We start from the raw sequence: 144,179 nt of genomic DNA, 5'->3' as shown, positions 1-144,179 counted from the left end.
CGGGCGAAAAAGTCAATCAAACCACAAAGAAAACGCAATACTTAAAAAAAAGAACACAATATAGCAATAATTTGTTAAAAACTCATGGGACAATGGTTTAGTTACCTGATTACAATTTGTTATTGTGCGTGGAAAAAACAAAACTTGTAAGTGTCTGTTCTAGCGAATATAGTAGTCAGAGACCTGGGATGGTGTTGACGAGTTTGTGTGGTTGGTGCCGGCGTTAAGAATGATGAGGGATCTAAACCAAGTTTGTTATGTAATAAGAGAGAAAGAAATTATAACCTAAGCTTTCTTCTACGATGTTCAAGTGGTTCAATTTTATTAACCTCCATTAAAGTAGTTGGGGAGTCAGTCCTTGCATATTTATTAAAAATAAACCTGACAGCTCTTCTCTGTATTCTTTCCAGATTTTTTACGTTAGATTTAGTATACGGGTCCCACACTATGCAAGCATAATCGAGTTTAGGTCTAGTTATTGAAGAATAACAAAGTAGCTTAATCTTAGAAGGGGCATTTTTTAGTTTATGTCTTAAGAAGCACAATTTTCGAAACGCAGCAGAGCAGATAATGTTTATCTGCAAGTTCCACGATAGATTGCTACTTATGGTTACCCCTAGATGAGTTGACAGCAGATACCACCTAATCAGCCGCTTCAAACTTCAATGCATGTTTTTCTTCTCAAATTTGTTTGTTGGTGTGGCAACGATTGGCTGTTCTGATGACTCGGCACACCACATCATACAAACGCTTCTACTACTCAGATGCGTCCGATAACCCTGCAAATCTCAATTGATATATGAGGACAGGGCGCTTCACCGCCGAGTAATTGTACTATCGGACGGCACTTTCCCACATATTTTCTCATAAGTGTTAGGCTAGCTTTCTCTCTCGAACGTAGTGACCCGATTGTTATGATGTCCTCCTTTCGTCGCCTTTTCAGATCCGAGAGAACTTCAATGCACCATGAACCGGCTGACCCGGGACTTGAAGCTGTACCTCATACCGCCGCAAGAGTTAATAAAAGTAAGTATGAAAAGTAAGTATCAAATATTTTCTTTAGTCTATTTTTATCACGAGAAACATACAAGTCGGAGCATCAGGATCTGGAGCTTAGCCGTTCATGCAATATGGCTTACCTAAAATTGTGGCCACCTGTGGGTCATGAGTTACTGTAAAAACGTAATTAAAAACACTTCACAATACCCTCCCTCCCCCCCCCCCCCCCTTTAAAACGTTATTTATGACGGCTCTCATAATTCTATGTTATCCATATGGCTCGTACGGTGTCCCCATAAAGCATACGGAGTCGATGTGGACAATTTAGGCATCATGTATGGAAGTGTACAGACTCTACATGCACACCATATGAAAATCTTAGGAGAAAAGTACTTTCCGCAAAGTTCCTTGCGGATTTCTTGCGGAGCCCGTATTGAAGCACATAGATTTCCATACATTTCTCCATATCGTATGGACTCCTTATTCCCACAATTGCACTTGAGTGGCTTATTTGTATCTACTGAAAGTAGGAGATTTTTGCCGCAGTTCTTGCGAGTTTGCCTTCGATAAACCAATGCAGCTGGGCCTGTGGTCTCATAACAAAAATATTAGGCATTGGAAGTTTTGTGTCATCAGAGATACGATTTCCGGCGCCTGTGACAGCCCAGCGGTAACGAAATTTAGATAATAGCGCCTCACGAGACGATGTGCGCATTAGACATAACGTTCTAAGTATACTGCCGGTATTTGTCGTGGCACTGTCCGTAGGTTAAACCTAGCCTGTTTAGTTCAGTTTGTCTGGTACCTATTTGTAATTGGGCATTTAACACAGACAATGGTGGCAAACAGTTTTGCTAAGTGCGAGATAGCGCGTTGAAAGCTTTTATCAATACGGCGCATTGCACTGCAACGTCACGTGTACCTAGAACACTGAATATCCAGGAAAATAAGCGTTAACACACTCGTATATGAATGAGTACATCCGATATGCTGTGCCGTCAGCTCATTTCACGCCTTCCGGGACTTTTTACGTAAAATAAAGCAGCCCTGTGACAATAACGCTGTAAGACTATAGTGTCTGATTTATCTTGAGCTGCGTGCAGTAAAAAGAGTACCCTTTTCTTCGCGTGCAGAGCTCGCAAACGTTGGCGATGTTAGGGGGGAAAAGTGTATAGTATGGTATTGATAGCCTCAGTGTGTGCGTTATTGTCTTTATCTTCATCGTTTCGAATGTTCTTTGCTGCGTTTGTTTCAATGTTAACTTACTATTGACTTTTGCGCTTCGGTTTAGGCAAACTGCTTAGGTACAGTTTCTGTTATTTCCGTTTTCAGTTCATCAAGCTTGTCATATGACATAATTAAGTACGGAGGGATGAACAGGTTCAAGTGCAGTTATTTCATTTCCATCTGTCTCAGGTGCTGGCTGAATGGTTTATAGAGCCTAGTGTTTGTTAATCCGACTCCCGAATATTTTTGAACGATCGCGAAGATATTGTGGGCACATATTGTTCATATCCCAGACGGTCCACTGAATCTCTCAGGTCCACTGAATCTCTGCTTGCAGAAAATTTCGAAAGTAGTGCCACAAATGTTTTGCTAGGTTTATTTTCTGAAATATCCTGGTTATTGCCATCGGTACGCAGCCGTGTTATATTATGCGTGCCGCGTGAGGCAAGTTACCTCTTTCCTTACCGCGCCGTTGGCCATCGGTCTTATGTGATCGACGTTTTGAGCCTACCACCCAAAATTCAAGTTGGCGCTCTGGACAAGCTGCGCTTCTATACACCATCTGCTTGGTTTCAGTTTTGTCTTTGTTTTTTCGTTTTCTAACGCTGAGAGGCGACGTGAAAAATGAAGGCGCTCCTCGAAAGCGAAAGGCTACACTGAGCACTTTTGTGAGTACGGATGTTGTCTATTCTTCATAGCGGCAGTGGTGAGTTTCACAACCATATGGAATGGTTGGACTTCAGTTCCGACTGCGAGATTTTGTCTCAGAGGCTCGGAACATCAGCGCGTGCTCGCACGTGTTTCGTCTTACCGTTCACGTTGCATTTTGGTACTGCGCTTAATTTGTCATTAATGAATTGCTTTAATTGGTGGTTTAAGATCTTTGCACCCTACTGCCATGATATTTTACCAAATGCACCAGTAGTTTTTTATTATGGTGATGTCAGAAAAGACCACGCCCTCTTTTCAGCCGTGGCACCCATTTACTACCAATCGAAAATAGGGGAAAGGAGGAACTGCAAGCTCTGGTAGAAAAAAAGCGAGAACAGAACTCTAAACAAGTGTGATGGACAGCACATCCAATATCTACTTGCACTTCATGTCCTCACGCGACTTCTTTCTCTAGTGGCACAGCAGTCATATTCACTAACTTGAAAGCCCACTGAAAGTGAAGGGTACATATGTATCCAGCTGAAAATCACAAGAATGGTAGCTAAGAACACGTGCAACGTTTCGTATATTCATTTTTTTTTTGTAATAAACTTCTGGCTCAGTGCAGTGGCTTATTTTTGTTTTGCTCCTATTCTTTTTTTTGTGCTACCAGCATATTTAATCAATATTTTTTTCGAAACGTTTTGCACAGAATTCTGGCGTTTTTTTTTTCTTTAGGAAGTATAATCAATATGCTACAGTTGGATGCCATACAATGCGCAGTGCATTTGGCACTTCTCGAGGAAATAATTTTTAATTTAAAACACTCCCAACCGGTAATTTTTTCGCAATAAGTAAAGGGTTAAGGCTGAGCTCTATGTACGCGAAAAAGAGAGCGACGCGACGAGGCGGCGCGGCGACGTCACTCTGTCGCTTAGTGGGCAACCTCCATGCTGCAAGCGAAGGCGGCAGGCGACGCGCACCCGCGACGTGCACAGCGGACTCCGTGCTTTGCGCACTCAAGCTTAGAAACACGCCTGTAACCTGTTCTCTCTCTTAAGATATTGTGAGTGTGCCTCATAGTCAGGGCAAAAGAAATAGTTCCTCTGCGGCAGCGGTGTAGCGGCAGTGGAGATAACCAAGCCGGCGTGCTTGCGGAGACGAAGTCCGATCACGGATTCACGGGGGAGGTGTGCTTTCGTTCGGTGCCTGTGCACTCCGGCTTAGTAAAAACGCTCCTATAAACTGTCACCGCAATCTGATTGTAAGTGAGCAAACTATAATATACCAGTGAGAATACGCGCCGCGAGTGTTTCTGCACAGTTGGAGCGCAGCGGCACGGTGGATCGAGCGCCGGTACCCGCGGCTCGACACGCATCTCTCCCCGCAGTACGCCCGCTCGCATGGCCCGCTCAAAATGTTGTTAGCCGTCCGCACCAAACAAGTAGATTGTTTTCTTAATTTAAATGATGCGGGTCTGCCTCACAGCTACAGCAAAGCAAATATTTTCTCGACGGTGGCGATGACCAAGACGGCGCGGTTGTTGAGGCCACGGTGGTTGAGGCGATCTCGGAGGAGAAGCTCTGAAAAACAATGGACAAACAGAAAACGGCTGTGTGGGGCTCTGATTGGCCAATCGCGTGGGGGAATTCTGGGCGACGAGCGAGATTTTCCGTTAGTGCAGATCTGAGCGACGAGACAAGCGACACGGCGAAAATGCTTCGCGCGACGGCGTCGCTCGTCGCTTGCTTCGCGTTCGCGTGAGTTTTCGCGTACATGGAGTTCAGGCTTTACCTCGCGTATGCCTGCACGACGCGGTTAAGACTAACCCACTTGGGACGAACTCGCACTACGAACTTAGCGTGGCAAGCGCAGGCTCGACGGCACTCCGGCATATCTTCTCCGTGCTTCGCCGCATGCGACGAAAAACGAATGCTACCAACATGTTGACGCGCTGTGTGGCGCGCTTTGAAAAGGGGCCCTTGTTTAGGCGGGATATCGGCGTTTTTTTAGTTTTTTGGGGCGGGCAATGGTTGTAAATGCTCATGGGGCTTTTGTTTCATCCAGTATTACCTGCAGCAGAATGGATGGGCGATGAATATCCCGTATTTTTTATTTCGATTGACGACTTGGCAACTCTAGGCCTAACGAGAGGCGTCGGTTGTCCAATATTTTTCACTTCATAAAAAACAGATGGCGCCACTGGGAAAAGTTATCGTTTCAACTGCGTTTGGCTAAGTTGTACTATTCGCTATTCTAAAGCTCTCCATTGTACATGATGGGCGTCGCTTTCGTCAATATCCCCCTTCCGGCCTGCTAGGCGAGTCAAAAGAGGCGGGCGGAAGTCGGAAGCAGTAGCTGATGTTAGGACGGCGCGAAAGGAACAAGGACATGAGAGGCACAAGAACACAACAGGACAGCGCCAACTTGCAACTGAGGTTTATTCGCCCAAACCCTTACATTTTGTGCAGCACCCGAGCCGTATCACAGTAGCCTACCACACAATAATAAGAAATTGTCAACAACAGTCAGAGTCCAGGAAGTAGGCGCTACTTCTAACAGACCGGAAGATACATTCAACACTACACATCTGGTAATAGCAAAGTTTTTGGACAAAGTCTCACGATTATCTGAGCTCAAAACTAAATAGGAACGCAATTCATCCTCACAACAAAGACGCACGCTTGGCCAAGGCAAGCAGGGCGCAATCTCAAAATTCCTGCGTTAACACATCGGGTGACAATGAATGAATGACAAACAAAAAATTCCGAAAATTTGATGGACATGAAAACTTGAAACCTTCGAGAACTTCTCACAGCGTCAAAGTGCTAAAGGTATTGTTTTGTACACAGTTCTCTTTTTGCCGAAAAAACACATCCTGGAACAACAAACTATGCACATAAAACTTCAGAACATTAAAACCTAAAGGCAACATTCGAGAAAAGTCACCTCAGCATCACTGATTGAAAATGATGGTGTACTAACGCATACGCTTCCCGCTTTCTTGATAAAATATACCTCAACCATGCCTCTCGCTCAAATTCGTCTTTTCCGCTCTTCAAAAAAATTGTTTTGTTTAATTCCGGACGACACTCTTTGCAGGTTTTGCAAGGAAACTTTCATTTTGGTTGCGCACATTCCGCAAGTGTTCACTGGTACGTTCATTGAAACATCGACGGATTTGCCTTATGTGGGCGAGACCGCAGCTTAAAGGAATTTGATACACAACTCATGACCTGCATTTGGTGAACTGTTTTTGATGTTGAATGGTGCAAACCGGTTGTTTATTCTCCGGCTTATTCATAGTGCAAATCTCTGAGAATTTTGACGGGGCAGAAAACACAACTTGCACCTGATGTTTACTTGCGACTTTTTTTTACGCCATGGGAAACTTTATGAATGTAAGGAATGACAGGGACAGATTTCTTTCGTGCTTCCGGAAGTCTCTTATTGTGACGTTGCTTCAATTTCTTAAATTTCGGAGATAGCCGAAATCAAAACCTGAATTTGGGATTTGGGCACCAAATCTCAACGACATCATGTGATGGCGCGACTTTCCCAAGGCATTCTGAAGCGAATTAGAGATTATTTTTCTTTTGACGAGTTTCGAACGAGCACTGTCAAACGGTAACAGGTAAAAGTCGCAAGTAAACATCAGGTGCAAGTTGTGTTTTCTGCCCCGCCAAAGCTCTCAAAGATTTAAACTATGACTAAGCCGTAGAATAAATGACCGGTTCGCACTATTGAACATCAAAAACAGTTCACCAAATGCAGGTCACCAAATGCAGCTCACCAAATGCAGGAGTTGTGTATAAGATTCCTTTAAGCTGTGGTCTCGTTTACATAGGGCAAACCGGTCGATGTTTCAATGAACGTGCCAGTGAACACTTGCGGATTGTGCGCAACCAACATGGAAGCTTCATTGAAGACCGCTGCAAAACCTGCAAAGAGTGCCGTCCGGAATTAAACAAAACAATTTTTTTGATGAGCGGAAAAGACAAATTTGAGCGAGAAGTGTAGTGGAGGTATATTTTATCAAGAAAGCGGGAAGCGTATGCGTTAGTACACAATCCTTTTCAATCAGTGATACTGAGGTGGCTTTCCTAGAAGGGTGTCTTAAGGTTTTAATGTCTTGAAGTTTTATCTGCATAGTTTGTTGTTCCTGGATGTGTTTTATCGGCCAAAAGGGAACTGTGTACAAACCAATACTTAGTAATTTGACGCTGAGAGAATTTCTTGAAGGCTTTAAGTTTTCATGTCCACTAATTTTTCCGAATTTTTTGTTGCTCATTCATTCACTGTCACCCGATGTGTTAAAACAGGAATTTTGAGATTGCGCCCTGTTTGCCTTGGCCAAGCGTGCGTCTTTCTTGTGAGGATTAATTGCGTTCCTACTTGGTTTTGCGCTCAGATAATCGTGAGACTTAGTCCAAAAAATTTGCTACTATCAGATGTGTAGTGCTGAATGTATCTTCCGGTCTGTTAGAAGTAGCGCCTATTTCCTGGACTCTGAATGTTGTTGACAATTTATTATTTTTGTGTGATAGGCTACTGTGATACGGCTCGGGTGCCTCACAAGATGTAAGGGTTTGGGCTAATAAACCTCAGTTGAAAGTTGGCGCCTGTCCGGTTGTGTTCCTGTGCTTCTCTTGTCCTAGTTCCTTTCGCGCCGTCCTTACATCAACTGCAGCTATGAACCAACTAGCCCAAACCAAAGTACTTCCGGAAGCAGTAGTGCATCTCGTTGGTCCACGCTGGTGGGCGCAATGGCTGGCGGGCGAACATGTCTAGCTCTGCTGAACAGCTACTTCATGGCCGCCGGCCACCTGACGCACGCTTCCGGACGGCGTTCTTCATTTTTCGTTAGAAAATTGTTCCGTGTGGGTCTGTCTTACTGTTTGCGAAGGTGTACAGTTGCGGCCAAACTATTACTGAGCACGCTTAAGCGGTAAACTCATTCTCACACCTTACCTAACGAAAGTTAGCAGTCATTTCTCACATGTTCCAGCAAATTTCACTAGTGCAGTCGCGTTGAAACTAAAAAAAAGTCATAGTCTGTCTCCGTCACCCGACAAAGTTCAAACACCAAACCATATTGCGTATTTTTCTGGTCGAATCTGTACGCGTGCTATCTGGAATGTCGTGTCATGTTTAAATACAGCGTGATCAGTACCGTGCGCCATTCAGACACCAACAACCACCAATTAAACGCGGCGGCGCTAACGCCACCGGCCGCCTGCTTTCTTTAGTTAGAGGATATACCGTCGCCCAATAAGCAGCTTTGCCGCCGAAGTCTTTTTGAGCCCCCATGTCTCCTCGCGTCATCGCCACGTGGGAATTTTGCGAAACCACCTTGTGCTTGTTCCCGCGCCAAGACAGCGAGTGAGGTAGGGGCATCACTAGAGTCTACAGAAGTGACCGCTCCATAAGCGTAGAGTTTTATAAAACAAGAGAATGAATGCAGCACACAAAAACACAAGACTGGTCGGCGCGATGAGTTTATGTTGGAAAAGAAAAGAAAGGCGAATACGTAATCGATATTGGCCGCATGAATGAAGTTATCATTGAAAAACAAACATGCAGAAGCAGCTGAAGTGACGGCTTTGATGATCATTTCTTCTTTCTTGCCGCGCTGACGCATCGGCTGTGTTGTCCCATAGAAAAGTGTTGATAAACTTTGAGAGGTTACAAGTTCTTGTGAATTTGGAATAACGTGTCTCGATAAATGCGCTGGTGGGTTTCTTGATGGCGGTGTCATTTCCAATGAGTGCGTTCTTTGACAGACCCTTCATGCATCGGCTGGCCTGGCTGGTTTACGAATGCCGGCGGTAATGTTTCCTTGAGGCGACGTGTTTAATGTATTCTGAGAATTTATTTTTGTGGTTGCGGCCGCATGTCCGGCCCCTTTTCTTCTCCATTCGTCTGCTGGGTTTGGCTTATTCACCTTGGCGCATATTTTCATAAGCTTGATGGATGTGAACAGCAGAAACCTCATTTGGTATCCGTTGAATTTCTTCTGAAGTTTGTGGGATATGCCGCGGATACGCAGCTTGTCTCAACTGGCAAGCCGCTGGCGCAGTGCCTTACATTCATGTCATCACAATAATTCGTCTCGCATTGAAAATAAGTGTTGGTTCAAGCGGAGGGGTGCATCCCTTGCTGTACTTAGTTCGTGGCATTTGTGCGCTACAGTTTTGCTGTGGTCTTAAAAATTGAGCCCGAGGAACTGGGGCTTGTCCTTGGGTTTCGTCACCAATGAGTAATGCTTATACAGTCTCTTATACGTACATTTTGCAAAAACGCGTATCATGCGTCTTGCCACCTGACGTCTTTCTTTTTCTCTGTGTGTGTGCCACAGGTGGTACTCCCTACGAAGACAATCAGCCACGAGGAGATCCTTGACACTCTACTCTACCAGGCTGACACCGGCATGTTCCGTGTGCGGCGGTCGTACATCGAGGCGGTTGACGGCCGCAGAGACCGATACCTGCTCACCCAAAAGCTCGCCAGATACCGGAGGTAACGCTGCCGCAACCAATCATCGGATGCCACCTGCTCCACAGCGACCGCAGTCGACTAACTGTGTTTACCATCCTGATGTTAAAAAGGAAACATGACTTTTTGGCTTCCGGCACGAGGGTCTTGTTTGCAGTGAATGTCATCTTAACGTTCTCGTTTCAGGGTCTATAAGTAAGACACGCACACAGGTCTCCACCTGCATTTTAATTCCGTAGGCCCCGATAGCCACCCGGAAGCTTTTGTTAGCACTCTCATGCAGTGCGCCAGAAGAATACGCACAGGATTTGAAGAAGTTGCAGAGGATGCGGAAAGTTTACGGAGCAACTTAGCACGGTGCGGATAACTAACGTCATTCGTCAACGCAACAGAACGACAACTGTGACATCGTGGAAGACTGGACGTCCCTCCTCTCCTTCGAAAGCGGGCTGCTGTCCAGTATGTTCCCGGGTCGAGTGAAAGTCCGGCCCGTGCCTTGCGGGAGTATGCCGCGCAGGTGGCACATGTCCTGGCAAGAAAAACGCACCAGCAGCTGGTAAACGCTAATGCCAAGTCGGCAAAAGAACAATTTTCGGGAGTGGTATATGCAGTTCTCTGCGCAGGCTACGACTGAGTTTGCGTCGGCGAGACGGGATGTTCTACAAAACGGCTACAGCAACGCGCTCGCAAATGAAAACACGCGAACGCTCCCGCAGAGCATACGGTCGTGACTGGCCATCAGATTGACAGGTGACAGCAAAGATAATCGTAACAGAGAGATTAACAACCCCATGTCTCCATGTCGATTCTCTTACCATATAAACGAGGCCTCTTATGTTGAATCGTAACGATGTCAATCTGAACCCGATATATTTTTGCCGGATTATTTCGATTGTCTGATTAATCAAAACTGTGTGAAGCGAGACACTTCGGTCATTTATATATTGTGAACAAGGACCTGTGCCGGTAGCCGAAACCTCATGTTCCTTTATTTTCACCTTAGCTGGCCGGCGTCACTGTTTGTTCAATGTATCGGCCCGGCCGGCCGGGATTGCGGCATACTCTCGACTTCATCCTTAAGTGTGCGTCTTCAGCGGTGGAACGATCTAATCGTCCAGAGAAATTTACCTGATGAAAACGTAACACCCGGCGTGGTATCCATGTTCTGAAGGTTCTGTGCCAGTTGCAAAGCTGATGGAGCCCACCTGTATTTTTTTTTAAATCATAGCGAATGTAGCGGAGGTTTACGCTCCCTGGTGGACTTTTACCTACAAAGGAGCACTTTTTCCTCGAATCAGCCCTGTGAAGTCAAAACTGTGCAGGCAAAAAGAGTCTAGACGGTAACCAACACACTAGATAATGGCCCATGCTCTAGCTGACAAGAAAAAAAATCAGGGGCACTTCGGCTATCTAAAGTGTGCGAGGCGAAAGCCTTCGGCCAAGGTCAAATTTCGGGGGTGCATGGGCCAATTTGGGGGTGACCCGGGCCAAATTTGGGGTCATCATAGTGTTCACTATAGAATTAGGCCGGACATCGATTTTGGTGCAAATCGACCAGGGTCAAATTTCGGGGGTGACCCGGGCCAAATTTGCGGGCTGCCATGGTGTTCGTCGTAGTCGAATTAGGCTGAACATCGATCTTAGTGCCAATCGGCCAAGGTCAGACTTCAGGGGTGACCCGGACCAAATTTGGGGGTAACCATGGTGTTCGCCGTAGTCGAATTAGGTCTGGACATCGATTTTGGTGCAAATAAACCAAGGTCAAATTTCGGTGGTGACCCGGGCCAAATTTGGTTGTCACCATGGTGTTCGCGGTAGTCGAAATAGGCTGGACATCGATTTTGGTGCGAATCGGCCAGGGCCAAAGTGTGGGTATGACGTCACTTCCATTGTCGTGACTTCCGGTTGCCGATGTAAGGGACGGACAGGATCTCGGCCGGGAGTATGAGCCATTAAAGGCTTTCGCGTTAAAACGCATAAAGTGTGTTGATAGCTCAACGACTCAATGCGTGAAGTGCTCATGAGGCCACAATAGCAACTAGTAACTTGGCTTTAAAGGAGAAAATTATCTGCATCACTGAGCTTATAGCATAATTATTGGTTTAAACTTTTCTTCCTGTGATAATATTTATTGATAAATTAAATGTCTAATTTTTCGTCAATGAAGACGATTCTATTCAAGAAAGCCCACCATTCATCAGCCTCTGCATGGCTCTGGTATTGCAGTGGGGAAGATTGACAGAAAAAATATTGGTCTGTTTGAATCAAGGCACTGCTGTATGTAGGTTTTTACTGCCAAACTGGCTGGTACATGTTGCCATCAAGGGTGTACGTGCTCATGCCTTGTTTGCGTAACGAAACTCGACCTCCGACATTCTACCTGGTCTGGACAATGCACAGTAAAGGCGTCAGTCCAAAGACTCGGAGTGTTTAGAATGTTTAGCTGCAAACTTGCCCGATCATGCGATAATGTGCCGAGTATTCATTGACTCTAGACTGCCGCCAAAAAGATATTTTTTTCTTTTATGAGGACATTTTTTGCCTTGATTGTGCACGACAGATACTTAAGATGAATTAGTCCTTAGGAATTTAGTGTTTCTTCAGTTCACATGTGTTTTGCAAATTTGTATTCAAAGACGGCGTCTCATTTAGCGTGTCCTACGTGCTCCGTGCACGTGAAAAGTGACTCTGGCATTCAGACTTCAAATGAAGCCGATAAACGTCCACAGAAAGCTCATAGTCGTTTTCAGTACTGTAAGCTGGACAGATGGGTTTTTTTCTTTAGATCTTACCAGAGCTCCTGACGTGCGCCGTTTTGATATTCTGGTAAAACTGTTGCGCACATGAACCGGGGGAATCACCATAATACTGCGCATGTGTGTTATTGCAGAGAGATGGAATATGCATTTTTAAGATTTTAATATAGGTGTTTGCGTGAAACATGAAGAAAAATATTCTGTTTGACACATGTAGCGTATCATATACCAAGGTGCGTTCAGTGGGAAATGAAGCTGTAGTTTCTGAATGGCACACCGGGAAATTTCGTGTCATCTGTTTCAGCGCCAGACCTGCGCTTGCTTCACTGAAATGTCGATGTTAAGCAAGCAAGCTAGAAAGCGCTTATGAGCAATTAATGCTGTTCTATGCCATTTATTTATTCAGTGTTAAGCCCCAAGACAGCGCTCGATTTCCTTTCGCTGTAAATGGGAAGATACTTTGCATAGAGAGAGCTGGAGAAGAAAAGTATCTTTTATTATATAAAAACAAACAAAGTAGGCACAAGCGTATCTCTACATGGACCAAGTGGCAAAAATTGAGAATAAAAATGTTTTCTTCATAAAGCGGTTTTTCGCGATTTTAACCACTTCAGGTGGTGGAGGCCGTGACGTGGGAGTGAGATTGCAGGGTGCGTCAATAAAAGACACAAGACCAAAAATGAACTTGCACCAACTGTAATATAGTAGAAATATTTTTAAAGAGAGAAGGACTGCTGTTTACTCAAAGAGGCTAATGGGTATAAAAACTCGGCAAATTACTTTTGTACAGTAGACGCGAATGAGCTAAATTAGCAACCTTAGTTACTCACATATTTAGCCTTATAGTCCTGCGGCCACTGGAATCCCCTTCCCTTCAATGGTCCGCGGCTTCACACAAACCAGTGTCGTTATTATTAAAATTGACTAAAGTTTATCTGTTTGTTACAAAGGTCGCAACAAGCTCCAAGAAAGATTTTTGTGCAGCTCACTCAGTTACCCTAGGAAGTGTTGATGTTAGGCGTGTATATTTATATATCAAATTGTCTCAGAACGCAAAAGCTCTGCCGACCTCGGATATTTTGCCAATGGCTATCACTGAAATCGCCGAGCGAGGAAATATGAAAAGATGTAACATAACTGTGAGCACAAGTGTGCCCTTTCGAGCAATGCAATGTTGTGTCGTATGCAAGTTCTTCCGCACATACTTGTAGACACGGTAATAAACTTTTGGATGCGTCGCTCCTAGTACTTTGTGCGCACATGTTTCTAGGCACTGAGTGTTACCCTGTCCTCTGTATAGAGTGGTGTGTAGCTGTTAGGTTCGTTCCTGCATGCTGGTTCGAAGAAAAAAAAAAAGATAACGAACAAAACGGAGGTAATGAAGAAACTGCGTTGAGAAGCGGACACGTCAGTGTTGTTTGCTCCACCGAACGTGCCTCACACGGATATCTAGTGCTTTGGTGGGCGTAGCATACGCACTGCGAGCCAGCATTGTGCAGCAAGCATATCCTAAGTCATATTTATTGGTACTGAGGGTGCTTTCAGCTATTAACTTGATGGAGGCTAAGTGCTGTAACCATGGAACAATACGGTGACAGCTGTCGCCGCGTGAACCAGGCTAGTGCCACTCAAGCTCGGGAAACCACGATAGCAGGTTTTTATAGGTGACATAACCGCCTATTAATCTAGGAGTTGGAGTGGCTGATGTCATCTTACTCATGCTATCATTCACGGACTTAACTCCAGTTATCAAAGCCACCCCCGACAAGTTTGGTCTGAACCATAGCTACTAGATACGAAAGGCAAGTGAATCATCGTGTTCCGTGCCCTATAACTGCTTCAAACGAAAATTTGGCACTTTAGAAGAGAGCAGATAAATCAAGTATTTTTTTTTTCGCAACACTTAGCTCTAAAAACGCAGAGACATGAAGTCGGTTACATAGTATCCTTTTCCCGCATGTGCAAAGAAAAAACTAAAACTTAGTGACTTTCTCTGCGCATGTAAATGAATGTTTCACATTCTTTCAATCTCTGTTGAATTGGCAAGAGGTGTGCGTTCGCTTCAGACACAAACGTCTTCCTCTGCTGTGGAAGGCTATTTGTAGCCAGAAAATTAAATCAGCCTCACTTTGAAACACGCCTCCTAATTTCTGTTCATTAAGGGTGAAGTTCGAGCATACAGAAAAAAAATAATCAAAATTACGAAAAGGCTGCGCACGTCTGTGCTCGCGTGTTGACGTCCACCAGGCACCGCACTTTCATGTCGTATGTTACTCGTGCCTATGAATGTCAAAGAACAGAGCAAATGTTTTTGTTTTCTACACTACTGCCACAAGCTCAAGAGAAAAAGAAACTATACACGTTTTAGGATGCACGCAATTGTACATTTCCCTCCTGTGAAAAGTGCTCCAGCGCAGAACACTGAGCACAGTAGAAGGCTGCTTCAGTAATATGCGTTTTTTTTTCTTTTCTTCGGAGTGAAACCAATGCACAAGTTTTTACGTGCATATCCCGGATAATAAGGCACGCCTTAGCGGAGAGCTCCAGATCAATCTCAAGCCTTTGACATTTCATAATAATCACAAAAATAGAGCGCACAGCTTCCCTTGATCTGCGCTGCCACGCCCAATAATGAACACCTTCGTGATAAGCAGGAGATAAGCGTCTCATGGCCAGGCATGTCAAGCACAGGGAGTTATTGGCGTTTTAAACGTAGTATTTCTGGAGTGGGAAGTCGAGATAGTCACTTGTTTCTCCTGAGTCTGGCAAGGCTTGTGTGGAGGTGCGCCACAAGTGCACGTAAAATAAAAAGCAATATTATTCCATCTGGTCGTGATTGGGTTGGGCTTGTGACCCCAAATCCAATTCAAAGGGAACACTTTATTTGTTTAACTGATAGAAAAATCAGTGCGTGGTGCGCCATTCTAGAGCGTGTTACGTGTTCTGCGCTGTAGGCACATATAGCCGGAAACCAAGAAAGTAAAAATATATTATATAATATATATATTCTTTGTGAGAAAAGTGTGTAAATTATATGCAGAGAGTTGTATATGCATACACTGTGTGTAGCGCTGTGTAAGAGTATTTTTCTGTCGAGCTGTTGTCGTTGCCAGCTGTTGTAGTTTCGAGAGCAAGAGAGAGAAGTAGTGGGGGCATATTTCGCGGAGGCTGAGATTTTATATAGACGGCTGTTTTATAAGTAGTGCAGTGTAGATAATACATCGGCCCCAAACAGGCCAGTCGTCAGTCATAGATGTTTAAGAGTTGTTGATGGCAGGTAATGAATGATATACTTGGAGAAAATCCTCCCCTTTCCACAACGTCGTCTGCATTTTCGTACTAAACCTTAGTTTTTTCAGGCAGACGGAATCTAGCACATTTCCTTTCTTCTGAAGTATGTTCGCATGCTCCATTGCGTGCTCCATTCATTCTGTTGAGCTCCGCGACTGAATCGTATTTTCTCCATTGTGCTTTGATGTCGAAATCGATTTGCAGTTGTGTGACGCTGGAGAGCGAATAACTGCAGTGCATCTTGTTCTCTCCTTTTCTTCGAGTGCTGTTTTTGAGCATTGTATATGCGAAGGCTTCTTATTTCTGGACAAAGAGGTAACATGTAAACTGATAATGAAAACAGTGTCAATGTCTGTTTGAGCTGTGCAGAAAAAGAGTTTCTGAGAAGTGTGACATAACACAACAGTGAAACTCAGGACCTCCCCATTTTATGTGATGCCAAACATTCTTCAATGTGTGTTCTACTGTTTCTTTTTTTTATCCGTAACTGTAACGCCATGGCACAAAGACAGACTTTGTCAGTGCCTATTAAGGCGCGATACTGCTGATTTCCCTGTGGATTCTGTTTGCATCCTAACTTTTGAAGCATAAGCCCTCCGATGAATTTAGGAACTGATGCACAAGAGATATGTGTATGAACATCATCAAACGAGAAAGAACAACTTTCTGTGAAAGCATTTTGTTCATTGTTCAAAAAGGATGCGATGCTGGTTCCGTTGTATTTCCTACTTAGAGTGACAATTATGTGTGAAAGTGGGTCTTACGCGGAAATAGCAAGCATGTTTGATTTTATTCACCAGTTGTAATACCAGCCGCTTGGTCGCCCTTCAACTTGCATTTTGGATTGGTGTGTAACCGATAACAAGGGCGAGGCAAAAAGACACCTCTGCTGTCGGCTATTAGCGCCTTTTTTGTTTTCACCTCTGATGACAAGGGCAAAAGGTGTTCCGCTGAGAAATGGAATCAAATCATGAAGCGTGTCTCCCACTGCACACATTGCACTCACTGAACCAAACACGCTCTCCGAATAAATGTATTTTGGTAAATATGGTGACACCGCAGTCTCTCTGTTCTTTCATTCTGAATGTGTGTGACGGCAGCGAGTTGTGACTGACAGCGCCTGGCCTGGCCGAGTCGTCATCACAAATCATCCTTTGTTACAGGAACGCCTCTCTGAACTGATCTGCATGTACGGCACAAGCATCGCTGCGTAGGACATTGGCCCACTTACAAAAGTGAGTGGCTGAGTTAAATTAGAAACGGCAAACTGCTTGATATGGGATCCATATAAACAATATGTTTAAAAAGGAAATGACCCCAATATTTGCATATGTGCGGCGGAAGCAATAGTAATTCTAGCTAGCTTACGACACGACCGAAATACCCAGAAGTAAAGCACTCACGGTCCCCGTCATTCTCGGGCGAGATTTCTTGGCAAAACCGGGAATCGTATTTGACATCAGCAACGGCGTACCAGGAAAGCCCGTCCACGCCACTCAAGCCGTTCGCTACCGCGCCCGCCGCGACTGCTCGGATGTAAAAAGCCGAAGTGGAGAGGAGGAATTTCTCCCGAGAAAACACCCCCCCCCCCCCCCTCTAGCCGCTGGAGTAAGTAGCTGCGGCCTGTCTCCGTCCCCGCGCCTTTTGTGCGGACAAGGACGCGAAATTACACGGACTCCTCGCAACTGCGGGGGACTTGACGGAACGTGAGCGTGGCCGCTGGTTCTCCTTGTTAAGCGACTTCGAGGAGATCTTTACGGACCGCCCCGGCTGCACACAACTGGTGCAGCACCGCGTCGAAACAGGGGTCGCACAGCCTAGGAAATCCAATCCCAGACCGGCCAGCCCCGCAAAACTGCAGGCGATTGACGCGGCGCTGCAAGAGCTGCTCGATGCGGGCATTTTTCGCCGCTTCAACGAATCCCTGGGGATTCCCAGTCGTACTCGTCCCCAAAAAGGACGGTAGCTCGCGCTTGTGCGTGGACTACAGGCGATTGAATGCAGTCACACAGAAGGATGCGTACATTCCACAGGGGTCCCACTAATTCTTTGGGATGCCCTTCGGTTTGTCCGGAAGCCCGAGCACCTTTCAGCGGCTGATTGACCGTGTGCTCGCCGATGCCAAATGGCGTCACGCCTCCTACCTGGTCAACATCGTCATTTACCCCGTGCCTTCGCGGAGCACCTCGACCATCTCGGAGAAAGCTCAGAGCAGCAGGCCTCACACTCAACCCCTCCAAGGTGCAGCTGCGCAGAGCGGAAGTCAGTCCACTCGGCTACCGCGTGCGGCGCGGACAGGTGTCCCCGGTCCCGGAGAAGCTTCGCTCGATACTGTAATTTCCAGCGCCGAACGATGTGAAGGCCGTACGCCGCTTTCTCGGGATGGTCGGCTGCTACCACCAGTTCGATTCCAACTGCATACGCCTGCGAGCTCCCCTGATAAAGTTGTTAAGGAAAGCAGCCCCGCGGGAATGAGGAGAGGAAGAGCAGACGAGTTTTCGTCAGCTGGCTGAGGCCATCGCCGACACTGCGTAACTGAAACTGCCAGACCTATACAGTCCATTCATGATCCAGACAGATGCCTGCGATTTCGGAGTGGGCGCAGTGTTAATCCAGATGGAGGACGAACAACTCCGACCCGTGGCATTTGCCAGCCGTACGCTGACGCCGGCCGAGCGCAACTATACTCAGTGACGTAGAAAGAATGCTTAGCAGTCATCTACGCGCTGCGAAACTTCGAGATGCACGTAGAAGGAACCAGGTTCACAGTCGACACCAACCACATGGCACTGACATGGCTAACCCGCCTTCGTAAGCCGAGCGGAAGGCTCGCGCGTTGGGCCCTGATGCTACAGCGCTTCGGATTCGAAGTGCGCTGTCGGAAAGGGGCCACAAACGTGGTTTCTGACTGGTTGTCGCACGCGCCGGTGTATGACCTCTCCCCAGATGGTGAAGAGGAGGAGCCGCCGCAGCAACTTCCCCACGCGTTGGGAGAGCCGAGACGAGGGGATAAAAGACTAGCTCGATTGTACGCGTATCTCGTTGGTGTGAAGGTTCTCATCGAGGTTGCGTTCAGCAGAAAAGAGCTTATCAAGGCTCAGCAGGACGACTCGTACTGTCGGAGGCTGGTCGCCGGTCTTAGTGAAGAGACGGACCGCCCGACGAATCTAGTTAAAGGGCGCCCGGGAACCGCAGGGAACGCGGAAGGCGCGAGCTCTAGTGCAGCTTGCAGAGCTGCGGGTGAGCTGGAGAGTTTCCTGCTTGATGCCGACGGAGCTTTGCTGAAATACGTGCCAGGCAAAGAGGACTCAAACCAGTGCTTCAAAGCCGCCATCCCGCACCAGCTCAGGCAAGCTGTGATGCAGCATTACCACGACACGGATGGAATAGGAGCGCGCCAAAGATATGGAAGAAACAATGTCGGTTCGCTACCTGGCCCGGAATGAAGCTTGGAGTACGTAAATACGTACAAACCTGCCATGTCTGCCAAGAGAGAAAGCCGAGAGGGGGAAGGCCACCCGGCTTGATTCAGCCGATCGTGAGCACAAAACAATGGGAAATCGTGGTGTGCGACCTGATCGAACCGTTGCCGAGCAGCAAAAGAGGGCACAGATTTGCGCTGGTGGTCACTTGCCACTTCATCGGGATCGCTGAACTCTATCCGCTGCGAAGAGCCACTACGAAGGAGATCCTGGCGAGAATCTGGGGATTATACTGCCGTTTTGAATTCCCCGACCGGTTGATAACCGACAAAGCATCGTACTTCACGTCAAAGGTTTTTCCTGACACATGCGCAGCAATGGGAGTACGGCAGTAGAAAACGACGTGCTATCATCCGCAGTCCAACGTGGCAGAGCGTCGCAATCGCGATGTGAAACCACAGCTCGGGGCATACACCCGGACGCACATCCAGCGACTGGGACGAGCACCTCGAGGCCATCACCTTCGCACTGCGAACGAGCGAAAACCGCTCTACGGGGACGCTGCTCCAGCCGAGACGGCAGCTGCCGACTACGCGCGGGGTGTGCGAGTACGCGTAGAAAACACAGTGAAGGAGGCCAGCCGCAATCGCGCGAGAGCCAGGGCGTGCCAGAAGGCAGCCTATCGAGCGCATCGGGACTTGGAATTCCAGGTGGGAGATTAGGTTGTCAAACGCAGCCACGCGCTCAGCGATGCGAGCACGGGATTTGCGGCAAGCCTCGCGCCCAAATGGGTCGGCCCATTCATCGTTGCTGAGAAGCTCTCGACACTTAAGTAGTAGCTGAGGAATCCGAACTCGGCTCGACTCAGCGGGCCCATCCACGTAGGGGAGCTGAAAAGGTACTTCCAACGGGAAATCGCCGTGGAGAGGGAAGCTCCGGCCACGCGAAATCGCGGGGAAAAGGCGCTGCCCCCAACGCACTCCTACAGTACCCGCAGCAAGCGAAAGCGATGCTAAGGGGACACACTGGGCGAAGGTGGCCCGGACCGCGCCGGAGGAAAATTAGCGGACGAAGAACGGAAGGAGCCCGGGAGATTGCACCCACCGGTGCAAAAGCGCGGCCGAGGTCGCAAGGAAGTCAATGGACTGCAAAAAAAAGTTCCCAGAAGGGGACCACGTGATGACCTCGCCAAACCCTGCTCCTCGGACGAACCGTGACTAGACCAAATGGCAAGTTACAATAGGATTAGAAGCAAAGGGAAGAGCCAATGGGAAGCGTGAATGCGTTTCCCAGAGGACACAGCGGGAGGACGGTCGTCAGCCCACCGTAACCGCGGCTCTCACTTCCCACGCAACCACCATGCTGGTACCGTCGCAGTTACCGGTGCAGCGAGCACAAGGACCCGTGCACGAGCGCCCGGCTGACCATAGGCGGCAACGGGCTCGCCGGCAATGGTCACGGAGAAAACGCGACCAGCCGGCGCCGCTGCCACACGCACTCCCGCTACCACCAGCAGCACCTGGAGGAGGGCGACCTCTACGCAGAGGTAGTGCGGGCCCGGATGGTTCGGGACCCTGTGTTCGCGGACATGATGCTTCGGGTGGAGTTCGCCTCAGAGCCCCAAGCCCTGGTCGCACAACCCGGGCCAGGGAAGGAGCCTCCGGCCGCGCCGCCCTCCCCAGGGACACCACCCCCAGAGGACGACCAGATCGGGGCCATGGCGATGGACTTCGATCTGCTGGGGGATTTATAAGGGGGAAATAAAGGTAAAGACTATATTGAGATAACTGCATGCTACTGTCCCCTGAACTCATGGGACGTCCGGTCTTTAGAGAGGAGGTGTGTTGGAGTTTCGAATGCCGTATCCCTCCCTGGCCGGCGAGGCGCGCCGTGGAGACGAAGGAAAGCGGACGCTTTCCTCCTTCCCCACGGGCGAGTAGCCAGAAGGTAAGCTCGGGAGCGCTGCGCCGCCTCCTTTCTCAAATCAGTCTCAAGCGCACACCGCCAGGCGCCTCCGGAGCGGTCGCTGATTGGCCGAAAGTGACAACGGGCTAGTGCGGCCGAGAACGGCGGATATCGGCCGTGGCCGGGAGATACTTCAGCGAGCCGCGACGGCGAGAGGACGTCAGGTAATTACCTCCCATCGTCCCTCTTTCTTGTCGCCATCTTGCGCCGTCAGCCGCACGACCAAGGCAGACGGCAAGTGTCGCAGATCAAGCATCCAGCAGCCAGCGATTTTGGGAGAACCCAATAAATGTTTGGCCCTGGCAAAGCGTCCTGTTGCGTGTTGTGTTTTTATGTCGCATTTCCGCTGCGCCGCCGTGAGAACGGCCGCGCGTGGTGTGCGATACCGGGAGCTCGGAGTTCGCTGCCGAGACCTCAAAGGAGGCTCAGCGGCCTTGGAAAGAACCCCCACAGCGTACAGGCGCTAAAAGGCGGTCTTGTGTGCGTTCTCTCAGTATTTTGGCGCCTGCACGCTATTGCGTAAACCATTTCATGCTACAACCAACTCGCTCAAATGAAAGTCTTGCTAGAGGGCTGTGCCAGGCATGGCGAAATTTACTTTACATGGCGTTGTGAAGCTATCGCTTCAGAATCGATGGCCAACTATAGCTGACCATGCCCGAAACGATGGCCAACTCTAAATTTGGCCCGGGTCATTTCCAAAAACTTTGCACGTCCCCACCCTCCCCTCTGATATTTGCCCTTGGCCGGTTTGGACCAAAACTGATGCCTAAGCATAGCTGAGCGTGCCCGACACTATGGCGACCTCCAAATTTGTCCCGAGCTATTGGCAAAATGCTATCGCTCGACCTTTGGGTATAACCGTGGTTAAACCGTGCCTAACTTTTTGCGTTTTGCCGCTATCGAAGTGCGGCCGCCGCAGTGAGGTTTGGAATGAGAAGACTTTTGCTGCCGTTCACACCTTCTCATTCCAAAGTTGTAAAGAGGGGTATTGCAGTATTACGCTTGATAGAAACGCTCTTAAAGGGGCTCTGAAATACCTCCAGAGGAGAGGACATCAACTCTCTCAATCATTACATTGTGTTGTCATGAGAATCTGAGCCAAATAATACACTTCCACACGCAGCAGAGGACCCACAATACACGCGCAAAAGTTGGCGAGCCCTTCCCGACGACTTTTTCATGCTCGCACCTTCCTCCGTCCCCCGCATCTGCGTAGACAAGGTGAGAGGTAGCCATTGGTTAGATTCTAATTCAGACGTCAGGAAGCTACAATGGCAGCGGCCAATAAGCCGCGTAGCTCCGGTGGGTCAGGAAGCTCTGCCTCTTAGGAAGGGCCGACGAAGGCGCGCCGACCTTCCAGCGTGCAAAATGTGACGAGATGAGAGGGAAAGGCGCGCAGACGCTGAAATTTTCACTACAGATAACTATATTTCGACAAAGCGCATTAAAAAGTTCTTCCTGGACAATATTCGTGAAGCGACGTGCTTTAACATCCCAGGCATACCGCAACTTTATTAGAGCCCCTTTAAGCGCAGCTAAACTGCAGCCATATTGAAAGGTCAACCATGGCTTGGAAATATGAAAAAAATTATAGAATGTTTATTTGCAGCAGATGAATGACAGGCTATGGGACAAGCCGAAATAGCTTACTTGCTTAATTTTGAAAATTCGGCGTTGTCCAACATTCACCAAAATGAGAGTTCACAAGCTCTTTGCATTTTAATTCGATCAAAATATGGGGGGCCGCGGCTGAAACCGAAGCGCTATCCCCGTCCTCAGGGACAGGATGTCTTTGTCATTGATTCACCGTGCAACTAAACGTTTTCAAAAAGAATATGCCATGCATCACCACCGCTTTTCCTGAAATGCTTTATTCCTACGAAACATTTATTTGAGTACACACATACTCAACAGAGTATGTTCTTCTGCGCTTCGGCAAGACCATTTATTGAGACTTTTGGTCAGCCCTTCTACGTATTCCAACGGTTATGTCTTCCGCGGTCAGAACACCGAGTCCTTTCTTAATTTTCAGAGGTACCTGCAAGAAATTCAAGAAAAAGTGTAAGTTAAAGCCTCGTTGAACTTCAAACATAAGAAAGCTTATTTTGAAGGTTTTCCGCTATTGGTAATTCATTTTATATGCACTTATGCATTACCGCCCAACGCTCTGGATTATTGGTAAAATAAGTCGTCATACTGAGTTAACAGAAACCTCATCGCGAGGTGCCTGCAGAACCAACTGCACGATTTTGCTCGAGGCTATCATTTCCCTTTGTTTTGTATGCAGCGTACGCACATCAGTCCACTTTGGCAAGACGTGCGTTTTGGGGTAAGTAGTTCTTATTGACACTGTACCATTGGCGATACCCTTTTATTCATTCGTCGTCTGCAATGTTTCATCAGGTCCTGACAGAACGCATGATGCGTGGACGCATGTTAGTCGGAGCTCTGCGCTCTAAATATACGACAGTATTGTTGTGCAGCATGACTATTCTTTGTGGCTGAGTTGTGCAACCTACAATACTCCCAGGCTCATATGCAACAGTGACAGGCTGAAGGGCGTACAGAGATTCGTATGATGTACGCCGATGTATCATTAATGAATTGTTCCGTTCATGTCAATTCATGGCCTAAATGAAGTATATAAGTGAAAGGTCGCTCATCGCCTGTGTAAAACTGACGGAATTTATTCAAATTTATTAAATTGCCCCTAAAGTCGCTCTAAGAAGGTATTACATTGGGAATCATACGAAACGCACTATAATAGCAAATTCTACGAATTCTAAATGCAGCAGGAATTGAGACACTGACACTAGATACGCAAACCAGTAATATTTGAATTAAGACCACAATTAAAAGAGAAAAGAAATTTGGAAAAGGAAGACAAATTTTGAAATACTCTCAGAAAATCAACGCCTGGCATTCAGGATACAAAGGAAAAATACGAAGAAAAAAAAGAATAGCGAACAAAATAATTAGAAAAATCCAAAAAGATATAAACGGTACTCGGCGACGTCACGTTGAAATATAAGTACGCAACATTTGATGAAATTTATTGGCGTAAACTTAAGTAGCAACATGTGATGGCAGGTTATTCCATTCAACTACGGTTCGGGGTATCAATTATCGTGCATTAAGAGCTGAATGACACGCTGGGAATTTGACTTTGTAAGGGCAATCACGCCGAGGGACTATGACAGCGGGTGATTGAAAGAAGTCATGTAAATGATTACGATGATAAAGATTATGAAAAGGTGATGGGTGAGCTTAGTTCGTCGCAGCGAAAATTGGTTCAATACGGCACGATTGACCCGAGGGTCATGTTCATGGGAACATTTACCTTACGTTAGAACTACAAGTTCACAGTAGTCTTTTTGACAAAAGGGTTTTTCTTCTTACCTGCGTTTTCTCTGTACGCACAAACTGGACGTTGTGCAGTGAGTGAAGTAGACACAGCTTGACAGACTGCAGAGCCAGACGCATACCAATGCAGTTCCTCGGTCCAGCACCAAAAGGAAAGTAGGTGTACGGCCGTATCGACTCTACGTTATCATCGCTGAATCTGCGCAGTGCAAACGGAAACAGCAAAATCATGCTCCAGCCAATCAGTAAATCAGTCAAAGAATCGTTTTTCAAAAATAAATTTGCAGGTGAGGCTGCAGAAAAACCTTCCGATCGTGAGCGTCAAATTTTATGCAGCCACCAGCCAAGAGCGACAGGGCCGAGATTTTCGGTGTTGACACACTGGCGGGAAAAACGCGAGTGGCAAATTGTTCGCGGTGAAACGCTCGGTTATCGGAGCGGCAACGCTATCATTTCTGCCGACGTGCCAGTCACGTACCGCCACTATCAATTGTGCCACGCGATAATTCCTATTGGAGCAAGAAGGGCAGCAGTGACGCTCGCTGCGTGCCGATGTATACGCTTCCGTCTTAACTGAGTGCATCTTGCAATCTTCGTTCCGTGCCTTATTGCAGCCGGCAGAGCGTTTAGCACTTGATTAATTTCGCGGTAGGCGTTTTCAGCCCATTGCAGCCGCCCGTTTACATATAAGGACCTCGCGCAAACTTCTATTTCTAGAGTGCAGGACTTCATTGTGTACTTTAGAATGCCATCATAAAGATGGCTTATGGTTTATGGGTGTTTACGTCCCAAAGCGACTCGGGCTATGAGGGACGCCGTAGTGAAGGACTCCGGAAATTTTGACCACCTGGGGTTCTTTTACGTGCACTGACATCGCACAGCACACGGGCCTCTAGAATTTCGCCTCCATCGAAATTCGACCGCTGCGGCCTGGATCGAACCCGCGTTTTTCGGGTCAGCATCAGAGTGGCATAACCACCAAACCACCACGGCGGCACTGTCATCATAAAGAATTATATCGCGGGAACCAAAATTTGAAGCACTTCTCTTTTTTTTTTTTACTTAACGATGGCAGAAATGGTGAACCTCGACTCTCTATGCAAGAAATTAGCCAAATTCAGCTATTCCGGGTTTAAGATATTTTGCTCTCATTATTCTTGTGGCCATAAGTCATTCAAAATCCTCTACCCCACTGTCAAGAAATGATCATCCCTCTACTAAAATTCCGTCTTAAAATATGGCCGCTGAGATTATTGTTTTATTTGTGCACACTCCATACACCGCACATTTTTCTGGTAACACTTGCAATGCGGACAAGATTAATCGTTTTTTACCAAAAGTGAGCTTTGTGATTTACGCTGAAGGATATAAATTATAAACTGATAATTCAAATGTGATCGCGTGAACATAACTTATAGTAGAGCGAGCACTGCAAGCTGCTGCCTTTCTCATAAGTTCGCAAATTCCGTACTCTTTTTGAAGTTAATGAGGACGTCATTTGTCGCATGCTCAGTTTTTCTCAGTTACATAGTTCTCAGTCACCCCCCGTTTAGTTAAGTGCGAGTTACAGAGGGCTCCATAATGCGGACAGTTGATGCCGCTCGGCCTTTTTATCGCAAAATTACACGATAACAATGAATGATGGCTAATGGGTAAATACTGCGGGCGCATGCAGTGAGTGATGTCTACCTCTCCGGCTTGAAACTGTCCGGGTCGGGAAACAGCTCAGGATCGCGGTGCATCGCATAAACCGGGATCACAATGGAGCATGTTTTCAGAACCTTGATGCCGGTGTCGCCAAGGACATAGTCGTCGTAGCCGGACCGTTCTAACCTGATGAAAATGAAAAATAAATCATATTTAGTTAACCACAACACTCTTGTCAAAACCCATTAAATAATGTGCGTCAAAGAAAAAGTTCAGTATTGATACGAAGATTTTCGCCTATGTAGTGCTTGAAACCTCCGACACGCGACTCTGCGAGGAGGGAATGTTTAGAGAAAGGTGTTAGTAGAAACGAGTAAAGAAATATTTCATTTAAAAATCTCTAAAAAAATTGTAGACGTGAGCATGTATTTAAGACTAGGCATTCCAAATGGCGACATAAGAAGGTTATTAAGTGCGTTCGAGAGGCCACAGCCCTCCAGATACGCAAGCGAGATGCTCAGCGCAGGGCGCTGCTGCGAACGGCAGGACAAGGAACTCACTGTACACTCCATGGTCAATGACATTTTCTGAAGTTCTTCAGTTTTAAAACGCTAACGTGTTGCCACCTTTCGTATAGACTCGCTGGGCCATGTTCCATAAAAAAAAAGGCGTTCGCAGAGGTCTGTAGTTGGGTCCCTGGACGAGGAGGATTTTTTTTTAAAACTTGAAGTTTCTAAAAACGATGATGATGGATTTTTATGGCGCAAGGGCATCTATGGCCAAAGAGCGCCATGGCACAAGGTATTTTTCAAATTCTCAAGGTGGGGTCGAAGACCCATTTCCCAAGCATTTCACCCTAAATAAGCCGAGCACCAGACCAGGGGAAAGCTTGTACCCATTGTATCACCGGTGGGTACCCGGCGGCACTGGGGATCGAACCCCGCACCTCCCGCATGCGAGGAGGATGCTCAACCACTTGGCCACCGCTGCGGTATAAGTTTCTAAAAACCTGCACAGCTATAGCCTTTTGCGCTTGAGTGGAAGTAGATGATGGTTTTGGGTTGCAGCCGCCGCACATGATAAATTTTTCTTCAACTTCGAGGTTTATGAAAAAGTTGTAGCATTTCACCAGATTTTCTGGGCTTGTCCTCTTAACTGAACACGCAAAATGTTGACGTATCAGGATCATCATTGAAACACCTTAGAAAAATCATTTCCTTGAAATAATGTTCTGTTTGTATCCAGTGTATGCTTTTTCGTGAATGAACATACTTATGTTCGACAAATGATTGTCTGGCTAGTTCTTCTTTGTAATTGTTTCGTTTTTACGATGTTTAATATCTTCTATGTATTTCAGTGCACTTTCTTTAGTTTCTTTGTTTCTGTGTGTAGTGAAATATATGTGCCTCTTTTATTGTGCAATTAATTTGAGTTGCTGATTAGTTTTGGTTCTAAGTAGCCTATGTCTGTTTGCCATTACAGCCTTGCGTAACTTGGGGTCGTGGGTATTTCAAGCTGCCCCGTGCAGGTTTTTCCAAGCCCCTCCTCGTGTAATTTATGAAAAATAAACAGATGAAATGAAACATTCGGCTCAAATTTTTAAATGTAAAACTAAACAGTGAAATGGAGAACTTAAATAACAAAGATTATGTAGATTTCTTCATACTTTCTAGTCAAAAATGACAAATATCGCTACTCACCTCGTTGCGGGCGGATACAAGCGAAGCGTTTCTGATACCACGCAATGCATGTACTTCATTCTAGATATGACGTCCAAGTCTGGCTCTTTACCCTGAGAACGAAAAACGCAAGAATACGATCGTATTAGAATTTCAACCTGCTTTTGTTTTCTTTTTAAACGCTGCTCTAAACAGCACGCGGGTACCTGCATCGGCAGCGAACTTCCAAATTGTCATTAATTTGGCTTCCGATTTCGGCATGAAAAGGGAAATGTTAGGTGACGTGGTGCGGCCTTCCTTTTGTCACAGAGACGAGTATCCAATGTTTTTTCTTTCACCACTGAATGCCATTGCATGCTTTAAGAACGATGTAATTAGGGTTCGTTGTTCGACCACATGGCAGTGACAGCAGTGTGGAAATTTACAAGAGGCCCGTCCCCAACGCGGATATGGCGAACTCCCATTTGCGCACTATGCTGGTATTCTATTCAGGAGTTTGAATACCAAAAAGTATGATCATAATTCTTGATCCCTCAGTGAAGGCGCAAAACACAAAACAGCCTAACGAGGGCTGAGCTTCCATGCTCCACGGCTGCCATGCTCCTGGTTCCGTTAATCATCAATAAGAACGTTTCTGGAGCTAGGGCAAAGGCAATTTAAGCACAGTACGCTTAAGAAACGCCCCGATTTGTGCTTGTTTCTATAGTGTAGCGCTAATAAGATAAGACGTAAGTGCAATATCAGAACAAAAAAAAAAACCAGCGCACACACCCAGGGATGCATTTGCGCGCGTGCGAGCCGTTCTTTTGGTGTGCTGTTTCTTTCGAAGACGAACAGGAAAAAAATTGGCAAAATTTGAAGAAAAAAACGTTTACATCATCGTAAGCTGACTGACGAACCAAGTTACCTTGCATGAGTTGCAGGAATGTCAGAAAAAAAAAGAGCTCGCACATTTGACGCCACTCATTCACGCAGACAGAAGAGGACACTTGCATGTTTCGCCATGCAGTCGTCCACTTCCCTTCTGAGCTTCTCCTGCGCTTCGGGGTGTAGGGCGAGAAGGTAGACGGCGAAGGCCAGAGTTGACGAGGTAGTCTCCTGGCCCGCAAGGAAAAACAGGACGCACTGAGCCAGCGCCTCTAGTTCCGTCAGACCTCGTGGGGAGAAGTCAGTGGCGAAAAGTCAACCAGCATCCCAAGGGAGACATCAGCATAATGATTCTTCAATGTTTGATAGGCACAAGCAGCACAACTAAAGAGAAAATAACTGCAGTTAAAGTGCGGCAGGGGACGTTACAAGAAATTTAATATCATGGGACTGCACTTTGTCCAGCTTGCGGTTACGTTATCGTTACTTTCCTCTCTATAGAACACTAAAAGGCAAGAAATGTTGTACCAGGTATTTTGAGTGCGCATGCTCGCATATATGGTCCACGTAATTCTGTCAGTGGCTCGTTGTCCGCAGTGAACACGCGCAGTACATGGAGGGGAGGCGGGCGTACGAAAGGTTCATACGGTTATCATTCAGTTTGACCCCTCGTGTTTATATTCAGTAAGATTAAGTGCGACGTAATGGTCAACTTCAGCAAGATTGAAGAAAATGCATAGAAAGCGCTCATTCCGCTACGCATCAAAGACACGTCCATCCCTCTTCGCTTGAAAATATGTCAGTTCTGGCTTCAGCCTCTGTTGAGCAGTTCGTACAACCAGACACACCACTTAAATTCACCACACTTACTGGAAAAGCGGAGCGCAAATGCGACCACCAAGAATATACAGCATAGAAACAGTAGAGGCCTAGGATTTACATGGCGCGTGTCGTGCAAATCTCCTTATGCCTTGCTGTCACTTTCACAGATACGTGTAAACTAAATATTCTGAGCTGTGTAATTCCGTGCCCTTTCCCCGTGTGTCACGCTAATTGGCACATATAACCCTTTAAATGAACGCATTGGAATACACTCCCTCTTTCAGTCCCAACAACTTGGTATGTCTGGAGAAGCCGCAAAAATACTTTACGCACAGGAAAGTTAGGAAACGGCTCCGTCAAGTTTCGCATCATTCGTGACTGCTTACAGTCTTTATGTGCCTTCAAACTGCGTGGTTTTCCACAATGGACTCACTTCCATAACTACACGATCTTCTCTGACAAAATAAACTCCCCCTCTTTCAGTGTTTCGAAGAATCCAAAGCGACATCTGTATCGAACTCCGACGAGAATGTGCCCTTCTGTGCCCTCTTAGAGCACATAACCAAAACGGTACATTCAGGAAAGCGTTTACCCATTGGCCCATGATGATTTTATGACATAGGACTAGCAGGGATGCATAGTCACAGACTTAGGTTAGGTGAGGTTTAGCTGTCTTCAACTGTGCTGGTTGGGTTATGTTAGGTTCGTTCAGACCGGGTAGGTTTGGCGCGTACCCACATGGGCCCACAAGCACTTGTAGCCCAAGTCCTCCCGCATAATATTAGTCTTAGGCAGTACGTGAGCTTAAGAGTTTTTGGTTACAGCATGCGACGCTGGCACCTTTTCCCCCGAGAGGCCCTGTTCTTTGGAGCGATGTAAGGAGATTGCAAGAATTCGCTGAAAGCAACTTGATATATACGTTTTGTGGAAGCAGTTGTTTCCAGCTTTGCATCCGAGTCGACATCGAACAGCTTGCTTTCCAGCTCGGACGAAGTCTCAGAACTTGCAGACAGTTTGCCGTCCTGGGCGTCCATCATGAGCTGGAGGAAATCTTCCTGGCGCTGAAAAAAGGGGAAGATTTTCGGGCATAGTTCATCGTGCGCAAGGCAGGTGATCATGAACGTGCTGTTCTGTATGCAACGAAAAGTTTCGTTCCATTTGACTTTTAAATACAAATGATTCATAATACCTTACATAACGTTCCACATGGATACAGAAAACGAATACGAAAGGAACCGATTGCCATACCTGACCATTCTGGCGTCTCTGGCTGATGATACGCTTGGAAACGTTGCCGAAGTATTCGAATGGATCGCTCCAGCTCCCAAGCCTGAGCCGAAAAACTGTTGCCAGCCAAGGAAAAAGTACTGAAAAAGAGATCGACGCATTGAGAACATTCACGCTGGTAAAGAAGGAGCAAGCCACTACATTTTCGTCTCTAGGTGCAGGTCAGCTGACAAAAGTAGAGATGCTCAAGTTCTTCAAAAGCCCCGCTGAATTGCACGTAGCAAAAGAAACCACGCGACGAACGCTGCACCTGCTGTGTCCAGTTTCACGCTACGTTTGGCCATGAACATTATCGGCTATTGAAGCTTTTCTACCTACTGAAGTTTACGTTTTCTTACCAGTTGCCAGTAATTGGCACGTGCTGCGTAGAGATGGTGCAAAGTAAAAATAATAGCAGTGGTTGTGATGACGTACTAATGTAAGGAGAAATATGGCTAATGTAACTAACCACAGCAAACGGCAAGCTGCCGGCCTACTCCCATTCCCTATAATATTCCGAGTTCACTTGTTTGTCTTCGAGGCTGCTTATATACAGGCGAAGCCATCGAAGGTTTGCTGAACTGCAGTATCAGTGCACGTAAGAATCCCACTGTCACTTTTGTCTTGCCGTGATTTTCGTGACCGAGTGCTGCTTTTCATTTATAAAGCATGAACATCTGTGTGTCGCGCTAACTTCTAACAACTGCATCACTGAGCAAATGTGTCGCATGCGGCAGCATGTCAGCCTACACAAGAAGCTTGTGCGATTCGGGGAAACACCCAGCCAAAAGGAAACATCGTTTGGGGGTATGTTCGGCTTCATAACACAGATTTATCGTGGCGTTTTAAAGAGATTGCTTCGAAATGACGAAGGATACTTGGGCGCACTCTTATTTAAAGTATTCGCCAACTGCTAACAAAGAGCAGCCTCCATGGGTACTCTGTGACACGAGAAAAATATCTATTTCTGAAAGTTTTGCTTACATGATTTCAATGGGCCCTGCTACCGTTCTGTACCCCCAGGCAGGAATCACCCGCAGGTGCACGTAACGCACTGTTTTAAGAATACAACGGCTCAAAAATGACGTCTAATGTTTTCAAAATCGGTTCTAGGATACACTTTGTTACTCGTCATGAAGGGGCGGCATCATAGATGCACTGTGAAATCAGAAAACTGCTTTGAAAACTTTTGCTTCCACGCATTCCAAAAGTTGGAAACCTAAACTTTTACCGCCGCGTCTGCTCTAGTGTCTGCGAGCGCCACCTTTGCTTGTATACACGGCGTTGGTCTATTAATTTGAAATTGGTTGCGTTTGAAGCAAAAGATAGAAATGAGGTAACAAAGCATACCCAGAACTTTGTTTTCCAGAAAAAAACAGCTGACAATTATCATCTATAGCTTCATTTTAGCCCCGTGTAGCCCTGAAAATACAATTCCGAGTGTTGGATAAAATATGGCTGCTAGAACGATTAAAGCTGCTAAGCTGTAATTAGCATTTCGATATCCGATTTCAACATAAGTCTTGTTTATGCAGGAATGAACTTAAAGGGGCCCGGAACACATTTTCAGTGCATTGTTTTGCCTCTTGGTTGCATAGAATGAGTTATAGTGATGCTATTAGCATCGGTCGTACCGCATATATTGAGGTTTTTAATATTTTAATTCGCTCGCAAAAACAACTTCGTGGTGCTGACGGTGTGATTATACAGTGGCGGTTTTCAGCAGCGGATATGATATCACTTAGTGCGATCTTGATACTTGGAAAAAGAGTAAATATACTGGAAGTTGTGTTAATAACTAGAGGTACGTCTTGTCAAGTTTCTGTGTTTTATATTGCATTAACAAAACCAACTTTTTTGCCCTAGATAAAATCACTGTAAAGCAAGCAAAACAAAAATACACCACCAGAGGCTCTGGCTGCTTTTTGCATCTAAGGACTTTGCGCCTCTCTGTAAACATCCTACGACCTTGCACTCAACACTTATGGCTACTCTCTATGTATCTGAGAGCGACTTTGCGGAATCGATTCGATCGAGCCATTGCACTCTATAAGCGTTCGTTTCGGTCCCAAGGAAGGATGTGTTCGTTTCACATTTAGCAGGCGGTCCCAAGGAAGGATGCGTTCGTTTCACATTTAGCATGCAGTGCGCATCGTGTGCTTGTGGAGGATCACCGGGCCGCGGAGCCAGATGGCGCCACGTTCCCGTCAACAGCGCGCGCTACTTGCTCGCCGTGACCAACCAGCGCGCTAGGAGCGACGGGCGATGGTTGGCGGTTAGCAGTAGCGGTACGCGCTATGCTAAATGTGTCTGGTATCTTGCGCAGGCTGTCACACCGTCGCAGTACCTCGCACTCGAGTTCGGATCCATAAGTAAGGGAACGTCACTGGTCAGTGCTGCCTTCCGCGCCGTCGACGTGACGAGGAAGCATCGCTGGGTCAGCTGGGCATTCACATGGTTGTTGTAACCATGCAAACGGCACTGCCAGCCTTGGCATGAGCGAGTTACAGAGAACAGGTAATAATAATAATAATAATAATAATAATAATAATAATAATAATAATAATAATAATAATAATAATAATAATAATAATAATAATAATAATAATAATAATAATATTTGGTTGTATGGGAAAGAAAATGGCGCAGTATCTGTCTCATTTATCGTTGGACACCTGAACCGCGCCATAAGGGAACGGATAAAGGAGAGAGTGAAAGAAGAAAGGAAGAAGAGGTGCCGTAGTGGAGGCCTCCGGAATAATTTCGACCACCTGGGGATCTTTGACGTGCACTGGCATTGCACAGCACACGAGCACCTTAGAGTTTTTCCTCCATAAAAACGCAGCCGCCGCGGTCGAGTTCGAACCCGGGAACTCCGGATCAGTAGTCGAGCGCTTTAACCACTGAGCCACCGCGGCGGATGCACAGGCAACCATGGAGTGCAAACTTCCGACAAGTGCTCAGATAGGCTGTTTTGATTTGTCGCACTAAGTGTCGTCATTGGGAGAGTGAAATGGGAATGGGAAGCTGCGCGAAAACCGAGTTGAGGGCAGTGTTTTATTTGCTTGAATTTTGAAATTTCTTCATTGCATAACTCCCGTCCTTATGCATCGATTCTAGTAATTGTTTTTGGAGTCAACATATGTGTGACATAAAGAATCTATATGAAGTGTAACCGGCATCCGTTCAAGCGGTGTTTCGCAGCCCCTTTAATAAGGAAGATATAACCTCATGGTGTAATCTGCGTCCATCTGAAATAAACAGCAGGTGTTGTACAAAATTGTCATCTATTTGTGCTTTGGACCAAATGACAATAATTTACAGTTTGAAAAACGTTGTTGTGCGAGTCTTGGTATCTTTTTCACAGAATGAACTCAACGCTTCAGATCAAATTATCCTCCAGTCTTTACAAGAACTTTTTATTATTACAGCGAATTTCGTGAAGTTCCTTTCAGTGAGTTAGCGGCCTCTTGAACAGAACGCATCAGCGTTACCTTAACAACTATGGCAAGAAAACATGAGTTTTGTAATTTATGTCATAGAAAGTAATCACGTTTACGTCTGCTTCCGAAGTGGGGATGTATCGTTAGTCGGAGGGACATTACCGTTGATGAGTTCCACCTGCTTTTATCATTCATTTTTCTAATGCAACCTATCGGCAAAGAGCGAGTTTCTTGAGCGTCTTATCGACGTTGACACCTAGCTCAGCTGGATTCATGTCGCCAATATCGTTAGGCAGTGAATAAAATGCACTTGAGCAGAGGACTGTACCTGCGAGAAGCACCTTCCATGATAATCTTGCCGAGAATGCCTTGTTGGCTTGCGCCACGAACTCGTTGGTGGCATCCGTGTGGGAGTCCACTTTGGTCCCAAACGCGCATCTCGCTATCACGTCCAGCGAGTAGTGGCCGTAGAACCTGCAAAGTTAGGAGGGAATAAAGTGAGTTGTCAACTTAAAAATTTTTAGGTCGTCAACGTCAAAACGTTCACACTTGTAGAACCACCGTTCCCGAGCTCATCGAAAGTAGATGCACCGAGGAGGCACTGAATGATCGAAAAAAAGGTAAGTGCGAGAAAAAATATGGGTATGTAAGATAGTGCCCGAGGATTATCTATCTGTACAAACATACAGTCGAATTTGTATACAGCAGAGGTAACCTAACCTCTTTTTCATTCTCTGAGTCTTCGCGGCTCCTTGTAGACCGTCACTGACACACCCTTAGCAAATGCATGTCACTGACTTCTGTGTTCACAAATGGCAGAAATAATTGGCACGTGGTTTTTTACGAAATCAACACCTGCGCTTTTGGAGCACGGAGACAAAATAATTCGAAGTCTTAAAATTGCAGACGATTAGGTTAGGAATGCTACCGGCCCCGAAAAAGGAGCTAAGAGGTATATTCCCTAGCTACTGAGCGTGTGCTGGGAGTAACGGTCAACTTTAGCTAGGCGCGTGATGCCTCCAGCAAAGCGCACAAAGGCCATTTCAAAAATTAACAGACACCTAGGCAATGCTTAGCGTCGTTTTATAATAGTACAATGTAATCGTCGGCTTTACCAAGCACGACCTAGCTGGGCCACACGTACAGCACACATGAATCGAAATTGATTAGTCGCGATGTTTCACGTTTCCTCGTTTGAATTTCACGCGCACGGATAGTTCGCATAGTACCCACAAGGCCTCCGAGGGTGCCACCCAGTTCGCTAAATTTAGCTGCGAAACTCTGTTGCCAGACTAGCGGCGCCATTACAAGCGTCATGGCGCACATCACTCTGGGGTCCGACGAGCTCCCAAGACTATCGCTAGAGGACGCCGCAGCTTCCGCTAAATTTAGCGGCAGAACTTTGGTGCAACTGCGTGTGTTTGCAGAACAAGCGTTACGGCGCACATGAGCATGGCGAGCTGACGAGTTGCGTAAGCTATCACTTAAAGAGAGCGTCGTTCAATCAATCACTCATTCTTCATCCCGGATAGGAAAAATGTAAATAAATAACGTTGCAACGAACTGTAGAACTAGCTTTCAAAGCAACACGCTAAACTGTAAAACACGGAAAAAAAAAATCTCGAGTGTAAATGTCGCACTCAACGAAGTTTGAAATCTTTCGTTTCTCCTCCTCTCGCGTGTATCTTGCTGTATCTATAATTTACTTCTTCCTGTTTGGCCAAGTTCACTTTCAGAGTAATTCAGAATAAGGAGGTGGTGTAATACACAACAAGGTTACCCTTTTATGTGAGGTCCGCGGCTGCACTTACCGCTTGACATCGATGTCGTCATTTCTTTCAGCGGCAGCCGTGAGATGCTCACATGTGATCCTTGCACAGTCCTGAATCAATGCATTCATCTGAAATGCATTCGAGAATTAAGTGATATAATCTAGGAAAATGATCTCTTTCTGAAGACGTTCAAGCATTTCTTCGCTTGCAAACTTCCTTCATCTCCTGCCTGTGCACCCTCATTCAGCTTGGGACAGGCAGCTGGTGAATGTAGAAGATAGAAATGAGGTTAGTCGGGGAAACAAAGGTGTTCGGGAGAGCAAGCTCTGATAAAGCACCTCAGGGCTCTTCTGAGATCATAACTCGTGGCTCGGTGTTTCATTACGGACATTTTCTCTTTTTGCCTTTCTGGGAAATTTAAAGATAAGTGATGAGTGAAAACCAACTCGCCCCATTCTCTGCCCTGCACGTACCGATGACAGCTCGATTAGTAAGAAACACGGAAGGGAGAGTAGACCACAAGACACATGTTGCATGCGCGTCTCTTTGCTGTCTCCCAAAGGCTTTTCGAAGTCTAGCATCCATTGGGATACCGTCGGCTACATCTACATAAAGGTGTGTCTGGCTTTGCTTTTTGTACAGGTGTTTATATTGTACGTCCAGATTTCAAGACAGTTGCAGCAATACCGAGTGCCCCTGGTGGCCAAGGCAATACACAAAACGTGATGTTGCTGATGAAAGTAGTGGTTCGAACCCGACCGCGGCGGCTGCGTTTTTATGGAGGAAAAACGCTAAGGCGCCCGTGTGCTGTGCGATGTCAGTGCACGTTAAAGATCCCCAGGTGGTCGAAATTATTCCGGAGCCCTCCACTACGACACCTCTTCTTCCTTTCTTCTTTCCCTCCCTCCCTTATCCCTTCCCTTACGGCACGGTTCAGGTGTCCAACGATATATGAGACAGATACTGCGCCATTTCCTTTCCCCCAAAACCAATTATTATTATTATTATGAAAGTAGCTGTTACACACACACAATATATATATAAATATATATATATATATATATATATATATATATATATATATATATATATATATATATATATGCCTAGTGTGCTCGGTACAGGAAAGCGTTGCGTGTGAACATTAATTGCTTTCGAGGAAGAGAAAGACGCACGCAACAAGCTTGCCTCGAGGCAGGGGTGTGGAAGTCAATGAAAGAAGAGAGAAAGAGGTGCGTGGAACAACAACACACGCAAATCCTTTCACCTTCTCGCTCGCAGCTGAATCGCCTTCCCTTAACGTGAAGACATGTTGGTTTCGCCTCATCGCTCTCGCCTGCTCGCCGCACTTTCCTTTAAAACAAGCGCACCACCCTTCCTAAATGTTATTTTACTGGGTTAGCAGAAAGAGCGACATTCCCGAAAACGGCGGCAGTGTGCGCAACCTCGGCGAGTGAAGCCTCCACTAGAGTTACTGTACAGTACCTAGAGTAGCGCGTAGGTAATCCATATTGCTCCCTCAAGCAACCAAATTACGAGTGAAAGCCGCAACTTGCATGCAGGAGGTGGACTTGGTGTAGTGGTTAAGAGCAGGTGTAGGCTCAATACGTTTGATTCTGGCTGCCGAACTTGTTTTATTCTAGGCAGATTACTGCTGTATTGAGTGACACAGCTTACTAGTAATGCGTCGGCTGCACCAAGGCCTATCTGAATGAGTTACGAACGAAATGCTCCCCATCTGGTGAATTGGTGGCGCCATCTGTTATAAACGCTACAAATCACATTGTGGACAATCCATTTGAATACACGTGTTTGGTCTGTGACCGTTCCTGCCTTGAGATAAGAAGGACCTGATACTTTTGCCGGCATCACTGAACTCAAACTTTCTCAAACCCAATTTACTGATGTTGGCTTGACCCAGATTCAGTGCTGTTCTTCGTGTCAGGATTCCACACTTGTTTAAAACAACTGGTTGTGTCCTTCCGCCAATCCCACGTAGTTTGCCTCCGTTGAGCGCGGCTGTGGAACGTTGAAATTCGCCTCATATCTTCATGCATATTTGGCGCTTAATGAATCGCGGGGATCAAAATCGTATCTGCGAGACGATACTAAACGTTGAGGTCGCCATGGACAATATGGTTACGTCGCTACCAAAAGGTACTGACCTCGAGCATGGGTTGAACGTTCTTATCAAACCAATAGCCAAGACGGCTTACATACGGGCGTTGGGCGATTTAACTCCATGACGTGATGATTTTAGTTACAATACGCTATACAAGTATTCAACCCTACGGTCGATGCAGCCACACTTCAGCGATAAGCCGACGAAGATGTGGCCGGCAATGAGACCGAAATTCCGCTGATACAGGAATGTAAACATATGAGTGATCCTACACAAGGGGTCAACGCAATCTCGGCGTTTCAGCATGCAGCAGTCTGGGACGACGACATGGTTTTAGTCATGGCTCCCGGGGAAGGGCGGAAGCCTGGAAGCGTGTTGTTTGAGGAGAAGGCTGAAGAGCTGTCCTCTCCGCAACTGTACTTGGATGAACCACGCAAGAATAACCCACTAGTCATGCGCAGTCTTTACTCGATGACTTTCAGTGAAATCACAAGAACGAACCGCCGGGCAGCTACTGCTCATCATTTCCTTTTCGTGTAGTGCATAGTTCAGACATAGCCTTCCATAAAGAAGACGGACTACAACTAAACATCCTCACGCGCGAGCAACTACAAGGCAAGTAGTTTTTCGAACATGCACGTGACCAAGACACGATGGCTCTCCTACACGGTGCACTAGCCGCCGCGGTGGCTCAGTGGTAAAGGCGTTCGGCTGCTGACCCGAAAGACGCGGGTTCGACCCTGGCCGCGGTGGTCGAATTTCGATGGAGGCGAAATTCTAGAGGTCCGTATACTGTGCGATGCCAGTGCACTTAAAGAACCCCAGGTGGTCGAAAATTCCGGAGCCCTTCATTGCGGCGTCCCTCACAGCCTGAGTCGCTTTGGGACGTTAAACCCCCATAAGCCATACCAAGACAAGGTGCACTAAGTACATCGTTCAATATTGTATGCGACGAAAGGAAGATTCATTACCTCTCATTCTACAACCGTGTAACCCCACTGTGTTTCTAACCCTTTCGGCATCAGAGATCATTGGCCGGAACTCCTACTGCAGAACGTCTGGCGAAACGTCTGCCGAGCGGCCGCGGTAGCTGTATATGCTCACAACGGCACTTATCTTTTGTACGAAGTCTTTACGTTGGAGCTAGAGGGTGATGTCGACAGTCGCATTGGTGAAATGTGTGCCGTGCGTTTGCCTAACGTCTTGGTGCTTCCGTGCGACTGCCTTGCGCTAACTGCCCCCATATGACCGATGTCATTATAGTTTTCTGTACGCATCAGAAACCGTACATGAGACATAGTGTAATGCTGGTTGGGGATTTCAACCTTCCTGAGAGGTGCAAGGCATTTATCCAAGCCACTAGAAACTTCACATCGGATCCGTCAAAGCCGGCAATGAGTCACAGTACCTGTAGAGACTTTCGAAAATAAGTCGTCTTTAGTTACAGCGCACGATTTACACACAATTTAGAGGTCACAAAGCTCTCGTATTCCGTTCCGTGAATAAGTGCTTGCGACAAATGTTTGTGGCGAAACCAAAGTCATAGCAACTTTCTTCGATTAATGCGCTAAGCCCGTAAGACCAGTCCTAAAACTATTTTTATTCAATAACGCCCGCTGATCCCCTCCCTCGAGGCTACATCGGACAACACGCAACGGTTGTTCTCCAGGAAAGTGCTGATGACTAGTCCCATACTTATTAAGCACCTAAAGCGAGGTAACCAAGGAAAAAAGAGAGTAAGAGCGTAATATGCGCCCTGGCGTAAAACCTGGACATCGGCCACAGATACAGCGCAAAATACGTGGACTAGTTAAGCAAAGGGAATAGAACACTTTTCTCTAGAAGGCTCAACCCATTATTCGCGATTGAACCAATCCATGCGGTCCCTGACAGCAGAGTCAAGAAGCGGAGTTGGGAGGTCCACGTAGCAGACGCCCCTCACAAGCTTAATAGAACACCGTTAACTTAGCTCTCGCGCAGCCGCAAAAACATAAAAAAATGACCGTCGATTTGCGCAATTGGGCCAAATGCGAATTAGGTGAGCTAGCTCTTCGGCTTTCCCTTCGGCTCCGGTGTTCGGAGCCACTGTTCACGGATGGAGTTTGTTCGGATAGCAATAATGAATTATTGCCCATACATCCCGAATTGGTCATTCTCTATCTCTATGCATTCATAGAACCATGGGAGTCCTCGCACCACTCCTGGCGCCGTGGTGCAACGGTCAAGCGATGCGCCACTGCCCTGCGATGGCAGGTGCTGCCACCGGTGGGGATGTGCGACGCAGGTTGCTTTTTCCGAGCAACCTCTCGCGCCCAAGCGTTCATTTAACTGCCACCTGCCTAGGTGGATACTGCTACCGCGTGTGTTTTTTTTAATTCACAAGCAATATTTGTATACCCTCGTCGCTTCAGTTTCAGTCTGAGGCCGAAAAGCGCTCTTCACCAACCGTGAACAGGAAGGCCACTCATCATCTCAGAACCGGAGTGGAAAGAGTGTCTCACGGCTTTGGAATGGATCGGTATAGGGAGGCACTGTCAAGTTCACACTACCGCATACCTTACGCAACTTCCCGGTTGAGAAAGCCGGGCTCGCTGCGGGACGAATTGACCGCCAGCGCTCCACATTTGCCAACACCATCATGTTGTCGACGATAGGGTGCGAGCTGCGCCGATGCTGCGATGACAAACGAACAGTAACAAAACTGTCAAGACTGAAAATTCACAAATGAAGGCAACGGATTATAAGATGTGTCAGTTAATAGAATGAGCAGAGTTCAGACGAACGGAGGACGTTAAAAGCTCTGCGGTGGGATCCGGTACAGCAGCAAGACAAAAATTCGCTTAATATCTTCATGTGGGCTAGTTGTTCATTCAGCATGAAAAATGACAGCGCAAAGGAAACGAGGATGACACGAAAAAAACATGTACAATCAGCGCTTTCCCCGTGGTCAGTACATTTCTTCAAAGTCGCTCTCATTTCTTTTGAGCTGATCTTTTCTGTGATAAAGACAAAATGCAGAAATTTTCATTGACTAAATATATATATAGAATATAGATGTTTTTTTTTTTTTCAAAAGATGAAGCACAGATTTGGCTTTGCCAGATTGATTTTTCCAGCCCAGATTGATTTTACCGTGTTTTAATTTCTTCGGCTTTGTTCTAAATGACGAAAACCAAATTTATTTATGGATTAAGAATGCCTATTTTCGAGTCATGTATACAACACGCTGATGTCAAAAGGCTACTTGTTCTGTGCCTCTAAAAATACGAACGCAGTCTATTATGTGAACATTCTTCAGATAATTCATTTATTCACCACGGTATATTACGCGCTAGCGCACCAATGGTAATAATGTCTGAGGCCCATCCAAAGGGCACAAATCGCTGAGCTTCACGTACCATTCTGTTGGGCAAAAGTTGGAAATCCTTAACCAGAACCTGTTTTATCAAATGAGGTTCGGCAACTACCAGGGCGGGTTTCCCTCGTTCGTAGATTCTGAGAAAAAGTAAGAAAGAAAAGTGTACAAAGCAGAGCAGCTCTTTCAAACAGGTATTCGATTAGCACAACTGTAGATCTGGCACGCGTAAGCAAACATCGCAGCATGGTACCATGCGTTGTCGCATCGCTGGGGTACAGACGGCGCATACATTTTCGAAAGGCTCATGGCATTCTTTCCGCATTGTATTTTGCTGATAGTGTGTGTCAAACATAAACCTTAGTGTCAAAACGTCATTAATCATAGAGGTGCAACATTAATAAGATATAGAGGCAGATTTTTAGTTTGTAACGGCCCAAATGAGCCTGAGTTTATAACCTGACGACATGTTGGCAGTGCAAGAAAGGAGGGCGGAGTGCGTATTTTTGCATAGTGTTCACGCAAGCCTGCTAGAAGTGAAAATTTTAATCTCGAAGAGCAAACAACTGGCATAGCACATTTTAATAACCTAGTGGCAAATGCCAGTTACAAGAAACTTACCCGAATAATCGTCCCATTTTCTGATATCTTTCCTGGTCGCTGAGGCACAGCGGCTGAAAAAAAAAAAAAGAATGCTTTCACATTCATTGTAGAGAAGTTCCACGCGCCTTTTACAGAAAGTTCGTTATTATCTATGCATTTTAATATATTCATAACTATAAGCCGTCTAACGTGCAAAAACAATAAATAACAGCCAAATTGCGCTCGTATTAAAAATATGCACAAATCTACAGGACGCAAAATTTTACCTTTGATAGTAACCTCTTGGCAGGGCCCAATATCAAAGAAAACTTCTCGTGAGGCACATTCTGTTTCTTCCAGTAGTTTCGTTGTCTTGTGGCGTACCTACGAAGATGGAAAATTCTATGCGTCTATTCTCAGAGTGCTTTCTAGTAGAGGCATAAACTGAAGTCGTCCTTCCTCTCGTATTGAAAGATGCTTATGCATATATGCATGCAGAAAGGCTATTATTTGTTAAGCTTTTCATGTTGAAGTTGACTACACAGTGTCGCCCTTCAGAAGTTTCTAGTTGAATTGTTATGCTTTAGTGGACATCGGCAGCAACATGATATTCATCACACAGCATTCAATTTTTTCACACAGACATTCATAAAATCATTTACAGTACTTTACAGGAGTAGAGGATAGGTAGCAAACAAAATTAAAAGAAAACTTTGCGGTGCTCCTAGGCATCGTGTCATAACGCTGATCAAGCTATCGGTTAAGGATTACCACATGGCATTTTTTTAGGATAACCACGTCATCTTGGTTTACAAAGACGATCCTGGATTCTTCGAGTGATGTAGACAAATGTACTACCCGTTCAGCTTATTTTATTTAAAAACTGATCGTCCTAAATGTCCGTTTTACTCTATAACCTGGAATATGGAAAGTGAAGGTGAAACTGAAATGGCCAGACATGTAGGACGACAGAGTGACAATGCTCGAAACATATTCCCATCACATGAAATGACGAATTGTAATTACATAATACGGAGCCAGAAAGGCCCAAACATCGCGTCCAGCGGCGTTCCATCCGTATTCAGTATTACATTCAGCCATACCCTCTCCTAAATTTTAGAGAAGATAGAAGACTGGCAGTGACTTGATGTGAACCACATTATAAAAGAAATGTGGTCGCCCTCTCTGCTGCAGTGCCTCACGAATGAGATAAGGAAGTACGGCTAAGGCCGCCTATAAAGGTTTGACCCAAGATAACTAGGAAAAACATTAACCTCGGGACTTACAAAAATTGTAGCACCTACCAGCTACTCAACTATGGCGTGCATGCCTAACACGAATTACACAATACAGGCGCCAGTAGTGAATATTTATTCAGTCTTGGTTAACGTTTCAGCTTCATTCTGTGAATTAATACGTGCAGAACCCGGGCCTAGTTAGCTTTAACGGGCACAGAACTCAGTCCTGTCAGGTAGGGCAACTATCATTCTCATAAACCACGCTGAACGCTGCCCTCTCGAGCGGCAACAACCGCCAAGAATGATGAGGTACAATTTGGCGGTGAATGCTTACTTTACACGTTATTATTGATGGTTGCCCCCAGTGATGCCCGTCTCTGCTTATCTACTTAATTTTTTTTATAAATTCAGTATTTTCGAAACATGCAAACATTTAGCTGTTATGATGGGTCTCTAATTGTAAGCACTCTGAATATGCGCAGAAATGTTAATAGAAACTGCATGCTCAAGTTCTGATATTAGACACGCTCCCCTCCCCCTCTGTTTAAAAAATAAGCCAGAAATCACGTGCTGTTCACAATATTGTTTTGGGGAAAACTAGAATTTCGAAGTGACAACAGGGTTAGGCCTCGAGTACAACACCGGTCGCACGCACTCGAGATGTTTATGAACGGCACGGCGTATTTCACCCTGGACTGCGTCAGACGTTATCTCCAAGTGGCTGAGCTGCTTATCAATTGCAAACACCATGCAAGAGTCAGCCGCAGAACGTCCGAGACTCACTGTAGCGTTCAAGCGACGAATGGGCACAGGACGTGGAAGGCCTTGTAAGCTACAAGTCTTGTGATGAAAGGTTTTATTTATTTATTTATTTATTTTTGCGGGCAGTTAAAACTAACGTACTCCCTTGGAAGAAAAAGCTGAAGATCTCGTCCATTCCATTCCTCACGAGAAACAGCAGAGAAAATGTACCTTGTAATCTGTGAAGCACGCCCATCCATTAAACTGAGTGGCTTTCAGGGTAGAAAGGCTCACTTCGCATCAGTGACTTCGTGTATTTTAAGTGCCCTGAAGGACATGCTGGACCCAATTTTCAAAAGCTCTAAGCTCTTTCACGTCCCAGACGTTTTTCTTGACTGTTAAAAGCGTCCAAATAGTGAAACAACTGCTGGCGTTCCTTCGACTGACCCCCGGCAAATAATGCCCCAATCCCAGCACGCAACTTGTGCTCTGATCACGAGCATCGAAGAAATATTTTGCAATAATTGTGCCACTTCCTGTAGCGCTACCTCGTTACCGCTAAAATGATCGTGATGTAATATCATAAAAAAGGTGCTGGTGAAAGCTCCCTAAAACGTGGTAGGAAACATACAGGAGAGGTCACGGAGAAAGGGAATCGCGGACGAATTTCTTTAAAGCGAAGTTTGTTTTGTGGCCGTTATTCGATAGCATGCTATTTTGCAGAAACAAACCACTTTCTGTGGTGAAACCGCTCCTCCTTCTCTTGTAAAATATTGTACGAATCATTGTGAAACTTATAAAAGTAACCATGTTTATGTTTAAAAACCATTGTCCAAGAGGTACACATGAATGGTGGCTTTCAGGGCGATCATAATACTGCTGAAGTAAATGCTGAAAGAAGTTTCAGTGGTGGCGAGTTCTTGTCCTTATATGTAAATGTTTGACAAGGAAAGATTCGTTTTTTTCTTCTTTTATGAGATTTAACAGCCCGAAGCGACTGAGACTATGAGTGACACCGTAGTGGAGGGCTCCGAATAATTTCTACCGCCTGGGGTTGTTCAAAGTGCACTCACATCGCACAGTGTACAGGCCAGATGCTTCACTTCATGGATAAACTTGTCAAAGACAAGCAAGTCGAACAGAAAGTCACGTTTTATGCATTTCGTATTTTGGTGACTTCATGTGCAACATCATTAAATGGTATTAACAGCGCATATCAGACAACAGAAACATTGCCCTTTAAAATGGGCCAAACTTTGTTAAGCTATTGTAAGCTGGAGGGCCGTAGCGATCGCGGAAGCATTGTGAAAAAGGGGCCATTAACAGCCGCCTGGGAGGGACCCTAGCCTTCACTGTCTGCGATTTTTTTTTTCACGCGGCTCGGAATGGTTGACAGAGTGTAAGCAACACGGAGCAATGCAGTCGTTTCTTTTCAGTACAATCAGCATCAGAGGTTGGAACTACGGTCGTACTAATGAACCAGTTACTCTAGTTTGATTATAATTTTAGAAATTTTTATGGCCGCAAGGTTTCCTTTAAAAGCCTCCGTTAGAACTCGTATGATTATAGCCAGCTTTCAAAATATCTCAAGGGCGAGGAGAACGTCCCTTCTTGCCAATTAGGTTCTTTGAATTTCCAGGGGGAAATTTGAACAACGCTACACTGCATTACACAAAACTTTGTGACCCGGAAACTTGTTACAGGGACTGCTCGTCTCACGTCAGTTAAGGCTTTTACGTCTGCAAACTTTTCTCAATAAATCTGACAGTATCTGCGGTGATTTGCGTCTCCATCGGACACTGTTATCTCTCAGCTCCTCTGGCTAAGTTACAGAAAACCAGCATAATTACTATCTGAACAAAGTTCAATTTCTCATCGAAATTTGTGTTCGATGTGGCTGCCTCTGTAAGTGCCGCGGCACACTGAGGCATAAGGAGGCCTATGATGAAAGGAAGAAATGGTGAACAAAATTTTCGATGAAGTATCCTAAAAGAGCCCGTACCGAATTTTTTAAAAAGCGCACTGAAAAATACCTATTTCAGATTTTTTTTGTACATTCACTGTAACCTCTCAGAAAGTGAATAATACGATAAAGAGCGTAGCAACATGATGTCAGCAAGTCTGGAACCACAAAGGTTTAATAGCTTCGAGTTACAGACGTCAAAGTGAGCGAACTGTCGGAGTAAAGATTCAGTTTTCATCCCAGCTACCAGAAAGTCGTTGAGTCCCAGAATCGCCACGTAAAGAGTCAGAATGATCGCTGAACGCAGAAAAGAAAGCAGTTCAGGGTACTCACATGTAAAGCAGCACGCAAACCGTGACAATGACGATGATGAAGTCTGCAAAACTTTGTAGAGGTATCATGGCGTGGTCCTTCCTCTTCAAATGTGAAACAGCGTGTGTATTCTGTCACGATAACTGTGCTAACTCTTCTCACCGCCCCACTGCTTCGCCAAGCCCTATACGTCTCTTCGCGTGGTGCGACTCAGAATAATGGCTCTGATGTCAAAGGTGTTGCAGAGAAGCGGCAAATTACCAAGAAGAGGGAGCCAGATAGGGCTCAGATAGCCGGAGATTTCTCCACAGAAGCTGATGCTTGAGCACAGAGATACAAAGGACAAAGCAAGCAGATAGCTGATCCAGCTGTGCAAAAATAAGCTCTAACGGTTATTGTACCCGGTGGTGTGGTGCAATATGTAGCAAGAACACTCGGGCTCACAAGTTTACTGTCAAGTTTCATAATCCTGCACCAATACTCAGCGCAGCTGAGAATTCTGGATGATTCACTGTACCAGCTTATATGATATCGCTCTTTGTGGCTGCTGATAGCAGCGAAAGTTAAAGAATATGAACCTAAACAATACAGTCGATTCCGGATATTTCGAATTATTCGCTTCAGCAAACGCAGAAATTATCCCCTCGAAAATAATGTGTAAAAGTATGGGAAAGTCTCGCAGTATATCCAACTCCAATTTCACCGGTGGTTCGATATAGATTAATTGAAGAAAGGAGTGTCTGCTTTGAAACGGGACTGTGGCAGTTGTCACGATGCTCAGCTCTTTTTCTTTATATTTATTTCACCAATTCCTCAGACTTAATGACGCTATATATAAATTCGTTATTTTCTTTACACTTTTTAACCCTGAACTTGCCGCCTTATACCCTGCTTTTGAGCCAGCAATCAAAACAATATCATTGGAAATCCGTCGCAGCCCATTACTCGCAAACTCCATTGCCCGAAAACCGCTCCCTAGCATGGCGTCAGCATTATATAACTGTACCGTACGGGCATTGCAACAAATAGCAGGGCTTGTGAGAACGTTAACATTTTAAAATTAAGTGCCACACGCGAGGCTAGGATGAAGGAAAAAGGCCCCACGAGCACCATAAAAAAATTATGTTCGTAGTCGGCACTCGTGGTGTCTTCTTTCTTCTTCCTTTCCTCATGTGCCACGCTGACCATGAGCTTAAAACCTGTTTACCCTATTTTTTGGGCTCTTCACTGAACCCTGGCCAATCCCCCGTCGTGGGTATGTGCTATATCACTAAGGCAACGACAACAACAACAACGTCGAGACGGTCGAACATATCTTTTTTTCCTCCACAGCACACATATGCTGCGACATCAAGTTTCCGTTTTAAGTATGACGTCATTGTTTGGTTGTCCACACACTTCGAAGAGAGTGCTGGCTCCGCACAACTAATTTTTGAACATATGGCATTCTGTGGAAGCTGCGCTACCACTCCATAGTGTCTTGGTCAATGCTTCCAGAGCGTTGCAGCCGATGTTGCGCACTAACTCAATTTTTTCGGCGCATTTCAGTAAAGCCAGTGGTTGAAAAGATATTTGTGAGCTATTTATATCCGTTCTGCTTCGCTTCGGAAACTGGGCGCACAAGCCGCGCCGAAAACACTGCCCACTCGATGCTTGTAGAAATCGCGCTTAAGCAATGTGAATTTCGCCACTGACTGTCGCCTGCACCGGGACGGCCCTCTATGGTAATTTATAACCACCTGCTGCACTGGGTTAGCCTTATCTACGTATCTAATCTGTCGCAGCACTCGTGGGCCACGAGCGTTTCTCCATTGCCTGGCAGCTCTTTGCTAGATAAGCCACGTTCACGGATGTGAGATTTTGTGCGTCCGTTCGCTTAACTGAACGGAGTGAGGCGGTTGATGGCGGAGAGGACAGTATGGTTGGTTGATGTTGTGCAAAACTAATCTTGTTATGGATTTCCTGAGGTTGATTGAGGATGAGGATGATGAACAAAGAACCCGTAGGGGTTCCGAAATGTCAACTACCTGTTTTTTTTTTTACAATTGGTTAGTGACCCAAGACTTGTTCAGCCATGCTACTACCTGACCAGACGGCGTTCCGTCGAACCCTGGATTACAGTCATTATTACTGCCTCAAACAGCCGTTCTGACAGAACCATCGCATTTTACGAACGTATAGGTGAAGTTATCGACATTGGAAGACAGCATACTCTTCATTAAATACTTAAAAAAATTAAGCTTTGACTTAGTGGTTCTTGACAAAGAGTACGCATAGCAACATCATATCTGCAAGTAACTACACTAGAGAATTCAGTGACTATTATTTTCACACGACGAAGCTAGTGAACATGGAGACAGTGTTAAGAATTATTTTATTTTCAATTGCTCCGCGTCGCACGCCTTTCATCCAAACAGGCGAGGCTTTCCGAAGGGCGGTATCGAACGAAGTTCAAGCTACTCACGTGTACAGCAGGACAAAATTGTCACCGTTGGGATGATTACGTCTGCCAAGCTCAGATGAAATATCATGACGCCGTCCTTCTTTTCTTCAGCAATCAGATAACGTTTTTCATGTGTGCAGTGACAACATGAACGCGGCCGCCCGGCAACACATCTCGCTGTTTCAACCAGACACTACTTACGTCTCTTGATGGTGTGACACGAAGGAACAGCACTCAAGTTCACGCTATATCGGAGAAGTTATATCACACTTGGGCAAATGAGCCCTAGCGTAGCGCGTATCCTGATATTTCTTCATAGATCTTCAGGTTTCGGCACGATGAGATAATAGAAAAAGCAACGACACGTATAAACCCAGCGCACAAGCTTCTTGATGATGCCTCGTAAGAATAGTTTCATTCGTCAATTTCTGGTACATCTGTAAGTTGCATCGACTTGTCACAAACATGAGGGTCAAAGGGGGCCCATAGCGGAACGTTAAGTAAACTCGCAGTCAGTGACAGAGCACAGTCGTCAGACTTCAAGAGCACGAAATCATTAATTACCTCACCATGGCTTTATTTTCAAGAAATGTTTCCTTTGAAGCGAAATGCTTCACTACGCTTGGTAAAGCAGTCGTCGCGTAGGCCGGAGAATGACCTTGAACGACCTTCAGCCCAACCGCGTTCGCTGTGTATGACCATGTGTGGTACAGTTATGGTGTCGAACCCTTGACCCCTGACCTTTAGTTGGCGTTTTACCTTCGACCTCTGACCTTTGACATTAGGTGACCTTTGGCCTTAGGACCATCCGATGGGATGATGTAAAGCCACGTGATGACATCCGATGGGGGCGTCGTACCACGTCATGTACACCATGTGATACTACGTCACAGCCACGTGGTCGTGTGGGTGTATATAGAACGGCTGTCGCGAGCGTGTAGCGGAGCTGCCATGGACGAGCCTTAGGCGCTTAGCAAGCGTGCTTGCTTTTCGCTGAATTCCAGGGTTAGCCAAGTTGAGCCACTGCCAATTTTTTTCAGTTGTCAGCTATTCGTGAATATTCTATGTGTCTGTCATAAAAGTTTATTCGCACTCCAAATCCACAGAAGCTAGGCCAATGGTTTTCTTTCTTCTTCCACCGTTGCAAATTTCGTTCAAACGTTTCATGCTGTCGAGTATGAATCTGCTAAACATATTTTGCTCCCCCAGCTTTTATATTAGCCACCTTTAGTAACGTGTCAGGGGCACTTAATGCAAAAAAAAAACTTAACAGAACGCAAAACACCCGACGAATTTGTGCACAATTTTAGCGCGACACAGACAAACTATGTACTTCTGAGCCACAAGTTTAATTTCAGTCAAGCATGTGTGCTCGTCCACTGAATTTCAGTGACTAGGCGTCTTATTAACGTGAAGTTTTAGAGCCGGCGAAGCTCCACTTTCGGGGAGCGACAGCGGCAGGGAAACTGTGAATAACAGAAACTAGACAAGGAAATGAGAGGAAAAGTAATTAAAAAATCAACGTTTCCTTATAAATGAAAGAAAACAAGTTGACTATATGCTTTATTTAACAAATTATTCATCTCCATAGCATTCGGACAGTTGAAAAATTGTAGGCAGCTGATCTGTCTCAATCGGCGTTCACTTGCCCTGAAGACTGCGGCGTCGATCTTGTGCGTACTCCAACTGTGAATTCCTCCGCAGTTAAAACCCCGAAACCAATTTTAATCTTGACTGGGACCTGTGAAATATGAAAGAATTGAAAACTTGTCGGCACATGCTATTCCCCCGTGTCTTTAGCATTTTCTTGGGAAGATTTATATAGGCACACTGCGTCATTTCACACTCCGTTCATCGAGCTAAGCCACTCGTGGCAAAATTCATCACACCTGGTCACTTTTTACCGATCGAGTGCATGAAGTTCATCGTTGCTGTCTGTGCGCCCTGTGAGGGCATGTTTAGTATTCCCGATATGCACAGAGAACGGCATATTATATACTTTTGTTTGCTATCTGTTTTCTCTACACAAACATACAGCGTCTTAATAAGGACAAGTGTTATTGCTGTCCACTATACACTTTTTTACTTCACTCGATGCATATGTGATCTGAGCTGCGGCAACGCTATCCGGGAGTAATGCTAACTCAATATTCTTCAGATCTTCAATGGAGAGTCTAGTGTCGAACATGGCGTTGGCCACTGACCTGTTTGAGAAATTGTCCACATTTTGTGAAATGTCTGTACGCTCAAGGAACTACGCTAATAGGCAAATTTCACAGGTCTTTAGTTTTTCCACAAGTACCAGTCAAAAACTGTCTATAGTCAGAATGAGACTAAGCTGTTCTAAAGGTTATTGTACAGAAAACTTTAGGCGTAAAGTTATCCGGCTTGGTTTTTTTTTCAGTTTGGAATGATTAAGACGGCTATATTAACGTTAATAACAAAATGCTATAAACCGTGAGCGCGATACGTGGCATTTTTCGCAACCAATTTGTTTTTCTTTTCTTTAGCACATTTATACGGGCACCCAGCGTGACATCACAAGAGAGTTGTGCCACGTTTCGCTCGATAGTGCAGTATTAAATAAAAAAAAGACACCGCAATGGGCATTTATGACGCATATTTTAGCGTCCTGGGGTCCGCACGACAATTTTGCGAGCATCACTGTTCTCTTCGCTTGCCTCATGTCGGCCAGTTTCAAAAATAAACACGATATTCTAAATTTAGTTTTTATCATTTAGTTGTTGTAGAGTAGAGATTAACTATTAGTCGTCGCATACTCAGCATTCTAAACAAAACATGCAACCACAAAATGTTGCGCCAACACATTTTTACTCGTTGGCTTTCTCGAGCGATAAATTGCCGTTTCGGCCTCTATGCATTGATTTCCCAAGATGAAGAAGTTCGTACATCATCTTGGCTAACCGACAAGGGGAAAATTCCTGCAATGTTGCTCTTGGCATAAAGCAGTGGGCAAACAACGAAGTTATTGATGAAATGTGGATAAATCTGCGTACCTTCGTCTTCTCCGTGCGCACAAAGCGTACGTTGTGCACCGAGTGAATCAGGCAGAGCTTGACAGACTGCAAAGCCAGACGCATGCCAACGCAATTCCTGGGACCCGCTCCGAACGGAAGGTACGAGTACGGCTTGATAGCATCCACGTTCGCGTCGCTGAACCTGAACAGTGAAACAACACGATGCCACTCATGGAACAGCGATCTCCAGAAGGCAAGTGTATTTCTCTTGCTTGCATATAGGCGGGCGCTTAAGCCTGATACACTAAGATATCTAAACACTTTTTTGGTGACATTATTTCCCAATGAACATTGAAAACACGACCCCAGAATCTAGGCCTCCGTTAGGGGCACGAATTCAAACGATGCGATGCTGCCTCGAAAGAATTTCGCTTACACCATGGACGTTCTTTGCTTTTATTCACTCAAAAATACCCACAATATCACTGCCACGTATCAGTTGCACTACGAGCGTATCATTGATACCGAAAGACCTACAACTAATCGACCAGTAATTTTAATACGAAGTCACTACTTAGCGTCAGCTAAAGCATAGAAATTTCTACGTAACACATCGACAGTTAATTCATCACTGCAGAAAAAGCAGACACTTGCTGACAAAGTGCTACGAACAAAAGTGCACGCCCCCTCCCTCCTGCCTCCAACTGTGGCCTAGTAGGAAAACATCCTCATCGCGTTGAAGAAGTACAGGGCTCAGGAACAATTGGTCTCGGACTAGTTGGTTCGTATTTTCTATTTAGGAATGCATGTTGCGAGCGACGAAGCACACAGGAGACAGGGACGCCGGAGAAGTGCCTGTCCTGTCCCTTGTCTCTCTCGCGCGTAACATGTACTGCCTGTAATAACAGTACGACTATTATACGCAGTAATAACATCCCTTCATGAAATTTATCAACTCCAGCTTCATTCCCTTTCAGTCTATGTCAACTAAATCAAACAAGCGAGTCGTTTCTCCACGTTCTGACTTCTCTGCAGAGCTTACAACGGCTCACAACAGTTTTTGTGGCATGCAAAAAGAAGTGAGGGGAAAGAATCTGTCTCTTCAACACTTACTGCGCGTGTGCTGATGTCATGGCAGACAAGTTGCACCGCGTTTAGGAAAATTAGAAAGCACTTCTTTCGTCTAAAGTGCCATGAAAATCGTTCTCGTCAACATTTTCTAGTCCTTGTGTTAACTATGGCCATTCCTCGTGGCATCACCATGTCACCGTAAGCGTCCTAAAAAAAAATGAACGCCCCGACTGGGCTTCTTTGCGGCGCGAAACGAGGGAAGAAAGCGTTGCCCGTCGCATCACAAAAAAAAAAGATTAAAGAATTAAACACAGCTCATTGCGACATGTGATTAAACGTGGAGTCTAGCACAGAGCAAAAGGCTCAGAGACAGAAAGACGGCTGTAGTGGTTTAAGGCTCCCTTGAATTCCCGCACCGGGCGGCAGGCGGACACACAGAAAAACGAAACAGACTGGACAGCAACTCCGCATATAGGACGCTCACCTTTCGGGCACAAAGTTGTCGGGATCAGGAAATATTTCGGGGTCACGGTGCATGGCGTAGACTGGGACGTAAACCGGACAGTCCTTTGGTAGCTTTATGCCAGTCTCACCAAGAACATAATCGTCAAGAGCGAAGCGTTGGATTCTGAAAATGCATTCATAATACACAAAAGATACTGTCGCAATCAATCAGTGCACATTCAGCGAAGAAGCACGGGGAACCTAAGCTATAAGCATGCCCTCTATCTAACAAGGTCCGCACCTGCTATATTGCGGAGTAACATACACGATAGCTTTCGTCCAGAAGAATGCAATGTATTTAGTGAGAAAGCGTACTGTTGGGCTCTTTGTTACCGCAGTGGAGCGAACGTTTAGAAACCACTGAATTGCCGGAGAAACACCTCGCTGAGAAAATGCCACAGCCAGAAGGAAATCAACTACGAGCCTGCAGTCGTCAGGAGTCAAGTACAGGAATGAACTGGCATTTTCTAGCTTTATGCTCATCTCCGTCCGACTAAGCTAAGTATGCGATTGCTGCTTCAAACTAACCTTGACACTACTGCTCTTGCACTCTTCACGCTATCAGCGTTGGCTTTTACTGTAGTTCATACGTTGGCACTTATCTGGTGAAATTTTTGCAAGCTGATACTGGAAAACCGGTGCACGCTTTTGTTTTCAACTTGCGGCCGGAATTTCTTTTTTTTTATCACAAATACAGAGGCAGATGTAGATGATGCAAGTGCTTTTTGTATCTGGATGTATGCTTCCTACGCAGGCGAAAGGCAGGTGCACATAATTGCAAATCTATTTGCTATGAATCTTTTTAGCATGGAGGAGAATCGGATGTTTTCGCCCCCTCCTTTTTTTCCTTGTTGTTATATCTACGCCCTTCTCTGTGCCGCTGTTGTTTCGCTACATCAGCCAGGAGAAGGAAGAGAAATTCGAACTTGAAATACCAGTCATGAGCGAGGCACCCATCAAACGTTATACCAATACCTACATTTTCTTTGGTTTTTCATAGTTAGCCAGTGACTACACATTTTTCGTCACAAACGTGGTCATAATGCTGTGAGACGAGTCACTATACCGGCTTTATTGTAGTGGGAGCTGTCCTGGTTTGAGTCAAGATTAAAACAGAATGGCACAATGAAGCAAGTACTGCTACAGCGAAGAAATTTCTTTCCTCATTCACGTTGTTATAACGATGTTTAGCCTTGAGAAGTTGATTTTACATAAAAAAGATAAATGCCACAAGGCCGCTTTTACCAATCTCTTAAGTTTCCCATTGTAGTTAAAGGCACGAGGTATAATCGAATGCTCTATCCTGAAGCATGTCATGGTGTCATTATGAAATGGCGCTCTAGTGCCTTTCGCGCAGTGTTTTAGGGGATGAAGACATAACAAAAAGATAATAGCCGTACATTCGAGAAAAATCTTAAAATTTTGTTATTTGCTAACTCACTGGGAAATTAATATCGATAACCTATTCAAACAGTGCAACAACTATGGTCATCGTAACTACTATGGAGCTATCATTCAAAGACCTTGATGAGCTGAGTAGAAGTTTAAGACATAGCTGAATATGGTATGAAAATAATTTTTTTGCGCTTGCGGTGAATTCTCGTCGTATTACAAAGGGGCAATTAAGCTTCCAATCTCGTAAAAACTGAACGCGTCAAGAAAAAACGTTACCAAGAGCTGAAACTACCACACGCATCAAACAACCAACACTCCACACTTGAGCACGCACAATTCCTAGTTAATCATATGAACTATAACTTTATGTTCTCACCTTTGTGCAGGTGGATACAACCGAAGTATTTCCGATACGACGCAATGCAGGTATTTTAGCTTTGATATCACGTCCAGGCTCGGCTCGGGACCCTGCAGAAATAATTGGCAACTAATTCTGTAAGCTTCGTTTACCACTTTCCAAACTCGCGAGAATACTTCTCAATACTTTACTTAATATTCGTTCGTATAGCTATGAAGAAAGGCTGCAGGGCCCTTAGCTGAAAGCATTACTGCACTGCAATGCAAAAAAAAATTGGCGGTGGCTTAACATGGCTAACACTGGAATTCAACGAAAAGCAAGCACGCTTGCTAAGCGCCTGAGGCTCGTCCATGACAGCTCCGCTACACGCTCGCGGCAGCCGTTCAATATATACCCTCTCGACCACGCGGCTATAAAGTGGTATCACATGGTATTACGACACCCCCAACGGATGCCATCACGTGGCTTCACACCACCCCATTAGATGTTCTTAAGGTCAAAGGTCAGGCCCAAAGGTCAACCAATGTCAAAGGTCGAAGGCCGACTAAATGACATTGATCAAGGTCAGGGGTCAAGGGTTCGACACCACAACTGTACCACATATGGTCATACACGGCTAACGTGGTTGGAATGAAGGTCGTTCAAGGTTAATCTCCGGCCTACGCGACGACTGCTTAACAAATGTATAGAAGCTTTTTCCTTCACAAAAAAAAAAGAAACATCAAGGCTTTTCGACCGCTTTCGGGCCAGCAAGGCACATTACGATGGCCCCAGTTCACATTGTATTTGATGTCCATGCTTCTCTGACAGCGGCAAATGCTATCATGCGGACAGACCACTTACGTGTCGCGCCATGCACTCGTCAACTTCTTTTCTCAGCTTCTCCTGCACACCCGGATTCAAAGCGAGGTGGTATGCGGCGAAGGCCAACGTCGATGAAGTAGTTTCCAGGCCAGCCAAGAAAAAGAGCACGCACTGTGCCATGGCTTCCACTTCCGTAAGGCCTATCCAGAAAAAAAAAAAAAAATATTCAACATGTCCTACGACAGTCGCCTTCGTAGAATCACATGCATTGAAATAGGAAAGAATAGCAAAGAACGTATTTTTAGTTTGCCTTGAAATACACTGCAGAAAAATTGTGACGAATACAAACATATTTGAATAAGGAAGAGCCGACAGGAATGGGACAAGTGTTGTCAAAGAATTTTTATTTTTCTTCGTTTTGTGCACTTGAACTAGTTACAGGGTATAAATGTGGGGATACACAAAGTCCACAAAATGTTAAAAGTACAGTGGTCGAAATATAAAAGAAGTTAATAAAAAAATTATTTCCCACAGATAAATTTTTGGCGCGCTTTAAGCAAGCGCTTGCGCCTATCTGGGAACCCGCAGCATCGCGAAGCTCTGTCATGGGGCCGGTACAGAAGGCTTGAATATTGAAGCGCTTTACTAAGTCGCGGATGAGAACGCTGTAATCGCACCCCCCCCCACCCCCCACCCCCCATTCGGACGCATAGCACACGCTCTCGCGTGATAATTTTAAATTTCGCGGACTTTTTTTGCTGAATAAAAAAGGATACCTCGTCGGAAGCAGCTGGAGCCCAGCCATTTTCATGGCGGTCAACAACATTCCCGTACACACCTGAGCGTCGCAAGCAACGCTCAAAAAGCTAATTAATTAATTCACCTCGACTGCTTATTAAAATGGGCGGAAAGAAAAAAATAACCAGCTGGCCCTTTAGATAGCTCCCGGCAACATTAAGTTGATTTCAATTAGAAAGAACGCCTTGCTTTTTTTTTTAATATTGATCAACGTTAGCTGGGACAACCTGTGGGTCTGTGTAGAATTCTTCGGTTAGTTTTAACACCTCATCCATATTGGTAATGACTTTGCCCTCCTTGCCTTTTAATTATCTGTTCTTTGTGCCTAGTTTCCTCGTGACCGCTTTTATAGGCTACCTGCGTTCATCAACTTCATAACTGCTCCAGATTGGACGCACGTTGGACTGTAGCAATAAAGAATTTAACCACACTTGTGCAACCATGCTTCAGTTTTCTTTTCATTACAAGCCCACTGGCAAGGCTCTTCGAAGCTTTCCAGGTATTTTATTTTCCAAATTAAGCGCAGTCTATTTAAATAAAAAAGCTCTCAGCAATAGCAACCGGTTTCAGTGGATTCTTTTCACGAAATTCAAATCTCTAACGTAAAAGACGCGAAGCAAACGACGCAGTGTATCATACACTGTTGCTGCGATATTAGTGCCTCCTGTATTGTGCCACTTTCTTTTATTGCATCTTTCGCCTCAAGGACATGAACCGACTTGTCCGGCAGTCTGCTATTTTAAAATATTCTTCTGTCCTAGTCTAAACAAATGTGCCCAGGCCCGGCTCTCAATAATGCGAGAGAACTGAGTGTGATTCGACACGTCGCCGGACGAAAGTGATTATGAGCGGCGCGTTCTTAAGGAAAAAAAATAGCATAATGTGAAACGGCACCAAAAGTAACCAATTAGAGCTTAGAGACGGAAAGTCACTCTGTATTATCGAGTTTCTCTTATTCTGGCTGCAGGACTGATCTTTTTGTGACCCTTACCTGCACAAATGCTCTCGCTGGGTTTTTTATCTTACGTTTTGCAGAAGACGATGCGTCTTGTTTTGCTTTCACTTCAGAGCCGACGTCGAAGATCCTGTCCTCGGGCTCAAGCATAGGTTCGCCACTGGAGGCCAGGTTTCCTTCCTGGGCGTCTATCATGAGCTGCAGGAAATCTTCCTGGCGCTGAAAAATAGACCGAAGTCGTTGACTATCGATGTTGACTATTGAAATTTTTTTCAGTGCCGTGTTGAACACTATCAGCATTTTTGTTTTTTTCAACCGAAAGCCGTCCTAGTTTTTGTTATAGAAAACAAGACACGCTGTGGAATCTCATCTTTGTGATTGCCAATTGACAGTAGACATTAACAGTTAGCATTAACCATGATATGTTTAGGGGCATGTTTTAAGCCATGTTAATATTGTGTGATTTATTTCCAGACACTCGTAAAATCTTTACTATGGCTTTAACCCTCAGCAGCTTCTGGAGTCCGCATCTAAGGATATAACAGTTAGGTGAACGTAGAGTTCGCTTCGGTTTGTAACATCTGTACCAGGCCAACACGCCCACTGATATGAAGGGAGGTGAGCACGTTTTGTAGTGGAGAGGCTGTAAAAATTTGTTCGCGTGAGCTGTCGAAAGTTAGCTGAATTCTTCCTGGCAGTGTTTGAGTCAGCGAGTAGCAACTATAACTGTCGTACGAGTGCGGGGTAGACTGGCGACTTTTTAGGCCCCTAAATGGCGCTGGCATCTGCACTATGAAAAGAGGTACTTAGCCTGTGATTTAAAGACAAATTTACGTTCAGTTTTGCTTCCAAGTTGAATATCCATGGAAAGGAACGTGCTTCTAAAAAACGGCAAAATAGATGTTCACCCGCCGCGGTGGCTCAGTGGTTAGGGCGCTCGACTACTGATCCGGAGTTCCCGGGTTCGAACCCGACCGCGGCGGCTGCGTTTTTATGGAGGAAAAACGCTAAGGCGCCCGTGTGCTGTGCGATGTCAGTGCACGTTAAAGATCCCCAGGTGGTCGAAATTATTCCGGAGCCCTCCACTACGGTACCTTTTCCTTCCTTTCTGCTTTCACTCCCTTCTTTATCCCTTTCCTTACGGCGCGGTTCTGGTGTCCAACGATATATGAGACAGATACTGCGCCATTTCCTTTCCCCAAATACCAATTATTAATTATTATTAATAGATGCTTATTCCTCACACTTTGGGGCTCGTCAATGACCTCATGCTAATGGAAATGGGACAGCGACGGAACCGCAGGTGCCCCATTTCAGTCATGTTTTTGGGACTCCTTTGCTCTAATACTTTATTTATATTTCACATCTTCCTCGAATTTGCATGTAAAAACAAAATGTCTTTCTACTAAGCCTAACGCTGCAGAACTCATGCACTGTAGTTTCACGAATGAAGCTTTCATGAATAATGACTGTTTTGTGTTGTATGATTAACTTAATTAATTTCTAATTTATTAATTAGTTCACAAATTTATTTTCCATTCAAAATAAAGTATAAAGATCTGTACAGAGAAAAGCTACATGCAAGTTCATAGAAAGTGCTTCGAGCCTTTGCGGAACTTAGCAAGCGGGGCGCACTGATTTACAGAAAAGCAATTAGAAACACATTGATATTAGTCTAATACAGGGTGATGCAAAAGTCACAGAGGTCATTTGAAAAGCGGAGAAAGTAACGTCATGCGGTTTTCACAGGAATGCATTCAGAACGCGGCGAATGTATTTAGCTATGAAAAATTTTCATGACAGAATAGTCGCATTTGTCATCCCAAGTTAGCGCTTTAGTTGTTCTTTTATGCTATACAATGTCACTACAGTGCCACTTGTCGCTGACAAGCGTGTGTGTCAAAAAACGTTTTCGTTATTAAAGAGCTCTCATGTCATCCTAAATATTCCTGTGAAAATCGAATCGTACTGCAGACTCTATTTTCAAATTATTATTCTTTTTTTTACTTTTTCAGTGACTTTTGGCAGGGCCTGTATTTTTCAACGTCTGCGATTAGTTCGCAATTGGCCCGGTGTCTTGGTTACCATGTTCATTTTCCTGTCATGATGCACCAGCAAAGCGCACAATCGAGAGATGGCCCAAACTTGCACAGAAACACGCTCCAGTCCTTATTCTGGGTGGAAAATTATACGCCACGTGTTTAGCTAGACGGAAGAAGAGCATGACCCGTATTTTCTTCGTTTAGCGAGCTATTCATTGGCTCCTCCCCCACTGGCAGCCACAGCCTTCGACGTCAGGCTGATAGCCAGCAAATTACGTTATTCTCCGGCTCCGCTGTCAAGGGTGCGACTGATAAATGATAAGCAGGCAAAATAAAAACGAAAGAAAAAATGCGCTCGATTTGTATAGTTAGACCAAATCTGAATTAGATGCACTTTCGCTGTGTGGCCGTCGTTTCCATTGTTTATCGTCCACCTGCCACCTATGGTCACATCGACATTTGACGTAATCAGAACTTGCCATGCATCAGGCTTCAGACAGAAATAAGACAAACGAACGCAAATATTGATGGCTTTACTGATCACCTTATAAATATTAATCCTATTAGGTTTCAAAAGCGTAATAATCATCTTTTGCCGAAAGTGAGGGCTAATTATAGAAAATTTACTACAATGTTTGCCGGCCTATCCTGTTGGAATAGTTCACCATGTGAAATTAAAGCGTCATTTACTGTTCACCCATTTCATCATCGCATTAAAGAATATTTAATTCATTTGCTGTGTATTTCACATGCTTAAACAGTACTAACCCTTGTTTAATGTTTCATTTGCTTTGCATCATGTATCAAAGTTGCTACTGTATATATTTTTTGTTCTGTTTTTCACACATCTTCTTTCCGTCGCTTTTATGTATGTTGTATATATATACTAACTACTTGATACAGTGTCTTGCATTGTTTGCGACTTTACCGCACTTGCTTTGCTTTATATAGGAGGTCACCCCGACAGTCATCTGCTATGGGACCTCCTTCTGTACTAATTTTACTGTATTCACTTTTACTGTGTGCGTTACTGAATAAACTTGAAACTTGAAAAAAAGAAAGAAACACGGTTAAATGCGGGGAGTAGCCACTATAGGTGCCAGCGCACTAAAAAAGTGTGGTTAAAAAACAGGGACCATCCCCTACCCAACTTTTTTCTTTCTCTTTCTCTCTCTGTTTTTCCAGGCACTCTCTAAGTGTTTGCACGCGTCGGCACATAACAAACAACACAAAATAAAACATGTTTATACGAACAGTGCCGTGCTCTCGCCGCTCGCGAACGATACGCTGGGAGACTTCATTGAAGTACTTGGCCGGACCGGTTCTGGCTATGGTGAGTCTCAAGAACTTGAGCACGCCAGGAAAGAGTACTGAAAAAAAAAATCACGATGAGCCGGTGATAGGCCATAAGAGGAAGAGCCAGTGCACAGAAACCAGCAGGCCCTGGCCTGAGAACCTTGGGCCAAATTCACAACACTCGCTTTCAGACGTTCAGCCGTGAGCTCTCTCATTCATGCAGGCCAGAATAAACAGTGAGCAAAATGCGGAAGTGCTACTCACTAATTTTGTGCTCGAAAGCTTTGTTAATTCAACCGGAGGTGAAATAAACGACAGAAAGCAACTAATAGAAAAAATAAGGGTACCTTACAGAGCAAAACAAATAACTATGTAGCAGTATGGTTGCCCCTTACAAGCTCCTTTGTGTGCTTGGGGTGGCAAAATTGACATCAAGACCTGCTTCGAAATACAAGGCTCCGATGCGCGATTATCGCTCACTGCTACTGCATTACCTCATTAACTATAAATCTAGAAAGAGCCTTCAAAGATTTCTCAGAAACGGTTAATAAAGCGACAGCTTAATTTTAAATTGAAGCTGCCTTTCTCAGAGGCATCTGCCAAGGTGCATGCAGCTTCACTCCCGACGTTAAACGTCTACACTCTCAATCATCGGTGCGAACATAAATATTAAGTGAATCAGGAAGTATAACATCACATGTGGTGCATGCAGCATTGCTGCTGTTTCCTCTAGTTGATTTGAGCAGCATTTTTTCTCTGTGATTGCATAAGAAAGCAAGGCGTACATGCGAGCAGCACTTTCCACGTCATCCTCGCCGAGAAGGCGTTCCTGGCCTGTGTCACAAACTCGTTGGTGGCGTCCGTGTGAGAGTCGAGCTTGGTGCCGAATGCACAACTCGCTATCACGTCAAGCGAATAGTGGCCGTAGAACCTGCCAAGTAGCAATGTGGAAAAAGGTTTAATAAGCAAGTATGAACGCTGACACCTGCAATGCCAGAAAACAAACTGGTGTTTCTTTCCAGCAGGCACCAGCCATATTCAAATGACGGTGTCTGCTTTCGTAGTAAGGACTGGGCTCCGGTATCACCCATCGCCTTTTGTTGCCTGCGCACAACCTGACAGTATGCGTTGTCATGCAGAAAGTTGAATCCGCCACAGTATACAGACATTCGTCTTGAAGCAAACATATACTAGTTCATACCGGCGACAAGAACAAAGCCACAATTTGGGATTCCCGCCAGTTACGCTTGTCCATCATTTACTGACCGCCGCTATAATTTTATTTATCTCCTTATGAAAGGCAATCCAAATATTCATAGATGAATCCGCTTACTTCTTCACTCGTCAAGAATCAGAGTACTAACTAGGCGATAGATATGACCAGCACCAAAGGCAATGCAAGTCCGGTACAGAAGCTTGTCCTTATATTTTCAAAACTTCAGTGCGCTAGTAATGTACGCAACACAAAGCGTATATCGAAATGCACAGTGGATTATCAAAATATATAATAAGTTTTCAATGCCACTTGATAATGCACTATTCATGCATTTTGCTCTGAAAAGCATTACTCACTGATGTACCGTCGCGGTGGGTCAGTGACTATGGAGGATGTATAGCATTCGTCAGCATATTCAAACCACCCTTCTGTTTGTACATTAGCTAAAGCATGGAACAAGATAAAATCAGTAGATTCACGCTGACATCGCACGTATGTGACTCCTCCAGCTCTCCTCGTGCCGTTCCTAGCACCCCTTGGCAACACTATTCACTGCTAGGTGCCTTGATATGCTTCAAACAAGGGGTGCTTTGGGACTTTGGTTGCTCTTAACGTGTCTTAAAAACCAGCGTTATTTATTTCTTTGATACCACAGCGGACGTAAAAACGAATTCGGCATAGTAACAATGATTTAAATCAAGGTGCACTTACTGCTTGACATCGACGTCATCCTCCTTTTCTGCGGCCACCTTTAAATGCTCGCAGGTAACCCTCGCACACTCTTGAATAAGAGCATTCATCTGAAAATGATTATTACGAAGTTATGCAAGTGTCGTTGAGTTTTGAAACAAATCAAAACGCGTGTATGGTACAGACGATAAAGTTACCAGCCGTTCTTCGGCAGATAAAGGTCCCCTGCACTCACCTCTGCACACTGAGCCTTAAAAAGTTCGATTTAACGAAAGAAAGTATTCGATTGTTGCCCTGAATCTTGCAATATACGTGCGTGTCTTCTAGAAGATACAGTCTTTGTCAAAAGTATACAGCTCAAGGGATCTTCTTCTGAGTCCTGCAGCGCGGCTCCTCTTGCGTATTCAGAGACCCCAACCTCACGAAAGTGGGAGGAACTTAAGTCCTCAGCGCTCCCAATCTTAAGACTGCCAAATACACTTAAAAGCCCTGCTATTCAGCTTGAAAGCAAACCCCTTGGGCTGTATATTTTTGACAAAGACTGTACATGTTTGTAGAACATCTTTAGGCCAACGGGTTTTCTTTTCAGCATTATGCTGGTCAACTTCGAGCCACCGTGAAGCTCCAGGGATTCCGATCGGTGAGCACAAGTGTCCTCCTACCCTTCTAGAGATTTGGAACCTCGGGTGTGAACCAAATTCCAACTATACGGTTCAAAATCAGACCCTGCGGGGTAAAACCTTTCTCATGGGTACCAACCGATGGTACTAATCCGATGGGTACCAACCCCGAGCACCCGAGCAAAATCGCCCTCAGTTTGTTCCGTCCTTTTTCCACGGCTGGCCTAGCGTGAGCGCTCCGTGCAGCTGTACTGCCCGCTCATCGTCATCTTCTACATAGCAGAAAAATCCGCGCTTTCGCACTGATTCTAATTTGGTAAAGATTCTCTGTATCTTTGTAATGCAATTACTCCTCACTATAGTTTGTCGCAGTTATCGCTGCGCAGAATGGCGCAAATAACTGAAGGATAACGGTTTCAATCACTGCCAGCCTACTTTCAAATAAGGAGAGGCGTACACCTGACATGTTTTTTTTTCGGCAGCAGGAAAGTGTATTTTGTCTGACTGCCAGCGTGCTTATTAATACAATCATCACAACTTTCCCCGCGGGTGACAACAACATGACTGAACATATATTTGTCAGCTTCAAGAAACCACGATTGATACTGAAAAAAAAAGCACTTCACATGATTCTGAGGTATTGAAATGTTTCTCCGCTGTGTTCGAAATTAGCTGTTGCTCCGGTAAAAGATTTTCATACTGTGAGCTGCCGCCACAAGCGAAATAAGTATAAGAGAAAACGGTTTAAGCCGCCGAAAAGGAGCGACAACGCGCTGTATACTCCCACGGCTAGTAGCACTCAGGAACGGCGCGCATCTTTTATTTAGCCCTCTCTTTTTTTCCCTCGCTGGGTGACAATGCGTTTTCCTCTTCTCAGCGATCTACAAAATAGCGTTTTACCGGTATTTTGAAGCCGAGTTACCTACAATTTAGCAATAAAGCAATTTTTTTGACCAGATAAAACATCCTTCTAACAAATATAATAAGGAAAAGACATGAAAGAACTGAACTCTATATTGCCCAGTGGAAAAATGACTTCGGGAAGATCAGTTTTTCAACACAATGAAATCCTTAAAAGTTTTCGCTGGTCAACACATAGTAGACGTAATACCTTTCGCAACTTCCCCGTCGAAAACGCAGGGCTTACGGCAGGACGGATTCTTCTCCAAGTTTCTATGCGTGTCAAGGCCATCATGTTGTCAAAAATGGCGTCCCCAGTAGAGGTGAGCTGAAATAAAAGACAAACAACGAAAACGTAAAGGACAGGGAGAACTGTGGTGATGATGGCCTTGTGAACGCAGGCCTTGTGAACTTCATGAAGGCATGCAGTCGCCGCGCGCTGCGGTGTGATGTACCCGGAAGCCACGCAGCTGGCAACCCTACATCTGGCATGGCTCTGGCTGCATGGCTTTCTCTACTTAGCATTCATAAGTCTCTGGGAGTCCTGCACTCCTGACGCAGTGGTACAGAGGTGCGCCGCGCGCGCGCACACACACACACACACGCACACGCACACATGCACGCACGCACACACGCGCGCGCGCACAGAGAGAGAGGGGGGGGCAGACGGGTTTCGCTCAATGGGGCAAGTAAGGCTTACGCCTTATAAACGACGGCAAACGCGAATTCAAGGGGGCAGTGGGAAAGCCAGCTCCTTTCCAGAAGTACATCCCTCCAGCCACCTCCCCACCCTGCCTTCTAGCTAGGGGGCTTCCCGCTTATCCGTCGCCACTCTCGACTCACCTTCTGTATCACCTGACACGGAAAATGGCGAGAAATAAACGATACCTTGAATGAGGGTTACGTTAGCCAACCTGAAGAAATAAAAGGAATATTGCCGCGACTGGGTTTCGAACCCTATCAGCCGATCACGCCTCGTGTTAAACTGCAACACACTCTCGAGCTGTGCATTGCACGTTGTCGTCTTCATCAACTTCCATCTGTGCGGAAGTCACGAAAGGAAGGGAAATGCGCTTTCAATCGCGCTTTCAGGTACGTGGAGTTGGCGTTCACCTGCAAAAACCTGAGTCCTGGGAGGCACTGCTTCTCAAACAGGAAGAAAAGGGACAACGTGAAGTCATCCGTCTCGCCCTGGCCGCGGCTGAGATCCAGGAGATCCCGGTCGACGGCTAAGGCGGAGGACATGGCTGAGACCAAGCTGCGCGTCGGATGGCGTCAAGCTTTTGACGGGTGCTAATAAATGTTTCTCTCTCTCTCTCTCTTCGCATAATGTTTAGTGGTTAGCAGTGTGCTAAACCGGGAGCAGTTTCATAGTATAGAAACCCAATTTCTTTTATCTTTCTGTATTTTGCAGCCTACGTCCACTGTCACCATTTTGCCCTCGATCAAGAGACCGAGTTTGTAGAGAGATGTGCACGAAATAGAGGTTACCACCTGCTATAAAGCGACGAACCTGGATACAGTAATGCATCGAAGACACCGACTGCCGGTCGCCCTATAAAGAGTCAAACGCTCATTTTCACCTACCGTTCTGTTCGGCAAAAGCTGGAAGTCCTTGACCAGAACTTGCTTCACCAAATCCGGCTCGGCTACCACAAGGCAAGGTTTGCCTCCTTCGTAGATGCTGCAAAATGTGTTCACTCTTACAGCTCACGCAAATCCAAATAAAATGTGGCAAACATATAATAATGCGTCATTGCGAAGCACGTGGAGGGGGTCAGCCTTCTTCGCTCAGTAAAGTCGGTTGCAACATCACAGCCAAAACTGAAAGCTGTAACCGAAATCTTATAAGAGAACTCGAACAGATAGTGAAGTTCTTGTGCCTCGTAAGTAAAACGCGAAGAGCTACGTCATAGCCCTGCCAGAAAAATGTGACGAACTTCTTTGGCACGGTTACTTTTTCGCAGATACAATATAATGTTAAAGATTCACTAATGGCTAACCACTGCTGCAAGAAGAAAAAACTAATAATACGCGATCGCACAACTGTCGCTTCCAAAAGCACATGTCAGGAATTTACTTCGGCATGGAAGTTGGCGCTGGATTGAGATGGCGCTAGGTATGCCCGTTTATAAACTTTAATATATGACTAAAACACTGTACTGTTGTTCATTCACTGCATTTTATGATAAATGTCTTACTCTTTCTGAAATCTTACCCAAAAAGTCGTCCCATCTTTCGATACCTCGCTTGGTCACTCAGACATATTGGCTGAAAAAAAAAATGATACATTTACAGCTGAAGTTCGTTGTGTGGCATTTCAAGAATGAAATAAAATGAGTGTGCATTCGAATAACCACTGAGAGGCAATTCTTCTTATTCATTTAAAACGCCCCAAATTACAATCTGCTTTCTTAAGCTTACTGAATTTACGATTGCCTGGTTTCCAACCACAACATCCAAGATGAAACTGAAAAATGAGGCACTTATAGCTTTATAAGAAACAGACGACTTTACCTCGAACAGTAGTCGTTTAGCTGGGCCAACTATTAAGGAAAACTTTTCATGAACAACATCCTGATTTTTCCAGAAATTTCGGTTTCTTGCTGCGTACCTATAACAGAAAAAATTACAAAAAGAGCATGTCTGTCGGTTTCGAAAAAAAAAAATTCGTATGATGTACCGCATACTCTTACCAAAGGCCTTCTTGAAGGCTGGCACTGTTTATGCAATAAACAAATAATGAAAATTATGTTCTTAAAGAAAGATATAACTTCACTCTGCACATTTTAGCCACATTTTAGTAGTTTCCTACTTGGCACCAAAAAGAACGCGCCACACGAGCCAGATAGCTCCGACGTACAAACACCGAGAATGTCACATTCATGGGCTAAGAAAAAATAGAGTGTCTTGCGATCCGGTACATCACAACTTTTACCCGCCACCACCTAGCTGCACCACCAACAGTAAGAAGTCAGGCTTTAAACGCCCGTACAGAAGCATGTACAATCGTCACGAAGTCTCATCACTCAAGCATGTTAGGGGAAGCACACTGTTTTATACACACTCATTTTATAGCCGAGTGGTTAAGCAGCAAGGCTTTAGCCTAATATCTGCTGCATAGTTAAAAATATTGATGTCTGAGTCGTGGTCCGAGATAACGTCCATGATCCCACCCCTCAATTAAGTAAAATGTGGTGATAAATCAAATGGCGTGCAACGTCGCGGTAAGGCAACTTGATGTCATGATAGCGTCACAGATAAACATTCCTTTACTCACAGCTATTATAAAGTCTTCTGTTTGTCCGTGCGCCTGTGTGTGCGTGTGCGTGTGCGTGTGCGTGTGCGTGTGTGCGTGTGTGTGTGTGTGTGTGTGTGTGTGTGTGTGTGTGTGTGTGTGTGTGTGTGTGTGTGTGTGTGTGTGTGTGTGTGTGTGTGTGTGTGTGTGTGTGTGTGTGTGTGTGTGTGTCCAAGCCACTGAGATGTAATGAAAACGGCGCGAAGAACGAGGACAAATGTAGAACACACAGGACAAGTCCTCGTTCGTCGCGCCGTTTTCATTGCATGCATCTTCAAGCATGAACCAACTAGCCCAAGCAAGAGATACTTGACCACTCAGCCAGTGCTGACTGAAACTTACTAGAAAAGGTGTGTAAAAAAGGATGCCGTTCAGTGGTCAGCTCCAGTATTTCCTGTTAGATCATAAAGCTTGAGTACGTTATCGGCGCAAGTGACAGTGATTCCAAGAAAGAAGCATTCGAATCTATGTATATGCCAAGCGTGCCTTAAAATGCCTGAACTTCTGGCCCATTCAACCAGCCAAATGGCTTCGCAATGTGAATACAAAAAAAACGATAATGCGTCACAGTATGCGTGTGTACTAATATCAGCATAATGAAATCACACTACTTACGCGTACAGAAGGACGCAAATAGTCAGACCAAGAAGCATCAGGTCACCCAGGCCCAGCATGAAAGACATTGTACCGCCTATGTCACCAAACTCACAGCGTTGTAAATGACTGTATCTAGTACAAAAGCAAGACACATACGGAGGCAAAAGGTGTCCGAACCTAGTCACTGACAGCAAGATGCGTACTGCTTTACGGCGCAAGTCATCAAGACGTTTATCTGCGTCGATGAGTCCACTACAACATCCCGTTCTCAGAAGAAATGATGTTCAGGCGGAAAAACAAGGGAAGGAGACGCCAGATAAGGCAGATAACTTAATATCGCCTGCCTAGACCTTGCTCCGTTGGTGACATAGTACAGAGGGACGGAGTTGCTTTCGCCTTTTCTTTCTTTATTATGACCAACAAGCAGACAAAAATATAATGACCACCTTCCGAGTCGCGGCGGCAGCCAAGGACCCGAGGCTAAGCACCCATCCTGGGAATATCAGACTGCGTTATTGCCCACCTTGGCTATTTCTATAGATTAGAACGAAACTTAACGTTCACTACCGTATTGAAGTTCGCTACTTCATTTCTACAAAGCCGATGACTGCCCGAGAAGACTGCTTTTCCAGAGTACAAGGCTGGAGTCAGGTTAACCGTCGCATAGCCGACATCTCTTTTCTCTGCCCCGCTATGCGGCGGCTCATGCGGGTGATGATGAGAACCGAGGTGCGGAGAGCCTGCAGGGTATGGGTGGGTTTGCCGTCGTGTTGAACCCAGAGGCCGAGGACTCGGATAAGCGGTCGTTCATAAATGATATGGTCATGGATCCGAAGGCAGATAGGGCCAGGTGATTTGGAGCGGGGTCCCTGTATTCGAATGACTTCAGTTTTTCCCAGCGCACAGCGCGAGAGACTGGCAGTTAAATACGCGGGATGTCGCGGCCGCCGCGTTTCGATGGGGGCGAAACGCAAAGGCATCCGTGTGCCGTGCGATGTCAGTGCACGTTAAATATCCCCAAGTGGTCGAAATTATTACGGAGCCCTCCACTACGGCACCTTATTTCGTTCGTTCTTCTTTCCCTCCCTCCCCTTCCCTTTCCTCACGGCGCGGTTGAGGTGCCCGCGAAGGCATGAGACAGTTACTGCGATTCTCATTGCCTGAGAGCAGTGGTCGACACGGGTTTATTTAGAGAACATGGGGCTGCTGTTCGTTGCTTAAAACTGCCTTGCGAGGACAGTGAACATAGCACCACACGCACACACTTCGTAGTGGGTCCACCCATACTTCGTCCACCCACACTTTAGGTGGATGGCCGCTCTTCGATCGTTTGAGCTGGAGGCTTAATTTTGACAGATACAAGGTTTCCAGAGCGAGGATTTAATAATAATAATAATTGGTTTTGGGGGGAAAGGAAATGGCGCAGTATCTGTCTCATATCTCGTTGGACACCTGAACCGCGCCGTAAGGGAAGGGTAAAAAAGGGAGTGAAAGAAGAAAGGAAGAGAGAGGTGCCGTAGTGGAGTGCTCCGGAATAATTTCGACCACCTGGGGATCTTTAACGTGCACTGACATCGCATAGCACACGGGCGCCTTAGCGTTTTTCCTCCACAAAAACGCAGCCGCTGCGGTCGGGTTCGAACGCGGAAACTCCGGATCAGTAGTCGAGCGCCCTAACCACTGAGCCACCGCGGCGGGGCAGCGAGGATTGACTGTAGCTGTTTTCGCAGTAAAAAAAAAAAGAATTAGAATGCACACGCAATGTAGGAAGCATGCATGCCGTGTAGTTGCAAGCTTTAATAGAGGAGAACTCTGTGTGATTGTTGTGATTCAGTGATAGCGTAGTAAGGTCGCAATCTCGCAGAGTTGTTGTTGAATGTATTGTTTTTGTGGTGCAGACCCCTCACCAAGTGAAACCAACGGAATTCTTCCTCACAGTTAGGGGCTACTCTTTGAAAGTACTTATCAGTGTGATAACTGAAGAAAGTATTGCACTGTAAGATGTAAGCAGCACCAGTGAGGCTTGCCCGTCATAACCGCAACACGGTATTGTCATGTGCGCTTGTAGGCACATCATAGTCTTTTCATATTATTCGTCACTCTTAGGCTGGCAAAGAAGGGGTTGGTTTTAGTTCTGCGCAGCCAGACAATCGCAGTTGCCTGGCTGATCGTATATGCCTTTTTTGTTTTAGCGACACTGCGCGCGAAACAATTACGGTTGGCAACGAGGTGTCCGGTGCCGTTAGTGAATCGTGGCAAGGCGTCTTGGGTACTATAATATCAAGAATGGTTTCCTGCTTTTCAGCGGCTTTCATATGCCGCCATCGGACTCGCATAAGGCAATTAACAAATATATTTAACTACGTGATAATACTTTATTTCAAAACAATGTTAAGGAACGGTGACTAATCGATGAATATAGACATTCCCTAATTGGTTCTTGCTATACGCAAAAATTTGCAACAACTTCCGCGTACCGCGGGTCAAATCTAATGAAGGACTCATGTATAGGTGCGGAGCATAAGTAACTCCGTCAAGAATCAAACCGACTGGCGAATGCTACATCCAGTCGGGTGTGAAGGTAAAGAGCAGCTACATATCTCCTTGGCATCCCTTTTCACTCTGCTTCTGTGCCGTCGCTTTCGAAGTGTCATGTTTATTTGCGCCGATGTTTAAAACGTTGTCCCCTTCCCTGCTATGCTACTCTTTCCCTTAATGAGACCCCCGACGCTGGCAACATAATCAGAGTCCGCAATATACTTCTCATAGTATACCTCAAAACACAAAAAGCTCCACACAATTGGTCAAACCCACGGCAAATTCGGTGATTAAAATATCTTGAAATTGCCAGAAGAGCGCACGAAACTCACGTAATTAAAAAGCACTTGATAACACCTTTCCAACGGCGCGCCAAGCATACAGCAATTTCACACAATGCTTACGTAGCCGCGGTGATGAGTGGCGGAGGAACACGTGCGGTAGAAAGATATGTAAGAGATTAAAAAAGGTGCCGATTGTTGTTGTGTTCCTCGGCAGCAAGGGCGCGCGCGCGCTCGCGCCAGCCTCTAGACCTTTTATACGTTGCATATTGCAATCACTCAGTTCAACCCTTGGGCGCGGCCGGGCAGCCACCATTGACCTTTAGCGCAACCACGTGACGTGACGTCACGACAGCCGGAGGAAAAGCTGGGCCCCAACTCTCGCGGTCGCGCACGGCCGCAGCCACCACCTGAGTCCCGCTCCTCCCGCTAGGGGCGCTGCGCTATGATTGACGTCACGGCATATGTATAAAAGAGCTGCGCTCCTTCGCCGGGACAGTCTTATACCCCTGTCACACGGGCATTTCGAGGGCCCTCGAACCGATAGTCTATCGACTCAAAGCCGATCGAGCGCTGCTACACGGGCAGTTTCAATGGCGATCGAGTCAATAGCCTATCGAGTCAACGGAGCAGCACGGAACTCCATCGAGATATGCAACGCATTCTTGGCTTAACCAAGCTAAGCCTGGCCATTTTTTTTCCACCCCTGTGGAGCGCGTTGTTCGATATGGTAACGTTGCATGCTAGAAATAATAAACCGCTTCACTAATACACCCCTATAGTGGCTGAGCCGCCGCGGTGGTTCAGTGGTTATACCTCTCGGCTGCTGACCCGAAAGACGCGGGTCCGATCCCGGCCGCGGCGGTCTAATTTCGATGGAGGCGAAATTCTAGAGGCCGTGTACTGTGCGATGTCAGTGCACGTTACAGAACCCCAGGTGGTCGAAATTTCCGGAGCCCTTCACTGCGATGTCCCTCATGACCTGAGTCGCTTTGGGACGTTAAACCTACATAAACCACAAACCTTTAGTGACTGCTTCGAATGCCGTATATATACGGGGTCAGGCAGACTCACAAGCGATGCGGCCGACAGAGGAATGGGGACGCCCAGAATCAGCGGGGACCCTGCCAGTCGTGCAACCCCTGATATCGAGACAAGACCACGTAAATGCGAATACTCGGCTGAACCAGATGCAGGACAGTTTCAATGGCAGGACCACCTATGCAGTATGTGCCGCATCGGCCCAAACGCAGCGACACAGGCGCAAAGATTCAGCAGCGCGTGCCAACCATGTTTCTGGCAAGGAAGCGTCAGAGGAACGCAAGAGTAGGATGAGTTTCGGAGGCTGTATCTTGCGGGTATTGCACTCTTACGACAAGTAAGCCGCAAAAACTCCTGCTAGAGGATATCAAGTAATACAATCCTAAAACAAAGAAGTAATTGCCTTCAAAATATTCGTTCAGTGTATATTTTCGTCATTGGATGTAGTCGCCTGCAAACGCCGCAGACGAAAATGAAGGGAGAGGACCAAGAAACGAAAAAGGCGTAGAGGCAGAAGAAGTGAAGACCGCTCACGATGTGGTCGGTCGTGGGCGCGCGAAAGTCGCCGGCTCCCTTCTCCAGCACACAGCAGCTCCTCGCACCAGTTAGCAGCGGCGATCTCCCACCGCCCACCGATAGATCCAGCCTACGATCCGCGCCACTGTACGTGGGATTCGTGGTGGCCACCGCGTCCCTGACATCCGTGGCGCTGTTCGTGGCGCCCGCCATGTTGTTCGCCAGGGCCGGCCACTGCCGCAAACCGGGTGGCTGCTACTCCCTCGAGCGAGACCTCATGGAATCCATCGACAGCAGTGTGCACCCGTGCGACGACCTGTACCGGTATGAGATGACCTCACAAGGCGCTTTCTTTGATACTGACGCCAACGTTCTGCGGGGGACCCAGAGCGCGGTTAGGCTTAGTTGGGCGTACGCGGTAACATAGCTACGCGCTTTTCACTGCGTTGCGTACGCTGTACACGTCACAACCACAGCATTTTATGCGAAGCATACTAGCCGCACAACCGAGTGCGGCCGCGTAGCTACCACTTGACCTACATCGGCGCACCACGTGATATGACGTCACAACAGCTGTGAAAGCTGGGGCTCAACTCGTGCGCTCGCTTGCGGACGCGCAGCCTCCGCCGGCGGCCTAACTCCCGCTCCTACCGCTAGGAGATACTGACGTCACGCAATTGTATAAAAGGCGACGCACTCGTTGAGTCAGTTGAGCAGCGAGATGTCGGCCAGGGAGAGGGCGGCTAGCCAGACCGCAAAGCGCAAGTTACAAAGAGCCACGGAAACGGGAGAAGAACGAGAAGTACGGCTTGCCAAGCGACGTATGCTTCGCATCCTAGGCTTACCATAAGCTAAGCCAGGCCATTTTTTTAGTTTGCCGCACCGTAACGTTCGCCAGTTAAGTGTGGACTGTGGCGCCATCCAATGACAGCAGGTGAAATTAATTTCGTGCTGCCGTGAAGAAATTTTCATTTGCTATAATTGATAACGATAGTTCATTGCTAGCTTCATTTTATTTCAAGGAAGGAAACTATGGAAGTGGAGCAAAATGCAAAATCCGAGACTAGACCGGAGAATCACTTCGTCGGCTGCCATCGCTACGAAAATAACACAACGCAACAGCGTGAAAATCTCCAAATTACCTGAAAAACAGGGTTTATTTCTCCCTTCTACTTTGATGTATTGGTGATGAACGCATCCATTTAGGGCAAGATACCGCGATAAGGCATGTAGCGGTGACACTGTATTTGGTCCGAAGGCGGCGAGCAGCGCAACTTCATGACGTGAACGCAGCCCGTAAGGTGCCGAACAACAAAGCATAGCTTCTCTTGAGTCGCGTCTGCCTCCTGGTTGGTGGCGTCGCCAGACGGCGAACGGCGGCAGTTGAGCTAGTCAACGCACACCGGCGGTGCTAGATAATACAGTTCCCATACATCCGTTCGCCCGGTTTTACAGGCTTCGGCGGCCCCGATCGGCCAAGCTCATTACACGCCTTGTGGTACGTAGCACTGTTCGGTCAGTTCTACCTCTGCCTCAGGCAACGAGCAAAACAGGACGGAAGCAGTACAGGAGAATAAGTTTTTTTTTTCCTGTCCACACACTTTAGGCGCCTAATAATGCACTGAACTAAAGTAGCACCGAGTCCATGCGCGCGTCATTACTGTCGCAAAAGAAAAAATACAAATACTGGTAGATTTACACTTGGCGTAACCTATAAAGTAGCCAAACTATTATATCTATTACTTTAGGTTAGTTGGAGTTTTGCATTGAAGCGTTAGGACTATACAGCTTGCCAAACATGGATGTGCGGCTTTTAGGATGGGAAATCGAAAACACAATCTTGCAAGTGACTGGGTTCCTCAAAAAAAAAAGCCACGCCACAATAAAATACCTGTCTTTTTGCCGCCCCACGCCATGAAATGACCACCATAATGGCACGACAGCGCTATGCCTTCACGCACCTTCGTCCGCCATCAGCCTTACTTTGACGCCGCGCGCCGCGACTGTGCAAACCGTGCCAGCTTCGGTATTGAGCGAGTTACCATGATAGCAGGCATCCAGTAATATGGTGAACGCTACTCAGAGCTCACTTTGATGCCTCACATTATGAAACATGACGGTACTGGCAATGGTTCCAGTGTGTAAGCTATGAAGTGGCTGTTTTCGTGTAGAACTAGCTGCCGTGCCAACATTTGGATTTGAAGAGAGCGCACACCGCTAAGCGCTTTCATCGGCCTGGTCTGTATAGCCTTCGTCAAACGCACTCGGACCACGTGATTCGCATTTTCGCCGCATCTCATATCACCTGCAGTACACCTACAGATGAAGGTGTCTTGAAATGTGAAGACGAAGGTACTCTTTCTCAGTGCGAAAGTAAGGGGAGCCTCGGGGAGTCTGACTCCCCCCCCACACACCATTATTGGCAAGGAAGCTGAGAACCTCCATGCTAGAATTCAACAACTGCATGAATCCGAAGCACACAGAATTTTTATTCTTCTTGTCACTGATGGTCGGAACGTTTGTCCTCTATCGTTGTGAAAATTTCACTGTGATGTTTATTAAGAATCATTAACATGTTTTCAAGAACGTGAGACGCAGAAAAATAGAAAGTCGGCAGCACTGCACAAAGCATCGAAGAAAAAAGGAAACCCGTGCCCTCAAACCATGAGTCAGTCCAGAGCTGGCCACTCAGCTCCCAAGGCTACGCAAAAACGACAAGCACACTGGCAGTGCTTACGGATCGTTTGTCTCAGGTCTGGGACATTAACGCAGCAAGCAAAACGCCCTTAAAAACGATTTCTCCCCTTTGTATGAAAACATGTGTAAAATAAGCTTCCAGCCATTTTCTATCTCTCCCTCTTTATTTCCGTCTGCATCAGTGTTCGACGTAATAGATATTTTCCTTCTGTAGTGCCAGACCTTAAGCATTGACGCCTCCCCTCGCACAAACTTAAAGCTGCACGGGTCGTCTAACTGCCCCACTGCAGAACTGAAAAACATGGAGGAGACACTTAAGCTGTACCGTAGTGGTATGCGGCGATAGTGTTAATGGGTTAATGCCCATATATGCGGAATTGGTCATTGTATACTTAACATTCATACGTTTCTGGAAGTCCTCATACTAGTCCTGGTGCAGCGGGTAAGCAACTGCCCTGCGATGGCAGGCGCTGCCACCGGCGGGGCTTGTGAGACCCACGTTACTCTTTCAGAGCAACCTCTCGCGATCAATCATTAACTGCCACCTTCCAAGGTAGGAAGGTTGTGATGACGTAACAAGATTGCGTGACCTAGGTCGCCCGCCTGCCACCTAGGTTGCTTCTCTGAGGTTTTTTCACTCATGCACCGCCGACGATGATGGCGCCGGATTTTCCGCTGAACTGGACCTTTAACTTTATCGCTTAAAAAAGAAAGTCATAATATTTATGGCCAGTGCTCTAGATGATACCACATTGCTTCATTTTGGCATTCATGCAATGGTCAGTGCTGGCAGCGATACGAGCCTCCACCAGCTAAATACCACGAAGCGGACCGAAGACACTAAATAAATCCTGCTCTCTCCGGTTCTCCATCTGCCCTGCAGGCACGTCTGCCATGGCTGGAACAAGCGCGAAAACGAGACGTCACCCATCAAGAAATACAGCGCTCGCTTCAAGGACATGTTCCTCTGGAACCTCCTGAAACGCACTATCCCTCGAAAGCCGAGGACGGCGCTGGACAAAGCATCCTCTATGCTGCTGCACTGCATCAAAGAGGTGTGTTCGTGATGACTGTTCCGATTCTGCCGATGCTCTTGTGTTCTTGTTTCTATGTTCAGTTTTATTGTGTTCTGGAGCCTGCGCGGGCGGCATATGAGGCTTGCTCCTCCTTCCTGCATCTCTTTAGCGCAGTTCTTTAGCTTCCTGTTGGACAGTCACGGTCTCTGTAACAGTATACCACAAGAACACCGAGTGCTCGCCTGATTAATTTAGCATCACACTACGAGAAAATGCCTCATAGGCCTACAAGTAAGAGAAAGGTAAAAATGCACTCTTTCTGTTGGTCGAAACTCGAGAGTTGGTGCAAGCACGAAATGCATTGCAGTACCAGCAGAGTTTCTAAACATTACGTACAGGGAAAGCTGGCGCCACCGGCTGTGCGAGTTCCTCAAAGAGCACTTTATACACGGCGGGAGTGCCAGGAAGACGGATTTTCGTGTATGGCTTGGCCACTGCTAGGCCAAAAGCGTTAATTGTACCTCGAAATCGGTGGTTGCGCCGCGGTGATCTCGTCTGTGCGCAGATTAATTTATTTCGACACTACGTTTCTCACTTCTTCAATACACTTAACGCAAATGAAACCTTGGTGTTAGGTTGATATGGGAACTTTCACAGCATTTCTTCGAGGTTTGCCTCGAAAAGAGTCATATTTTTACGGTTGAATCCACGTTATATGCTCAACAATAGCGATGCATCTTTCTTGTTTTGCTTGCTCTCTTTACATCCATACATGACAACTCTAAAATTGGGAGACGCTTAAGCTCCGCCTTAACAGTGAAACACGATAGCGTTCCCTCGTGGTCGAGCACCCGCTGATATATATATTGTGATTATTATTTGGTACAGCCCGGGCGGGGCGGGGGGGGGGGGGGGGGGGGGGGGGCGAGGAATATGGGCTAGCTCTGTTAGATGGGACATCAGCATTCAGGGAAGGCGCGGACTCAGTAAAGCCCCTTAGGACTCAGAAGATACGCGCGCCATCTGCCTGCCAAGCGCCGTGCATGGCGAAGGGGGTTTAAGTGGGTGCCTACAGGATGGCGCTATGCGCTGAACACTAGAGGGAACACCGCAAGGTGCGAAGCGACAATTGTCCTGCATTTCTGGCCACCTGACGAAGTTGTAACCCCCCCCCCCCCCCCCCCCCCCCCCCCAGCGCTGTACCGCCGCTCTGCCCTCACTTGTCGGTGGTAGTGATGATGGTCGGTGCCAGTGTCAAACGCCGGGCAGATCACCGCAACAAACTCAGCGCGTACTTAAGAGCCGCATGCGATGTGGTTTAAAGGAGTATGATGGGTGCTGCAGAAATTTTAATCCCAGCATATTCTTCCTGGAAAAATTGGAGAGCGCAGTCACGTACGATTAGTGATGTTATTGAAGGATATCAGCTGGCGATATGTGATATGCTTCACTTTCTGCTGTGTAATCTGATCTGTTTGGTTTATCGTGTTTGGAGTTGAAATTGGAAATAAAAAAAAATGTTCGTATCACTTTCCAATGGCTGATGTGATGGAAATTTTGTAACCACAACGTTGGCTATTTTTTGGCCCTTACTGTCTTCGCCTAGTTGCATGGTTGGCTATTTTCGGGCTACAGTTTTCGTATATTTTGGCTATGCCACTCCGCGCTATCTGGCAACACTGAACGCGCGCCCGCGCGCACTGTGCTCTCTTCGCTCGCACGTCACATATGCGTTACTCGGGCTACATGTGTCCACAGTACAGACAGCGGCCGCGTTTCAGTGGAGTCGAAACGCAAAAGGCATCCATGGTGTGCTGTGCGATGTCAGTGCACGCTAAATATCCCCAGATATCTGGTCTAAATCATTCCGAAGCCCTCCATTACGGCACATCTTTCTCTCTTTCTTCTTTCACTCCCACCTTCCTCTCTTCCCTCAGTGCGCGGTTGAGGTGTCCATCTAGAAGTGATACGGTCACCACGTGGCTAGGAAGACTCTTGTAGACTCATGCGCTGCTCCGGCGGCAGCGCAGCACGCGGGCACCATGAGGGCAGACGGAAAGTTCTGCCAATGTTGCTTTAGGCTCTGCTCATTGTTCGCTCGCGGTTTTGGCGCCAAAGCCAGCCGCGGCGCGCCAGCAACGGGAACTAAAAGCATTTAATGCTTAAATTAATGCGACATTACATTCGACTGTCCCCGAAAGAAAGTTTTTTGGCAATGGATAAGCGGGAACGTGGCTGCGGGTGAGGTGGTCTGCTTTTGAAGGAACGTCGTGCCGCTCTCTGCAGGGCGCCGGCCACCTATGGCCGCACGTTCGAGGCCGAGTTATTCCGGATGGCAAAGTCACTGCGGTTGACGAGTGAGGCTCCGGTAGGAGTCGCACGAACGTGCAAGAATTGGACGTTGTGAGCTTTCTGACTAGCTTTAAGCAGAAACCTTTTCATATGTCGCGAATCCTCGTTAAGTTCGGCGTCGTTCATTCGTTCCATTGCATTCCTTGAAAGAAAAAGGGCAGCAGTCGCTTTCTTAGCCGAGTTTTGGCAAAAAAAAACCGCTTCGTTGAACTTGGTCAAGAAAGATAATAAAATGGCTCGCCAAAATTATCCTTCATGCAATGACCGGACGTTCTACTTCATTTATACAGGGAACAGAGCCTGCGTCAAAAGGTGGCGAGCCACTCAGAAAGTTCCTCCTGGACGTGGGCTTGTCGTGGCCGCAGAAGAGCGCAGCCAACCGACAGCAGCTGCTCGATCTGCTCGTGAAGCTGTCGCTGGACCTTGGCATGCCAACGCTGTGGAAGTTCTCCATAGGCCGTCACCCGTCGAAACCGACAGAGAACACACTGTACATGGCCCTGGACACACGCTACACCGGCTGGTCGAGCGACCTGAAGCGACTTGAGGCACGGGACGCCTTGCATCGCCACTTGCGCCGGGCAGCCGAGGTGGTCGGGGGTATCGGCAAGTCCTACAGCGGCATGATTGAAGACGTACTAACGACTCACGAGCAGTTCAAGAAGGTGCTGCAGGTGGGAATTTCGTGTCACCTCTGGGAATTCTAAGAGCGTACAAGTCACCTGAGACTACTCAAGGGTGGCATCTTCTAAATCAGTGAAACTGCGTTAAAACCTCTCATTTACTGTAGCCATACTGGTTCAACGTACGGCGAACCTTCATTGCATCTTCAATGCGACCCGCCTTGTTCTCATCAGGCTGACCCTTCCTGTGTGACGTTTACTGATATTTCTTCAATGTTATTTTGCAGGCGATGGAAAGCACTTCTGCTATTATTATGTGTACGTTAATTGTCTAGAACTTTGAAGCACAAGGGAAGATACAGATTTAAGTATTAGTCTCATTAGAGTCTAAAAGACTGATTTTTTCGCAGTTAAGAGCCAACCTTTAACAAAAAATCGTGCTCAACCATGAAGGTCCAGTTATTGCTTCACTAAACTGCGCAGTAGGAGAGAAAGCAGACAACCGCAATGCGTAGGTGCGATCACATAATAAATGTTACTAGAATCGCACTATTTCGCCGTCCATTTTAATGAAGTAAAAAGCGGAGTAGTGACAATACACAGTCAAAGCGCAACGTGATTCTCTCGGGATACTTTTTGCCATCAATTTCAGTTTTGGTCTATGTAACCGTACGGCTGCAACGTGACGACTCATTAAATCCACAGCAGCGTAAGCTTGGGCTTGGAGAGCTCTAACGCGAGGAGTTCGTCTGCACGGCAGTCAGCCTCCCAGTTCCCGCGTCACTATTTTTTTACAGAGAAAAACAGCTAGATTTTGGCTATATATATATATATATATATATATATATATATATATATATATATATATATATATATATATATATATATATATATATATATATATATATATATATATATATATATATATATATATATATATATATATATATATATATATATTAAGGAAGCCAACAGTCACCGAAACCAAGGTGCATAGGGGAATGTCTCTATTCTTGTTTAATTTCTAGTGTCAATGAATTGCTTTAATGAAAATTACTTATAAAACAGCAGAAAAACAACCATGCCGCCGGTGGGATCCGAACCCACGACCTCCGAATATCGCGTCCGGTGCTCTTACCAACTGAGCTACGGCGACGGCTGTCTAATGGACGAGGGTGGCGCTGGTGAACACTCTCAAGGTTCGCTTACACCCAATGAACATAAATACCCACGAGAGCAGCAGATTGGACAACCGTCACCGTAGCTCAGTTGGTAAGAGCAACGGACGCGATATTCGGGGGTCGTGGGTTCGGATCCCACCGGCGGCATGGTTGTTTTTTCTGCTGATATATATTTAATTTTAATTAAGCGATTTATTAATATAAGTACTATAATATCCCCCTGATAAGCACAACACATAAATAAAAAAAACATTCCCCTATGCACCTTGGTTTCGGTGACTGTTAGCTCCCTTCATAAGTTTGTCGAACGGGCCCCTCATTTCATTTAACTTATCTGCTAATAGCTTAACGAGGGTCTCGGCTCTGGCAGTCTTGATGCCATAGGTAGCTTAAGAGGGCTCTCGCACAGTTTCCGCCCTCGCCGTTAGATGACGTTCCACGTCCCACTCGCGGTATTACAGGACGTGCTACGTCCGCCGCTATGGTCGAGGGTGGCGCTGGTGAACACTCTCAAGGTTCGCTTACACCCAATGAACATAAATACCCACGAGAGCAGCAGATTGGACAGCCGTCGCCGTAGCTCAGTTGGTAAGAGCACCGGACGCGATATACGGGGGTCGTGGGTTCGGATTCCACCGGCGGCATGGTTGTTTTTTCTGCTGCTTTATAATTTTCTTTAAGCGATTTATTAATCTAAGTACTATGATATCCCACTGACAAGCACAACACATAAAAAAAACATTCCCCTATGCACCTCGGTTTCGGTGAGTGTTAGCTCCCTTCATAAGTCGAACGGGCCCCTCATTTGATTAAACTTACTTGCTATATATATATATATATATATATATATATATATATATATATATATATATATATAATAGCTTTGTACAAGCCATTCAGTCGAAGCAATTTAGGAGATACAATGGCAGCCTTGTAACGCGTTAGGTGGACACCACTACCGCCACGCACGTACCTCAAAACACGATTGTGTGTCTTCTGAACCAGAGAGCCGGTTATAGGCATTGTCTTTCATCGGAATCAAGGCAGTCTAAACCCTCCGTTGGTTATGAGTCAAAAAGACTCAAAACTGCCTCAACTTGCAGGAGGATGCCACCTACAACACGAGTGAGGTGTCGACTGACCCAGTGGACCAGTTCTGCGCCCTTCCTTTCCTCGAAACATTCGGAGAGTTTAGACCGCAAATAACACAACATGACACAACACTTGAAACTGGACTATTTGCTTCGTGCAAACGGGCCGTGGAGTTCGTTAAGTAAGCCGGAAACGCGATCGAACCGAAGACAGCACGCGGAAGAAGGCCGAATATGCACGTGTGCGTATACACCCAAAAACGGTCCTGTGAGAAGCGCAACCTGGGGCCGTATTCCGAGTTTGTGTCACAATAAAAAGCGTCATAATCTGCCGCAGCGACCACACCTAATTGGTCGAAACTCCGGAAGCGGATGCCGGTCCATTTGCAACCGTGAGCGGCGGCAGGATGTCACTACGTTGCAGTTGGCTCAGCGCATGGTCCGCTATGTGTTTGACGTCACCGGTCCGGTTTCTTCGGCTCTCTTAGATGCATCCGAACCATCACATCCGCTTTCGACGTTTCGACCAATCAGGTGCGGCCGCTACGCCAGATTATTACGCTTTTTATTATGACAGAAACTCTGGAACAGAAAAAAGGAAATCGCGCCTGCTTTTTTTGCTCAGGTGGGGGGGGGGGGGGGGTGAAATTGTGTGTTTACACCAATTTAATTTGAAAAACGCCTGGATGACAGTGCTACTCAAGTTAGCTGCAGCCAGGTTTGAAAGCTAACAAATGTTTTTGATGCCCTGTGAATGAGTGAATGATCTCCATATACCTTTGTCCGTAAAGTATCAAGACTGATTTATTTTCTTTAGAAATGACTCCCCAAAACAAATGTTGGTGCTAGGGCACCCTAGTTGGTGCGTATGTGTAGTGCCATCTTTTCTGGCTAACCTGAGCTATTTAAGTTAATTGCTTTGGCAGGTGCTAGATGGCACTACATGTAGAAAAATACGTTGAAACTAGTCTGCGCATTCTACTGTGAGTGAATGTGGAGAGATGGACATCCACCTCGAACAGCGTGTAAACATAAAATTCTGTGTGAAGCTTGGCAAGACAGCCACACAGACGTATGAGCTCCTTCGTGACGCATACAGCAACGAGACGTTATCGCAGGCGCGAGTTTTCGAGTGCCACAAGAGGTTCGTTTCGAGGAGAACGTCGGTGGAAGGCGACACAAGGCAGGGGCGCCCTTCAACCTCACGGAATGAAAACAACGTGGCTCGGATCAGGGAAATGGTACAGCAAGACCGCACCATTACAGTCCGCACTGTATCAGATGCTCTCGACATTAGTAAGACATGTCACCAAATTTTGCGTGAGAACTTGGGGAAACGACAGCTGAATGCCAAACTTGTGCCGCACTCCCTCACAAAGGACCAGAAGGACACGCGGGCATCAGTGAGCGCTGATTTGCTTTCCGAGGCAGAGAAGGATGCTGCATTCGTCGGCGGCATCATTGCCGAAGACGAAACGTGGTGTTTTCATTACGATCCTCAACCAAAGAGGCAGAGCGCCGAATGGCGGTCCACAAGCTCTCTGGCGTCGAGAAAGATGCGGCGACAGAAGACCAAAACAAAGAAGATGCTGATAGTTTTTCGATGCCCGAGGTGCCATACACCACGAGTTCGTCCCACAAGGGCAGACAGTGAATCAGGAGTTTTATATCCGCGTGCTCCAAGACATGCGTGATGAACTGCGACGCCGTCGCCCTGACTTGTGGGCATCTGGACAATGGAGCCTTCTCCACGATAATGCGATGCCGCACACTGCTCTCAGCGTGACAATTTCTCGCCAAGCACAACATTGCTGCACTTCCCGATCCGCCATACTCGCCTGACCTCTCCCTATGCGATTTTTTCCTGTTTCCTCGTGTGAAGAGAGCCCTAAAAGGTCGCTGGATGGGGAGCGTGCGGGCCATTCTAGACGCCACGCCAAAAGAACTGACATCCCTGCCAAAAGAAGATTTTTCCATCTGTTTCCAAGACCTAAAGAAGCGTTGGAAGCTGTTTATAAACTGCAGGGGAGACTATTTCAAACGGGTGCCGCACAAATGATTTCAACGTTAAACGCATTTTTTAACGGACTCAGTCTCGGAACTTTACGGACAAAGGTTGTACCACGACTCGTTAGAAGTTAAATGTATGCCTCGCTGAATAGCGCTACTACTCAAGCTTAAGGCACGGTCTTTTACTGCTCTGAATGCCCTAACAAGATTAATTAAAGATTTTTCGGGTTGTTAAATCTTAAGCTGATGGTAACTTTTATTTTACCGTCCAGCATGGCAGGGCAAGGTACAGAGTTCCCGGATACGTGAACTTAAGCGACTACGATTTGAGGCTCGCCATCAACGGCCACCTTCCAGACGACTCGCAGCTCTGGATCGATGACACGATTGTCGACATGCAGCCAGGCTTATTCAGCGCCATTGACAAGAAACATCTTAGAGACGATGCTGCGCTCAGGCGCTTCAAGCTGTACCTCGGTGCCTACTTGGTTTGGGCAGTGTCACCCGTGCTAGCCAGCCACCTGGACCATGCGATGCACGTCGACATGGGCCACCAGCTACCTGCCTTAAAACGCAAGACCCGCGACTGTCTTGCGTCCGTCAGCCACCTGATGCCGCTGGTGATCTGGAAGGTGCAGTCTGACTACGTAAAAAGCCAGTCCCGCGCTTGGCATGTACTCAGCCTGCTCGTGCGCTCAGCCGTTAAGATCATAAGAGCGTACAGCGCCGAACTCGCGGCCCAGGCTACAGAGGCCACGTCTCACTTGGCTATCAACGCGCTGAATATGACCGTGACTTGGTCGACGCTGGACCAAATCTACGACTTCATTCCCGCCGACGCTGGCAACGGGAGCTACTTCGACCACTACAGGCGCGCTGCGCAAGCGGCGATGCGCGTGTGGAAGAAGTCTCTGCGCCGACCGCAGCTGAGTTTCTACCACCTCCCGGGCACCGCGAGGGAAGCCGCCTACCGCATCCTGGTTATCCGGGAGGTCACAATAAGCTTTGCCTATCTCGTTCCACCAATGATGGTGCCAGATCACCCACTGGCCGTGTCGCTTGCTACCATGGGGACGCAAATGGCCTCCGACGTCCAAGTGCTTCTTCAGACCATCCTCCTTTACGACGACCAATTCTCGGTAAGGGGTACCGCACGCATGACAGCGCGCTTTGCCCTCTATTTTGGCTACATGCTAGATCATTAGGATTCGTGCTCAAAGTAACCGTCGATTTGGCAAGGGTCGGAATGTTGAAACATCTAAAACATCTAAAACATCCTTAACAGCCGGTCTCACTGGGAGCAAACGTCAAACTAATGAGTAGTTCTATGCTAAACCAACGCAATTCCTTCGCATCTTTTTCGTCGATATATGCATTGCGTATGAAACGAGAGGCCTTACGGAGCACTGCTTAGCCAAGCCATAATGATTTCAATTATTTACGTATTAGTCACGAAGGCACTGTGGCGTCGATTAAACTTATACTTGCAGATTAGCTGGCTAGCATCGCCATCAGCCTGACTACGCGCACTGCAGGACAAAAGCATATGCCATATCTCTGCAATTAACCCTGTCCTGTACCAGCTGTAGCCTCCTTATCCCCGTAAACTTCATCATCTCATCCGCCCACCTAGCTCTCTACCGTAGCCTGCTACGCTTGCCTGCTCTTGGTGTCCAGTCCGTTACCCTTAACGACAATCAATTATCTTGTTGTCGCATTATATGCCCTGCCCAAGACCATTTCTTCTTCGACATTTCTGCTAGAATGTCATTAACCGCGTTTTTTCCCTCACCCACTCTGCCCTCTTCCTGTCTCTGCGTCACACCTATAATTTTCCTTTCCATAGCGTTAGCCGCCATGTTTCTGCTCCATAGGTGAGTACTGGTAAGATACAGCTGTTATATTTTCTCTTGAGAAATATGGCTAAACTGACAGTCATGATCTGAGGAAACCTGCGAAATGCACTCCACCCCATTCTTGTTCTTAGATTTAACACACTTTCGTAAAATTTGCAGGCAAATAATTGGAATTTTACAGCTATAGCTGTTAGGCGACCGTCCCTGCCTTTATCGTCGCCTTCGTCGCCGTCGGCTAGCACCCACCGGTTGCGTCGGTGGGTAGCATACGCCTACGGGTGGCTCTGCTTGGAACAGCCGCCTGCCGTGACCACTTGACCACTACACCAGTGCGCCAGCAAAATATCCCCAAAACTAAGCGCCTAAGCAGCTATCGTTGAACCTCGCGTTACACAGTCGTAACCGTCCTGTGAGTTTTTTATTAGCTTAAAACACAATAACGACATGTTAAGTATCAAATCAGCCATCTGGGCTCTGAGTCATGCCATTGCGGTGGGCTCCATATTAGTTAAAAAAACCTGAAGTTGTTTAAAGTAAGCAGAAACATGTTTACACCAGCCTCCTCGCATTTCGCCTTGATCGAAACGCGGCTGCTGTTTATTTCTTCCAACCTCGGCACGTCATAACGAAAAAATGCCAGCGAAAGTGCGCAAGAAATAGCGAAGTGTGCTCATCAATGAATTAATCCAGTGATAGAGGAATGCGCACAATACAACCAACCAATATACAGGATGTCGCAACAAAAATTAGCAAAACTAAAGCGTTCTTCCGAATTGAAATCAACGGATGGTTGTTAGGAGTAACACAAACCTTCCGACGAGGTAGACTCAGCGTAGCTAATTTTAATTGGCAAAAAGGTTTAGAGCGAGAAACACAGAAACAGGCAGAGCGCGCTTAGTGTTCTGAGCATGCGCAGTAGCCACCCACTGTTTAAATTTTACCCCAAGAGATCAGGTTCATACTCCAATTTTAACTAGCGCTGCTATATTAGACCTTGGTAATTTCTAATTTTCGCTGTTGCAGGTGCTACTGTCATGCCAATAACACAGCAGCATTCGCCATTCCTCTTAAAATGGTTATTTCATCAGTTAGCCTTGGTAATCTTGGGGCTGGATATTAATGTTGCTTCGTTATAACGTTGTTCCTCTCTATGTGAAAAGCATTAACCATGAAGTAACGGCTTGCACTTAATGCGCAATTATCGCCACCTAATACGATGTGTATGCAGTTTTACAGCAATGAGGAGCTGGGACCCTTCCTTCCGCTCGTGGAACTGTTGGCCGCCTCAGCCGACCATCTCGGCAATGCTGCGCGGGAATTGGTTGGCCTCGAGGACTTGACGCCCAGGGATTCTCTGGACATGACACACGACGCCTTAGTGGCGTGGGCCGCGTCTGACACTGTCGAGTCCCAGTGCACGGCGACTGCCAAAGCTGCCCACCCCGCTGCTTTCCATGGAGTACCTCCCAGCAAACTGTTCTTCCTCGTCGCGTGCTTCATGGAATGCGGCAGGGCAGGCCGCAGTCGCTTGTTAAAGGTAAGGGGTGCTGGCATTAGTATTAGACATTCTGTGTAATTTATTTACGAAGTTTGCATCAAGATGGTGGTGATAATGATTTGGCGGCTATCTCCTTTGCATCGGGTGAACACCGTGTTAGTGCTCCAGCTGAAGGAAAAAACACTTACAGATAAAGGTAGGAGTAGAAACACAAAAGTGGGACCCTCGGCACACCACGCAAGAACATTGCCGCAGAGTGCCGCCCACTAAGAGAAACGGAGCCGGGTGGCGTACTGAAGGGTAGTGCCCTCTATGGTTAGCAGCTGCATCGTCATCTGTTGGCAAAACGAAAAACTGCGTTTGACGAGCCCTACTCGCTGTAATCCTTACGCATGTTGGTACAAAACACATGACGACCTAGACACGTACATGTATGTGACTAGCAGAACTCATGTGCCAAAGAAAGGCTGTCGGCTTGTGACGTCACGGTCTGTTAAGGGGTTAATCGGGAGGGCTCTTAAAGAAGTTCATGATGATGACGACTTGATTTCAATAACGCAAGCGCAGCTTGGCCAAACAGCGCCGTGCATGTCTAGAATGCTTTAGAGCGTTGTACGTTATTCTTGTGCCGTTGTTGGCGCTGCTCGCAGCACAGACCTTGGAGCACTCCGAGATGCTGCGGCTCAAGTAACGGCACGGCTGGGTTATGTTTTTACGGGAGCGCCGGCGGTGTTGCCTGGCTTGGCGAACTTAGCAGCGCCCCAGGCCGCTGTGGAGCCAGCAACAGCACTGCCTGTTTTTAGTCTAAAAAGTTCTTCGCTTTCGCATCGTAGCTAAAGTTCGAACATTCGGATTACGCACTCGTAACCCACCTACGCATTTTAGGTATTGTGCATGTGAGGCAGCCGTGACCAAGTTGATGGATCTATTAACTACATGAACGGAGGAACTGGGGGGGAACCAGGGAGCTGCCAGCGTCAAACCAGGCAGCCGCCCGAGCCCTCGAGCAATAGTCAAAAAGAAATGCCGGAAATTCAAATTAGCCCCGAAGGAATCTCCAAATTAATCAGTTCACTCAAGCTGTCATCATCTGCAGGATGTGACCAAATAAACAGTAAACTACTTAAAAACACTCTATCATTATCAAGCCAGATACTACACCTAATATTTACCCAATCTTTAGACACCGGAAACATTCCTGACGATTGGAAGATAGCCCAAATTGTTCCCATTTTCAAAACAGGTGATCGCGCATGCCCAGCTAACTATCGTCCAATATCCCTTACTAGCATATCTTCTAAACTTCTAGAGCACATTATATCATCAAGCTTAATGTCTCACCTTGATTCAATAAATTTCTTTTATCCTCATCAACATGGCTTCAGGAAATCATTTTCATGCGAAACCCAGCTGGCAGAGTTCACCCAAGACATCCTTAAGGCCATAGACGATAACCTCCAAATAGATGCAATCTTCTTAGACTTCTCGAAGGCATTTGATCGCGTACCTCACAACCATCTGCTTGCGAAACTTTCGTTCCTGGGAATTCCTGCTAATCTGATATGCTGGCTCGAACATTTTCTAAAAGGACGCTCGCAGTTCACATCCGCCAATTACATCCAGTCACCCTTAACAGATGTAACATCTGGTGTCCCTCAAGGGGCCGGGTTATCACCATTACTCTTCTTAATATACATCAACGACCTGCCCTCTAATATTCAATGCAAATTGCGACTCTTTGCGGACGATTGTGTCATCTATAATGCAATAAGTAACCCAACCGATAACCTCACTTTGCAACTGGACCTTGACGTTATTGCATCATGGTGTGAAAAGTGGCAGATGCCTTTAAATCTTACTAAGTGCAAATCGTTGTCCTTCACTCACAAACACACCTTGACGAATCACACTTACAGCATTTCATCAGTCCCTATAACCGTTGCAAAATCTTACAAATATCTAGGTGTACATCTCACATCAACACTTTCTTGGGTCACCCACATTAGAACCATTTGCTCCGACACTTCACGCACACTTGGCTACCTGAGAAGGAATCTGAAATCTGCATCCCCTAACATAAAACAACTCGCGTATGAAACATTTGTGCGGCCAAAATTAGAGTATGCATCATCCATCTGGCACCCATGGCAATCGTATCTCACCATCGAATTGGAATCAATTCAAAATCGTGCAGCTCGGTTCATCACTTCATGGTACTCAAGAGAAGCCAGTGTCACCGCCCTCAAGCAGTCCCTCCGTCTCTCAACACTGGAATCACGCCGCGTCGTTTCCCGCCTATGCTTACTTCATACATTTTATCATAACACAAGATCACGGCACGCTCTATTAACCGCCCCACTACGAACGTCCTCCCGGCTTAGTCACGGTAACCCGATAGCACGCATCAGTGGCCACACGTCAGCTTACAACAACTCATTTTTCCCCAACGCAATAGCACTATGGAATTCACTGCCTAACGACATCGCTGCATGCACTGATCACAAAACATTCCGCGAGAAAATAAAAATTCACCTCACATAAATCTTGATCACTTCTGCGCTCTTTTGTAGCGAGTATTGCTTGACATATCTTTGTTAAATGATGTATCACTTGCTGGAAAACCCTGATATGACTACAGCCCCTTTTATGTTTGTTTGTATGTTTGTTCTTTTTATTGTTATGCATGTTCCCATCATCGCCGTTGGAAACCAATATGCCCCCCCTTATGTAATGCCTTCGGGCCTTTAAGGGATCAATAAATGAAATAAATGAAATATATACTAAGAAATCAGACTAGCATAAGCTTAAAAATCACATAGGCTTCCTGTCGTTTCTACTAGTGGTCAGTCTCAGATAAGCACTGACATATTAGCAGATATTAGACCCACTTCTCTAACTGAAATTATTTCTGCAAAGTGGTGGCCTAACTCTGGCTTCCTCTTTTCCCGTTTATTTCCTCTTTTCCCGTTTATTTGCAGAAAGCGCATTGCAACGCTGTCCTTCCAACGACGCCGGCATTCCAAAGGGCTTTCCAGTGCAACCCGAACCACCTACTGGTGACAAATTTCACCTGGCCGGACCTTAGTCCAGAAGACGCGACTGCAGAAAACTGCTCAGTCTCGGCTTAGGCTTTCATCTCGAGCCATAATTTTAAGATGAGCGCGTCAGTCACTGACGCATTCGTATCACGAACAAATATTGCCCCACGAGCCCACTGCGCTGTCGTGAAGGTGCTCGAGGTTTCGTGTGTGCACCCATGCTATTTTAGTTGGCTACTTACGCACAATATCCGCATTATAACACATTGTAACAGGGACATTATCATGGGCGCGAATTGATGTAGCCAAACGTGTTGCCCACGACGGCGTCTCATATCGAGTTGTGTCTATGGTCATTGTAAAAATAGTGAATAACCGGCGTGCTTGCTTTCAGCTACGATGTTACATGTATTCCAATACTTTGTGTAACATCAATCCTTGTTTGGTTATTTTTTTATTCTGGAGCATATTCTTTATAAAAAGTGTTTTGATCATGGCCGTTTTGTGAAGATTCCCAAAAGTTCTGGACAAAGGCTTTTTTGAGCGGGAAGCCATTTATGAACGCATTTTTTTCATAAAATGTAAGATTTTACTATAACAGTCAATATATCTGCAGCTCACCTGATGTCAGTCTTGTATTTTTTTTTCGGTTAACGTTCTTGCTACCGTCAAAAGTGTTCTCCTATTGGTTTTTTATGGCACTCATAACTGTTCGATGCGAAGGATGGAAACTATTTAAAAAAAATTTTGCTACATCTTAGAAGAATGGACCCTTACTTTCAATATTTCCATAACAGTGTCTTACAATTTTCCAGTTTTTAAAATATTTGTCGAAGAACGTTGGAGATGGCACCTCAAAATTTTTACTATAGGGGAATGCAGCCGATGTCAGCCAAGCCAAACATTTATCTCGTGGTTTTGCACAATTTTCCAGTCCTGCAAAATACGCCCAGCAGTGGTCTGTTATGTTCCTTCCATGTACGGCTGACCGAACAGGGAATTCGTAAATGAACCTTGAAATTCGGTAGCCGGCTGTTAATAACTTCCCCTTCAAACATGTTCCTCGAAAAGCCGACGCTCGTGGAACTGCGACCGGTGTGTGGTGAATGTTGCGTTGTCGCGGTGTGATAGGACAGCTATGATGGAAATGAACAACCAATTCGGCGATGTATTTCATGCAATTTCATGCTATTTTTCGCCTGTATTTTGGTGCACTTTATGCGTAGCATGAAATATATGACCTGCTTTCGACTGACCTAAAAACTGCTCAAGATGAGGTGACCAAAATTTCCGGAGCCCTTCACTACTGCGTCCCTCAAAGCCTTAGTCACTTTGGGACGTTTAACGCCCATGAGCCAAACTGATTCTGAGGCCCGTGAACTAGATTTTGTATTCTTGATTTAGTTGATCAAAGCTTACGCATCGGAGGCTCGTAGCGTTTCTAATGGACGTTTCGTAATGCAGTCTACACAGCCAGTGGTACTGTGATGTGTGGCCTTGCACTGACAAAACACAAACTTCATTAAGATACGTCGCGGCGGCTGCGTTTTTATGGAGGAAAAACGCTAAGGCGCCCGTGTGCTGTGCGATGTCAGTGCACGTTAAAGATCCCCAGGTGGTCGATATTCTGGAGCCCTCCACTACGGCACCTCTTCCTTCCTTTCTTCTTTCACTCCCTCTTTTATCCCTTACCCTACGGCGCGGTTCAGGTGTCCAACGATATGACACATACTGCGCCATTTCCTTTCCCCAAAAAACCAATTATTATATTAAGATATGTTGTTCTGTGTCGGCACATATAGTGGTTTCATTCTGCGGTAAAGTGCTACGCTTAGCATCTTGAGCGAAAAGGAGCAGGAGTATAGGGAATTGTGTACACGGAGTGCAAGCTGATGCTGTCAGGTTGTCTGCCCTAGGCTCGGGGAAAGAAGACGCGAGAGAAAAGGAAGAAACGAGAGAGCATAATGCACACCTCACAAATGGCTACTGCGGTGGCTCAGTGGTTAGGGCGCTCGACTACTGATCCGGAGTTCCCGGGTTCGAACCCGACCGCGGCGGCTGCGTTTTTATGGAGGAAAAACGCTAAGGCGCCCGTGTGCTGTGCGATGTCAGTGCACGTTAAAGATCCCCAGGTCGTCTAAATTATTCCGGAGCCCTCCCCTACGGACCTATTTGTTTCTCTCTTCTTTCACTCCCTCCTTTATCCCTTCCCTTACGGCGCGGTTCAGGTGTCCAACGATATATGAGACAGATACTGCGCCATTTCCTTTCCACCAAAAACCAATTATTATTATTCCTTTTTACTATTATTCTTAATAAAACCACTACCACCACCACGCTTTTAACTAATAATTCGACGGTTTCTATAGAACTTCAGCAGTTGCTCCTGCTGGCGACTTCGATGTTGACGTGATGGCATTCAATTCGTTGCAGCTGGCGTCCTATCGAGGTGCTTGACTCTCCCAACCGCTCTAAGGCAGCCTACGACATCACGAAACGCATAGATCGATCTGGAGTTCAGCACACTGTGCAGTGTAAAAGCTATTACTCCCATATGCACGTATTTCATCACCAGTAAGAAACTACATCATCAGGATGCAAGCCAATAAACGCTGAGGTAAAACGCAATAGACCACATTCTCGTCATTTTATAGCTAACCATGAGCGCATCAACACGGCCACAGCAACCACCACCAAACTCCGCATGAACTCCATCATTACATCAATCATTTCGCGAACCTGTTAGCGCTGGCCACTCCCAGTACAAGTGGGGTAAAGGCCCGTCATTTTTTTTTCAGGAAGGACCATCTTACGTATTCAAAGAACATAGGTGTAGGTGAAGCTTACGCATCTAAGCTTTTCTTTTCCTTAAAGCGATGTTTATTGTCTCAGGCCGCAAAAGGGTACGTAGTGATGGATGGCGAGGATGCTTAAATAAATGAAAAAAGGTTCGCTGATATAATAAGTTAAGGTGTGAACGATGATGTGGTCCCTGCGTACAAGCGGTCTGGATTGTTCGACGAGAGACCCGCTGCCACCAGGGGCCGAATTCTCGTCGGCTTCAGCGCCGGGCAAACTTGCAACAGGTAGTGAACCTTTTCGTGAACGTTTTGAAAGTGTAGGTAATCGAAGGCACGGGTGAGGTGACGCTTGCGTCACATACGCCCACACATTCATCTGGCAGAAGGACTGGCAGAAGGACAGCCAGCCAGCCTCTAATAATAATAATAATAATAATAATAATAATAATAATAATAATAATAATAATTGGTTTTTGGGGAAAGGAAATGGCGCAGTATCTGTCTCATATATCGTTGGACACCTGAACCGCACCGTAAGAGAAGGGATAAAGGAGGGAGTGAAAGAGGAAAGGAAGAAAGAGGTGCCGTAGTGGAGGGCTCCGGAATAATTTCGATCACCTGGGGATCTTTAACGTGCACTGACATCGCACAGCACACGGGCACCGCGGACGCGCACCTTGATGGAAATGAAGCTTCTTCAGTCAATCAGTAAAACTGAAGGATATGAATCTGCATAATTGCTACGGCCTCTTCGAAGCCTCTTACCGTCGATGTGCCTATTCTTTTTTATATGATGGCAGGTTAAAGACTTTAGAGATCCGCGAAGCGACAGAAAAGATGGCGCAGGGTCTCTGTATTCTTCGCATAGGAGCGTTCATCTGTTCTCACTAGATTGCGGGCCTTTAGGGTGGAAACTATCCAGTCAATCATGCAAAGTAATTACTGCTGATTGTTCTCTTAGACAATAAGAGGAATGAGCATCTTGTCATTCTCTTGATTCTTTCCCATGTTTTGTTCTCTGTTTTGACCGCAGCAACTGTCCAAATGCTCTCGCCGTACATTTCAACTAAAGACAACGAAGGCGAAATGAAATAGGCACAGAGGACGAAGAAGGGCACAATGCTCACGATGCAGCCGCTCGCGGACGCACGGTCCTCCCGAACGTTGCCAGCCCTGCGCTTCCGAACAGAGCTACCCATGCCTCCTAGACACGTCGATTTTCCAGCGGTCACTGACACCTGCAGCCTGCGCTCGGTGCTTCGCTACGCGGCCTTCGTGGTGGCCACCGCGTCCCTGACCTCAGTGGGCGGAGCTCTGCCGCTGCTGGGGTGGCTGCTACCCCTTGGAGTGAGACCTGATGGAATCCATCGACAGCAGCGTGCGACGACGTCTACAGGTTTGAGACAAACACAAAACCTTCCTGTTTTAATCATCCTCTCACGAATCTGAATAACGGCATTGTCAGCGCCACACCAATTGCCCTTATGAGTGCACCCATTTCTACGCGTTTCAGCTCACGTGAGCACTCCGACCACACACATGAGCGCTCCCAGTCGCCAGTCTGCATGTATGGACCTCCTTCACCCCGCGACGTCACGAAGATGCGGTGGCGCTGATGTTAGCAGCGACTTTCGCATGGTAGGCAAAACAGGTCCCGCTTGCCCGTGCCTACCGTAGCTGCCGCAGCTACCGGCGGCTGCTTCAAGCCTGTGCACTGCAGAAGCAGCATGTATTGACCAGCTGTGTCACTGCTGGATCAGCGTAGTAGCATAAAAATTATTAAATTAGCCTCGATAGGTTTCTCGCGCATAAATGCCGCATTCGGAAACTGGCTAACAGGCAGTGGGCCACGGTAGTAAAGCGCGAAGTCTGGGAGTCGATAGGCACTGCCACTCAATGCACTTAATAGCATGCAAGTTACTGCGTTCATTCACCTGAACTTCAGTATAGTAGGCTGATAATTTCTCAAGGAAAAAAAAAGACATATGCAGCTGCACACGTACTTATCACCTTGGGCCGGAGTGCACGGGGCGCCGACTAGGTTCACTCGCCCCCAAGGAATGCGTTTTTTTTTTGTTAATAGCACACCATGTTTCAATGGCGCGTTTTATGACATTTAATATTCACTTGAAACTGTTTCTTGATATGACGACGTAATTATTTCATTCGAGTAGAAAGAAGTCTGGTAAGTTGTGTCAATCTTGCGCGGTCGCGTTGGTGTGCTTAGAATAGCGTACCTTAAGTGTGCTAAACGCCATATGCTTTTTCATTGCATCATGCATGTGTCATGTTTCATGAGGTAGTACATGATCGCAAAGCTTGTTTGGAAAGAAGCAGCCGCAGGCGTGCTACTAACAGACACGTGGCGAGATTGAGAGGGGACGCGGCAATGAAAAGTGTTTTCGTTATTCATGCATGCGATATGTAACTAAACTTGGTGCAAATATGAAATTCCTACGCTATTTTCAGTAGTTCCTTTTATTTATAGCTATACCTGATGCAGTTCTGGGTAATTATAATTAACACCGTCATCAAGTCCCCCCAAGGTCTCAAATAATTGAGTAGATAGTGCGCAGTTTTTTTATGCCAGCATGTACATAAAGCCCTGTTCTGTACGATGACGCAATTAGTTCTTTTTCTATATGATCAGTACTTATGCATGCATAGTTACACGAAAAAGTTTCTTACAAGAAATAACTAACACAGTACTTACTGCACGTGTAGGGAAAAAATCGAGAGATTTATTACGCTCCTCAACGTATCAGGAATAGTTTGCGACAAATGGAATCATTTGATTTTCATGCGAATTACGAAGGTGAGTGATCCAGTCGCAGAAAATGTGAGAGGTCACAAAACGAACCTTAAAGTTTATTCCCTCGTTTATGGCATCTTCGCTTTCACTTTGGTCAAAGAAATGCGGCACTTAAATCAAAGAAGTTATCTCACAATTTTTGACGACCACACTTCTAAAAAGCGTAATTTATAAATTTGTACTCAATATTTTGCTATAATTTTTCATCACGAAACTAAACTTCAGGGCTAGGAAAGAAAATAATTCTAGAAATCAAAAATTTTCACCAAATCGACCAGCTTAACAAGAGGACAAGTCGGCCTGGCTAGTGCGTGGTCATGCGGCTAAAAACAGCCCTAAGCGAGATAGGAGATCAGGGACACGACGCTGTCCCCACTTCTCGCACAGCGCGACACGTACGTATGTCAGCAGACGATGAGCGCATGTCTGCTCCGACGAAACAAGGCCAGCGCTTCCCCTCACTATTGTCCTAGTGCAGAGTGCAAAACTAGTGCAGTGACACTAATGCAGAGTGTCAAAACTTGTTTTATTCAATGACTAGCGCATAAATAAACGGCAGGAACGCTTTCTACATGTTTACTACTCACCATATATACAATACAGCGGCAAACTATTTCTCTTTATAGGCCGCACGTGGCCAACGCGAGCTCGTGTACTTCAACAAATTACTAAGTTGGAAGCATCGACCATTGCTATGATTCGCAGAAACTGGAAACGCGCCTACAAACCTTGAAAACCCGCGCTCAACACCTATCCGCGACGCCACTCCCCGAACTTTTGCCTACTAGACCTCCTGCATGTTTGTAAACAAACGAGGTGGCGCTGCAGTCGCTAGCGAGCTCGTGGTAGGCAAAAGGTCGGGGAGTGGCGTCGCGGATAGGTGTTGAGAGCGGGTTTTCAAGGCTTGTAGGCGCGTTTCCAGTTTCTGCGAATGATAGAAATGGTCGATGCTTCCAACTTAGTAATTTGTTGAAGTACACGAGCTCGCGTTGGCCACGTGCGGCCTATAAAGAGAAATAGTTTGCCACTGTATTGTATATATGGTTAGTAGTAAATAATGTAGAAAGCGTTCGTGCCGGTTATTTATGCGCTAGGAATTGAATGAAACAAGTTTTGACACTCTGCACTAGCCGGAATGATTTTACTTCGGGACACTAGTGAGGGGAAGTGCTGGCCTTGTTTCGCCGGAGCAGACGTGCGCTCATCGTCTGCTGACATACGTACGTGTCGCGCTGTGCGAAAAGTGGGGACAGCGTCGTGTCCCCGATCTCCTGTCTCGCTTAGCGCTGTTTTTAGCCGCATGACCACGCACCAGCAGGCCGACTTGTCCTCTTGTTAAGCTGGTTGATTTGGTGAAAATTTTTGATTTCTAAAATTATTTTCTTTCCTAGCCCTGAAGTCTAGTTTCGTGACGAAATATTATAGCAAAATATTGAGTACAAATTTATAAATTACGCTTTTTAGAAGTGTGGTCGTCAAAAATTGTGAGGTAATTTCTTTGAGTTAAGTGCCGCATTTCTTTGACCAAAGCGAAAGCGAGATGCCATAAACGAGGGAATAAACTTCAAGGTTCGTTGTGTGACCTCTCACATTTTCTGCGACTGTATCACTCACCTTCGTAATTCGCATGAAAATCAAATTATTCCATTTGTCGCAAACTATTCCTGAGACGTTGAGGAGCGTAATAAATCTCTCGATTTTTTTTCCATACACGTGCAGTACTGTGTTATTTCTTGTAAGAAACGTTTTCATGTAACTATGCATGCATAAGTACATGATAATAAAAAAAAGAACTAATCGCTTCATCGTACAGAAGGGCTTTATGCACATGCTGGCATAAAAAAACCGCACTATCTACTCAATTATTTGAGACCTTGGGGGGACTTGACGACGGTGTTAATTATAATTACCCAGAACTGCATCAGGTATAGCTATAAATAAAAGGAATTACTGAAACTAGCGTAGGAATTTCATATTTGCACAGAGTTTAGTTACATATCGCATGCATGAATAACGAAAACACTTCTGATTGCCGCGTCCCCTCTCAATCTCGCCACGTGTCTGTTAGTAGCACGCCTGCGGCTGCTTCTTTCCAAACAAGCTTCGCGATCATGTACTACCTTATGAAACATGACACATGCATGATGCAATGGAAAAGCATATGGCGTTTAGCACACTTAAGGTACGCTATTCTAAGCACACTAACGCGACCGCGCAAGATTGACACAACTTACCAGACTCCTTTCTACTCGAATGAAATAATTACGTCGTCATATCAAGAAACAGTTTCAAGTAAATATTAAATGTCATAAAACGCGCCATTGAAACATGGTGTGCTATTAACAAAAAAAAAACGCATTCCTTGGGGGCGAGTGAACCTAGTCGGCGCCCCGTGCACTCCGGCCCAAGGTGATAAGTACGTGTGCAGCTGCATATGTCTTTTTTTTTCCTTGAGAAATTATCAGCCTACTATACTGAAGTTCAGGTGAATGAACGCAGTAACTTGCATGCTATTAAGTGCATTGAGTGGCAGTGCCTATCGACTCCCAGACTTCGCACTTTACTACCGTGACCCAATGCCTGTTAGCCAGTTTCCGAATGCGGCATTTATGCGCGAGAAACCTATCGAGGCTAATTTAATATTTTTTATCCTACTACGCGGATCCAGCAGTGACGCAGCTGGTCAATACATACTGCTTCTGCAGTGCACCGGCTTGAAGCAGCCCGCCGGTAGCTGCGGCAGCTGCGGTAGGCACGGGCAAGCGGAACCTGTTTTGCCTACCATGCGAAAGTCGCTGCTAACATCAGCGCCACCGCATCTTCGTCACGTCGCGGGGTGAAGGAGGTCCATAGGGCGCGTCAAAAGCTCCCTGGCCACGGAGTATGGTTGTTTGTAGTATATTGTGGCACTTATGACAACATGGAACTACCAAGGGTTTCAGACATGAGAATGACACTTCTATCTCCAGGGAGACATTGAGGTTAGGCTATATGTGGCGTAAATGCTCTACACTACACTGCTGGAATGTAGACTTTGCGGCCAGGGAAATTTTGACGCGTCCTCTACCATCTTGCTCAAGACCATTTGGGTAACCCTCCTAAGGGGTAAATATACTGTTCTGGGAACTCATCTTCACGTGCCGTGTACAGGCGTGAACTTGTACAAGAGTGACACCTGTGATTAAATTGGCAGTGCTATAGCAATCAGTCCTGCTTTTTGCCATGCCATATTCGATGTTCTGCCAACTCTCATAAAAACCTGACTTACAAATGGCTTATTCACATAGGTCCCCTGATGTACATAACAATCTTCAACTTTCATCGATTGCACTGTTATCACATACCTTCTTAGCTGTGAGGCGTGAATGACATCAGCGAAATACTGCTACTACGACGCCGTAGCTGGCAGACGTATTTAACGTATAATTATTATATGAAGCCTGCAACCTTACGGATCTGCCACTTCGAGTAGCCTCACTACGTGCACAATGAAAGTCGGCACACGAATAACTGCTTGTTACTTTATCGCGCATATTAACGTCTGCAGCCCGCTTGAACCCCTCCGTAAGGAATGACTTGGGAGCGAGTACACCCACGCGCTGCTCTTCACATATGCGTTCCTTTGAAAGCAGGCGGCCTTACCCGGGCAAACACCTGGAACTATCTTTGCAGAAGGCGTACTGCAACGGGGCTCCTACAACGGTTCTGGTGCTCAGGAAAGGCTTCCGGAGCACTTCGAAAAGCAAGCTGGCGACATACTTCGGCAGGCCAGAAATTCTTCACGAAGCAACGACGCACAAGGACTCTGGGCCTCACTTTATGTCTGCACCAGCGTCCGTTATTTGTGCTCACCATGACAGCCACAAAAACGTTCGTGTGAGCCAAAAGGCGCCGTGAGAATGATCAGGCTTCAGCGTATGTTTGTTAGTGTTGTTTTTTTATGCAATGTGTACTAGCCGCGCTATAATTAGCACCTATAGCTCTGTGGAAGAGATCTTGATGTAGCCAAACGTGTTGCGCACGTTGACAGGTCCTGTCGCTTCTGCGTGCTTACTGAAGAGATCTTTGGTGTAGCCAAACGTGTTGCGCACGTTGACAGGTCCTGTCGTTTCTGCGTGCTTACTGAAGAGATCTTTGATGTAGCCAAACGTGTTGCGCATGTTGTCAGGTCTTGTCACTACTGCGCACTCACTGAATGCCAAACTAGCGCTACAACGTGTTTGAGTAGAGAGCTACGGCGCGTGCAAGTTGTTGCTCAGCGTGACGTCAGCCGACGTTCATCAATGTTGACTTCTGACAGTTTTTGCCCACCATAAAGGCACATTTGGTTGATGGCATTTTTTGTTTGCCGGTTGCTTATCTTTATTTTTAGGCTGAAAAGATAGCAGGTGATGTCTTCCAGGTTTCAGTCGTGCTCTCGATGTGTCTGTCACTGCACTGCAGTCTCTCAACAGTTTCTTCCTCGACGTACGGCTGTCAAAGCAGAGTTTCGAGCCTTAAACAGCTCGAGTATTTTGCTCAATGGGCGGGGTGGTACCTTCATCCTTTTAATTCTGCTAGTAGACAGGCAATTAGATTTTCAGTCATTACCGAGGAAATAGCTTCACGCAGACCGCACGTGCTTTGAGAGAGTAGGTGTGCCGGCGAAGTAAAGACTAGCCAATGGGACCTGAAACACCCCCTAACGTCGCGAGTAAAGCTTCGAAACACATCTACGAAATGTGCAGTGTAAAAAAAGACCGGGAATGCTGCTAGCTTTCTTTCCAGAAAATTTGTGAATGTCTGTTTTCTGTTCTCAAACGTTTGTGTGATTTCACAGAAACGTGTTTTTGCTGCACATAGTGTCTGTGAAAAAAAAAAACACATTTCATTACCTAATTTCTGTCTTCATTTTTTCTGCGTTATTAGTTTCTTTGCACTTTTTCACGCAACATTCAGTGACAAAGCAGGAAATATAATTATAGTGCCATAACTAGCTTTTACCTGTACGCAAGCTCAAGTAATCGTAATGAACAAACATTTCATCGGCAGCTGCTGCGACTACCTCAGCGCAACGGGTCTTCACTCCTCCTTTTAAATTCCTATCGCCCGCATCCCTTCCCTTTTCTTTAACCTGTGCCTCATGGCACACTTTTCGAAAAAAAGAAGACTACTCGTAACTCCTGCTTAGAGGTATTCCTGTTTCTCCAGCAAAAGAAGAAACAAGGGGGAAGAGGGGGGGGGGGAGGGGTGCTGCATTCATACCCAGCTGCAGCCAACATTTTCTGCAGCCAGCCTTTACTTAGCACTGAGGCCTCTATTTTCTTCAAGCACTTTTTTGCCGTTCTGTCTATCTGGCTATGAGCATAACTAAACAGCTGATTGCCCACAGTTGCAGGTCCTTATCAAATGCATCTGAAGCACTGAAGCCCCGCAGGACGTTGACATGAGCATTCAGATGCCTCTCTTCAAAGAGAAATGGGCAGTTGTTCATCAGTAGTCGTTCAGAAGCGTAGGTGACCGACATCCGCCGTGTTACAAATATTTCATTACAAAATAACAGCTTGAACTGGTCCAGCAAGGAAGCTTTCTTTTCTTCCTTCAGTTCAGAAGTTTCGCCAGCAGGTCACTTGGGCTCTCAAGCAACCCATCCGTACGAATTCCTCTGCACATTTGTCTTCATTTCTGCCCCTTCCAAGTCATCTGGACGCGGAGGCGTTTGTGCTTGCAGCTTGTTCTCTTCGTATTATTATTGCAATTTTCCAATTTCCAGAGTAAACTTTCTAATCCACTTGCGATAACTGTCCCATTAAGCGTATCATGAAACCTCAATAATGCCTCTCAATAATTTCGTTAGCAACACTTCTAAGAACTCTCCGTCCATTACAGGGCGTGCTCTCAAGAACTTTGCTGCTGATGATTCTGACCATTTTATTTATAATTGGTTTTTGGGGAAAGCAAATGGCGCAGTATCTGTCTCATATATCGTTGGACACCTGAACCGCGCTGTAAGGGAAGGGATAAAGGACGGAGTGAAAGAGGAAAGGAAGAAAGAGGTGCCGTAGTGGAGGGCTCCGGAATTTTTTCGATAACCTGGGGATCTTTAACGTGAACTGACATCGCACCGCACACGGGCACCGCGGACGCGCAACTTCCTGTCTCCCAGGCCTGCGTGGCGGGGGCGGGGACAAACGTCTTTTCTGATGGAAATGAAGTTTCTTCAGTCAATCAGTAAAACTGAAGTATATGAATCTGCATAAATGCTACGTCCTCTTCGAAACCTCTTTCCGTTGTTACGTCTCGCCTACCTACGACGCGCGGTATAGCCGGCGCGGATGCAACGGACGCCGCGGCTTCGTTCATCGCGGCCGCAACGCCTCCCGCCAAGCGCGTCCAGGCATGTTTCAGTGCCACGTGTCGTCGTGCGTGCGTGTGTGTGTGTGTGCATGTTTTGCCCACGCTTGTCAAAGCGCGGCAGCCGGGGAGAGGAGCTCCTCAACTGGGAGGCGAGGAGGTCTGACCGGCGCCGGCCTGGCGGACGCGCCCGTCACGCCTGAACATGTTCAAGCGTCGCCGTATCGGATGACTCTTCCCAAGCCGTTCCCTCTTGCCCTCGACTCCGTGGGTATAAAGCGAGCTGCCCCGGACGCCAACGAGAGACTTCGATTTCGCCCTTCGAGTAACGTGGTCGCCCTGACCGGCTGCTCTTTTGAGATACCAGAATAAACAAGTTGTTCTGTTGCCAGTCGAGTCATCCTTTGCCGGGACCTTCGGATGTTTCCAGCTTTGCCCCAGGCCGCCAGGCCAACGCTACCCTTGGGGCTTGCAACCCAAATGCAACAACTGGTTGCCAGCGGTGAGATCCCGACAACGGAGGCCAGCAGCGAAGATATGCGGTCAACTGTATGCTGAGCAGCACAACGACCATCCGGGAGCAGTGCAACGAGCCCTGTGTGATGACTGGTTGCCTGCAGCGGAACGACTGCGCTGAATTCTTGGCTGCGAGGTTTGGTGAGTGCGGGACTTTCTTCTTCTGAGTTTTGCCAGGCTTTTGTTAGTGTCAGAAACAGAGCTGGTAATTGTGGTTGTCGTTGCTGCCGGGTTAGTTTGCGGCAAGACAATAGTAGGCAGTAGAGAAAGCAGCATTCGGAGCAGCCATGGATTTGAAGTCGTTGCGCAAACCGAAATTGCTGGAGCTTGCAAGAGAGTTGGGTCTTGATGTCTCAGACAAACTCAGAAAACCAGAACTGCTAAGGGCGATTCTTGAGTTGGAGGCTGAGGATGACGAGCTGTCGGAATGCCTTGAGACCATTGAGGAGAGGGAACAAAAAGAGAAAGAGGAGCGCGAACGTAAAGAACAAAAAGAGAAAGAGGAGCGCGAACGTAAAGAGCAAAAAGAGAAAGAAGAGCGCGCTTTGGAAATGAAGCGTCTCGAGGTAGAGATGGAACGCGCTCGTAATGGAAGTCAGGCACACGGTGCAGGAGAACGGGTATCGTTCAAAATGACTGACCTGATGCGGCCGTTTAAGCTTGGAGAGGACATTGGTTTGTTCCTGGTTAACTTTGAGCGAACGTGCGAGAAGCAGGGGTTCTCTCGGGAAACGTGGCCACAGCGCTTGCTCACTTTGTTACCCGGCGAGGCGGCCGACGTAGTCGCTCGCTTGAAGAGAGAGGAGGCAGAGGATTTCGACCAAGTGAAATCGAGTCTGCTAAAAAAGTACAGGCTGTCAGCGGAGGCGTTCCGTCGGAAGTTTCGGGAAAATGAAAAAGGCAGAAATGAGTCATATACAGAGTTTGCCTACAGGCTTATGTCAAACATGCAGGAGTGGCTCAAAGAAGAGAAAGCGTTTGGTGACCACGAGAAAATTCTGCAGTGTTTCGGGCTGGAACAGTTTTATAGTCGGTTACCTGAGAACGTGCGGTACTGGGTCTTGGATAGGCCAGACGTTAGTACAGTGGCTAAAGCCGCCGAGCTAGCCGAGGAGTTTGTGACGCGTCGGGCTCGCGGAGCTAAGGACGGTCAAAAGGGTGAATTTGGCTCCAAGTCTGAGAGGCCGAAGTTCACACCCATGAGAGCAAGGGGGGACACGCGTAGTGCGGATGCGAGTGAAAGCAGTCCGACCGAACGTAAGGAGACGGCGGCAGCCGAAGCCGAACGCAGAAAGCGGTTCGAGGCGAGGCAAGCGCGCGTGTGTTATACGTGCCAGAAGCCGGGTCACTTTTCGGCGCAGTGTCCAGAAACAAAAAGAGAAGTCGTGTGTTTGTCATTATGTAGCACTGACGAGAACATGAAGCTTCTCGAGCCTTACATGCGAGACTTCCTCGTGAACGGGAAAGAGTGCCGAGTGCTTCGTGATTCCGCAGCTACAATGGATGTAGTTCACCCCTCTTACGTAGAACCCGATATGTTCACGGGCGAGTGCGCATGGATCAAGCAAGCCGTGGAAGCTCATAGCGTGTGTCTGCCCATAGCAAAGGTGCTTATTGAAGGACCTTTCGGAGCACTTGAGACGGAGGCCGTAGTGTCATCTATGCTGCCCCCCCCAGTACCCGTACCTATTTTCGAACAGGTCCGATCACCTCCTGCGCGAGAAGGGGCTTTTGTTTGGTGAGGCTAGCGTTCAGGCCTTAACCAGATCAGGAGTTCGGGAGCTCGCTGCAAAGGCGGTAGTTGCGGGGCCGACGTTGTCGAACAATGAGAAAGGGTCGGAGGCGCAGCAAGCTGATATTCCGAGCACGTCAGAACTGGATAAAATTGAGCCTGTAGCGTTGAAGGCACCAGGTACTGGAGAGGAAATGCCCGACACGGGAAAGTTAGAAGAGCTTCCGGTCGAGCTTCCGGGACTAGGCTCAGTGACGAACAGGGAAGACTCTGATCAGGTCATTAGTGACTTACTCAGTAAAGCACCGCTGTCGCCTGAGCAGAAAACCGAACTACACCAACTCTTACAAGAGTTTCAAGGTCAGTTCTCTGAGAGGCCTGGTAGGACTTCTGTCCTTACTCATGATATAGAACTTACCTCCCCAGAGCCAGTACGATCCAAGGCGTACCGGGTGTCACCCCGCCAGCGCGATATTATGGAGGCTGAGGTAAAGAAAATGCTACAGCTCGGTGTTATTGAGGCGGGTGAGAGTGATTATACCTCCCCTTTGATTTTAGTTGAGGTACCGGGCAAGGAACCTCGTCCTTGCGTCGACTACCGCAGGCTTAATTCCATTACTAAGGATCAAATTTATCCGATCCCTAACATCGAGGAGCGCCTTGAGAAAGTTAGTAGCGCTCAGTTTATTTCCACCCTAGATCTTGTCAGGGGTTATTGGCAGGTTCCACTTACAGAAGAGGCTAGTAGGTATGCGGCGTTCATTTCACCAATGGGAACATTCCGTCCTAAAGTTTTGAGTTTTGGTTTGAAGAACGCGCCATACTGCTTTTCAAGCCTCATGGACAAAGTGTTGCGAGGACAGGAAGAATTCGCTTTACCGTATTTAGACGACGTAGCGATATCCTCCGCATCCTGGTCTGAGCATATGGCACACTTGCGGGCAGTGCTAACCCGCCTGCGCGAAGCGGGCTTGACAGTCAAGGCTCCCAAGTGCCAATTAGCACAGGCCGAGGTTGTCTACCTCGGTCACGTGATTGGACAGGGTCGTCGCCGCCACTCTGAAATAAAGGTGGCCGCTGTGCGAGACTTCCCGCAACCGCGCACGAAGACCGATATTCGGTCGTTCTTGGGTGTCGCCGGCTACTATCAGAGGTACATCCCCAGGTACTCCGATATCGCGGCTCCCCTGACGGATGCTCTAAGAAAAACAGAGCCCCAAACAGTCGTCTGGAGCGAGACAAAGGAGAGAGCTTTTAGCGCCCTAAAGAGCGCCCTAACAAGCCAGCCTGTGCTACGATCGCCAGACTATACCAAAGGGTTCGTTGTTCAGTGCGATGCTAGTGAGCGAGGCATGGGCGTTGTACTGTGCCAAAGGGACAATGGAGAAGTGGAACACCCCGTCCTGTATGCTAGTCGTAAGCTGACCTGTCGTGAGCAGGCGTACAGCGCCACCGAGAAAGAGTGTGCGTGTCTCGTGTGGGCCGTTCAGAAATTGTCATGCTACCTAGCCGGCTCGAGGTTTATCATTGAGACGGATCACTGCCCTCTCCAATGGCTGCAGACCATATCTCCCAAAAATGGCCGCCTCCTGCGCTGGAGCCTCGCTTTGCAACAATATTCCTTTGAGGTGCGTTACAAAAAGGGGAGTCTCAACGGTAACGCCGATGGCTTAAGTCGAAGCCCCTAACGTAGGAATCCGCCTCAAAGTTGTTGGTTACTGATGTTTTCTTCCTGAGGCAGGATTTTTAACATATTGCTTTTGTTTAGTGTTTCAAAGTGATTATGTGCTTTCTAGTGCAATTTTCCAATTTGTGGACGCGTTCTGAGTGCTGCTTGACTACTGTAAGGAACTAGGCAGTAGTATAAAAGGGGAAAGAGCCTGGCAGAGCTTAGTGAGGGTTGTCTCGTGCTTGCTGACTGAGCGGTTGCGTTTCGGCGTAGTTCTAACGCTTGCTGGGAACGAGCACAAAAATGGCAACTCTCCCGAAGTGACTTTACAGTGTCCTATGTGATCCTGAACCCGAGAACGAGGCCTTCTCTGTGCGCTGCGCTCAAGCAACGTCGAGGGACGATCGGTTTCGATTACGAGCATCATCGAGCGACATCCCTCTGGACAGCGGATGCAGTCCCCTGACCATCGGGATCTCCTTCTCCCGGCGGGGCGGTCTGTTACGTCTCGCCTACCTACGACGCGCGGTATAGCCGGCGCGGATGCAACGGACGCCGCGGCTTCGTTCATCGCGGCCGCAACGCCTCCCGCCAAGCGCGTCCAGGCATGTTTCAGTGCCACGTGTCGTCGTGCGTGCGTGTGTGTGTGTGTGCATGTTTTGCCCACGCTTGTCAAAGCGCGGCAGCCGGGGAGAGGAGCTCCTCAACTGGGAGGCGAGGAGGTCTGACCGGCGCCGGCCTGGCGGACGCGCCCGTCACGCCTGAACATGTTCAAGCGTCGCCGTATCGGATGACTCTTCCCAAGCCGTTCCCTCTTGCCCTCGACTCCGTGGGTATAAAGCGAGCTGCCCCGGACGCCAACGAGAGACTTCGATTTCGCCCTTCGAGTAACGTGGTCGCCCTGACCGGCTGCTCTTTTGAGATACCAGAATAAACAAGTTGTTCTGTTGCCAGTCGAGTCATCCTTTGCCGGGACCTTCGGATGTTTCCAGCTTTGCCCCAGGCCGCCAGGCCAACGCTACCCTTGGGGCTTGCAACCCAAATGCAACAACTGGTTGCCAGCGGTGAGATCCCGACAACGGAGGCCAGCAGCGAAGATATGCGGTCAACTGTATGCTGAGCAGCACAACGACCATCCGGGAGCAGTGCAACGAGCCCTGTGTGATGACTGGTTGCCTGCAGCGGAACGACTGCGCTGAATTCTTGGCTGCGAGGTTTGGTGAGTGCGGGACTTTCTTCTTCTGAGTTTTGCCAGGCTTTTGTTAGTGTCAGAAACAGAGCTGGTAATTGTGGTTGTCGTTGCTGCCGGGTTAGTTTGCGGCAAGACAATAGTAGGCAGTAGAGAAAGCAGCATTCGGAGCAGCCATGGATTTGAAGTCGTTGCGCAAACCGAAATTGCTGGAGCTTGCAAGAGAGTTGGGTCTTGATGTCTCAGACAAACTCAGAAAACCAGAACTGCTAAGGGCGATTCTTGAGTTGGAGGCTGAGGATGACGAGCTGTCGGAATGCCTTGAGACCATTGAGGAGAGGGAACAAAAAGAGAAAGAGGAGCGCGAACGTAAAGAACAAAAAGAGAAAGAGGAGCGCGAACGTAAAGAGCAAAAAGAGAAAGAAGAGCGCGCTTTGGAAATGAAGCGTCTCGAGGTAGAGATGGAACGCGCTCGTAATGGAAGTCAGGCACACGGTGCAGGAGAACGGGTATCGTTCAAAATGACTGACCTGATGCGGCCGTTTAAGCTTGGAGAGGACATTGGTTTGTTCCTGGTTAACTTTGAGCGAACGTGCGAGAAGCAGGGGTTCTCTCGGGAAACGTGGCCACAGCGCTTGCTCACTTTGTTACCCGGCGAGGCGGCCGACGTAGTCGCTCGCTTGAAGAGAGAGGAGGCAGAGGATTTCGACCAAGTGAAATCGAGTCTGCTAAAAAAGTACAGGCTGTCAGCGGAGGCGTTCCGTCGGAAGTTTCGGGAAAATGAAAAAGGCAGAAATGAGTCATATACAGAGTTTGCCTACAGGCTTATGTCAAACATGCAGGAGTGGCTCAAAGAAGAGAAAGCGTTTGGTGACCACGAGAAAATTCTGCAGTGTTTCGGGCTGGAACAGTTTTATAGTCGGTTACCTGAGAACGTGCGGTACTGGGTCTTGGATAGGCCAGACGTTAGTACAGTGGCTAAAGCCGCCGAGCTAGCCGAGGAGTTTGTGACGCGTCGGGCTCGCGGAGCTAAGGACGGTCAAAAGGGTGAATTTGGCTCCAAGTCTGAGAGGCCGAAGTTCACACCCATGAGAGCAAGGGGGGACACGCGTAGTGCGGATGCGAGTGAAAGCAGTCCGACCGAACGTAAGGAGACGGCGGCAGCCGAAGCCGAACGCAGAAAGCGGTTCGAGGCGAGGCAAGCGCGCGTGTGTTATACGTGCCAGAAGCCGGGTCACTTTTCGGCGCAGTGTCCAGAAACAAAAAGAGAAGTCGTGTGTTTGTCATTATGTAGCACTGACGAGAACATGAAGCTTCTCGAGCCTTACATGCGAGACTTCCTCGTGAACGGGAAAGAGTGCCGAGTGCTTCGTGATTCCGCAGCTACAATGGATGTAGTTCACCCCTCTTACGTAGAACCCGATATGTTCACGGGCGAGTGCGCATGGATCAAGCAAGCCGTGGAAGCTCATAGCGTGTGTCTGCCCATAGCAAAGGTGCTTATTGAAGGACCTTTCGGAGCACTTGAGACGGAGGCCGTAGTGTCATCTATGCTGCCCCCCCCAGTACCCGTACCTATTTTCGAACAGGTCCGATCACCTCCTGCGCGAGAAGGGGCTTTTGTTTGGTGAGGCTAGCGTTCAGGCCTTAACCAGATCAGGAGTTCGGGAGCTCGCTGCAAAGGCGGTAGTTGCGGGGCCGACGTTGTCGAACAATGAGAAAGGGTCGGAGGCGCAGCAAGCTGATATTCCGAGCACGTCAGAACTGGATAAAATTGAGCCTGTAGCGTTGAAGGCACCAGGTACTGGAGAGGAAATGCCCGACACGGGAAAGTTAGAAGAGCTTCCGGTCGAGCTTCCGGGACTAGGCTCAGTGACGAACAGGGAAGACTCTGATCAGGTCATTAGTGACTTACTCAGTAAAGCACCGCTGTCGCCTGAGCAGAAAACCGAACTACACCAACTCTTACAAGAGTTTCAAGGTCAGTTCTCTGAGAGGCCTGGTAGGACTTCTGTCCTTACTCATGATATAGAACTTACCTCCCCAGAGCCAGTACGATCCAAGGCGTACCGGGTGTCACCCCGCCAGCGCGATATTATGGAGGCTGAGGTAAAGAAAATGCTACAGCTCGGTGTTATTGAGGCGGGTGAGAGTGATTATACCTCCCCTTTGATTTTAGTTGAGGTACCGGGCAAGGAACCTCGTCCTTGCGTCGACTACCGCAGGCTTAATTCCATTACTAAGGATCAAATTTATCCGATCCCTAACATCGAGGAGCGCCTTGAGAAAGTTAGTAGCGCTCAGTTTATTTCCACTCTAGATCTTGTCAGGGGTTATTGGCAGGTTCCACTTACAGAAGAGGCTAGTAGGTATGCGGCGTTCATTTCACCAATGGGAACATTCCGTCCTAAAGTTTTGAGTTTTGGTTTGAAGAACGCGCCATACTGCTTTTCAAGCCTCATGGACAAAGTGTTGCGAGGACAGGAAGAATTCGCTTTACCGTATTTAGACGACGTAGCGATATTCTCCGCATCCTGGTCTGAGCATATGGCACACTTGCGGGCAGTGCTAACCCGCCTGCGCGAAGCGGGCTTGACAGTCAAGGCTCCCAAGTGCCAATTAGCACAGGCCGAGGTTGTCTACCTCGGTCACGTGATTGGACAGGGTCGTCGCCGCCCCTCTGAAATAAAGGTGGCCGCTGTGCGAGACTTCCCGCAACCGCGCACGAAGACCGATATTCGGTCGTTCTTGGGTGTCGCCGGCTACTATCAGAGGTACATCCCCAGGTACTCCGATATCGCGGCTCCCCTGACGGATGCTCTAAGAAAAACAGAGCCCCAAACAGTCGTCTGGAGCGAGACAAAGGAGAGAGCTTTTAGCGCCCTAAAGAGCGCCCTAACAAGCCAGCCTGTGCTACGATCGCCAGACTATACCAAAGGGTTCGTTGTTCAGTGCGATGCTAGTGAGCGAGGCATGGGCGTTGTACTGTGCCAAAGGGACAATGGAGAAGTGGAACACCCCGTCCTGTATGCTAGTCGTAAGCTGACCTGTCGTGAGCAGGCGTACAGCGCCACCGAGAAAGAGTGTGCGTGTCTCGTGTGGGCCGTTCAGAAATTGTCATGCTACCTAGCCGGCTCGAGGTTTATCATTGAGACGGATCACTGCCCTCTCCAATGGCTGCAGACCATATCTCCCAAAAATGGCCGCCTCCTGCGCTGGAGCCTCGCTTTGCAACAATATTCCTTTGAGGTGCGTTACAAAAAGGGGAGTCTCAACGGTAACGCCGATGGCTTAAGTCGAAGCCCCTAACGTAGGAATCCGCCTCAAAGTTGTTGGTTACTGATGTTTTCTTCCTGAGGCAGGATTTTTAACATATTGCTTTTGTTTAGTGTTTCAAAGTGATTATGTGCTTTCTAGTGCAATTTTCCAATTTGTGGACGCGTTCTGAGTGCTGCTTGACTACTGTAAGGAACTAGGCAGTAGTATAAAAGGGGAAAGAGCCTGGCAGAGCTTAGTGAGGGTTGTCTCGTGCTTGCTGACTGAGCGGTTGCGTTTCGGCGTAGTTCTAACGCTTGCTGGGAACGAGCACAAAAATGGCAACTCTCCCGAAGTGACTTTACAGTGTCCTATGTGATCCTGAACCCGAGAACGAGGCCTTCTCTGTGCGCTGCGCTCAAGCAACGTCGAGGGACGATCGGTTTCGATTACGAGCATCATCGAGCGACATCCCTCTGGACAGCGGATGCAGTCCCCTGACCATCGGGATCTCCTTCTCCCGGCGGGGCGGTCTGTTACGTCTCGCCTACCTACGACGCGCGGTATAGCCGGCGCGGATGCAACGGACGCCGCGGCTTCGTTCATCGCGGCCGCAACGCCTCCCGCCAAGCGCGTCCAGGCATGTTTCAGTGCCACGTGTCGTCGTGCGTGCGTGTGTGTGTGTGTGCATGTTTTGCCCACGCTTGTCAAAGCGCGGCAGCCGGGGAGAGGAGCTCCTCAACTGGGAGGCGAGGAGGTCTGACCGGCGCCGGCCTGGCGGACGCGCCCGTCACGCCTGAACATGTTCAAGCGTCGCCGTATCGGATGACTCTTCCCAAGCCGTTCCCTCTTGCCCTCGACTCCGTGGGTATAAAGCGAGCTGCCCCGGACGCCAACGAGAGACTTCGATTTCGCCCTTCGAGTAACGTGGTCGCCCTGACCGGCTGCTCTTTTGAGATACCAGAATAAACAAGTTGTTCTGTTGCCAGTCGAGTCATCCTTTGCCGGGACCTTCGGATGTTTCCAGCTTTGCCCCAGGCCGCCAGGCCAACGCTACCCTTGGGGCTTGCAACCCAAATGCAACACCGTCGATGTGCCTGTTCTTTTTTTATAAGATGGCAGGTTAAAGACTTTCGAGAACCGTGAAGCGACAGAAAAGACGGCGCAGGGTCTCTGTATTCTTCACATAGGAGCTAAATAAATAGTGTAGTAATACCCCAGCGTTCATCTCTTCTCACTAGAATGCACGCCTTTAGGCTGGAAACAATCCAGCGATTCATGCAAATCAATTACTGCTGAATTTTCTTTTAGAAAATAAGAGGATGCAGCATCTTGTCATTCTCTTGATTCTTTCCCGTGTTTTGTTCTCTGTTTTGACCGCAGCAACTGTCCAAATGCTGTCGCCGTACATTTCAACTAAAGACAACGAAGGCGAAATGAAATAGGCACAGAGGACGAAGAAGGGCACAATGCTCACGATGCAGCCGCTCGCGGACGCAGGGTCCTCCCGAACGTTGCCAGCCCTGCGCTTCCGAACAGAGCTACCCATGCCTCCTAGACACGTCGATTTTCCAGCGGTCACTGACACCTGCAGCCGGCGCTCGGTGCTTCGCTACGCAGCCTTCGTGGTGGCCACCGCGTCCCTGACCTCAGTGGGCGGAGCTCTGCCGCTGCGGGGGTGGCTGCTACCCCTTGGAGTGAGACCTGATGGAATCCATCGACGGCAGCGTGCGACGACGTCTACAGGTTTGAGACAAACACAAAACCTCCCTATTTTAATCATCCTCTCACGAATCTGAATAACGGCATTGTCAGCACGCCGCGGTGGCTGCGTTTTTATGGAGGAAAAACGCTAAGGCGCCCGTGTGCTGTGCGATGTCAGTGCACGTTAAAGATCCACAGGAGGTCGAAATTTATCCGGAGCCCTCCACTACGGCACCTCCTCTTCCTTTCTTCCTTCACTTCCTCCTTTATCCCTTCCCTTACGGCGCGGTTCAGGTGTCCAACGATATATGAGACAGATACTGCGCCATTTCCTTTCCCCAAAAACCAATTATTATTATTGTCAGCACCACACCAGTTGCCCTTATGAGTGCACCCATTTCTACGCGTTTCAGCTCACGTGAGCACCCAGACCATACACATGAGCGCCCCAGTCGCCGGTCTGCATGTATAGGGTGTGTCGAAAGCTCCCTGACCACGGAGTATGGTTGTTTGTAGTATATTGTGGCACTTACGACGACATGGAACTACTAAGGGTTTCAGACATGAGAATGACACTTCTATCTCCAGGAAGACATTGAGGTTAGGCTATATGTGGCGTAAATGCTCTCCACTACACTGCTGGAATGGAGACTTTGTGGCTATGGAAATTTTGACGCGTCCTCTACCATCTTGCCCAAGACCATTTGGCTAAACCTCCTAAGGGGTAAATATACTATGCTGGGCACTCATCTTCACGTGTCGTGTACAGGCGTGAACTTGTACAAGAGTGACAGCTGTGATTAAATTGGCAGTGCTATAGCACTCAGTCCTGCTTTTTGCCGTGCCATATTCGATGTTCTGCCATCTCTCATAAAAACCTGACTTACAAATGGCTTATTCCCATAGGTCCCCTGATGTACATAACAATCTTCTACTTACATCGATTGCAATGTTATCACATACCTTCAGACCTGTGTGGCGTGAATGACACCAACGAAATACTGCTACTACGACGCCGTAGCTGGCAGACGTATTTAACGTATCATTATTATATGAAAGCCTGCAACCTTACGGATCTGCCACTTCGAGTAGCCTTACTACGTGCACAATGAAAGTCGGCACATGAATAACTGCTCGTTACTTTATCGCGCATATTAACGTCTGCAGCCCGCTTGAACCCCTCCGTAAGGAATGACTTGGGAGCGAGTACATCCACGCGCTGTTCTTCACATATGCGTTCCTTTGAAAGCAGGCGGCCTTACCCGGGCAAACACCTGGAACTATCTTTGCAGAAGGCGTACTGCAACGGGGCTCCTACAACGGTTCTGGTGCTCAGGAAAGGCTTCCGGAGCACTTCGAAAAGCAAGCTGGCGACATACTTCAGCAGGCCAGAAATTCTTCACGAAGCAACGACGCACAAGGACTCTGGGCCCCACTCTATGTCTGCACCAGCGTCCGCTATTTCGGCTCACCATGACAGCCACAAAAACGTTCGTGTGAGCCAAAAGGCTCAGTGAGAATGATCAGGCTTGAGCGTATGTGTGTTAGTGTTGTTGTTGTTGTTTTATTCAGTTTGTACTAGCCGCGCTATAATTAGCACCTATAGCTCTGCGGAAGAGATCTTGATGTAGCCAAACGTGTTGCGCACGTTGACAGGTCCTGTCGTTTCTACGTGCTTACTGAAAAGATATTTGATGTAGCCAAACGTGTTGCGCATGTTGACAGGTCCTGTCACTACTGCGCACTTACTGAATGCCAAACTAGCGCTACAACATGTTTGAGTAGAGAGCTACGGCGCGTGCAAGTTGTTGCTCAGCGTGACGTCAGCCGACGTTCATCAATGTTGACTTCTGACAGTTTTTGCCCACCATAAAGACACATTTGGTTGATGGCAATTTTTTGTTTGCTGGTTGTTTATCTTTATTTTTAGGTTGAAAAGATAGCAGGTGATGTCTTCCAGGTTTCAGTCATGCTCTCGCTGTTTCTGTCACCTGCAGTCTCTCAACAGTTTCTTCCTCGTCGTACGGCTGTCAAAGCAGAGTTTCGAGCCTTGAACAGCTCGAGTAATTTGCACAGTGGGTCCGGGTGGGACCTTCATCCTTTTAATTCTGCTAGTAGACAGGCAATTAGATTTTCAGTCATTGCAGAGGAATTAACTTCGCGCAGACCGCACGTGCTTTGACAGAGTAGGTGTGCCGGCGAACTATAGAGACTAGCCAATGGGCCCTGAAACACCCCCTGACGTCGCGAGTAAAGGTTCGAAACACATCTACGAAATGTGCAGTGTAAAGTTCCAGTAAATGATGCTGCTAGCTTTCTTTCCAGAAAATTTGTGAATGTCTGTTTTCTGTTCTCGAACGCTTGTGTGATTTCACCGAAACGTGTTTTTGCTGCACATAAAGTGTCTGTGAAAAAAAAACACATTTCATTACCTAATTTCTGTCTTCATTTTTTCTGCGTTATTAGTTTCTTTGCACTTTTTCACAGCAACATTCAGTGACAAAGCAGGAAATATAATTATAGTGCCATAACTAGCTTTTACCTGTACGCAAGCTCAAGTAATCGTAATGAAAAAACATTTCATCGGCAGCTGCTGCGACTACCTCAGCGCAACGGGTCTTCACTCCTCCTTTTAAATTCCTATCGCCCGCATCCCTTCCCTTTTCTTTAACTTGTGCCTCATGGCACACATTTCGAAAAAAAGAAGACTACTCGTAACTCCTGCTTAGAGGTCTTCCTGTTTCTCCAGCAAAATAAGAAACAAGGGGGAAGGAGGGAGGGTGCTGCATTCATACCCAGCTGCAGCCAACATTCTCTGCAGCCAGCCTTTTCTTAGCATTGAGGCCTCTATTTTCTTGAAGCACTTTTTTGCCGTTCTGTCTATCTGGCTATGAGCATAACTAAACAGCTGATTGCCCACAGTTGCAGGTCCTTATCAAATGCATCTGAAGCACTGAAGCCCCGCAGGACGTTGACATGAGCATTCAGATGCCTCTCTTCAAAGAGAAATTGGCAGTTGTTCATCAGTAGTCGTTCAGAAGCGTAGGTGACCGACATCCGCCGTGTTACAAATATTTCATTACAAAATAACAGCTTGAACTGGTCCAGCAACGAAGCTTTCTTTTCTTCCTTCAGTTCAGAAGTTTCGCCAGCAGGTCACTTGGGCTCTCAAGCAACCCATCCGTACGAATTCCTCTGCACATTTGTCTTCATTTCTGCCCCTTCCAAGTCATCTGGACGCGGAGGCGTTTGTGCCTGCAGCTTGTTCTCTTCGTATTATTATTGCAATTTTCCAATTTCCAGAGTAAACTTTCAAATCCACTTGCGATAACTGTCCCATTAAGCGTATCATGAAAGCTCAATAATACCTCTCAATAATTTCGTTAGCAACACTTCTAAGAACTCTCCGTCCATTACAGGGCGTGCTCTCAAGAACTTTGCTGCTGATGATTCTGACCATTTTATTTATAATTGGTTTTCGTGGAAAGCAAATGGCGCAGTATCTGTCTCATATATCGTTGTACACCTGAACCGCGCTGTAAGGGAAGGGATAAAGGACGGAGTGAAAGAGGAAAGGAAGAAAGAGGTGCCGTAGTGGAGGGCTCCGGAATAATTTCGATAACCTGGGGATATTTAACGTGAACTGACATCGCACCGCACACGGGCACCGCGGACGCGCAAGTTCCTGTCTCCCAGGCCTGCGTGGCGGGGGCGGGGACAAACGTCTTTTCTGATGGAAATGAAGTTTCTTCAGTCAATCAGTAAAACTGAAGGATATGAAACTGCACAAATGCTACGTCCTCTGCGAAACCTCTTTCCGTCGATGTGCCTGTTCTTTTTTTATAAGATGGCAGGTTAAGGACTTTCGAGAACCGTGAAGCGACAAAAAAGACGGCGCAGGGTCTCTATATTCTTCACATAGGAGCTAAATAAATAGTGTAGTAATACCCCAGCGTTCATCTCTTCTCACTAGAATGCACGCCTTTAGGCTGGAAACAATCCAGCGATTCATGCAAATCAATTACTGCTGAATTTTCTTTTAGAAAATAAGAGGATGCAGCATCTTGTCATTCTCTTGACTCTTTCCCGTGTTTTGTTCTCTGTTTTCGCCGCAGCAACTGTCCAAATGTTCTCGCCGTACATTTCAACTAAAGACAACGAAGGCGAAATGAAATAGGCACAGAAGACGAAGAAGGGCACAATGCTCACGATGCAGCCGCTCGCGGACGCAGGGTCCTCCCGAACGTTGCCAGCCCTGCGCTTCCGAACAGAGCTACCCATGCCTCCTAGACACGTCGATTTTCCAGCGGTCACTGACACCTGCAGCCGGCGCTCGGTGCTTCGCTACGCGGCCTTCGTGGTGGCCACCGCGTCCCTGACCTCAGTGGGCGGAGCTCTGCCGCTGCTGGGGTGGCTGCTACCCCTTGGAGTGAGACCTGATGGAATCCATCGACAGCAGCGTGCGACGACGTCTACAGGTTTGAGACAAACACAAAACCTCCCTATTTTAATCATCCTCTCACGAATCTGAATAACGGCATTGTCAGCACGCCGCGGTGGCTCAGTGGATAGGGAGCTCGACTACTGATCCGGAGTTCCCGGGTTTGAACCCGACCGCGGCGGCTGCGTTTTTATGGAGGAAAAACGCTAAGGCGCCCGTGTGCTGTGCGATGTCAGTGCACGTTAAAGATCCCCAGGTGGTCGAAATTTATCCGGAGCCCTCCACTACGGCACCTCCTCTTCATTTCTTCCTTCACTCCCTCCTTTATCCCTTCCCTTACGGCGCGGTTCAGGTGTCCAACGATATATGAGACAGATACTGCGCCATTTCCTTTCCCCAAAAACCAATTATTATTATTGTCAGCACCACACCAGTTGCCCTTATGAGTGCACCCATTTCTACGCGTTTCAGCTCACGTGAGCACCCAGACCATACACATGAGCGCTCCCAGTCGCCGGTCTGCATGTATAGGGTGTGTCGAAAGCTCCCTGGCCACGGAGTATGGTTGTTTGTAGTATATTGTGGCACTTACGACGACATGGAACTACCAAGGGTTTCAGACATGATAATGACACTTCTATCTCCAGGGAGACTTTGAGGTTAGGCTATATGTGGCGTAAATGCTCTCCACTACACTGCTGGAATGGAGACTTTGTGGCTAGGGAAATTTTGACGCGTCCTCTACCATCTTGCTCAAGACGATTTAAGTAACCCTCCTAAGGGGTAAATATACTGTTCTGGGAACTCATCTTCACGTGCCGTGTACAGGCGTGAACTTGTACAAGAGTGACACCTGTGATTAAATTGGCAGTGCTATAGCAATCAGTCCTGCTTTTTGCCATGCCATATTCGATGTTCTGCCATCTCTCATAAAAACCTGACTTACAAATGGCTTATTCCCATAGGTCCCCTGATGTACATAACAATCTTCTACTTACATCGATTGCATCGATTGCAATGTTATCACATACCTTCAGACCTGTGAGGCGTGAATCACATCAACGAAATACTGCTACTACGACGCCGTAGCTGGCAGACGTATTTAACGTATAATTATTATATGAAGCCTGCAACCTTACGGATCTGCCACTTCGAGTAGCCTCACTACGTGCACAATGAAAGTCGGCACACGAATAACTGCTTGTTACTTTATCGCGCATATTAACGTCTGCAGCCCGCTTGAACCCCTCCGTAAGGACTGACTTGGGAGCGAGTACATCCACGCGCTGCTCTTCACATATGCGTTCCTTTGAAAGCAGGCGGCCTTACCCGGGCAAACACCTGGAACTATCTTTGCAGAAGGAATACTGCAACGGGGCTCCTACAACGGTTCTGGTGTTCAGGAAAGGCTTCCGGAGCACTTCGAAAAGCAAGCTGGCGACATACTTCAGCAGGCCAGAAATTCTTCACGAAGCAACGACGCACAAGGACTCTGGGTCTCACTCTATGTCTTCACCAGCGTCCGCTATTTCGGCTCACCATGACAGCCACAAAAACGTTCGTGTGAGCCAAAAGGCTCCGTGAGAATGATCAGGCTTCAGCGTATGTGTGTTAGTGTTGTTGTTTTTTTATGCGATGTGTACTAGCCGCACTATAATTAGCACCTATAGCTCTGCGGAAGAGATCTTGATGTAGCCAAACGTGTTGCGCACGTTGACAGGTCCTGTCGTTTCTGCGTGCTTACTGAAGAGATATTTGATGTAGCCAAACGTGTTGCGCATGTTGACAGGTCCTGTCACTACTGCGCACTTAACTGAATGCCAAACTAGCGCTACAACGTGTTTGAGTAGAGAGCTACGGCGCGTGCAAGTTGTTGCTCAGCGTGACGTCAGCCGACGTTCATCAATGTTGACTTCTGACAGTTTTTGCCCACCATAAAGACACATTTGTTTGATGGCAATTTTGTCTGCTGGTTGCTTATCTTTATTTTTAGGTTGAAAAGATAGCAGGTGATGCCTTCCAGGTTTCAGTCGTGCTCTCGATGTGTCTGTCACAGCACTGCAATCTCTCAGCAGTTTCATCCTCGACGTACGGCTGGAAAAGCAGAGTTTCGAGCTTTAAACAGCTTGAGTATTTTGCACAATGGGCCGGGTGGTACCTTCATCCTTTTAATTCTGCTAGTAGACAGGCAATTAGATTCTCAGTCATTACAGAGGAATTAGCTTCGCGCAGACCGCACGTGCTTTGAGAGAATAGGTGTGCCGGCGAAGTAGAGACTAGCCAATGGGACCTGAAACACCCCCTAACGTCGCGAGTAAAGCTTCAAAACACATCTACGAAATGTACAGTGTAAAAAAAAATCCGTAAATGCTCCTAGCTTTCTTTCCAGAAAATTTGTGAATGTCTATTTTCTGTTCTCGAAAGTTTGTGTGATTTCACAGAAACGTGTTTTTACTGCACAAAAAGTGCCTGTGAAAAACAAGAAAACGTTTCGTTACCTAATTTCTGTCTTCATTTTTTTCTGCGTTATTAGTTTCTTTGTACTATTTCACAGCAACTTTCAGTGACAAAGCAGGAAATATAATTATAGTGCAATAACTAGCTTTTACATGTACGCAAGCTCAAGTAATCGTAATGAACAAACATTTCATCGGCAGCTGCTGCGACTACCTCAGCGCAACGGCTCTTCACTCCTCCTTTTAAATTCCTATCGCCCGCATCCCTTCCCCTTTTTTTAACTTATGCCTCATAACACACTTTTTGAAAAAAAAAAGAAGACTAATCGTAACTCCTGCTTAGAGGTATTCCTGTTTCTCCAGCAAAAGAAGAAACAAGGGGGAAGAGGGGGGGGGGGGGAGGGGGGCTGCATTCATACCCAGCTGCAGCCAACATTTTCTGCAGCCAGCCTTTACTTAGCACTGAGGCCTCTATTTTCTTCAAGCACTTTTTGCCGTTCTGTCTATCTGGCTATGAGCATGAGCATAACAAAACAGCTGCTTTCCCACAGTTGCAGGTTCTTATCAAATGCATCTGAAGCACTGAAGCCCCGCAGGACGTTGACATGAACATTCAGATGCCTCTCTTCAAAGAGAAATGGGCAGTTATTCATCAGTAGTCGTTGAGGAGCATAGGTGACCGACATCCGCCGTGTTACAAACATTTCATTGCAAAATGGCAGCCTGAACTGGTCCAGCAAGGAAGATTTCTTTTCTTCATTCAGTTCAGAAGTTTCGCCAGCGGCTCACGTGGGCTCTCAAGCAACTCATCCGTACGAATCCCTCTGCACATTTGTCTTCATTTCTGCCCCTTCCAAGTCATCTGGACTCGGAGACGTGTGTGCCTGCAGCTGTTTCTCTTCGTATTATTATTGCAGTTTTCCAATTTCCAGAGTAAGCTTTCTAATCCACTTGCGATAACTGTCCCATTAAGCGTATCATGAAAGCTCTTCGGGTACCTCTCAGTAATTTCTTCAGCAACACTTCCGATTACTCTCCGTCCAGTACTGGGCGTGCTCTCAAGAACATTGCTGATGATGATTCTGACCATTTTATTTATAACTGTTTTTTTTTTTTAAAGGAAATGGCGCAGTATCTGTCTCATATATCGTTGGACACCTGAACCGCGCCGTAAAGGAAGGGATAAAGGAGGGAGTCAAAGAAGAAGGGAAGAAAGAGGTGCCGTAGTGGAGGGCTCCGGAATAATTTCGACCACCTGGGGATCTTTAACGTGCACTGACATCGCACAGCACACGGGCGCCTTAGCGTTTTGCCTCCATAAAAACGTAGCCGCCGCGGTCGGGTTCGAACCCGGGAACTCCGGATCAACAGCCGAGCGCCCTAACCACTGAGCCACCGCGGCGGGTTGACCATTTTATTCAAATCTTGTTTTCGTGGCATTTTACCTTCTTCGCGCGACTTGATGAGCTGGGCTGCAGATGCATTCCAAGGAATTATCTTTTCAGGTACTGCATCATTGCAAGCTTCACTGTGTGTTGATGAACTTGGAGCTTGGAAGGCAGACACGATTGAGTTCATATTCTGAAGTATAATTTTCCTGTTTAGAGGATTGGGAAACATCACAACATTCTTTTTGATGCGCTGCAGATGTTCTAAGCATTGAACACCACATTCCCACAGAATTTGCAGCCACTCGATGGGCGTCTTCTACACCCATAGGGGAAAACCATTCAGCACTATGCCTTTCCAAGTCAATTGTCTGTGAACTGCAAATGAAGAGATAGGGAAAGAAAAGTAATTGTGAAGTGAGAGAAAAAGTAGACCCGATTAACAGGGCTATGCAATCAATGGTAAACGTACCATAGCCAGATAATTCCCGCATGGGATATGGCTCTCAAGCCTACAAGGATCCGGCGCCTGAAGGTCGCGAGTCTTTCTCCAAGCAACCCTGCTACATATATTGCCTGGACGCAGAGACCATACCATTGCTCACTATTGGAGTTCATAAAATCAGCTAACGTTTCTCCATTACATTAATCATTACTGCATCCTTAATCACATCTCCGCCCATTGATGCCCTGAGGCAATAAATCTCGTTAAATAAAAACACGGCACGTTTGCTTTTTGTCTTTAATATGTGTAGTTTGCTTTAATTTAGTTAACTTTTCTCGGGATTGGCTCAATTAGCCATTTTTCCCCTAGAACTCCCTTTTTTTCTTTTTGCTTTAATGGGCTAAATGCCACTTTTAATGTTTTTTCGTCCACTGGGTTCCGTCAGTGCTTCTTTGCTGCTCATCACATAAGTCAAGGAAAAAAGACGAAATGTGATCGCAGCAGAAAAAGAAGAAGAGTGCACCCTGGCGAATCCCCCGCCGTGGGTATTATCCTCTCCTTCGGGGCAAGAGCCAAGGGATATGCCCTGAAACCAGTGTGCGATTATATTAACGAACATAAAATTGCATCAGGTAGATTTCTCTGCTAGAATGAAAATTCACCGCTTTTTTCAATTCCGTTCTTGTTTTCATTTTTTCATTTTTTTTTCATTTTTCATTCGAATCTAGGACACAAAATTGTACAATTACTCCACTCCTTGCCCATGAGTGCGTTTGTATCCGCAGTGCACCCTGGCCAATCCCCGCCGTGGGTATGTGCCAATAAGCCTGAGGTCATCATCAGCGTGCGCCACTAGGCCTGAAGACATCATCATAATCATCATCATCACCAAGAGAATAGTGCTGACGATGCAGCAGCTCACAGGCGCAGGGCCGCCCTAAACTTCGCGAGCTCCATTTCCCAGCGCAGAGCGGCGCTTCCCCCTCAGGAGCAACAGTATCCCGTTGCTCGTACCGTTGCCCATAGACAGGTTCAGCCTGCGCTCGGTGCCCCGCTGCGCGACCTTCGTGGTGGCCACAGCGTCCCTGAAATCCCTGGCGCTGTTCGCTGCCCAGCCATGCTGATCGCCCAAGCTAGCCCCTGCCGCAATCCGGGCGACTGCTACTCATTGGAGCGAGACCTGATGGCATCCATCGACAGCAGCGTGCACCCGTGCGACGACCTTTACAGGTATGAGATGACCACAAGCACTCCCAAGCATTTTGCCTCGGTCGCAATTCGATGGAGGCGAAATGCAAGAAGCTCGTGTACCGTCTGATGTCAGTGCTGGCCAAAGAATCCCAGGTGGTAAAAATTATCTGGAGCCCTCTACTATGCCTCCCCTCCTAGCCCGAGTCGCTTTGCGACTTTAAATCCCTTTAACTAAACCTTTTCGCCTCCTTCCGGGGCGACCAAGAGATGAATATGCCACAACCCTCGCCTCCCATGCATGTTATAGTTTCGTGTACCTCAACGGGACATTGGATCGAGTAAGGCGTCGAAATGAACAAGGTCAACCCTGTTTTAGGCAGTAGCCACTGCATGCGACTAGGCCGATACGGCTTGTTTGCTCGCTCGCGCGAGGCTCGCTGGGTTTGTCTCATGTTTCGAGGCTCTAGCACGTGCCAGTGTTCGCTTTGCTACTCCCTTTCGTAGCTTTTTTTATAACGTTATTTATTGCTTCAGGGCATAAGGGGAGTTGGGAAGGTAGAAAAAGAAAGAAAAGAGTGGGTGGGTGTTAAATAAAGGAGAGAAGGTGGGCTGATCTAATGAAGGCGAGGAGGTAGCGGTGATGCCCCTACGTCCAATCAATATATGAGGACGGTTTGTCCAGCTGGGAACCCGCTGCTGCCAGGTGGCGAATTCTGGTTGGCTTCAGCGCTGTGCAAACCCACAAGTGGCGAATATCAGCCTCAGTATCTTGCGAGTTGCAGACAGGCCACTCTGGGAGGGGATGTAAATGGCGAAATCAGGGTGAGGGGATGTAAGTGGCGAAATTGAGGCCATGTTCCAGTTGCGGCGGGAGTGAGGGCAGCCCCTACCCGGATCCTCCGGAACACAGCCTCCTCTGCGCGGGTAAGACCGCGGAGGAGGGTTATCGCACACGGATGGACGAGAGCAGGTGTGCGGCGCCGGAGGTGTTCCTTTCTTTTGAGAGGGAGGGCAGCGTCATCCATGATGAGCAATTGAGGCAATGATGTAGGTAAGGTCGCCAAGCGGGTTGCATAATCTGCAGAGCTTTTCGAACGCAGCAGGTCACGTGGGACCCATTCAGTTCGAATGGCTTGCGGGATGCGAGCCGCCAGACGATGTATATTCTGGCAGATTTCTGGGTGGTGGCTGACGCGTCAGAGTAGACGTGTTGCTTGAAGGCCGTCAGTGCGGATGATAATATGGGCTGTAAGGAGCAAGGCAACTTTCGCTACAGAGCGAAGCGCTTCTTGTTTAGCAACCAACTCTGCACAGAAGGAAGAAGGGGGTTCCGCGAATCGAAACCTGGCCATCTTGGTAAGTGCAGGCTTGCAGGGGCTGTAAACTGCAGTCGTTGTTTCACAGCACTGGATTCTGGCATCCATATATATAATGACTGAGCCGCGGGGTAGGTGAATATCTTGTTCCGCCATTCGCTTGCGAGAAGACAACGCCACATAAGATGAGCTTGGTCGACGTAGATCGGTAGGTTTGTTGTCGCTCTGCTGCACAAAGTCCCATGGAGGAAGAACTGAGGGTGACGGCGACAGTATGGTGTGTGATGAAGCATAAGTCCGTAGTGCTCGCGGTGAGTGCAAAAGGGTGGTCTTAAGGCTACGAGCATCACGGCGCTGCTCCACAAGCTCATCAAGGGTGTTAAGCTGAGCATTTTCTTGAAGTGCCACGATCGGTATGATGCGTGGAAGGCAAGTGATAGTTCTCATAGCCTCTCGACTGCCGGCTTCCAGACGATCCCACTGAGCCCTGGCTAAGTGTTTGAACTGTGCGTGGTAGATGAGGCGTGTTTGCAAAACCGCTTTCTCCAAATGTCGTGCGACATGGGAGCGAGCGCCGCCGATTTTGGGAACAATACGTCTGACTAGGCCCCAAAGTCTGCAACGCCTGCTTTTCAGCCTGAGAAAGAGAGACAGTGCCCGTTCCGGACTGATGTATCGACAAACCCAGCATTTTCAATGTCGAAGATTCTTGAAGTGTGGTTTCAGATAATTGGAGACGGATTGGCGTGGCAGCGAGTTTACGGCATCTCCAGCTGTTGGCCACTGACGTGAACGTAGTTTTGCTCACTGAAAGCTGTAGGCCGACAGCCATAGCATAATAATTGACGGTAATATCTAAGGCTGACTGTGGAGCCGCCGCTTGAGTTAGCAGGTCACGGTGAGTGCTCCACACCGTGACATCATCGGCGTACAGTAAGAACTTAACATCAGGGATATCATATGTGAGCGTCATGCCAGGGGAATGAAGGCAATATTGAACTGCCTTGGTGATAGTACCGAGCCCTGGGGTACACCGCGAACAGAGACAAGTGATCCTATGGTGTCACCACTGCGGCGTATGGCAAATCTTCTGCCTTCAAGCAAGGCTTTTATAAAATTGCGTACTTGAAGGGGGAAATGCAGCATGTCAGTGAAATCCAAAATGGCAGCATGACATGTATTCGTAAGGCTTTTCAATATTCATGGCGAGAAAGGTACGTACACTGTGGCTGCGGATTGATGACAGAACTTGCGACGCCAACACAGCCAAACCATCTTCAGTGCCGATGAATGGACGGAAGCCAATTTGGGCGCTCTGGTAGAAACCGTGGTGCTCCAGCCACCACGACAGCCATGTGGCTAACATTTTCTCTGTCAGCTTGCACAGCGTTGTTGTTAGGGAAATAGGCCTGAAGTTGCCAAAGTCCGTCGGTGGCTTCCCTGGTTTTGGAATTTCGATCGCAGTGGCCAATTTCCAGGTCTCAGGAAAAGAGCCGTTTAGCCATACTTTGTTCATGTTCTTGTACACCTCATATGGAATGGCATCCGGACCGGGCGATGTCTTTCGTTTAGCCTCATCTAATGCTGCTAGCAACTCACACATAGAAAAAGGACACACAATACCCTCGGCGTCTGCTGCTGATGGCAGTTTATCTACGCGTGCTGGAATCCCTGCCAAGTTAAAAGTGGTAGCTGAGGTCGGCAACACATCATATTTTGGAAAAAAAACTTTCGTGCCGGTTCTCAGGCGAAACCATACGGAGACAAGTTAGCTTCGAAGCATGCGGTGCTAGCTGCGTTGGGGCGACGGTGACCTTGTTCCATTGCACGGAAAGTTCACCAGAGAGATGGAGTCGACGACTTCGCAGAAGACTGCTCGTACCACGCATTCACTGCCGTCTTGATAGATCGCGCTCATAAATGCGAGGCTTAGCAGTTATATAGCTCAGTCTTATACGAGCTTGTGCTGATGTCGGATCGCGTGGGGCTGCCAGCTCGACCTATCGGCGAGCAGCCCACCAGTTCAGCAGACCGATATCTGGAACCGGTCGATCGACGTCTGCCCAGGTGGAGGTGGTAGCCTCGTTTAACGCGCATTGTATGCAGTCAACAAGCGTTGGTGACGACTCCGCAGGGAGATCCTGGAGAATAGTGCGGAAACAATCCCAGTTGACCACCGTGCACTTGCGGCGTAACCGGCGGGCACGTGATGGATGGACACCGATGATGATAAAGTGGGGGCCGCTCCCCCAACAGTCAGGCTTAAGGTGCCACGAGGGAGTGCCGGGACCAGACCACCACGTCAGAACAGGAGCATATGTGCCAATGTAACTGCGACGCATAGCCCGCGTTGCTGAACCTGGAGGATTTAGAATAAACAATGCATCCGCGAAGGCATCCCGCACACGCCTACCGCGGGGGCTAGAAGTAGGGTACCCTCAATCTGGGTTTGGGGCGTTGAAGTCACCACCGACTAAAATAAGACACCTGGGGTATTTCCTACGCACAGTCAATAACCAGCCCAGATTAATACGCGAGGGAGCGCCACCCGCTGGCCTAAAGTAGTAAGGTATACCACCACAACAGTTGCCTTGAGTAATTTTACGACAACTGCAACTACCTCCTGATATGAAGTGCACCAGATTACCAGAGAGAGTCATGCATGAGGGAAACGCGTATCAACGTACCCCACCGCTTTTCGTGGAGGGGAAGCAGTGTGCACTCGATGGTCGTTCATTGAAGGCGACGCGTAATTAATTACTGAAGCCCGGAATTTCTGGCAAGGTATTGGTCTCCTGCAGTAACATGCCCCATACCTGGAGCTCGTGCTAGCGAACACTGGTTTTAAACTCCCCCACTCCACTGGAGCACACCAAAAAAGCCGGAACGCACCATCTTCCGTTAGCAGTCCAAGCGTTGCAAGAGAACAGAGGTTGGACAACTGCTTCTGCAAGGAGCGGAGCAATCATATGCGTGTGTTTCATATGCCCTTTAACTGAGGAGCGGATGCGGTGGGAGTATTTCCGATTACATTCACCATAACGTTGAGCAACCGTCCGTCGCGCAGTATTCTGGGTGGTGTCATAGCATTTCGCTTGCGTATAGCTTACATGTTTTATTCAAGTTAGAGGTCAGTTTGCGACAGGGGTTCGAACCAGTAACATATGCACCTTCAATTGCATGCTTTCTGGGACTTAAGTCTCAGAAAGAACCCCTGTCGCAATTGCGACAGGGGTTCCGACCGATGGCATATGCACTTTCAGTTGCTAAGGTGCAATTGAGGTGCCCATCGAGGTGTCGAGATCTGAGAGCTACTGCGTCCTTTCCTCAAAACACATGCTGTCGCATTCCCCCGCGTATAAGCACACTTTAGTGCCCTGTTGGTGGTAAAACTTTATTGGATGTACTGGGGTGAGTTTTAGAGGAGAGTGGATTGTTTCACCGCTCTCTTGCCTGGGTGGTAGTCCTCATTCAGGGACACCATTGGCAGTAGCCGCTGCCCGCGCTCTTTGGACCAGAGCCCTCTCGCACTCCAGGTCCAAGCAGCCGGACAAGATCGCCTCCTAACCCCCTCTAGTTGGCTTATTTACTCTCTTCATTTGCGGATTTTTCTGGCAGGCCCATACCATATCGTATGCGTCTGCCCACATCTCACAAAACAGTACGCCGAAAAAGTTCGGTCTATGTAGAATTTTTCTGCAACTGAACGTGTCAGATGTTGACCCGCTGCGGTGGCTCAGTGGTTAGGGCGCACGGCTACTGATCCGGAGTTCCCGGGTTCGAACCCGACCGCGGCGGCTGCGTTTTTAAGCAGGCAATACGCTAAGGCGTCCGTTGCTGTGCGATGTCAGTGCACGTTAAAGATCCTCAGTTGGTCGAAATTATTCCTGAGCCCTTCACTACGGCACCTCTTTCTTCCTTTATTCTTTCACTCCCTCCCTTATCCCTTCCCTTACGGCGCGGTTCAGCTGTCGAACCATATATGAGACTGATACTGCGCCGTTTTCTTTACCCAAAAAACCAATTATTATTATTATTATTATTATTATTATTATTATTATTATTATTATTATTATTATTATTATTATTATTATTATTATTTATGTCAGATGTGGAACACGATAGACGACATGGCGTGCATCAACTTCCAAACATTCTAGAAGGGGATTCAGTCTGGCTTACGGAGCTGAGGCGGAAAGGTAAAGTGCAGGCATCCGCCAACCGATCCTAGGTACTACGTTGTTCACACTGGAGACTGCACCATGCGGCGTAATCGGACACATCTTGCCCCTTTCCCAGACCTAAGAGCGAGAAGGCCGACAACGACGCATCTCTGTACGTAGACAGGCGCAGACGAGGCATCTCTGAAGAAAGACACGAACGCAGCGCTCCCAGAGAAACGAATTCCCCTAGCGGATTCCGACCAGCACACCTAGAGTGGAATATGTGTCATACCGCATAAGAGACTATCCACTCTTCTAAAGGAAATGTTTTAGGCAGTAGCTACTGCATGTGGCAGGCCGAGATGCCATGGATGTGCGCTCACGCGAGGCTCGCTGGGAGTGTCTCATGTCTCGTCGCTTGAACACGGGCCAGTGTTCGGTTCGCATGGGTGAAATGAACGCGTATTTTTTTCTGAAAAACTTCTAACCCGACCGCGGCGGCCGCGTTTCGATGGAGACGAAACACTAAGGCGCCCGTGTGCTGTGCGATGTTGAAAATTGAGAACTGGTTGTTGGCGAAAGGAAATGGCGCAGTATCTGTCTCACATCTCGGCAGATACCTGAACCGCGCCGTAAGGAAAGGGATTAAGGAGGGGCTGAGAGAATGGGAAAGGAAGAAAGAGGTGCCGTAGTGGAGGGCTCCGGAATAATTTCGACCACCTGGGAATCTTTAACGTGCACTGAAATCGCATAGCACACGGGCGCCTTAGCGTTTTTCCTCCATAAAAGCGCAGCCGCCGCTGTCAGGTTCGAACCCGGGAACTCCGGATCAGTAGACGAGCGCTCTAACCACTGAGTCACCGCGGCGGGTCGGGTTCAAATCCGGGAACTCCGGCTCAGTAGCTGAGCGCCCTAACGACTGACCCACCGCGGAAGATTTGTGCGATGTCAGTGCACGTTTACGATCCCGAGGGGGTCGAAATTGTTCCGGAGCCCTCCTCTACGCACCTCTTACTTCCTTTTAGAGCAAAACCTTTCCTGGCCGCGAACGTGCGATTTCGCCGTGGCGGTGCTCCGAGGAGGCACATGACGTCATAACGCGCGCCTTTCCGCGGATATTTCTCTCTCTCGCTCCCTAGTCACTACTGCGCATGCTAGCCACAGGTGTTCCACCTCTGCGCAGCGCCGCGCCTTCCATCGAAATCCAACTTTCAATTTTTATTTTCCTTTTTATTCTTTGCCTCCCTCCTTTATCCCTTCCTTTACGGCGCGGTTCGGGTGTCCACCGAGATATGTGAGACAGTTACTGTGTCATTTCCTTTCCTCAAAAACCAAACAAAACAAGTGAGCCGACGGCGTTCATAGAGTTCATTGGCACTGACAACTTTGCAAAGGCCGTTCATTTTCACAAAAGGAAAGACGCACAACTGGCTCCGTGGGTCAGTGGAGACCTCAACCTCGCTTTCATGCACGTGTCGTTGGTGTCCAACTTTTTTTTAATTGGTTTTTTGGGGGAAAGGAAATGGCGCAGTATCTGTCTCATATATCGTTGGACACCTGAACCGCGCCGTAAGGGAAGGGATAAAGGAGGGAGTGAAAGAAGAAAGGAAGAAGAGGTGCCGTAGTGGAGGGCTCCGGAATAATTTCGACCACCTGGGGATCTTTAACGTGCACTGACATCGCACAGCACACGGGCGCCTCAGCGTTTTCCCTCCATAAAAACGCAGCCGCCGCGGTCGGGTTCGAACCCGGGAACTCCGGATCAGTATAGTCGAGCGCCCTAACCACTGAGCCACCGCGGCGGGGCAAAAGCCTGCTTTGATTGCGTTCCGTAAACTGGATAGGCAGCGCGCCCTCGCTGCCACCCTGGGAGGTGGCATGCAGTTAATGGTCGATCGCGAGAGATCGATCGCCAAATAAACGAGGCCGCCGCAGTGGCTGAGTGGTTATGGCGCTCGGCTGCCGGCCCGAAAGATGCGGGTTCGATCCCGGCCACGGCGGTCGAATGTCGATGGAGGTGAAGTTCTAGGGTCCCGTGTGCTGTGCGATGTCAGTGCACGTAAAAGAACCCCAGGTGGTCGAAATTTCCGGAGCCCTTCACTACGGCGTCCCTCATAGCCTGAGTCGCTTTGGGACGTTAAACCCCCCATAAACAAAAAGCCAAACCAAACGAACGCTGCGGCCTAGCTATTGCTGCAGTGCTGCATGTCAGCCACAACGCTGTCAGCGCTAATGCATTCAAGCCACATCACTCTTTCACCACCGCCACATGTATCAAAGCACGAGTGAGGCGTCCGTATATCCAGGGAGCCAGTTATGCGCCCTTCCTTTGCTCAAAGCCATCGCCGTCTCGAACATTCTCAACGCGAACGCCAATGAACACAGTGAACGCCGACATCTTTCGCTTTGTATATCCTGGATTAGCTGAGCTAATCCTAATTAATTTTCTTCTCTTAGTCCCTCCTTTATCCCTTCCCTTACGGCGCGGTTCAGGTGTCCAATGATATATGAGACAGATACTGCGCCGTTTCCTTTCCCTAAAAACCAAATTATTATTATTATTAATTTTTGTAGCGAGAGACACTGGGCTACCAGTGGAGCATTTCGCGGTACATGGGAGAGGCCAATAGTGCGCATGCGCCGTTACCATGGCAACTGAAGAGGAGCAAAGTTAACAGCCGAACGTGACGTCACGCGGATGAGCAGTTGTGCGCAATTCGCCGATACCATGGTAACCAGAGAGACCCCACAGCTGCGCCGCGTTCTTCGTCGCCGCCTCGCCGCACGTCGCTCTGTCACCCGTACCCCGCGTCGCATGCGTAGGATTGCGCATAAAAGGCGGAGATTAGTGGGCGTCTCTATCACAACGTTTGACATGCATGCAGAGAAGGAGAGTCCAGCCGCTGCTAAACGGCGGTATAGACAAGAGAATATTAACTCTTCCGATCCTGAGGTTGTCGCCTGGCAGTTGGCTTGAACCAAATAAGAACGCTGGAGTCTGTGTGTACGTGAAACAAGGTATCACCACTGTCAGACATCTCCCTTCGATCGCGGTGAATATTGGTGAAGCCCGCTGTGTTCGGCTTCTGCAAAGCGGGATTATCATCCAAGGATTACCATCCAAAGCGGGATTTTCATCCAAGGGATTATCATCCAAAGGAACCGGGAACATCTGTCAAACAGACGATTGATGTGGTTGCCACGTGTATATCAGCCTACCGCACACCGCACGGTTTCACAATTATGCGTAACTTTCGGTAATTTCAACCGGAAACAGGACTCTCTTAGTGAGTGTATGAAAGAAAAGTTTGCCTTTAATTTAGCTTCGGACCCTCACGTCCAAGCTACACAATGGGGAACTACTATAGAGCTTGTATACTAAAGAGGCTCTACCAAATCGAAATACTGTATCGACAAAATTGAGACCACTGCATGCTACTTCGCAGATCATCGGGCAGTCTTCGTCTCTGTGAAGCAAAATGAACAAAAGATGTGTATACCCAATGTCTCATATTGCTAAACATTCACTGACCACCACAAGCTCAGCCAAGGAAACGTACCTCACGCTACGTTTATCCCAGCACAGCCGAGCTAAGCCACTGCCATTTTTTTCTGAAACTCGAATAATCCGACTTTTCCACACCATGGCCTCTTTTCATGACATTACCCACCATTACACCTTGGGCAGGCGAGTGAAATCCCCTCCGGCTAAAACACTGTCCAAAGCACAAGAAACCTCGTGGAAAAGGCTTCAAACGCGCTCCCTCACGAACCCCGCGCAGCTGTCACACATGTACCCCTCGCAATACGAACCCCAATGTTTCCGCTGCGGCGAACGTGCCAGTTACGACCACATCTTATGGGATTGTTAGGAAGAACCGCCTCTGGCGGAGCTAGTACAAATCCCTTATCTCGAGCAGTGGGAGGCTGTGCTGGCCAGTTGACACCTGAAGACACCAGGCCGTAGAGTGGGCCAACTAGGTCGCCAACCGTCATGGGCTAACGACCACCTAACACGGGCCTCCCATCACCGAGCTCTTCTTGACGAAATAAATTGTTTATCCAATCCAATACAACTCGACAACTACGCGTTTACGTCAGCTCGATCTTGGCGAGTCAAGAATGGCGTGACTGCAGTGACACCCAGCGTTGGTGCTGTCGTAAAAATTAATAATAATAACAATAATTGGTTTTTGGGAAAAGGAAATGGCGCAGTATCTGTCTCATATATCCTTGGACACCTGAACCGCGCCGTAAGGGAATGGATAAAGGAGGGAGTGAAAGAAAAAAGGATGGAAGAGGTGCCGTAGCGGCGGGCTCCGGAATAATTTCGAACACGTGGGGATCTTTAACGTGCACTGACATCGCACAGCACACGGGCGCCTTAGCGTTTTGCTCCATAAAAACGCAGCCGCCGCTCTTCGAACTCCAGGCACTGTGTTATGCGCTGTGTGTAGAACTGCGCAAAGTTTAGCATTTTCATTCACACTGACACCACAAGGGTACATAGTAGCTACCCAAATGATATGCATTTTCTTCATGAAGAATTTGTATCAAAGCCCCTCCCCCCCCCCCCCCCCCCTTTTAAGTTCTCTTACCAATAAACCACTAATAACCACAAGAAAAGCTAAGTTGAAAAGGTGTATTGTAGCATGGTCGCTACATTGAACACGATGAAGTTGTGAAGATATGCTGGAATTCTGAATCATTAAACCTACAATAAACTTTGAACTAGCTGAAACGCTCTAAAGCGCGGAATGAGACACCTAATTACAGCTGATTCATGAGAACGATCCGTACGTTTCCCCAGGCGACCTGAAAATGCGCACCAATTGTCTGAGCAACAGCGACTCTGCGTTTACTAGTACGCCACTGCGCGCTGTGGCAAGAAACACACGCAAGCTGCAGTCACCTTGTGTATAACGCGCGATGGTTTGGTGACGTCACCTGCCATCGCGTATCCTACGGGACGAGCTTCCGCACAGTGCCCAAGCCCCACGGTGCGCTCTTCTGCTTGTCAAAGTCACTTTGGATGCACCGTGACATATGTAACGCTCTGAATCGTCTCGCCGTAAGGACTAGAGTGTCTCGTTCGCTTCACGACTTGCGCAGCCTTCGCCGGCAGCTGTGATCAGAACAATTGAAGTCGCAGCGCCGTCTGGACAACGCAGCATGTAGCCGAAGCTATAGGAACTGCGAAGGCAGGCTTGCCCGAAAGAGAATCACCAGAGAAATGCATTTTTATTTTGTAGATTTTTCCTTAGGTTACTGGGTCAAACATTTCGTACAGAGCTTACTCTTGAGTATCGCAGCCTGCGCTGTTAATTCGACATCTGAAATAAAAAAAAATTGTCCAGTTCAACGTTTCCTCCACAATAGTTGTGACTTAGTAACTGGCCTACGGAGTAGATAAATGTAATGAAAAGGCGGAGGGGAGAAGAGAATTACAGCAAAGTACGTACCACACGCGTAAAACCCACATGCATCGGAGCTCACCTTAGCCCTGCACACTACTGGCGCCCCGCCGGGCTCAAACATCACTTCGTCTCACGTACCTTCTAGAAGTGTTATTGCACAAAACGCAAAAACAAAAGATGAATCAGCGGGCATTGATTCCTTGCATGCTCACAGCCATCTTGAGGCCCGTGTACTGTGCTATGTCAGTGCACGTTAATGAACACCAGTTGGTCGAAATCTCCGGAGGCTTGCACTACGGCGTCCCTCATAGTCTGAGTCGCTTTGGGACGTTAAACCCCCACAAACCATCTTGCTCTAGAATCTGCGGTGTTGGAGGAAATACTTCCCGACATATTTCTCTCCGCCTAGGCGAAAATGCGAGTGAAAGCTGTTTGATAGGGAAAATGCGCGAGTGTGGGCGAAGATACGCTTACAAGGCGCCCAGTGGCACGTCGTGACCACACATGGCACATATTTATTGAATAGCAGGCGAAGATGTCTATGTTCTAACGTTGGCACCCGTCGGTGTCACTTGGCTCCTGACCGATGACGACATGGAATTTCGTTCTTACGAAACACTGCTACATAATCATCATCTTCATCAGCCTGATTACGCCCACTGCAGGGCAAAGGCCTCTCCCATGTCTCTCTAATTCACCCTGTCTTTTGGCAGCTGCGCCCACCCTAAGCCCGCAAACTTCTTAAGCCGTAAACCCCAAAAGACATCCCCAACTCTGCATTATATGACTATACTCCGTTTCAAAGGTCATGTGCAACGCTGTCAAAGCTAGCGCTCATGTTGGCGCTGCCTGCATCTGCGACTAAAAAGTAGTGCGTTATTTCTGGTGAGCGAAACGTAGTAAATGCTTTCCCTGTAGGCTTACCACACGACACATTTGTCATGATCTTGATTAAATGCACTCTTATTGCTGACAACTCGGGCACAGAACAACCGCGCAGTAACACGCCTCCCTTTATTTTCCCGTCCGGACTATTTCCGTGTCTTTCACAGCGTTGCACCTGATGTGTGAAACGGAGTATAGGTGCCTGCACCCAAGAGCCCAAGTACATGCATCGGAAATGCTGCTTGCGGAACTGCTGTTTTGAGCAGTCTGGCGGAATGTGTGCCGAGAAAGCAGTGACAGTGAATGCCGTAACGGTGTCTTTTCCACAGAGGTGGCGAACACTTGTGCCCTTCTTGTTTGCAGATCGCGTACTGCAACGGTGCTCTTCCAACGGTGCCGGCGTTCAGCGATGCTTTCCGCTGCACCCCAACGAACAAGCTGGCGACTAACTTCACCTGGCTAAACGTTCCTTACTAACGTCTGGGCCCTCTGTCTCGCATCGGACTCCATCCAGAGCCTATTATTTCAGTGCTTCAATCCAGCCACAGAAACGTTCGTGCCACGAACAGAATAGTGCCCCACGAGCCAATTCGAACACTGCAAAGCGCTGTGTTTTTAAGTGTATCAGTGTACTTTTTCTTTGTAGTGTAATGCGTAATAGTAGTTCCACATTCAACGGCTTCGTCAGTCAAATGTTTGATGTAGCCAAACGTGTTGCGCAAGACGGCATGTCCCGTTGATTTTTAGCGTGTGTTGTCTTTTAAACAGATATGCCCGTCGCGATTTATCATAGCGACGACGTGTGTATGCCATCACAGAATGTGATATCGGCTCGTGTTCGCGTATTCGTTTCTCACACATTTCTTATATTCATAAAAAGAGCTTCTGTTCATGCCTATCTTGTGTTCTAGTTGCTCATCTATATTCTTCGTCCATTAGCATTACAGCCCCCTGTCGGGAAAAGCTGTCCGGAGCCGACTCTACCGCCTCCGAGAAAGCGTGAGCAGAAAAAAACATATTGCTTCGAACGGGATTCGAACCCACGGCGACGCGGACAGGTCAGCTTTGCTTGTCGCTGCTCTAGTCCACACGGGCGTCGCCGTAGCCTTTCTCCCCCGATGTTAAACTGCCAGCCTATCGCGCTCTGCTTTGGATATGGCAGTTTTCATGAACTTTCATCCGCTTCCAAAACCAAGAACACGCAGGCACTCGAATCCCCCCCCCCCCCCCCCCCAAAAAAAAAAAAGCGCAAGGAAGCGACATCTGACAAGCATGGAACAAGTCACGCGGAATGGCGGCAAATTTGAACTACCTCTACAGCGTAGCAAACAAAGTGTCATTGGTATGAGTGAATTCAGTTCGCTGACACAAAGCTCTCACGACATCGCAATCCACATGCTAACGCATTTCATTTCATTTCATTTTATTACCTTAAAGACCCCTCGCGGGGTATTACATAAGGGGTGGGATTAGCAGGAAAAGGCACAAAACAATGCCATTAGTGATCATGAACAAAAAATGTTGTTTAGATTGTTTGCAAATGATGAAGGACAGGTGATGTCGACGATGTGCTGGGGAAGGCCGTTCCAATCCTTAGCTGCACGTGGGAAGAAGGAGGCTGAAAAAGTAACAGTTCGGGCACGTGGGCGAAAAACTTGAAGCGTGTGGCTAGTGCGATGAGAAATGTATGATGCTGGCGTGATGTAAGGGGCCAAAGAAGAGAGGTCACGCGATCACTCGATAAGCACGTACAAAGCGTCTTGTGTCCAAGAAGGTTTGCAGTATAGCCCGTGTGATAAGCACCACGCATTTAAACTGCAGTAGTTTAGCGCAATCTCAGCACACGGTAACAGTGCATTTTTTGTCATCGTAGAGGAGTAGTTACTTTCTATCTTTGCGGCTAAAAAAAAAAACGTAAACCGGAGCGGCTGAGAGCCCGAATGACCAGATTAGAAGATTAGCCTCAATAGTTTGGCCAAGGCTAGCGCAAATCAGGAACTGCTGGCTGTTCGAAAAAAAAAAAAATTTTGCCGGTCGAAACGGAGATTTTTCACTAACGCGACAACGTTTATGAGTTCGTGTCGTAGAAAATCCGGCGTAGTCGGCGTCTTTGACCGTGAGCGAAAAATGCAGGAAAATTCTCCAGAGAAGTAACCTAAGAGGTAGGTTGGCCACCAGGGTAACGTAATCTTGTGGCGTCATCAATGTCAGTCCCCTCCAACATCCTGCGTTGTTTCCTTGCCATGATTTTGCACTAGCTACCCCGAACTGTCGACATACTCCTGGACATTATGTAGGCTATACAGTCAGAAACAGTCGCCAGAAATGCTTGTTTGTCTAACGGCTTTTTAGATCTTATCTATGGCCTCAAGTGCTACGTGATACGATGCTGAGCGTACCGTTCACATTAAGCGAAGTGAAAACTGAGGCCTCAGTACAGAACCAGCGATGCAATTTGCAGAAGTACAAATGCACTAAAGTCGTGGGACAATAACGCGATGGAATGCGACCTATTTTACTCCTTTTCAGATTTGCCGTTTTGAGCTCAGCCATATTTCCACTGAAATGTGCCAGTAGCGTTCGGATTGGCGGTTTTCTTACAGGAATCTACTGCTCATGCGCAGCACAGTCCAATAAGCACGCGCAGTCAATCTGTAAACAGTGAAACTGTATACAAAGGACAAAGTTCGCACTCACAGGTAGAGCAGCACAAACGCTGTCACAGCGAGGACGACCCAGTCCGCTACGAAGGGAAATAGCGCCATTCCGGCGGCGACGGTCTTCGTCTGATGCGAGGATCCACGGCGGCGAGGCAACGAGTAAATACCACGAAAACGACTCCCTCGATGGCGGCGTTCTCGGTGTAACGCTCAGGCAACAGAGGCGCACGTGTTATCCGTTCTGTTGTCGTTCGGAGACCCGCGTATCTGTAGTGAAGGGCACTCTTCGTTCGCTCAGCCGAACCGGCTCCTATCGTGGCGGTTGGACGGCGGAGAAAATGCGGCGAGAGTGATCGTTCACCCTTTCTCTTCCTGTAATGCGCAGCGGGTAGTGCCATTCGCGCCAAGGTTGCGCCGCCACGCGCTGCGCTGTCATCGGTTCCCATCAACCACGAGGTCGTGACGCAATGGAAAGACTCGTCGCCGTTGTTGCGCGCGCGTGCTGGCGTGTAGCAGGTTGCTCCCTGCTCGTTTCAGCGCTTGCCGATTGGCGCGTAGTTCCACGCATGCGCTCAACTCTAGTAAGGGTTAGTGCTCTCCCATAGGAACGCTTGTTACGTAGACGACGCACGTATATGACGCACGTGGACGCGCCATATTTAAAACTTGTTCCACAAGCACATTTTAAATTACAAATATAAAAGCCGCCGTGGTGGCTGAGTGGTTGTGGCGCTCGGCTGCTGCCCGAAAGGCGCTAGTTCGATCCCGGCCGTGGCGGTCGAATTTCGATGGAGGCGAAATTCTAGAGGCCTGTGTACTGTGCGATGTCGGTGCACGTTAAAGAACCCCAGGTGGTCGAAATTTCCGGAGCCTTTCACTACGGCATCTCTCATATCCTGAATCGCTTTGGGACGTTAAACATCCACAAACTAAACTAAATTACGCAATAGCAACAGGAGCGTGAGTAGGAATACGTAATGGATGAGAAGTCAACTTCTCATGCAAAGTACGAGCCTCGGCGCCTAACAGAAGTGAGAATCTAATGGTTCATTACTAAATCGTATTGGATGTCAGCAAAAAAACTGAGACAAAAATGATAATAAACGTGCAAGGCAAAGGCTTAAGAGCATGATGCCTTTCTTCATGTAGAAGTCGTCATCATCATCAGCCTGACTCCGCCTACTGCAGGACAGACCTGCCAACCTGCCCTCCGGATTGTGAGCAAACTGCGCACCGTGGCACGTGGCAGTGAAGGTAATGATTGGTTGTGAAACGTTCTCTGGGTCGCACAAGCCCCACCGGTGGCAGCACCGGCCATCGCAGCGAAGTCCCCCGTCGCTTAACCGCTGCACCAATGTTCCAGGAGTGGTGTGAGGACTGCCAGGGATCTATGAATGTAAAATCGAAAATGACCAATACCGCAAACCTTTAACGATGTCTCGCCATACCTTTAAGGCGGAGCTTAAGTGTCCCCTGCTATTTTTTTACCTTTTTTACCTCTCAATTCTAATGGACTAAAATAATAGTAACTCGTTCTATGCTTTCGGTAAGCTGCAGGTGATAAGGTATGGCCTAAACAGGCCGGCTAGGTTTTCTGATGCAATCTCCCTTCAGTCCTTTAACTGATCTCCTCTTACCTGATCTTTTTACAAGCTGCTTTCCCTCTTTGCACTGCCAAGAGGTGTCAGCTGTACCATAGCGGTTTCTTCACTGTACAGAGCGCTGTAAGAGGGGCGGAATGAACGCGCGTCACCGCAGTGCCTAGTCCAGTTCGGTCGTGCTGACGATGCTGTAGCTTTGCTGCCGCCCAGCAGGGCCGCATCTGAAGGAGAAAATGGCTCAAGCATCCGTGATGTATCAGACAATGGGCGGGATATGCAGTCACGTGCCATTGATGTCGTTATGTGTCGTGTGCTTTGCTCTTCGTGATGACGAATGAACGCACAGGTGCTTTCGCGTTGTGACTGAAAAATAAAACAGCTACATACAGTTCTGTACACTTCACCGTGACGTGGCGGCTTTGTCACATCGTAGCACGACGACGGAGTAGCTGCGCCTAGCTCTCGAGGTAACAAGTCACGTACTTTGACCGCACTAAAATCTTAAGAGAACAGAGCAGAGAGCTATAATTATGCAATTCACATCGTGGGATCATGCGATGTCAGTTGATTGAATATGTCCACGTGTGATCTTTTCTTTCACTGCGTTGATGAAAGCAGCAGCTGTATATGAGCAAGTGGGCTTTCAATAAAAACCCGATTTGTTAGCGCTCTGTCCTGTCAACTTCGTTCCTCCCTCTGTTGTTCTCTGTTTAAAACAAATTCCAAATGAGAATAGCAACATCTAACTGCCACGAGTGATCAAGTAAAGGCCAGAAATGTCTGGGAAATAACTTCTATTTCGAAGGAGCACATTACGCTCAAAACTGCAAGAAAAAATAATAATGGTGTTACTACCGGTGGCAAAATATGTCTGCACAAAAATGGCGGGCGATGTGCTACCCCGCTCTCTGTTTCGTGAAATATTACTTACTCTATGCCTTCTATATGGCATAAAAAACAGCTTATTTGTGAGGTGAAGGGTGTGGCATTCATCTGAATGCGAAAAATCACTGCTAGGTACAGCGGACTCTCAGAAAAGGCAGCGGGTTCGCTTTGTACTCAACTGTCTACATAAATTTCGATGGGTTCAATGCGAGAGCCGTCCCAGGCGCTCACAGAAATTAAACGGGAGCTGTCGCTTGGGGTATCAATCAGTACTTTTCGGTGGCGACTAAATGCTGCCGGACTTGGCAGCTGAATTGCCTGTCAAAGGATCAGCCTGAATGACGGAGAAAAAGAAGAGTCACTGAACTTCACTCAGAACCATTTGTGTTGGGGACAGGACGAGTGGGGCCTGGCTGCATTCAGCGATGAGTCCACATTTGTCTCCCGCTAGGAGGAGCAGCGGCAGAGAGTCTGGAGGCTTGCTGGTAGAAGGTAAGTACAATACCTTGCTTATGTACACGATGAGGTAGTTCAACGGCTGGTAAAACCTTCGACAAATTGTTCTGAATAACAGTTGCACAATGTATACGTAATTGGCTTAAAACTGCGAGAAAACCGGGTACGAAGTAGTGGTGTCAGCTCTTAATATCTTCCTTACTGATTTTTTTTATTTCGTATTGCCTGCGCTTAGAACCCTTCATTATCATCATATTGCGAAATAGGCTAACAGATCGTGACTATTTTTTTCTTCTTTTTTTTTTGTGCAGGGGCACCAGGAAATTGCATAAATCATTTCCAGCAAGTTTCTTACGCCGTATTTCAAGTTGTAGTGTATTTACCGTCTTGTAGCCATGTTCTGCGCAGTTATATCTTTAATGTTCAAGCTTATAGAAGAGTTGTAGTGTATCGATAAGTATTCGATAAGGACTTGTCCAGAGCAGCACACAGACAGTTTTTTGCGATAACCCTTTTAACAAGTTTGGAATGAGCTGACTGGTGGCTTAAAATCGTTTTTTTTTTTTTTAGCGAGGCTGATACCTCCAGCACGCTTGGGTTTCGCGGACAATACAGATATCAAGGAATTGCAAGGAAATTTGCGCTGGCACCTCATGGGTGAAACTAAGACCAAAAGAGCACTCGGAGAAGATTTCTAGAACCCGGTGCACCGCTGTCATACCCCCCTCATGCGTAACCTCTTTCAGGAAAATAGCGTTAATGCCAATTTCACAGACACTTATATACTAAACTGTAAACTCACTAGAAAGAAGCCCTCATATTGTGTATGAGAACATTCGCAAATGCCCACTTTGTAGCGATAGCTACACTACCCTAGCATTTCGAGCCTTCAGCGTGGCGGTGGCACGTGACTCTGGTGGCGGCACGTGACGACCGGTGGCGGCGCCGCCACCGCCACATGGTCACGTGGTTGGTTGCGTGACCAGCCACGTGGTGCGGAACAGCTGCTGCTGCCGACGGCGCGGCGCCCGGGCGAAACCGAGCTGCAACAGCTGTGCGCATGCGCCGTGTCAAGTGGGAAGAAGATGAAGAGGGAACTCCCAGCGAAAACGGAGCGGTGAAAGACTGACTTTGCAATTCAACTGACCAAGCTCCACTCGGCCAGCTGTAGCTATCGAGTCACTCCAGGTTTAACCAGAGCTAAACCACCGCCAATTTTTTTAACAGTGGTAATTATCAGTGTTGTTTGCGGTGCTTACAGCCAGCTAAAAAAATGAAAAGTTAGTGCCCTTGTCTCCTGTGTGCACACAAACTAGACCCTGTGTACACAGCGAAGACACAGCTTGAGAGACCAGACAGTAGTGCAAGACGCATCCCAACCCAGTTACTTCGTTCCTTTCCAAAAGGAAGGTATATGTACGCCCGAACCATCTCCACATTTTCATCCCTAATCCTGCGAGTAGAAACAGGTTCATGCTTTACATTTCAAAGAATACAAGCAAAAATGAAATGTGAACTCAGCAAGGGCAAAAATATGAGGCAGGCTCTGGTTAGTAAATGTAAAAGAATAACGTGTTCATTCTCCTGAATAACATGCGATAGGATGGTTTCGTAAATCAGAGCTAATGATGTTACATTATGTCCACCAACAAAATTTTCCTGTTCTTTTCATTGTATTTTATTCCTTGTATAGTAACACATATTCAAGGAAGGTGACAGAGATAGCATAGAGTTTAAGAAATTAACTAACTTCTGGTCATTTCGTGAGGTTTTTGTGTTTGATTTCGGCAGGCCCAAAACAGGCAGGTTTTTGAAAACACTAACATGCTTTGCTACTGATGCATGGTTTGGCTTATGGGGGTTTACCGGCCCAAAGCCACTCAGGCTATGAGGGACGCCGAAACTGCAAGGGCTCAAATATTCGTCCACACACCATTGTCACCTTCAAGACCAGAAGCGCGACATTTCAGACCTTGAACCTGTCGCTCTGAGAGCTCACTGTGCCAGCAGGGAAAGTTTTTTGTCTGGATCCAAAGCCGGCGCGGTGGCTCAGTGATTATGGCGTTCGGCTGCTGACCAAAAAGCTGCTGGTTCGACCCCGGCCATGGCAGTCAAATTTCGGATGGAGGCAAAATTCTAAAGGTTCATGTATTGTGCGATGTCAGTGCACGTTGAAGAACCCCAGGTGTTCGAAATTTCCGCAGCCGTTCATTACGGCATCCCTCATAGCCTGAGTCGCTTTGGGACGTTAAACCCCCGTAAACCAAACCAAACCTGTCTAGATCAAAGTGTTCAGGCTCTGGTAAGAATTCAGCGTCATGGTTCATAGAATAGATGGGAATGACAAAGTGCAGCCCTTACGAATCTTCATGGCAGTCTCTGCCAAGACGTAATTAGTGGAAGCAACACGTTGAGTCCTACCGCAGTAGAAATTAGAAAGAGTGTTTCCTGCATTTAAAGAAATGCCACCGCTTCATTTTGGGCTTCAATCTGTAACATAAAAGCTTAACCTTGGAGCCAGTAGAAGCACCCGCAATGTTTCTGGCACAACACAGTGCAGATATTTAAGCTTTGAGGTAACGTCAAGGCTTGGTTATTGGCTGTGCAAGAACAAGCATCACACAAAATTTCACAGAAAATGTAGATCTCATGCGCTCGCTCAAGAGTCTGCACAACTACGAATACCAGCATGTCTACCATATGTCCACAAAAGAGTTCATCATTACAGAAGCATCAAATAAAGGTGTTTTAATAATTAGAAAGGCAGAACCTATTCTGGCGCTCAAAATATGTGTAAGCTTCCTCGAAACCATACGCAGCAGTTCCTTGCCAGGCATACATAGACAAATGTTTGTTTTTCATTTTTCCCTCCCGACTTACTTTTATGCATAACTCTAAGAGGAAGGGAGAGGTTTATTCAGAGAGAAAGGCAGGGAGATCAGACTGAAGTATCATTATCTGGCCTACTCCTCTAGACGGAAGAAGGGGAAGAGGACAATAAAGACGAATATGATGGGCAACAATGCTAGCAGAAGGGTAATGTGATACAACTACGCACGGAGTGTGACTAATCACAGCTGAAAGTGGACGCATGTGTTGCGCAAGAAACGAACAAATGCCTACATTGTCTGGAGAGCTTTCAAACTTCCTACGTTCCGCAGTGTCAGAGGTGTCACAAGAAGAGCAGTCTAAACGGTATAATAGTGCTGTTAAATGCAGGTACCTCCGCATGAAAGCAACGCCGGAACTCAATTCTATGAATGAGGCTTGTATGGTTGCGCGAAATGTCCCGCGCGAATGGAAAAGGTCATTGTCGGATCCAGCGCTTTAAGATACACATGTCGAGCGTCTGTCTCAGCCCTGTGTATCACTGTCCCGCTCCTTATAAAATTGGAAAGAAGACAGGCAGTGTCCGGTCTGGATGGAAACCGGCCCAATTGTACGGAGGCCATCGCTGAAGGTGCTCTTTCCCTCTGAGCCAGCTTTCTCGTTTCTGTGCAGCCTGCAGTGTCCTGGATTAAAATGAAACACAGCATGTTGCCCCTTTCCTTCTCCACATGAATTCAGTTCAGCGGCTTTCAACGCCAGATGCTAGTAGGAGGTTTACTGTAGAAAGCAATCCAGAATTTTCAGCGCATGTTTGGAGTCTTAAAATATGCACCACATTTAAGGAGACTGCACATATGTGGAGAATGGCTCCCCACAATATCACAAGCTCATCAGCGGTTGGCGCCGTTTTGTGATCTATACGTAGTGATAAATTGTGATAAACAGCCGCTGTTGATGGAGTCGGCGACGAAAACTTCCGGTCTGTTTCGCCTGTTGTAAAATTAAACGCGTTAAACTCAAGTGATGGTGATGGTGCCTACGAACTTTTCGCCTGCTGCTTGATCCTTTCAATAGGCATTGTTCTCGCATGTGCTACAGCTAGGGCAAAAGTCGGGGCAGCTCTGCAGAGGGTCACGTGAACTAACACATTCTTTGTATCACACTACTGTGGATGTCACTCAGTTTTGTACTACCTGTCTTGTGCTTCTGTGCATCGTAGCAGCACCCTGTATCACAGTTTCATGCCACCAATGCCTGTCTCTGTATCGCACCATTAATCTGCATTGAGGCACCGTTCTGAGTTGCTCGTATCGTGACGACACTTTGTATCCAGGGTGTTTCACCTAAGACTTTCCACAGTTTATAAAAATAGGTTTTTGAGTTAGGAGAGCTTTTTTTTCGACATAGCATTATCTGCGGTGTAGAGCATCAGAATACAGCTAAGTGAGAACCCCGTATTGGACTCCCTCCTCGTGGCTCTCGACGAGTGCAGGAGTGAGCTCCAACACAGGCGCGAATGGCGCTAGCGTCGATCTTGCGCCGCAAAGGCGATCACGTGACTATTATTGCTACAGGGGCAGATGGTGTTCGAAAGAATTTCTGCGATTTAGAAAACACAGGTCGCGTTATTCTGTTTATTTTTTCGTTTTAAAGTTTTTGTGCTCCACGTTGTGGTCATATGTGCCATGGTAACAGTGGCATGTTTCGTATGCTTCTGTCTCGATTGTTTATTTGTTCCTCAATGCCGGACGTACCCGACTGAGCTCGGGAGAACTTCCGACTTCCGTTACGAAAGATGGGCAGCTGCTCAGTAATCACGATTATATACCCTGAGAATAGGCAAAAAAAAGAGAGTTCACGTTGTCGTGCAAGCACACTAGCTGCAAACATTTCTTGGAAGAAGATAACTTTCATGGATTTGTCACTAAACTATCTAATGGGTAGCAGGCGACGGCGAAGTAGCAAGCTCGAAAACACCTTCATAGTTCACGTATTTAAAGATTGCTCTGTTTCACACAAGACCTGGTATCGTGCTCCCTACTCCAGTTTCCTAGTTCAAGGGAGCAGTCGAAAGGCGCCACATTCGCCAGCAAATATTGAAACCGACTGGCCCGGCATTTGATTTGTTCATCACAGATACGCACCTGCCACATATAATTTATCTTTCCACCGGGATTTAGCACATTGTGAATACTGCGGTATGTTGGTCACTGCAGCACTTTAGCGGCGGATAAAACTCGCCGTGATATACTGCGGCAAATACTTCGCTCTCTGAAGTTCTCTGTTGCCGAAAAAGTCGATTTAATGCCTCAAATGGACTGTAAACATGACTACAAAGACCACTGCAAATC

The 144,179-nt window shown here is 47.2% G+C and overlaps 4 protein-coding genes across 5 annotated transcripts in view; 3 read left to right on the top strand and 1 right to left on the bottom strand.

Annotated features, from left to right (window-relative positions):
* The window catches only part of rsh (Rap GTPase activating protein radish), a 396,216-nt gene extending 386,706 nt beyond the window's left edge, over positions 1 to 9,510 (top strand). The window contains exons 17-18 of one of the 2 annotated variants that reach the window (XM_077626927.1): positions 944 to 1,039; positions 9,236 to 9,510. In XM_077626927.1, the coding sequence (XP_077483053.1) occupies positions 944 to 1,039; positions 9,236 to 9,279 (140 nt within the window). In that variant the 3' untranslated portion in view covers positions 9,280 to 9,510. The remainder of the gene's footprint in view (positions 1 to 943; positions 1,040 to 9,235) is intronic. The other variant, XM_077626926.1, reaches the window with a different exon arrangement.
* Positions 9,511 to 22,661: 13,151 nt separating this feature from the next.
* Positions 22,662 to 136,376, bottom strand: LOC144095267 (uncharacterized). The gene is made up of 28 exons (XM_077629045.1): positions 136,095 to 136,376; positions 66,569 to 66,665; positions 66,270 to 66,322; positions 65,639 to 65,735; positions 64,263 to 64,379; positions 62,553 to 62,641; positions 61,411 to 61,556; positions 60,584 to 60,699; positions 57,359 to 57,506; positions 55,574 to 55,734; positions 54,749 to 54,840; positions 52,958 to 53,101; positions 51,442 to 51,604; positions 50,064 to 50,165; positions 46,003 to 46,112; positions 42,015 to 42,111; positions 41,767 to 41,819; positions 41,189 to 41,285; positions 40,347 to 40,463; positions 35,708 to 35,796; positions 34,225 to 34,370; positions 30,436 to 30,554; positions 30,107 to 30,248; positions 28,492 to 28,652; positions 27,520 to 27,611; positions 25,862 to 26,005; positions 24,209 to 24,371; positions 22,662 to 22,847 (listed from the first exon to the last, which is right to left on the bottom strand). Exons 1-28 carry the CDS (start codon positions 136,160 to 136,162, stop codon positions 22,755 to 22,757), a joined length of 3,216 nt encoding a protein of 1,071 aa, XP_077485171.1. The 5' UTR covers positions 136,163 to 136,376; the 3' UTR covers positions 22,662 to 22,754.
* Positions 72,341 to 79,370, top strand: LOC144093485 (neprilysin-like). The gene is made up of 3 exons (XM_077626922.1): positions 72,341 to 72,646; positions 75,903 to 76,074; positions 78,678 to 79,370. Exons 1-3 carry the CDS (start codon positions 72,342 to 72,344, stop codon positions 79,092 to 79,094), a joined length of 894 nt encoding a protein of 297 aa, XP_077483048.1. The 5' UTR covers position 72,341; the 3' UTR covers positions 79,095 to 79,370.
* On the top strand, positions 86,253 to 91,307 carry LOC144093486 (uncharacterized). Its single transcript, XM_077626923.1, has 2 exons — positions 86,253 to 86,685; positions 89,625 to 91,307. The coding sequence occupies exons 1-2, from the start codon at positions 86,365 to 86,367 to the stop codon at positions 89,772 to 89,774; spliced, it is 471 nt and encodes a 156-aa protein (XP_077483049.1). The 5' UTR covers positions 86,253 to 86,364; the 3' UTR covers positions 89,775 to 91,307.
* Positions 136,377 to 144,179: the final 7,803 nt, after the last annotated feature.

This window comes from Amblyomma americanum, chromosome 6 (genome assembly GCF_052857255.1).
Source record: "Amblyomma americanum isolate KBUSLIRL-KWMA chromosome 6, ASM5285725v1, whole genome shotgun sequence".
NCBI lineage: Eukaryota > Metazoa > Arthropoda > Arachnida > Ixodida > Ixodidae > Amblyomma > Amblyomma americanum.
Note: the sequence above shows the minus strand (reverse complement) of the source record. Positions and strands in the feature narration are given on the sequence as shown.

Bases quoted from the DNA above. Each gene is read 5' to 3' on its own strand.
- LOC144095267 (XM_077629045.1), bottom strand. From the start codon at position 136,162: ATGGCGCTATTTCCCTTCGTAGCGGACTGGGTCGTCCTCGCTGTGACA. The intron at 42,112-46,002 runs GTGAGTACCCTG...CCATCTTCGTAG, and splicing joins GTTTGCGTGCTGCTTTACAT to GTACGCCACAAGACAACGAA. The intron at 35,797-40,346 runs GTATGCGGTAGT...AATGCATTTCAG, and splicing joins CAACCGGGAAGTTGCGTAAG to ATGAATGCATTGATTCAGGA.
- LOC144093486 (XM_077626923.1), top strand. From the start codon at position 86,365: ATGTGTATGCAGTTTTACAGCAATGAGGAGCTGGGACCCTTCCTTCCG. The intron at 86,686-89,624 runs GTAAGGGGTGCT...GTTTATTTGCAG, and splicing joins GCCGCAGTCGCTTGTTAAAG to AAAGCGCATTGCAACGCTGT.
- LOC144093485 (XM_077626922.1), top strand. From the start codon at position 72,342: ATGTGGTCGGTCGTGGGCGCGCGAAAGTCGCCGGCTCCCTTCTCCAGC. The intron at 72,647-75,902 runs GTATGAGATGAC...TCTGCCCTGCAG, and splicing joins CCGTGCGACGACCTGTACCG to GCACGTCTGCCATGGCTGGA. The intron at 76,075-78,677 runs GTGTGTTCGTGA...TCATTTATACAG, and splicing joins TGCTGCACTGCATCAAAGAG to GGAACAGAGCCTGCGTCAAA.